Source organism: Microtus pennsylvanicus, chromosome 2 (genome assembly GCF_037038515.1).
Source record: "Microtus pennsylvanicus isolate mMicPen1 chromosome 2, mMicPen1.hap1, whole genome shotgun sequence".
In the NCBI taxonomy this organism is placed as follows: domain Eukaryota; kingdom Metazoa; phylum Chordata; class Mammalia; order Rodentia; family Cricetidae; genus Microtus; species Microtus pennsylvanicus.
Genome location: NC_134580.1, coordinates 131122353 through 131253245, shown reverse-complemented (window position 1 = coordinate 131253245; position 130893 = coordinate 131122353). Strand labels below are relative to the sequence as shown.

Sequence of the window (130893 nt, the reverse complement as noted above, 5' to 3'; positions counted from 1 at the left end):
GCTTCAGCAACACCAGCTTTCCTCGGTTTCTCGCTTGTGCCCAGCACAGTCTTACCTTGGGGCCTTGGCACTCTCTGCACTCTGCATCTGGAACGGTCACCTCCCAGGCCTCAGTAGGCCTCGGTACCTCTGCTAAAACGCCAGCTTTCAGCGAGACTCTCCTTGCCAGAGCAGACCCCATCTCAACTGTTCTATTTCCTGCCCCTCACTTAGGATCCCCCCAGACTGTGCATTCATTTGTCTCGTTCACCAGAGTTTGAACGTAGACTTTGATGTCTTGTTCATTGCTATATAACCGGTGCTCATAATTAAGCGAATAGACAGATGAACACACAAAAGCGGTCAACCGGCAAGTGGCAGACCTGGGACACAAACTGTGCTCTCCCGTCCCCGTGTCCATCTCTCAGCTACAGGGCTGTGTTGGTTTGACTCGAGCTCTCAGGAGGCTGAGAACATAAGGAATATGAAATGCCTTTGAAACTTCCGAAGCCTGAAACAAGGGATTATTATTCTTCAGTTCGCCCTTTGCCTGTCTAGTAATACTTTGGCTTACTGGCTTTATAAGGATGTTTTGTGAGGTGCCAATGAGATAATGGATGGGGAGATATTTAAAGACGTTAAAGGCTTTGCATAGTGGAGGGGCCTGTAAAGATTATTTCCATGCCAGTGGCTTCCCAGGGCTCCCATCCTCTACCTTGGGTTTGACATTAATATTGCTGACAGGAATGGGGGAGGGAGGGAGCCACAGGGGACCCAGAGACTCTGTGTCCCAGTAATTAAACATGTCGGGACTGAAGCGTAGCCAGCAGCAGCATCTGGTTGCAATTACCAGAGGGGACCAAAGTGATTAGTCACCTTTATAGTAAGAGCCAGGCAGGAACTCTGGGCTCCTCCCTGGAGAGGGCCTTCCACATTCAGAGGTTTGTTTTTTTTTTTCCCTTGCTCCTACCCAACTCCTGGGATTCTCCTGGTCCTCAGACAATAGCCCCTGTCGGAGACTCCTCCATGTCCTCCAAGTTACAGACCCCTGGGTGAGCCCTTGGCTGTAAGTTGAATTCCCTACCACACCACCTTATCACTTATGTTCACATTCATTCTGGAGTGAGATTCTAGGTAGAACGTGTTGGGAAGGGCCCCTGGAACGGCTCAGTGGATAAAGATGCTGCTGCCAATCCGAAGATCTGTGTTTGATCCTGGAGACCCGCGTGGTGGAAGGAGAGAGCCTGCTCCCTCAGGTTGTCCTCTGACCTCCGTGGGCCACTACATGCAAATAGAGAGGAAAGTTTAAGCTAGACCTTGATCCCAGTGCTCAGGAGGCAGAGGCAGGTGGATCTTTGTAAGATAGAACACCAAGCTGGTCTACGTAGTGAGTTACAGGGCGGCCAGCACTACATAGTGAGATCTGGTCTCAAAAATAAAAAAGAAAGGAAGGAAGGAAGGAAGGAAGGAAGGAAGGAAGGAAGGAAGGAAGAAAGGGAGGGAGGGAGGGAGGGAGGAAGGAAGGAAGGAAGGGAGGGAGGGAAAGAAAAAGAAAAAGAGAGAAATAAGAATTTTACATGTAATTTTAAAATATTGGGGAAGGGATGGGTGTGGTTGTGCACACATGCAATCTCAGTATATAGGGAACAGAGGCAGGAGAAGCAAGAGTTCAAGTTTGCCAGGTGGGGGTGCACACCTTTAATTCTAGCACTCCAGAAGCAGAGGCAGGTAGATTTCCGAGTTCAAGACCAACCTGGTCTACAGAGTGACTTCCAGGACAGCTACACAGAGAAACTCTGTCTTGAAAAAACAAAACAAGCCAGGCAGTTGTGGCACATGCCTTTAGTCCCAGCACTTGGGAGGCAGAGGCAGGTGGATCTCTGTGAGTTCAAGGCCAGCCTGGTCTACAAGAGCTAGTTCCAGGACAGGAACCAAAAGCTACGGAGAAACCCTGTCTCGAAAATCAAAAAATAAATAAATAAATAAAAATAAACAACAACAAAAAAACCACACACAAAAAGAAAACCAACAAACAAACAGAAAAGCTGGAACTGTACTTCAAAAGTCACTTGGGGTAGTGAGACAACTTGTGTGTGGGGTTGAAGGAGCTTGCCACAAAAGCTTGACCTAAATTCAATCCTGAACCCAAGCAAAGGCCAAAGGAGAAGAGGGGTTCCACAAACAGCTTGTGTGTGGTGGGGCTCGTGTGCCCACGCATGCACATACATAATACACCAACTAAGTTTTAAAGTTGGGCTGAAGAGCGGCTCAGCAGTTAGGAGCACTTACTGCTTTTGCAGTGGGCCTGAGTTCAGTTCTCATCGGTCTCACAGATGCCTACAAACTGAGCTCCAGGGAAGCCAGTGCCCTCTTCTGGCCTCCAAGGGCACCAAACACACATGCGTGTGTGCACGAACACACGAATAAATAATTTTTTTGAAGTAACTTAAACTATTAATCTATTTATCTGTAAAACAAAGGAATGAAGCTAAAAAGACCTTCAGCAAAAGTTGTTCAGAGTGGGGCATGGTTGTGAAGTAAGGGGTAGCTGTTATTAACATTTATTGGAGTTTTAAAAAATCGTACAGTAAGCCCCAAAAGTCCAGTTGAAGAGTTGGAGGAGTGGGAATATGAACAAAGAGGTCAAGACCAGGATGAGGACACCCACTGAAACAGATGACCTGAGCTAATGGGAGCTTACCAACTCTGGTCTGACAGGGAAGGAACCAGCACAGGACCAAACTAGGCCCTCTGAATGTAGATGACAGTTTCATGGCTGGGGCAGATTACGAGGCCACTGGCAGTGGAACCAGGCTTTATCCCTACTGCTTGTACTGGCTTTTTGGAACCTATTCTTTCTGGAGGGATACCTTGCTCAGCCTAGACATAGTGGGGAGGGCCTTAGTCCTGCCTCAAAGCAATGTGCTAGACTTTGTTGACTCCCCAAGGGAAGCCTTACCCTCACTGAAGAGTAGATGGGGGTGGGGAGGAGGAGTGGGAACTGAAATTGGTATGTAAAATGAGAAAAGATAGTTTTGTTTAGTTTTTAGATTGCGTAGTATTTATTTTAGGTGTGTTTGTGTTCAGAGAGGTGTGGGACAGCTTGTGAGATTGGATCTGTTCTCCCCTCTTCTTGTGGGATCTGGGGATCAAACTCAGGTTGTCAGCTTGGTGGTAGGCACCTTTAACCCACTGAGCCAACTCTCCAACCATCTTCTCTGGTTTTTAATAGTTCATCCCATGTTCACCCACAAGAGCTCTTTGTGGGACAGCCCTGTCATTATTACCCCCGTTCTGAGCGGCAGGGCCTTTGGAAGGCTCTAGATCACATAATGCACCAATAGCAGAGCCACCATAATTCCAATCTGGGTCTGTCTGCAGAATCCTCAGTTTTTATCAAATCACATATCGGGTGTCTGCATCGACTCGTTCATCCAGTGGATAGAGCTTAGAGAATACTTAGTGGCAAGACAGCGACAGCGTCTCTCCCTTTCAGGGACTCGAAGTCCAGGAGAAAAGGCAGGATATGTTTTAAAATGATGGCTTTTTGGACTCAGCAAGACAAATAGCACATGCCTTTTCCTACATTAGCATCTAGATTTATCCATATGGCCTGAAAGTAGAAGAAAGACCAGTGAGTGCTACTGGGAGGATGAAGGGACCGATGGGGAGACATGGGAACAGGAAGCTAAAGAGGGTGGGGGAAGGAACGCGAACATCGTATTATTTCCTTTCCTATGCAGAAGTTATATATTTAAATATAAAGAGAGATAACGGGAAAGTAGACAGGGTATGTGGCTGGAAGAAGGGGTCTAGGTTAGGGGAGGTGATAGGAGAGTGAACTTGACCAAAGTGTAATAATATGCACGTATGAAAATACCATAATGAAACCCATTCATTATTCTAATTTTTAAAAAGAAATAATAGAAAAGAAAATGATAGTGTTTCTTTAAAAGGACCATTCTGCGAGTCATTCATACAACACACACTAGGAATCTGCTATGTGCTGGGCTCTGTGCCAAGCCCTGGGAATAATTGAAAGACAAATATGGTAAGTGTAGTTATAATCTAATGGGATAGACAGATATGTACATAAATTATGATAGGCATAAGGAATTCAGTTAAAACAAAACTATGAAAAAAAGCACACAGACTGGAAAAGCTGACCTGCGTTGGAGATGGGGCAGAGGCTAAACCTGGGTGGATTTGAACTTGGAGAGCAGCAGGCACGTGATGGCTGTTGGGAAGCTTCGTGCCTTTCCTGGGGAGTAAAGGATGCCTTTGTGTAGCAGCTGGCGCATGTGGGCAGGCTTTAGGTAGGGGCGGGGCTGGGATGGAGAGAGCCTGGAGACCAAGAAGTCACTTCTAAGGGAATTGTAACAGGTAAAAGGGTGAGGAGGACGGGGACAGGTGACAGAGACTGTCGGAGAAGATGCCGGAGAGGACCGTAAAAGAAGACAAGTCAGAAGCAAAGACTAGAGAGATGGGCCTGGACGGCCCGAGGGATGTAATGAGTTCAAGCGTCCTCCTAACTTCCTGAGGAGAGCAGGCGGTGCCTCGGTCCTTTGAAGTGGGCGTCTTCAGACCTAGGAGCTATCAGTGGCCTGGAGGGGCAGAGTAAGTGAACCAGACGCAACACTGGGAGAGAATAGTGCTTTCTGCTTTGGGAGGACAGAATTCTGCTCCCAGCACCCATGTCCGGGTGGCGCACAGCTGCCAGTCACTCCAGCTCCAGAGGCCAAAATAGCCTTTTCTGGTCTCCTCTGGCATCCTCTTTCCACACATACACAGAAACAAAATAAATACTTTTAAAAGGAAAAAAGTTTTGCAGCCACTCAGAGATTCAGAGTGAAGACTTTGCTTGTTGTCCTGGTGAGGGCTTTGTGCACGCTAACCATGCCCCAGACTACTGACTTATATGCCCAGTCTCCAGCAGAGAGTTTAGAGAAACCAACTTTAGCATATGAACGGATCTATTAGGTCAGCTCCAAGAGAGGAGGATTAATAAGGGCGGCTAGAGTAGGTGGTACAGTTCTTTAATCCCGCACTGTAACCAAGGAGGTAGGGGGATCAGGACTTCAAGGGCAGCCTCAGCTAACTTTCACACTGCTGGAGACTCTCTCTCAAGAAAAGGAAAGGAAAAGACTCTGGACTGGGGGGGGGGGGGGTGCAGCATAGAGTCTGCCTACTATGCTTGAGAGGCCTGTGATTTGATCCCTATCACCGCTATACTCAGTGTGTGAAGCTATTCCACATGAAGCTGCTCCCCCTTCTCCATGACCGTAAGTTGCTCATGGAGAACAATGGGTTCTCCAAAGGAAGGGTGTTTACGTACTTTAGCAAGGTACTTTATGGAAACCCTTGAAGCTGGTAGGTGTAGGATCAGGAGTTCAAGGCCAGCCTTGGATACACAGTGAATCTGAGGCCAGTTTGGGTTACATGAGACCTTATCTAAAGAGGAAAAGGAAGGAGAGGGTCACTCTGGAGTTGGGCAGGTATTCAGTTTTCTAAGCAGCCCATGAGAACTCGCTCTTCTAACTTCCTGCAGGGGTCGCTGCTGCCTTAGGCTGGGGCTACCGCCTCTGGTCTCAGCCAGTTTCTTCTAAGAAAACTGGCGGTCTTTGCCTGGGCAAAGGCTGAGTACACACACCCTGGACCTGTTTTCAGCCAAGGGATGGCAGTGCTTAGCCAATGGCATTTGGTGGGGGTGATAGAGTGGGCACTGGTTTTTTTTTTTCTGTTTTTGGGTCACAAGTTTATTAAAATAAAAGAAACTATGGGTAAATGCTGCCATCTGTGCTGCCCCCCAACACACACACACACACACACACACACACACACACACACACACACACACACACACTCCGGGTCCCAGACTAGACAGAGGGATTAAAACTGTTTTACAGACAACTCCTAGGACGAGGACTTCACTGAAAACCTAGCTCACATACGCAATGCCTGCAGATCGCTGCAACTCGCTCCTCAGCATCTCTGCTCAGGATGGAGGGGTGGGCTACTCAGGGAGGTGGAGGTGAAGACCCCTGAGTCTGCTCTGGGATGGGGAGGCCCCCTAAGCCTGAGTCCCGCTGTGGGGCTCTGAGCCAAGAGCCCCCGTGAGCCGTGGCCTCCGAAGGGCAGCGGTGATTTTTTTCACATAAATATATCGCACTTAAATGAATTTAGACAGCATGACATCAGAGAGTAATTAAATTGGTTTGGGTTGGAATTCCGTTTCCAATTCCTGAGTTCAGGTTTGTAAAAGATTTTTCGGAGCACCTGCAGGTTTGTGTGTGTGTGTGTGTGTGTGTGTGTGTGTGTGTGTGTGTAAGTATTTTCACTGGAAAGGATTCAAAATTAGAGGGAAAAAAAAACTGGAGCGCACAGGCAGCATTACGCCATTCTTCCTTCTTGGAAAAATCCCTCAGCCTTATACAAGCCTCCTTCAAGCCCTCAGTCAGTTGTGCGGGAGAAAGGGGGCGGTCGGCTTTCTCCTTTCAAGAACGAGTTATTTTCAGCTGCTGACTGGAGACGGTGCACGTCTGGATACGGGAGCATTTCCACTATGGGACTGGATACAGACACACGCCCGGCGGACTTCAAGACGCTCAGACTGAGGAGAAAGCCCTGCCTGCTGCTGCTACTGCTGCTGCCGCCGCCGCTGCTCCAGAAGACCCACTCCTTCCGTGTTTTTTCCTGCCAAGCCAGAGACACCTTCGCTGCCTTTCTCTGTGGTGTCAGTCAGCGGTTGGCCAGAGGATGAGACTCCCCAAACTCCTTACTTTTTTGCTTTGGCACCTGGCTTGGCTGGACCTGGAATTGATCTGCACTGTGTTGGGTGCCCCCGACTTAGGCCAGAGACCCCCAGGGGCCAGGCCAGGGTTGGCCAAAGCAGAGGCCAAGGAGAGGCCACCCTTGGCCCGGAACATCTTTAGGCCAGGGGGTCACAGCTATGGTGGGGGGGCCACCAATGCCAGGGCAAAGGGAAGCTCTGGGCAGACACAGGCCAAGAAGGATGAGCCCAGAAAAATGCCTCCCAGATCAGGTGGGCCTGAAACCAAGTCAGGACCCCCTCCTCAGACTAGGCAGCCTGCAGCACGGACTGTAACCCCAAAAGGACAGCTTCCTGGGGGCAAAGCATCCTCAAAAACAGGATCTGCCCCCAGCTCCTTCCTGCTGAAGAAGACCAGGGAGCCTGGGACCCCTCGAGAGCCCAAGGAGCCGTTCCGCCCACCCCCCATCACACCCCATGAATACATGCTCTCGCTGTACAGGACGCTGTCCGATGCTGACAGAAAGGGACGCAACAGCAGCGTGAAGTTGGAGGCTGGCCTGGCCAACACCATCACCAGCTTTATTGACAAAGGGCAAGGTGAGGGGGTGGGGTGGCAGGGAGGGGCATTTGTACAGACCCAGGACCTGCAAAGTCCTGGCGTGTGCAGGTGGGGTCAGTGTGTAGCTCCAGCCTAGGGTGGGAGTCTGGAGTTTATACAAGCGCGGTACTAGGAGCGCCTAGGGATCATCATGCCGAATAGGCATGAGAGTACAGAGAGGAGCTAAGATCTGCAGCTGGACACTAGATTCCAAGATCCACTCTTGATTACTGGGTCACACTTTGGTGTGGGTTGCAACACTAAAGTTTTTACGCCCCAGATTTTCCTCAGATAGCAAAGAGAAAGCAACTTTAGGTCCCTGTGGGTCTTCAACTTTACCCTCAGAGAGGGGGCAAAGGGTAGGATATGTGAAGACCCAAAGCGTGTCTATCATCTTGGAGTCGCAGCTGACCTAGGGACTAACTCACACTGTGACCCTAGAAGTCCCTTCTTCCCTGGGGTCTCTTTTCCTGTATGTCTACTGCACGGGCATCGGCTTGGGTGATGTCCGAGCCCTGTGAATGCGAACGCCTCGCGTCTTATCCTAATATGCCGCGTTCATCAGTAACCTGGGAGAACACTTGTCTTCCTTGCTTCTCTGGAGGTCTGCCCACCTAGTGTTATGGGCTCAACGCTTCCTCTCAACTTGCTGTGTGTTCTCAGCAAATCCCTTCCCTTCGTAGAGCCTCAGGTTCTCACAGTGCAGAGCTAGCTGGGCCGCTGGCAGTTAGTGAGGTGCCTTGCAGTTCAGAGGCTCTGGTTCTGAGTCCTGGGACTTTGGCTGGCAGGGTGGGGGAGGGGCCAGAGAATGGGAGAGGCTCCTCATTAGAGCTGGTCTGTAGGGGAATGACAGGGGGTGGGGGAGGTACAGAGGCAGCAGGTCTGGCAGAGGTGGGGGAGGTGGCCTGGCTGCCTGCCCAGCCAGGGAAAGCTGTGACCCCTCTAGGGCTCATAAAATAAGTCCTTGTGTCCCCCCCAGCACTAAGGGGGTTTGGGGAGGGGGAAATGGAGAGTTTAAAGGCCTAATTAGTTACTTTCTAGAGCAATATTTGAATATTCCCTAATGGCATATTGGCATTTAGGAAGGAGAGCATGCTGATTCAGAGATACCACTGAGTTTCACACACACACACACACACACACACACACACACACACACACACAGAGAGAGAGAGAGAGAGAGAGAGAGAGAGAGAGAGAGAGAGAGAGAGAGAGAGAGAGAGGAGAGAGCCTGGTAAATGAATCACATACATGCATACACATATATAACATTATTTTTCAAGTATTCATAGAAGCCTGACTGTACTTACTTATGCCAATAGCATATGTATTACCTTATACTCACTCATGAGCCCAATTGCACACATACACACACACACACGCGCACACACACACACACACACACACTGGAACACTCATGCACACAAAATTGTTAGGCTGGGAACTAGGGAAGTTGAGTTTCAGATTGGCCTTGCTATTAATTTGTTGTGTTACCTACATCGGTTTAATCCCCAGCTCTGTGCCTCGCCCACCCGTACAAGAAGGCTAAGATCCTTAAGGTGGAAGAAGCTCAGAGTGTTGAAGTTCTAGGCTACAGTTCTCTTTCCATGTCCCCCTAGCCAGATGACACTGAATGAGTCCCCTCATTTACTCAGCGCTTCCGGCTCCTCCTCTGGAAGAGGGGGTGTCACATGCACATGCTACCTGTCTTCCACATGGGAGACCATCACGCTGGCTCGTGGATGGGGTGGGCACTGGGAGAAGGCAGTTCTAGGCTGTGACTCTAATATATATATATATATATATATCATCAGCACGCAGCAGGGACACTCAGATCACACAAAGCACCACACCTACCTCCATTTGGAAAAGGGCTCTTGGTGATTTGGGTGTTGGCTTTGGCCATAGTGGGGAAGAGGTTAAAGAAATCTCTTTTGAGTGGGAGAAAGTTAGGTCCTCCCTGGAGGCCCAGAGGTGGCAGGCTGTCTCGAGGAAGTGACAGACATTGACTGCTGGCTGTTTTCTCCAGATGATCGAGGCCCTGTGGTCAGGAAGCAGAGGTACGTGTTTGACATCAGTGCTCTGGAGAAGGATGGGCTGTTGGGGGCTGAACTGCGGATCTTACGGAAGAAGCCCTTGGACATGGCCAAGCCAGCGGTCCCCAGTAGCGGGCGGGCTGCCCAGCTGAAGCTGTCCAGCTGCCCCAGCGGCCGGCAGCCGGCAGCCTTGCTGGATGTGCGCTCCGTGCCAGGCCTGGATGGGTCTGGCTGGGAGGTGTTCGACATCTGGAAACTCTTCCGAAATTTTAAGAACTCAGCGCAGCTGTGCCTGGAGCTGGAGGCCTGGGAACGGGGCCGGGCTGTGGACCTCCGTGGCCTGGGCTTTGAACGCGCTGCCCGACAGGTCCACGAGAAGGCCCTGTTCCTGGTATTTGGTCGTACGAAGAAACGGGACCTGTTCTTTAACGAGATTAAGGCCCGTTCTGGCCAGGATGACAAGACTGTGTATGAATACCTGTTTAGCCAGCGGCGGAAACGGCGGGCCCCACTGGCCAACCGCCAGGGCAAACGACCCAGCAAGAACCTCAAGGCTCGCTGCAGTCGCAAGGCTTTGCATGTCAACTTCAAGGACATGGGCTGGGACGACTGGATCATTGCGCCCCTTGAGTATGAGGCCTTCCATTGCGAAGGACTGTGTGAGTTCCCCTTGCGCTCCCACTTGGAGCCCACAAACCACGCGGTCATCCAGACCCTCATGAATTCCATGGACCCCGAGTCCACACCACCCACCTGTTGTGTGCCCACACGGCTGAGTCCCATTAGCATCCTCTTCATTGACTCCGCCAACAACGTGGTGTATAAACAGTACGAGGACATGGTCGTAGAATCTTGTGGCTGCAGGTAGCAGCACTGGCCCTCTGTCTTACAGGGTGGCGCATCCAGAGAGAACCCCTTCACATGCCCCCGGAATCACAGAGGGGTCGTGAAGCTGCAGCCGGAAGCATCCTGAAAACCTGCAAGAAAGGGGATTTCAGCAGGCCTTCTCTCTGGGTGTGGTCTGGGCTAACGAGTCCCCCACCTGAGGATTCCTGCCCTTCTGCTTCTCTGACAGGCAGCAAGGGGGCCCAAAGAACAGACTGAGTGGGACTGAGACCCAGGAAATGAGGCTCGGTCTCCATCTCTCCTGCCTGGGCCTCCTCTGTCTCCAGACTCTCCAGAGGAGCTGGTGCTATCCTAAGCCCTTCACGGGACAGTCACAGCGCTATCCCCTCCTTGAGTCACCTTTGGGCCTGTGACTTTCCACCCTTAGGGCAGAGGAGATGCTCACTGTCTGGGCTGGTTGAGCAGGGGACATGGGTAGGGATGAAGTGTAGGGGCGAAGAGTATGAGCCTATTAGACTGTTAGACTGAAATGTACATTGCTGAGATAAAAAGCTGAATCCTCATTCCTAACGTTGTGGCAGATTTCTTGTTTACTCCAGGGGACCCAGACCCCTTAAAGAGTTGCTGACCCTGAGCGGGAAGGTAGGTTGCCTCAGGTAAAAACTGTTTCTCTGTCTTGGACCCCACCCCCACGCCTGGGAACTGAAGCAGATGGGGCAGAGAGTACAGCTGGTCAGGGCCAGTGCTCACCTCTTACCCCATTCCTGATCCTTCCAAAGGCCTATTGGTCCCCAGCTCCTTCTGTTCCATTGGGGCCTAGCAGAAAACAAGAGTTTTACATTCCTTAGTCAGTTTGCTGTCTCCAGAATGAAGCCTTAGGAGAGGGAAGGAGCTTGATTGCCTTTAAATTCGTCTCCACCTCGTTCACCAGCACCTGCCCAGTCCAGGCTCCCTCTGTTTCCAGAATCACGGAGTTGACTGAGCCTCACTTTATTCCCCTGCCCACCAAGGGTCTCCTCCTCCCTATGGTGGCATCTCCTTTCTGCCATTGACCATCGTTCTGGCATGGTCCAGCATGGTCCGGCTTGCAACCCCACTGCTGCTCTCTTTCTCTGTGTGACCGACCACAGCACTTCGCTGTTCCCGCAGCTCCTCTCTTTACATTCTACAAGTACATAATTACACACGAGTCACCCATCTCCCTGCTGACCTCAGACAGACAATGCCAGGCCCAGCCCCACAGTGCTTCCTGCTTGGAACTTGGCCCACAGTAAATGCTCACTTCCTTCCCTTCGCTAGAATCTTTGGGGAGGTATGGGATGTGAACTTTCAGAGAGGACAGTCCGCTGGTAGGGAAATTGAGGCACCTGGATCCCAGAGTGGAGGGCTCAAGGCCAGATTTTACCTGGCTACAGAGAGACACAAGAGCCAGGAGACTCTGGTTCCCACCCAGAGGGCCTCAGAATTTTCCCCACCTCCCTCCAGCTGGGACTTTGATTCCCAGGGCTGCCAGCCAAAGCTGTCTCAAGAGTAGGGATCTCTGCCCAACAATGGGCAGGTCTTGTGTCCTTTCCCTTTGGGTTGTCAGGACCTGAAGCAAGAGCCCAGTGCAGGGGGCAGCCTTCGTTTGAGCTGCCTCCTTGGTTTGGAGGCCATTACCTGTCCCAGAGGGGCCAGACTGAGTCTGGAACTGAGTTCTCTCTGGCTTGGCTTCGTTGTGCTTGGCTAGTAGTGAGCCCAGGAGCTCTGGAAGTAAACAAAAGAGCTGCCACAGAAGACAGAGGCCTGATGTGTGAGAGGAGAACAAGCCCAGAGGAAGGTGCCAGTGAGGCCAAGGAGACAGCAGTGGATACAGAGAGAGCAGTGTAGGAGCGAGGTGGCTCGAACCCACTGGCAGAGAGAGACAGCAAGAAGGGGTCACAGGTGGCACTGGCCGCTCTCAAGTACTTATTTCCTGGGTTGTGTATCTTTTGTTTCTTGAAAAGTTCTCCGTGCCTTAGTGCCAGCAGAGGGTAACCCGACTCACAGAGCTCTTCCTGTTGAAGGACTCGGCTTTGAGTGAATGGTCATAGTGCTGGCTGGACACCCCTGAAGCTTTCTTTCTCACCCCAGCCTGCCCTGGAGCTCTTTTTCTCAAAGGAACAATCCAGACTTTGTGGCCCCTACATTCAGCTCTAGGGATCCTGTCTGGCCACCAGGAGTGGCAAGAGTCCTTCTGTCTCCACCTTCAGATCAGGGCAATGGCCTCTTTGGGGAGCTCTCCTTCCCAGCACCACACTGCCCACAGCCACGGGAAGCTGCATTCCTATGTACTGCATTCTTGCTCAAAGAGTAGAGAACTTTCTGGGCTCAGGTGATGACTCATTGATAGAGTACTTACCATACAGTGTGAGGACCTGCGTTTTGATTCCCAGCACCCACATAAAAATCAGACAACAGCAGTACCGTAATCCCAGTGTGGCATTGGCCACCCCAATTATTTATTCCCCCGGTTGTAATCCCACTGCTTGAGAGGCAGAGATAGCAGATCCCTGGAGCGTGCTGGCCAGCCAGCCTAGCCAAATCTTTGAGCTCCAGGTTCAGTGTGGGAGACCCTATCTCAAAACACAAGGTGGAGAGCAGTTGAGGAAGACACCTGACATCAACCTGTGGCCTCTACATGAATACACATAGCACACATACACACACACGTACATGTGTACTTGGATGCTCATATGCACATAAAGACATACCCCTCCCCCCCACAAAACAGCATAGGGCTTCTATTCTACTCCATAGTCCCCCAGCTCTGAAGGGTTCAAAAACCTGTGTAGTTTCAAACTTCAGTTTTGTCTTCTGTCAGTTAAAGGCCTTGGGGGCTGCAGAAAGGGCTCAGCAGTTTGGAGTGCTTGCTGTCCTTGCTGAGGACCCGAGTTCAGTTCCCAGCACCCACATCAGGTGGTAATAAGCACCTGTGATTCAGGCTCCAGGGGATATGAGGCCTCTTCTGGCCTCTGTGGGTACCCTCATCCACAATTGATGATGCATATAATGAGTGTGCATGCACACGCACATGCATGCAAACAAAAGTACATTTTAAGAAAAAGTTACAGAGCTGGGCGATGGTGGCGCACGCCTTTAATCCCAGCACTCGGGAGGCAGAGGTAGGTGGATCTCTGTGAGTTCGAGACCAGCCTGGTCTACAGAGCTAGTTCCAGGACAGGCTCCAAAGCCACAGAGAAACCCTATCTCGAAAAACCAAAAAAAAAAAAAAAAAAAAAAGAAAAAGTTACAGGCTTTGAACAAGACATGGGTACTGCCATGTGGCCAGACTGCCCCATGACTCACTATGTATCCGAGGCTGGTCCTTACTCTTCTGAGATTGCAGGTATGTACCACTTGGTTCGACTTGAGTCCTCATTTGAGAAAGGAGAGAAGTAAATGGCAAAAAGAGGGAAATGAAATAGAAAGGGAGGTGGTAAACATCATATTGATTACCTATTTCATGAAGCGAGCTGTGAGAACATGAAAGACACTCAACCTAGTAGAGTGAGTGGCGTGAAGATGGAACTCAGTAAGCACTAGAGTTTGTCTTTATTGTCACTCAGATTGTCCTAATAATAAGTAGTATGAGGACTAGGTGTGTGGGGGAGCTCCCCCGCCCCAAGTGGCAGCTGTGTGTGTGTGTAGTCCTCACAGTGTAGCACTGGCTGTCCTGGAACTCGCAACGTTGACCAGGCTGGCCTCGAACTCACAGAGATCCACCTGCCTCTCTGCCTCCCTAGTGCTGGGATTAAAGGTGTGTGCCACCACATCTAGCTCCTAAGAGGACCATTGACTTCTGTTTGTTTGTTTTTTTTCCCAGAGGAGTGGCAACCACATGTCTCCTGTAGATCTCCTCATTCCTATACCCACTCTTCTGGGCCCCTGAGTCCACTGACCCCTGTCTTGGCTAGCAATGGAGTCACCTCCCTGGCTTGACTCCCTGGCCCCAAAACTATCTCTCCTTAGGGACACGCCATGCTGTTAGTTCCTTGGGAAAAATAGCGGAGCAGAGTTTAGGGCAGGAAACATGAGAGGCCCAGAGGGGAGGAAAGAAGGGAGGCTTCCAGAACTCTGCTCCTGATCGCTGGGCCCTTTCCACATCCTGTGTCCCAGGGTCACAACAGGAGGAACAGCGTCTCCAGGGCTGGGACATATAACCTTGGGAAGACTTACAGCTCTCATTCCGACTCAGCTGGCTCTCCTGATTTGAGCACACACGTAAGGAAGCACAGTAGGGCTGGGCTAGTCACACAAGCGGGAATCGGCGAGTTCCAGCTAAGTGGTCCAGGCTAAGTTAGTTAACCTCTCCAAGCCTCAGTTTCCTTGACTGTAAAACAATGGACAATATAAAAGTTATAAATCTGGGGCTTGAGAGATGAGTCAGTTGTTAAAAGCACTTGCTGTTCCTGTAGAAGGCCTATGTTTGGTTCCCTATACCCACACAGCAGCTCACAATCACCTGTAACTCCAGGTCCAGAGGAGCCAGCATCCATGTGCCACACATACCTACACACAGGGAAACACTCAGAAACATGAAATAAAACATATAAATCATTGGGCAGTGGTGGTGTATGCCTTTAGTCCTAGCACTTGGAAGTCAGAGGCAGGCAGATCTCTATGAATTTGAGATCAGCCTAATTTACAAAGTGAGTTCCAGGACAGCTAGGACTGTTGCACAGAAAAATCCTATCTTGAAAAACCAATATATAAATGTAAAGGTCTTGAAAATTTATAAACCCTTAGATTCAGAATATGAGGGTACTTAGCAATTTCATCAATGAATGACTCTTTGATCTAGTCATTCATTCATTGACTAATGAACAGTTGCCAAAGGTCTAATCAGGCACAGACACTATACTGATTGCTAGGATAATGATAGAAGTATTGCATGTGTTTACCAAAGGCTTTCCATGTGCCAGGTTCTTGTACTTAACTCTTTATGGGAAGTTTCATACTTATAATGTTCTTAAGGTTCATGCATGAGTGAAAAAGAAAACAAAGAACCTAAATCATGTTGGGATAAGGAAGGCTTGAAGAGAGTAGATGAAATAGAAAAGTAAGAAACGCTCTATCCATTTAAATCCATGATACCAACTCCATCAGTAAGTATGGGATATGAAAAACGTGGTTTCACCATCTTCAGATGGGAAGAACACGACATTGTAGGTGGCTGTGAAGGCTACGGAATTGATGGAATGTAATATGGCTGCCTGAATGCTATAACAAGTATGATATAAGAGCTTCAGGACTGGGACAGTTCATAGTTCAGAGGTATACTGGCTTGTCTAGCATGTGCAAGACTCTGGGGTTGTACCCTAACCCTGCAAGAAAAAGAAAAAATAAAAGTGGACAAAAAAAGTGCTCATTATATATTATATGTCACTATACCTAGTTTTGTTTTAGAGACCTTTGAGGTTTTGTTTTGTTTTATTGATTTTTGAGCTCTACATTTTTCTCTGCTCCCCTCCCTGCCTTTCCCCTCCCCTGTTCAACCCTCCCTCAAGATCTCCATGCTCCCAATTTACTCAGGAGATATTGTCTTTTTCTACTTTCTACTTCCCATGTAGATTAGATCTATGTAAGTCTCTCTTAGTGTCCGCATTGTTGTCTAAATTCTCTGGGTTTGTGGTTTGTAGGCTGGTTTTCTTTGCTTTATGTTTAAAAACCACCTGTGAGTGAGTACATGTGATAATTGTCTTTCTGTGTCTGGGATACCTCACTCAAAATAATGTTTTCTAGCTCCATCCATTTTCCTGCAAAATTCAAGCTGTCATTATTTTTTTCTGCCGTGTATACTCCATTGTGTAAATGTACCACATTTTCCTTACCCATTCTTCGGTCAAGGGGCATTTAGGTTGTTTCCAGGTTCTGGCTATGACAAACAAAGCTGCTATGAACATAGTTGAGCACATGTCCTTGTGGCACGAGTGAGCATCCTTTGGATATATACCCAACAGTGGTATTACTGGGTCTTGAGGAAGGTTGTTTCCTAATTTTCTGAGAAATCACCACACTGACATCCAAAGGGGTTGTACCAACTTAACATTCTCACCAGCAATGCAGGAGTGTTCGCTTTTCCGCACAACCTTTCCAGCATAAGTTGTCATCAGTGTTTTTGATCTTGGCCATTCTTACAGGTGTTAAGATGGAATCTCAGAGTTGTTTTGATTTGCATTTCTCTGACAACTAAGGATGTTGAACATTTCCTTAAGTGTCTTTCAGCCATTTTAGATTCCTCTGCTGAGAGTTCTCTGTTTAGGTCTGTACTCCATTTTTTTTTATTGTATTATGTGATCGTTTGGTGTCCAATTTCTTGAGTTCTTTGTATATTTTGGAGATCAGACCTCTGTCTGATGTGGGGTTAGTGAAGATCTTTTCCTATTCTGTAGGCTGTTTTTTGTCTTGTTGACCATGTCCTTTGCTTTACAGAAGCTTTTCAGTTTCAGAAGGTCCCATTTATTAATTGTTTCTCTCAGTGTCTGTGCTGCTGGGGTTCTATTTAGGAAGTGGTCTCCTGTGCCAATGCATTCAAGTGTACTTCCTACTTTCTCTTCTATAAGGTTCAGTGTGACTGACTTTATGTTGAGGTCTTTGATCCATTTGGACTTGAGTTTTGTGCATGGTGATAGATATGGGTCTATTTTCATTCTTCTGCATGTTGATGATATCCAGTTATGCCAGCACCACTTGTTAAATATGCTTTCTCTTTTCCATTTGATATTTTTTGCTTCCTTGTCAAAAATCAGGTGTTTGAAGATGAGTGGATTGATATCCGGGTCTTCTATTTGGTTCCATTGGTCCTCCTGTCTGTTCTTATGCCAGTACCAGGCTGTTTTCAGTACTTTAGCTCTGTAGTAGAGTTTGAAGTCAGGGATTGTGATACTTCCAGAAGTTCTGTTATTGTACAGGATTGTTTTAGCTATCCTGGGTTTTTTACTTTTCCATATAAAGTTGAGTACCATTCTTTTGAGCTCTGTGAAGAATTTTGCTGGGCATTGTGTTGAATCTGTAAGACTTTTGTTGTAGGAGAGGTTGCTTGTTTGTTTCCCGGTCACGCAGACCTCCAAAATACAGATACTGTATTAATTAAATCACTGCTTGGCCTATTAGCTCTAAGTTCTTATTGGTTAGCTGTTACATATTAATTTAACCCATTTCCATTATTTTATATTTTAGCACAAGGCTCGTGGTCTACTGGCAAAGTTCTGGCATTCTGTTTCTGGCAGCAATTCCATGGCTTCTCCTCACTCCATCTTCCTTCTCCCAGCATTCAGTTTAGTTTTCCCCACCTATCTCTACTCTGCCCTATCAGGCCAAGCCAGTTTCTTTATTCATTATCCAATAAAAGCAATTCATATACAGAAGGACCTCCCACACCATTTCCCCTTTTCTGTTTAAATAAAAAAGGTTTTCACTTTAACATAGTAAAATTACATATAACAAAACATCAAGCAAGAATTACAGTTCTAATATTTATATCTACTTTATCTTTTATCATAACTAAGGAAAACTGGTATATTTTCTAAGAGAAAAAATATATCTATACATACAGAAGACCTGGAAGAATGGCCTGGGTAAGGTGGCTGGGGAGTTAGCACAGACCCGAGTTTGGACTCGAGCATCCATGTGAAAACCAATCATACACGGTCTCCACTGGAGCATTTTAGCCAGCCAGTCTAGCCAAATTAGTAACCTTCAGGTTCAGGGCTGGAGAGATGGCTCAGAGGTTAAGAGCATTGATTGTTCTTCCAGAGGTCCTGAGTTTAATTCTCACCAACGATATGGTGGTTCACAACCATCTATAATGAGATTTGATACCTTCTTCTGGCTTGCAGGTAAACATGCATACAGACAATTATGTACATAATAAATAAATGAATCTAAGAAAGAGAGAAAGAGAGAGAGAGAGACTTGGTAGTAATGGTACATACCTTTAATCCCAGCACCAGGGAGGCAATGGCAGAAGGATCTCTGTGAGTTTGAGAACAGCCTTGTTTACATAGACAATTTTAGGAGAGCCAGGGCTACACAGAGAGACCCTGACTCAAAAAACAAACAAACAAAAAATATAGTGAGGCCAGTAAGATAGTTTAGTGCATATAAAGCATTTACTGTTAGGAGATCAAATTATAGTTAAACCTGAAATGGTCTCAGTAAGAATACAAGATGGATTGCAGGGAGTGGTGGCTTAGGCCTTTACTCCCAACACTTGGGAGGTAGAGGTAGGTATATCTCTGTGTGTTGCAGGCCAGTTTGGTCTACAAAGTGAGTTCCAGGACAGGGAGGGCTGTCACACAGAGAAACCCTGTCTCAAAAAGCAAAAAGACTGAAAACAAGATGGAGGAAACTTTGCTTTGTATTGCCCTGTCATAAACTTAATTTAGTCATTCTGCATGTAAACATTTAAAAACAAACTTGATAAATATACAGAATTTTGCCAGATGTGGAGGCAGTCGGGAGGCAGGGGTAGTTGGTTCTCAGTGAGTTCCAGGCTTGCCACAGCTACATAGTGAGACCTGCTCCAAAAACCAAAGCAAATTTGCCGGCTGGGCACAGTGTCATAGCCTGTAATCCTAGCACTTGGGAGGCAGAGGCAGGGGAGGGTCAGGACTTCAAGGCCAGCCTCCGGTATAGAGAGCCTGAGGTCAGCCTGGGCTACAAGAAATTTTGTTTAAAAGAAAAAAAAGTATCCTGAATCCCATTTTATATGTCACTTCCTCAGATAGGCTTTTCCTGCCGAAGTTGGGCAAGTAGTTGCACGTATTATTGTTTTTACTAGCTATTTATCAGTTTTTATTTTTCTTAGGAGTTGCCTGGACAAACCTACCCGTACTTTCCCCCACCAGCTCATGAGAGCCACGGCGATACCAGGCACGGGACGGTGTCCAGTACTTACGGAACACTCAGTGGCTCTTTATTGACTGAGTGGAGAGGAAGTGCTTGAACCGCTAGCTCTTCGCCTCCCGGTCTATTCATTTACTAATTCTGTCCCCGTGCCCCAGACAGGGTTTCTCTGAGTAGCCCCAATGAGGACCAGGCTGGCCCTGAACTCAAGAGATCCGCTTGCCTCTGCCTCCCGAGTGCTAGAATAAAAGGCGTGGGCCACGACCGCCAGGCTATTCTTTCACTAATTCTTTCCTATCAATATTCAAAGACGCTCCTTTTAATTAGCCAATCACGAGCCCCAAGTCCCTCTTCTGCCTGGCGTCAGGTCTGGCAAGTGACAACCTCCTTTCCAGGCTTTCCTGGACTGTGCTCTTAGGTTCTCAGACTTCTGGGCTTTTTTTAAACTACTGGGACACCGAGGTCCTGTCCCCTGCAGCCTGGTCGTCTCCTGAGGGTGGAGTCAGGGAAGGAAGGGCTGTCAAGGGGTTACCGAAGGGTGAGTGGGATGTGGGGCCGGGGTCCAGGAGGCGGTGTGGGGGAAGAACTTGAACCCTTGTGACGCACAGCCGGGACATAAGACCCGCGAGGAGACGCGAGCCCTGGAACCCATTCAGATCCACGGCGGGAAAACCTCGGGTGCGCAGTGCGACACCTACGCCTGCGCTGCGGGCGCCCGACTACCTTTTAGCAAGAGGGCAGCGTCCTGAAGGGGTGGTGACAACCGGGATTCCGGAAGCCCACCCTTCACCCGGAAATGATCGCGGGGGAACATGGCGTTGCTGGTGCGAGTCCTTGTGAGTGCAGGAATACTTTTATATAGACGCTCGCGCGTCTCCAGGTTGGGATTGGAGAGGGCGGGGCGGGAGAGCAGGGGAAAGTGGGGGAGCCTGTACCACAGCTCGGTTGCGTGGCCTCCTTTCCACAGTTTCCCACTCTTCTTTCCCTCATTTGGCCTTGGCTTCTCCGCTTTTTTTTTTAGAAGGTAGTGACCTCGGATCTTTATGCGATGAGGATCACTCTCTGGGGAGAAGAGTCGCGGGGGACTGGGGGGCGTCTAGTCCACGCCTGTCACAATGTGACCTTGAGTATGAGATACTGGGGGTTCCAGGTCCACGTGAAAAATGACATGTGTCTCCTTGTCGTCTGTTGGGAGCTGCGAACCCCCAAGATCCAGAATTTCTCGTAAATAACTTGTTTTTCCCTATCTGAGTGCCTACAGTTGCTCTGAGCACGAGACCCTCAGGAGTTCCTGATGGCAGGGGAATGGTTTCTGCTGCATTTGCCTGGGGCGTGGCTGTCCCTGTCCAAGCTGCCCCTGGACACAGTAAAGGGGGCATTCTTGGGGGCATTCCTGTTTCAAGGATTTTGGCATCAAGGATGACCTGTGTCTCTGTCTCTGTGAGTCTTTTTGTGTTTCAATCTCTAGCCCCTTGCCCGGTTCATGAACTGTATGACGGGCTTTTTTTAGGTTTGTTTCAGAGACTTTAAATGAATTCTCGTATAGTTCAGTGGAATGCATAGTTATCAGAGCAAAAGCTTCAGGAGAAACGGCCCTGGAACTTTCACTGTCTAGTATAGATAATATTTGGTACAACGTAACACTGGTTGAATGAATGAATGAAGAAAAAGAAAGATTTCTAGACTCCTTCTAATCTTTATGGGGAGCTCACGTCCCTCCTGAGATTTGGCCTTAAAACCTCTTGAGAAAGTCACTCCTGACTCCAGTAAGGTTCAAGAACGTGACAACAGAGTTCCTAGTCACCAAGGCATGGGCCAGTTTGTAATTTTCGTCAGGTATTTGCAAAACGTGGTCAAGGCACTGTTTGATGTAGCAGTCCTGCCTTTGGCTATCTTTTGAATTGTTATTTTATATGTTTTTAGTAATTTATATGTGAATAACCACATTCTCTACTTGCATTCCTTGCCGCCCTAGCAAAGTGCAAAGTTGCTGCTCAGGAAATTTAGTTTGAGGTGTCTTCCTGTTGCCTAGAAGGATTCATTTGCTGAAGTAATTCCAGATGCTGAGACAGAAGCTGAATTAAGATCTGAGAATGGCTGAGGGAATGGCAATTGGTCTATTAGAAATTGTGTGTGTATGTTGAGGGTTAAACCCAAGGTCTCACGCATGCTAGATAAGGAATTTACTGTTGAGCCCTAAATTAGTTTTGGAGACAGATAATTTGGGGAAATAGAAAACAAAAATTTATTGGGCTGGAGACCTGAAATGTACACCTTGATTTGCCTTGGAAATTTGTGCCCAGCTCTCTTAAATTTCTTGTTCCTGAGCATAGGAATTATTACAGGCTCATTTCTTCTTTGTTAACAGCATCCACAAAACCCCACCTCTCAACTGCCCTCTATTAGTTGGGCTTCTTTATTTCCTATTTATCTTTCTTGGAGCAAAAATGCAATGTTAAATAAAGAAGATCTCTTTAGAGCCAGGCTGTGGTGGTGCCCACCTTTAATCTCAGCACTTGGGAGGCAGAGGCAGGTGCAGGCTTGAACTACAAAGCAAGTTTCAGAACAGCCAGGACTGTTACACAGAGAAATCCTGTCTTGAAAAACAAAACAAACAAAAACAAAAGAAAATCTCTTTAGGTTTTCTTATACATTGTAACAGAGCTTGATGCATTATGATAATTCTTCTAGGGCTAGTTCAAAGTGGAAATCTGTAGTAGGTGTTTATTGCTCACAGGGTTGGGTGGGGGATTTGGTTTGGGCACTGCAATTGGAAAGGCCTTCACAAATCCGCACAAGCGAACCTCTTAAGGATCTGGAAAGTAGCAGGGGAGTTTTGGTTCCACCACCTGCAATAGGTGGAATCTTGAGTAAGCATCTGACCTCTCTGAGCCTCAGATTTTCATTCTTGTTTTTTTTTTTTTTGAGTCGTGTGTGTGTGTGTATGTGTGTAGCTTTGGCCGTCCTGGAACTTGTTCTGTAGACCAGGCTGGCCTTGATCTTAGCGATCCTCCTGCCTCTGCCTCCTGAGTACTAGGATTATATTTGTGTGCCACCACTGCCTGGTGCCTCAGATTTTCTTTTTCTTTTTTTTCTCTTTTCTCTTTCTCCTTCCTTCTTCCTTCCTTCCTTCCTTCCTTCCTTCCTTCCTTCCTTCCTTCCTTCCTTCCTTTCTTCCTTCCTTCCTTCCTTCCTCTGTTCCTTTTTTGGTTTTTCGAGACAGAGTTTCTCTGTGTAGGTTTGGCTACAACTTGCCCTTTAAACTAGGTTAACCTTGACCTCAGAGGTCTGATTTATTTATGTGTGTGACTGTGCACGAGCCTGGGCACACACGCTGCCCTGGATGTGGAGGTCAAATGACAACTGTGGGTGTTGTCTCCTACCTTGTGTGTCCCGGGGCTAAAATTCAGGCCTTCTGGTTGTCCTTTCCCAGTGAGTCATCTCACTGGCCCCAGATTTTTAAAATTAGTGATTTTGTTAGATTTGGTCAAGAATTAATAAAAACTAGGTTTCTATGGTGATGATTTCTTCTCTTTTGAGACAGTGTCTTAAGTGCCTCAGGCTGAACTTGAACTTGGGTATAACCTACAACTCAGATCCTCCTTCGCCTCTCCAGTGCTGGGATTATAGGCGTGCTCCACTATGTCTGGTTTATATAGTGCTAGGAGTGGAAGTCTGGGACCAGAATTACAGCCAGCCCTGAGCTGCCACGTGAGCGTTGTGAACTGAACCCAGTTTCTCTGCAAGAACAAGTGCTTCTAACCATTAAGCCAGCTTGTCAGCCCATTTAGCATCCTTTCATTTTATTCTGAAGGAATAGTTTTTGGAAGTTCTGTTTGTAGTTTACATATTCTTTATTGTTTTTCAAGACAGGATTTCTCTGTGTAGCTCTAGCTGTCCTGGAACTCACTCTGTAGACCAGGCTTGAACTCACAGAGATCTGCCTGCCTTTGCTGCCTGGGTGCTGGGATTAAAGACATGTACCATCAATGCCTGCCTTTTTTAAATTTATTTTAATTTTTTTTGTTTTGTTTTTTCAAGACAGGGTTTTTCTGTCGCTCTGGAGCCTGTCCTGGAACTAGCTCTTGTAGACCAGGCTGGCCTCAAACTCACAGAGATCCCCAGCCTCTGTCTCCCAAGTTCTGGGATTAAAGGCCTGCGCCACCATCGCCCGGCTAATTTTAATTTTTTAAAGGATGACTCTAGACCTTATTATATTTATTTGCTTACGTGCTTAATTTCATGTTTGTGAGCATGCACACCATGGTGGAGAGGTCAGAAGAGTACTCAAAGGGGTTAGCTCTGCTTCCACCAAAGGGGCTAGGCATGGCAGCCAGCAAGTCATAGTGCCAGCTCAAATATGATATATTTTTTTAAGATTTTTTTTTAAATATTCATGTGTAAGTACATGGGGGAGTACAAGTGCCAGCAGAGGCCAGAAGAGGGCATTAGATCTCCTGGAACTGGAGTTACAGGCTGTTCTGAGCCACCATGTGGGTGCTGAGAATCGACCCCTAGAAGTGTTTGAACACCCAGTGCTCTGAACCACTGAATTGTCTCTTTAGTGCCACCCCAGTACCCCCTCACCCCCAATATGCTGTTTTAATTGGTTTGAAACTTTACTAATAGTTCTACCTCCAGATTTGAATTAGAAGGACTTCAAGGTAAACTGTTCTCTTTTGGTTTCTTAAATGTGCCTGGGTTGGGGCTGGAGAGATGGCTCAGTGGTTAAGAGCACTGGCTGTTCTTCCAGAGGTTGTGAGTTCAATTCCCAGCAACCGCATAGTGGCTTACAACCATCTGTAATGAGATCCCGTGCCCTCTTCTGGCACGTGGGCATACATGGAGGCAGAATGTAGTATACATACTAAATAAATAAATCTTTAAAAAAATGTGCATGGGTTCTGGAGGTAGCTACCTGGGTTCCAGTATTAATACTAAAGTTGTCATTTATTAACTTGGTAACATTGGGGGAGTTGTTGATACACATTTTTTTTTTGTATGAATAGGATAGTAACAATACACTTAGCTTACTCAGTGGCACTCTGGCAATTGTAAGCTTTAAGAGATTGGTTTCTTCACCCAACCAGTCCTGTCCTTAGAGTCAAGTCATTGGCATAAAGTTTGAAAGTACTTGTTAGGAAGGACAAGACACTCATATCTGAAACCCAGGAGGTTTAGGAGCTCTTGCTAGGACCCAAACTTGAAGGCCGAATATGTATTTCTTCTCCCCCAACCCTTTTGAGAAAAAGGTCTCACTATGTAGCCCAGGTTGGCCTGGAATTTCCTATGTCAGTCTGACTGGCCTTAGAAGATTCTTCACCTAGGTGTATTCCACGATTCCTGATAGCATTTTTCTTTTCTAGAGGAACCAGACTAGCATCTCCCAGTGGGTTCCAATATGCAGCCACCTGGTATCAGTATCTCCTTCTCCAAGACAGTGGGACAGGACTTTCTCCAGCACTTCCCAGGTAAAGTTTGTTCTTTTGGTTGGTATGAAACCTTATTTATGTGCAAACCACACTGATGGAAAAGCCCGTGAGACCCCTCTGGGTCTCTATGGTGTTGGTTCAAGAACTTAGCTTGGGATACCATGTCACAGCCTGATGGTTTTTTTACTGTTAGGGACCTTTTCCAGTTATTCATTGTAGAGTTATTTTATGCTACTTTTCTTTGGGTGACAAAATATTTCCTTTTCTTTTTCTTCTCTTTTTCTTTCTTTGTTTTTTAGAATTTATTTATTTATTATGTGTGCCTGCACACCAGAAGAGGACATCAGATCTAATGACAGATGGTTGTGAGTCACCATGTGGTTGCTGGGAATTAAACTCAAGACTTCTAGAAGAGCAGTCAGTGCTCTTAACTACTGAGCCATCTCTCCAGCCCTCATACTTCTTTTTCTTTATGAACTTAAAAGTCCAAGGCACGGTTATTTAAGGCCTTAGTTTATCCTTGACAGATGGTTTGTTGTGATGTCTTGAACCCTGGACTGTTGTATGAGTCCACCAATTAGTTCCCAGCTGCTCAGCCCCAAAATAACCACATAGAAACTTTATTTATTTATTTTATTTATTTATTTATTTTTGGTTTTTCAAGACAGGGTTTCTCTGTGGTTTTGGAGCCTGTCCTGGAACTAGCTCTTGTAGACCAGGCTGGTCTTGAACTCACAGAGATCCGCCTGCCTCTGCCTCCCGAGTGCTGGGATTAAAGGCGTGCGCCACCACCGCCCGGCACATAGAAACTTTATTATTTGCAATAATGTTTAGCCAATAGCTTGAGTGTCTTTCTGGCTAACTCATATCTTAAATTAACCCATTTCTATTAGTTTTTATTTTACCATGAGGCTTGTGGCCTACCAACAAGGTTCCAGCTGGCAGCTCCATGGCTTCTCCTTCACTCCACCTTCTTTCTCCCAGCACTCAGTTTAGTTTTTCCCACTTACTTCTACTCTGCCCTATCAACAGGCCGAGGCAGTTTCTTTATTAACCAATTAAAGCAACACATATACAGAAGGACTTTCCACATCATTTCCTCTCTTCTGTTTAAATAAAAAGGTTTTTACTTTAACATAGTAAAATTACATATAACAAAACAGGTGTCAAGCAAGAATTACAGTTGCAATATTTATATCTACTTTATCTTTTATCATAACTAAAGAAAACTATAACTATCTATTTTTCATCTCTTATCAAAGACTCTAGAAGGATATCATATTACCTAAGTAAACAGGAAGTGCATTGTCAGCAACTTCTAAAACTCTAGAGTTGACAGAGACATCGCGCTGCCTGGACAGTCACCCAAACTTCTGTATCATTGGGGCATCCATCTTTAGCATACAGAGCTATAGTATCTAGCAGACTTTTGCATGAAGCAGGAAATTTGAAGATCTGCTCTGCCTTGTAATGTCAAAGTCCATCAGTTACTTTCTTCTGTGTCCTGCAGAATGTCTGACAGACTTTTTTGTGTAGCAGAACCCTGAAGAATCGTCTCACCTTTAGGCAAGTTTAGTAGTCATGTCTCTGTGGGTCCTGTATTTCCAGTTCATACAGCATAACATCAAGCAGTCCCGGCAAGAACAGTTTCTTGCCCAAATGGCTAACAAACTCTATAAGTATCCTCTTCGATGCCCATCATCCTGTTGAAGTAATTGGTGCTGCCAGGAGCAGATGTGTCTCATGTCATGAAAAGTCCTAAGTTATTAAAACATTTTAAATGCCACATTCTGAAGGTCTCTGAAAGATTTGAAGAATATCTAACTGAAATATATCTCTATATATCTAGAAAACCTAACTATCATGACTAGAAAGTTGACTATTATAAGAGATTATCTATTAACTTATATTTCTTTTTATTAATTAATTAATTTTTTACTAAAAGAGAAGTGTTCCATTGTTGAGCAACTTGCTTTATCAGTTTCAAAGCAGTCACCTCTGATGTCAGTTCCTATACAGATTGATCCGAAGTCTGTCTGTGAGACACCTAGAAGCAATTCCATGGATGAATACACGAGCTGTTTAGAACTGCAGTTGTAAAGAATGACATTCCACCTGCCTGCCCATTATTGACACTTTACAGCCAGCTTTCCTGCCTCCAGCAGCCTGGTCTAGTTCAGAGTCACAGTCACTTCAATGTATTTCTCTAGTTTGGTGAGCCTTGGAATGTATTAATCAAGGAGTGCAGTATACCTTCAAGCAGAGTTCATTTTCAGCAAACTGGCCACCACCACAAAAAGAGAGCCCACTCTGTCTCCACTTAACTTATATTTCTTAATTATACATTACATTTTAATTTATATGTAATTTAATTTTAATGTATTTATATTTAATTTTACACTTATACTTTAAAAATTGTGCATAATTTTTAAATGAGCTGTACAAACACAATACCTTAATCAAGAGCAGAAATGTACATATAACAAAGTGACCTTAAATTTGTATCAATAAACCAAGATCTATACCAATGTAAATCTCTATAGCATATCCCCCTTTAAATATAAACCAACATTTATAAACAGTATTTGGGAATTTGGGTGTAGTTCTCTCCAAACTGCTTCCTGCTTTTTGTTGGGTGAAGTATTTTTGGTAGGTGTTCACGGCAACCTTTGTGGGGGGTGTCAAACCACATTAGTCTAGAATTAATACACAGGTTCTCATATTCTGTGGAAACAAAAGCAGAACCTCTTTTCCAAAGCAACAAATCCTTAGACCCAAATTTTGAAGTCAAGATACCTTTATGTTGATTTATCTTTAGCAGCCCATACAATGAAGTGTCTCTTTGTACTTAGTTCCTTCACAGCCAAATAATTAAAAGAAAACATGATAATATACATAAGCCAGACTCTATGTATATTCCATCTTTATGTGGCTTGTTTTTAGTCTATTACTTTTTAATATTAATTTTATTGTCTTTATCTTGATTTGTCTTTAATCTATGATTGTCTGTACTCTGTCTCTTTAAAGACTGTTTTATTTTTTTTTAAATATGTACTTCTTTTTATAACTCTTAATACTCTTTTTCTTCTCTCTCCCAAGCCTACGTACTTAAAAAAATATATATACTGTGTCTTATTTAGAGGCCTTTTATGTTTGAATCTGTCCTTATTGCATATATGTAATACTTTTCTGACTAGGACAGCTTCTTAAAATGCTAAGTGCTTCTTAAAAACCTAAACGAGGGCATTCCTAGGGCAAACATGGCCCTGCCTGCTTGCTCCGCCCAGACTAACATGGTGGAAGTCTGTTCACTGCCTCTGAGACTGCCGAGTGGGAGCCATCCTCACCATTTCAACTCTGGGAAGCAGTGTGCAGCATATATCTGAGTAAAAGCTAAATCTGCCATGTAGCACAGTGCACGGCCTGGAATATTTCTGTGTATGGTGGTGGGAATCCGCCATGCTCTCCTGCCTCTGCACTCCTAGCGGACCTGATCCCGCTGTCTGACTACTTTCCTCCTGACCCCAAGCGGGCATACAATTACCTGAGCCTACAAACCCCATTCAAGTGTTCTGTCGTCGAACCTCCCGAAAGAGTCAGAGCCATTTGTTCTGAAACTGCACAGTTTTTGCTGCTACCACTGAGTCAGGAAACTTTCTCTTAAAAGAATCGTGCCTCTGCTTGCTTCTAGCAAACAGAGTCCACCTGAGAAAATGCTTAATTTTTGTGTGTGTGTGTGTGTGTCTAGAATTCCTTTTTAAGCTTTCTCAGGTTTTACGTGGATTTAGTTGACCACGTTGGAGCCTCTTTAAAGGATTTTAGTTTCTTAATTCTTTTTAAGTCATACAATTTTTGTTAGTTTGGTTTTTGAGATAGGGTTTCTGTGTAGCCCTGACTGTCCTGGACCTCACTCTAGACCAGGCTGCCCTTGAACTCACAGAGATCCGCCTGCCTCTTCCTCCCAAGTACTAGGATTAAAGGCGTGTGTCCCCATCCTGCTTAATTATATGATACTTTAGTGATAAAGAAAATAAAAATCACCTGGGACTTCAAATCTGAAAATGTCAGTGTTTTCATCTTTGCTGGTTCCCTTCCAGTCTTTATGGAAATGTGTGCATATTAATTTTTTCCATAGTGTTCTGCCAGGGCTGGGGTATAGCTCAGTTCTTTGCATGCATGAGAGACTGGGTTCAGTCTTTAGCACTGGAAAAAAAAAGAAATAGTACCTTAACAAATATAAAATATACATAGAATTATATCTGGTGCCTTTTCATTTACTGGAACAGATGCTATTCATGTTTAGATAGTCTTTATTTTTGTTATTGAAATTGTAAATACATAAATTGTAAATTATTTCCTTTTTTGGCATTATAGGCTCTAATTTTCTAATTTTCTTAGCATTCCCAGATCTAGCTCTGTAGACCAGGCTGGCCTTGACCAAGCTCCTCTTGCCTCCCAGTACCGGGATCAGGGGAGTACACCACCACACCCAGCAGACTTTTTCCTTATTTTTAATAGGGAGTTTGATCACCCTAATTATCGAATATAAGTGCAATTATCTCGCTTCACTTAGCTTAAGATCTTCTTTGTCCATTCATATTGTAGCATGTGACAAGATTTCTTCTTGTGAGGGCTGGCCTAATGTTCCATTGCATAATATCCCATCCTTTTTTATCCACGTGATTCATTGGGTGTTTGGATTGCTTCCATCTCTTGTTTTTTGTGAATAACGTTATGGAGACACTGGTGTGCAAAGGTCTGAGATCCGGCTTTTGGATATGTGTCCAAATTGGACAGCTAGGTATGATCCTCTTGATGGTTCTTACTAATAATCATTTCAGTGGTATTGCCTGTGTTGATTTTCTCTTTCTGTCTTATATTTAGTGACTGAGGATTTATTTATTGAAACAAGATCTTACTTTATAGGCCAGGCTAACCTTCAACTCAGAGCTCTGCCTGCCTCTGCCTCTGCGGTGCTGGGATTAGAGGCGTGTGACGCCACACCCAGTCTGTAGTTGCTATTTTTATTACCATATAAACTCATACTGCTTGAATAAATTTAATCCTCACTATAAAGCAAAAATAAAAAAAAAATTCCCTAACCTACCTTCCCCAAGTTACACCCTCTCCCTTGATTTCAGTCTCCTCATCTATGAAGTGCAAACCTTGGCCTGGGAGACCTCTGCAATGGCTTCCAGCCCCGTGTTGTTCTAAGTTACTCCTTAATTCTCCGGTTGCCTTTTCTCCAAGCCAAACAACTTGAGTTCATTTTAACCTTTCCTCCAGGACCTTTTATTCCTCCCTTTGATCAGTCTGTGGTTCTTTTTTGGACCTCCTCCAGGTTGTCCTTCTCTTTGAACAAAGTTGAAGAATAAAAACTCTACCTAGTTTTATTGAGTACTGATTCCATGCCCAGAATGGTGTTGAGCGCTGGGGCAGAGAATAAAAGGAGTGTGAGTGGGCTGTGCCCTGGTGGAGCTTACAGTTTTGCTGATCAGTGAGACACATGTGCCCGCAGCATTCGAGAACTGTTTGAGGCTGTCTCTGTCCCACCCCTCCTCCCCATCGCGGCAGCCTCTTCACTTTCAAGACCTTTGGGTGGTGATTGTTTTAACTATTTACTTAAATATTATTTGTTGACTCCTGTGTCCCAGCCCAGTCTTAAATTACCTCCAAGGTGAGGATGACCTTGAACTACTGCCGCTTTGCCTGCTCCCACCTTGGCTGAGTGCGGGGAGGCAGAGGCAGGTGGATCTCCGTGAGTTTGAGGCCAGCCTGGTCTACATGTGATAGTTCCAGGACAGGCTCTAAAAAAATCTACAGTGAAACCCTGTCTCAAAAATCCAAAAAAAAAAAAAAAAAAGAGAGAGAGAGAGAAATGGAAGAATAGGCACAAATCACGAGTGTACAGCTCAGTGAATTATTACAGTGTAACTGTACCCAGCATCCAGGTCAAGGGTAGAACAAGAGCTGAGGACGTAAGTCAGCTGGTAGAGTGACTAACATTCATGACCTCTGTGCTCAGTTCATAGTGGCACATAAACCAGGTGTGGTGTCTCTTGCCAGTAGTCCTAGCACTTGGGAAGTGGAAGCAGGAGGTTCGGAAGGTTATCTTCAGCTACATAGTGCACCTGAGGCCAGCCTGGGCTACAGGAGACTGTCCTACAGCAAAACAGCACATTCCCAAGTTCGCCGAAGTCTCGCTGTATAGTGGTGGCACACGCCTTTAATCCCCGCATTCTTGAGGCAAAGGCAGGAAGATCTCTTTGAGTTCAAGGCCTGCCTGGTCTACAAAGCCAGTTCTAGGACAGGTAGGAGTGTCACACAGAGAAACAGAAGCAAAACAAAACAAAAAGATTGCAAAAGTCTCTTTGATTCCCTTTCGTCACCACCCACACCAAGGTTAACAAAGCTTTATCTTGTGTCCTTGTAGATTCTTTTGCCCTTCAAACACCCTTCGTGCAGTCTCTCGTGCTTGTCCACTGTCATTCAGCCTTGTTTGAGAGATTTAATAAATCTGTTCTTTGTAGTGATGGTTGACAATTCTCATATAATATTTACTTTTTTGGTCCTGGGGCTTAAGTGCACAGTATTTTCGTTATATGGCCATGCCTTGATTCATATTTAATGAATATTTAATTGAGCATATAATGAGTACCGTGGAGGAGGTGACTTGGCTACTGTTGGAGAGAATAACGGGTTGTGAAGGAGTGGTCTTTGATAAGGTAGTTAGGGAAGGCCTCTTCAAGGACTGGGGTGAAGCTCAGTTGGTGCTTGTCCATCGCGTCCCAAGTCCTGCATTGGATCCCAGCACCTCAGGAAGTTGGGCACTGTCCTTTCAGCTCCCGGGAGGTGGAAGCTGGAGGAACCAAGATTTTCCTCCGCTACAGAGTGGTGCAGGGGAAGCCTAGACCACATGAGACCCTGCCTCAGAACAAAGCAAAAGGAAACTAGCCAAGAAAACAAAAACCAAAAGAAGAGAGAGAAGGTCTCTTTGACAAAGTAATACTTGAGCTGTTTTGGGCAATTTTGTTTGTTGCTGTCTCTTCAGTTTGAAAAGATGAAAAATCAAGGTGTTCAAAGGCCCTTTTGAAAGAGGCAAAGGCAAGGAGGGTGGCCTGTAAAGTACTTGTGTGTTTATGGATGAGCAGAGGGGTGGGAAGGCTGGGTGTTGCCCTGGTGCTTCGCAGTTGAGTGAAGTACGGTGGAGGGAAATATGACAACTGTGGAGCTCTGGGCACAGAGAAAGGTGTCTGAGCTAACACCAGCAGAGAGGCCCAGCACACTCGCTCAGGCTACGCGGCATTCTTGGAGGCAGTTTAAGTGCTTTGTGTTCTAGATGGGCCATTACGCTGATGTATGTGATGTCATGGGAGGTGTCCTGTGTTTAGTCTGTATTTCACAAAGCCTGCTTGGTACTTGAGAATCAAAGCATAAGTGTCCCAGGACTGCAGAGGAGCTCTGACTAATCGTTTAATGTCCTTGTTTGGAAAGAAATACGGACAGTACCATTCCACAATGAGGAACTATTTTTCCTTTATTAAGATGAAACAGTAAGATCATTGTTAATCCCATCTATCCCTCCTCTTTTTGGAATAAACCAGAATTGAAGGACTAACTCTCTGTCCTGAGACTGTCCTGGGTAGAACTCACTCTGTAGACCAGATTGGCCTCAAACTCAGAGATCCACCCGCCTTTGTCTCCTCAGTCCTGGGATTAAGTTAAAGTCATGTGCCTCCATGCCCAGCTCCTACCCCCTCCCTTTTAGTTAATTTAAGACAGTTAAAAAATTACTGGGAATTTGTACACTGAATTCCCAAACTTACCCATTCATTCTTCCTTTCCCTCCTTGCCCACCCTCTTTTCTGGTATAGGAGATCAGACCCACGGTCTTGTCCATGTTAGGCAGTGTTCTACTGTTGAGTTACATCCCTAATCTGCTACCCACAATTCCAATTTAACCAAATAACCCTTCATTTCTGTTTGTTACGTCCTAGATTTACCCACATCATTCATGTTCTGTTTGTGATTTTACCTATGTTTTTAAAATTAAAAATTTTTAAAATACTGTGTTTTTCATGTTAATCGCTAGTATAAACTATGGACTTTGGGTGGATAGGGTCATTCTAATAAATTAGTGCTTTGTGTGTGTGGGGGGGATGACGTGGCAGAGGCTGTGTGGAAAAGGAGGACAGTGTGTATGGGAACCCTGTACTTTCTGCTTAAACCAGGTGTGGTGGCCTGTGTCTCTAATCCCAGGATGGAGAGGCAGGCAGATTCCACTTAGTTCAAGGCCAGGACAACCAGAGTGCGTAGTGAGACCCTGTCTCAATAACAGCAAAATACTGTAATTTCAGCACTTGGGAAGCAGAGGTAGGAAGAGGCCAGCCTCAGCTACATGGTGAATTAGAGGCTAGTATGGTTTGCATGAGACTCACCCTAAAAATAATTTAAAAGAAGTAAAGTAAAATATCAGTGGGGTGTCGTAGCACAAGCTGGACAACATTGCAAGACCCCAAGTCGTCAAAAAAAAAAATCAGATTTTGAAAATTTAATCCAGAGGCAAAATGGTTGCCTTACAATTACAAGGCTCTGGGTTCAATCCTTAATTATTTGATTTTGCAAGTGCTTATACCTTAATTTACTGTCCCTCACTGGATATTTCTGTCTTCATTCGTGTAGTGCTTATGTATAGCCTGAGAAGTTTATTTCCCAGACTATATTCTTGATTATAGCAACACTAGCCAAACAGTTGTAGGTGGATTAAGGAGGGGATTTGGGTTGCATTTAGCGTAGCCCTCGTCAGTGGTCATAATTGGCTGCTGTAGTACCACACTGTTGTTAGAGGCAGTGTGACCTGGTGGTGACTGTGATTCGTTTATTAAGTACCTGTTCGTGAGATGCACTTCCCACACTTTCCCCATTCAAGCCTCACTGTGTCCGAAGTGCAGCAAGTTGTCAATGGGCACTGAGCTTTTGGGTGTATTGTCTGTTTGTGTGCCTGTGTGAAGTTGTTGGATACAGACAGTTGTGAGCTTCCATGTGGGTGCTGGGAATTGAACCTGGGTCCTCCAGAAGAGCAGCCATCCCTCCAACCCCAAGTTTTTTGTTGTTGTTGTCGTTTTTGGTTTTTCGATTTTTTTGAGACAGGGTTTCTCTGTGTAGCCCTGGCTGTCCCGGAACTCACAGTGTATACCAGGTTGGCCTCAAATTGGCAGAGATCCACCTGCCTCTGCCTCCCATGTGCTGGGATTAAAGGCGTGTGCCACCATGGCCTGGCTGCCCCAAGTTTTTTTTTATTTTTTTATTTATTTTTTTGTTTCTCTTGAGACAGAGTTTCTTGATGTAGCCCTGGCTATCCTGGAATTCATTCTGTAGACCAGGCTAGCCTCAATTTCATAGAGAGTTGCCTGCCAGCAGTAGCAAGTTTTAAACTTTAAATTGATGCTCCCTCCTCCACAACATCAAGTGTTGTCAGAATTTACATGGAAACTTACTGCAGTTCTCTCTCCTATCACATGATTTCTCTGAGTTGACTCAGATTCAGGTGATATTCCTAGGGCTGAATCCTTTTATTTCTTCAAGAATTAATGAATTTGGGGGTTTTATTTTGTTTGGGACTGTCTCTCGCTGTGTTCTGGACTGGTACTGAACTCATAGTGGTTCTCCTGCCTCAGCCTTCCAGAGATTGCACGTGTGAGCCATTACATCCAGCTTCATGTATTTAATAGATATTTGTTGAGCACCTGCCGTGTACCAGACACCACTCTGACTGCTGGTCTTCGGTCTTCTCGGTGGTCTTTCAGCGGTAGCTGGGCAGGCAAGGTTGGGTCAAACCGCCAGAGCAGCTCCCGTTGGGCTAGCTTTGATATGTAATGCTCAATGTGACTACATCTGTCTGTTCCTCCTCCAGAGCCCACAGATGAGCCCGTCTCGAATCTGGGTAGAACCAGAACAAACTGCTGGGGTGGGCACACAACAGAGTCGGAAATACCACATCACAAGTAAGGTGAGTGTGTGCTCTGTTGTAGCCTGGCTTACGTGAGTGTGTCCTCTGCTGTAGCCTGGCTTACGTGAGTGTACAGTGAGTGTGTCCTCTGCTGTAGCCTGGCTTACGTGAGTGTAGAGTGAGTGTGTGCTCTGCTGTAGCCTGGCTTACGTGAGTGTGTGCTCTGCTGTAGCCTGGCTTACGTGAGTGTAGAGTGAGTGTGTCCTCTGCTGTAGCCTGGCTTACGTGACTGGAAGGTGAGGTTCGGGGGTTTGAAGGGATTTTCCGAAGTTTACAGAGCGTGGTAAGTGACAAGCTAGTTGACTGTGAAGCCTAGCTTGCGAGCTTGTATCCTGCTTCTTCCACTGTAGGCCCTTGTCTAGAAATTAAAAATTGTTTTAGAGAAAAACAATTTTTATGGACCTTGTACAGGTTTAAGACAGTCATAAACCGTGCAAGGATTTCTTATTGGATGGAATAGCTACCTTTCCTTATTGAGGCACTGGAGCAGAGTTTCCTGGGATTTTTTTTCCTTTCCTTCCTCTTTTCTCTGTCCTTTCTCCCCCCTTTCTCTTCTTTCTTTCCTTGTCCCCTCCCCTCATTCCCTTCCCCCACCCCTATCCCGTTCCCTTCTGTTTTACCTGCCTGTATGTCTGTGTACCATGTGTGAGCCTGGTGCTCTCAGAGGACAGAAGGCATCAGATTCCTTAGAGCTAGAGGTACAGACAGTTGTTAGCTTTAGTGGGGGTGCTGGGATTGACCCACGTCCTCTGGAAGAGCAGCCAGGGTAGCCTCTGGGCCATCTCACTCTTTCTCATGTCTCCTTTACTCTTAATGCCTCTAGTCCAACCTTTCCTAGTCACGGGACCACAGGTACGTGGTTACTGAGATGGGTGTGTCCTGCTTTATAATTTGGAAGATGTCTGTTAGGTACCTGCGTACCTAGGTGAGGGCTCTGAGTCTGGCTCAGTGAGGGAGCACTTGCCTAGCTTGTGTGAATCCCTGGGTTTGATCTCTAGCACTGAACTAAAACAGAACAGGACACTCAAAGCAAGCAAGCAAGCAAGCAAAGTCCCCAAAATCATTAAAAAGAAATCAAGAGATCAGGCAGGAAAAAAAATCAAAGTAAAAAGAAATATAAGCCATAAAAATGTCCTTAGAATGAATAAATAACAGCATTCTGTTTAGAAAATTTCTTGTAACTAATTTTGACTTTTTTCTCTTTGGTTAAGTAGCTTCCTACTACCCAAGATTTCCCGAAGCCTGTTGAGGAGAAGGTTGGCCCCTTCACGAAGATAATAGAAGCCATGGGGTTCACTGGACCTTTGAAGTACAGTAAATGGGTAAAAACTTCTATGTTCCTTTGGGTCTGTGTCCTTCCTGTGGCTCACAGATTTATTTTAAAGCTTCTGCGTTGAGAAATTCATACATTTTTTTGAGAATTTCTTCAGAATGCATCCATCCCTCTACCCTCTAGTCAGATTTATGTATAGGTAAGACCAAAGTACTCCTCAGCCCAATTCCTTGGAAGTGTCTGTAGTTGTTGTCAAGGCAACGAGGCAGAAGTTTTCAGGCCCTTGCTTTATGACATGGGAAAATCATCTAAATGAGTTTAAAGGGCAATCCGGTGGGGCGCATTCCAAGACAGGGTTTCTCTGTGTAGCCCTGGCTGTCCTGGAACTCACTCTGGTGGGCCAGGCTGGCCTCGAGCTCACAGAGATCCCTATGCTTCTGCCCCACAACGTGTTGGAATTGCAGGAGTGCAACATTGCCTGGCTACATTTGCTTTCTAAAGTTAGTTCATTTTTTCAGCAATTTTCATAACAGCAAACACAGGTTTCTGTCTGCAAGCTTTTGTACACAGATTCTGAGACGTCCCCATGATTACACACTTTGTTGATAAGAGCTTTCCAGTATACGAAGAGGCTACAAATGCTAAGTGACCCTGCAGTCTCTCCTAAATCTTCAAGGAAATAGTTATTTTGGTTAAAGTTTTTTTTTAATGTGTGTAAAATTCTTAACAGTTGATGATTTGTTGATATATTTGATTACTAACTAGACCTTTTCTCTCTGCTTAAATTTTAGTTTTTTTTTCTATTGAGACATGACATCATCCTGTTGCCCAGGCTGCCCTAGGCCCATAGCAGCCCTCAGCCTCAGCGCCCCAGTTGTTGGGATTATAGGTGTAAACTATCCTGCTTAGATGTTCCTCCATATATTTTTTATTGTTTTGTTTTTTTCCTGGCAGTGTTTCTCTTTGTAGTCCTGGCTGTCTTGGAAGTAGCTCTTTAGACCAGGCTGTTCTCAAACTCAGAGATCTGCCTGCCTCTGCCTCCCAAGTACTGGAATTAAAGGTGTGCGCCACCACCTCTGGCCCATTTATAATTTTTAAAATTACATTTATTTGTACGTGCATGTGTTCATGTGTGTGTGTGTGTGTGTGTGTGTGCATGTGCGCATGAGCATGTGTGTATATATACAGCTGCATGTGTGCCCTGGAGAATTACGGAGGTCATAAGACAGTCCTCTCCTTCCACCGTGTGGGTCCTGGGCATAGATCAGAAATCTTGGTGGCAAACGCCTTTATTCTCTGAGCCATCTTGTTGGCCCTCCCCTCTATTGAAAAAGAAGTTGTGATTATGACATTTGTAATATAAAAAAATATGTGTTGTTTGAAAGTAGAAATTAAGTCAGGAGTGGTGACATATGCCTTTAATCTAAATGGATCTCTGTGAGTTCTAGACAAAAATGGCCTCAAACTCAGAGATCCACCTCCCTCTGCCTCCCCAAGGGCTGGGAATAAAGGCGTGCGCTCCTCTGCCTGTCCGCTCACCCCCAAAAGAAAAAATGAGGAGTGCAGTGGAAGCAGGAAAGAATAGAGGGAAAAGTAGCTGTGTTATTCATCTCTTAGTGATTGGGTTCTGCTTGGTTGCTTCCATATGCTTTGTCTAGTCTTATGTTTTTCTTCTGTTTTTAAATGATTCCAGAGGGCAAACTGGCCACCATTTGAAGGATTATGAGACCAGTGGGAGAATTCTTACTTTTAGAGCTGAGTTAACCTCTGATTTTTCTTGGTTCTCTTTGTTACCTTAACTAAATGCTTGTATTAAACTCTTTTATGATGTGGCAGTTTTTATAGCCTTTATTTTAAAATCCGTCACATGAAAATATCACATACCAGTATGACATTCTGGTATGATTTTGGTGGGAAAGCGTAGTTAGGACCTTCCATTTTAGAAGGCGTATAGGTGAGCCCTTTTTAGCACTGTTAACTCAGAAGTGTGGCCAGACATTTGCGTTGGGAAAATGCGTTGTTTGTATTTTCACATGGATTTGGTAAGAGAACAAAATGTTTACATGTCTACTGCTGCTTATGACCTGCCTTCTCTGTATTTTTCTTGAATGTTTTCATATGTAGATTCCTACAGAATCATGTTTAGGTTTTATTGCTGCTAGGATCTAGCTTGGGGTCTTTCTCAGGCTAGTCAATCATAGAGCAGTGTCCCTAGGATATATTTAAGATGTCAAATGTAGCTTTTCCTTACTTAGCTGAGCACTCTGAAATAACATTTTTTCTTTGTTTTGTTTTGTTTGAAGCAGGGTGTTTCTGTGTAGCCCTGACTGGCCTGGAACTTGCTATGTAGACCAGGCTGAACACAGAGATCTGCCTGCCTCTGATTCTCAAGTGTGAAATTATAGATGTGCCCCACCGTGGCCAGCTCTGAAATAGCCGTTCCCTATTGCTTCCATAGCAGTATCATGTAAGAACTAAAGAGCACTTGAAGAAAACCAGGAATGGTGGCATAGGTCTTTAATTCTAGCATTTGTGTGGCAAAGATGGGCAGATCTCTGTGAGTTTGAGGCCAGCCTGGTCTGCATAGTTAGTTTTAGACTAGCTTGGGGAACACAAACCCCCCACCACCACCAAAAAAAAAAAAATAGAATGCTTAGTATAGAAAGGAGAAGGCACTGTGAGTCTCGCAGTACTGAGGGGCAAATCAACGAAAAATGGATGAAGACGTGTTACCTGCGGTCCTCAGAGTAGTGGGTAATGAAAGTCTTATAGGCAGCCTTACAAGGTTGTTTTTGTTTGAATAGGGGCTCAGTTTGTTGAACATGAATCAAGAATGTCGTAAAGAGAATTCCAGCACAGAATAGGAAGGAGGTTCAAGTGACCAAAAAAAAAAAAAAAATTCCTGTGCAGCTCACACAGCCCTCAGCACAGTGTTCTCCCTCCGTCCACTGCGTCCATCCCTGTGCAGCTCAACAGCCCTCAGCAGAGTCTTCTCCCTCCGTTCACTGTGTCCCTGTGCAGCTCAACAGCCCTCAGCGCAGTGTTCTCCCTCCGTCCACTGCGTCCGTCCCTGTGCAGCTCAACAGCCCTCAGCGCAGTGTTCTCCCTCCGTTCACTGCGTCCATCCCTGTGCAGCTCAACAGCCCTCAGCGCAGTCTTCTCCCTCCGTCCACTCCTCATCTTGCAAGAGGGTACACATGACCCAGCAGGTGGGAGAGCAGGCCTAGGTGTTCCTGTCATAGCCAAGTATCATGGCAAGGTCTTCTTAAGCAAGAGTGAAATAAACATGAAGCCATCCAAGGACCGGAACAGCTTGTATTGACAGAGTGGAAATTTAGTCTGCCTCCTTCCCTCACTCGCATTAGCGCACAGTTCTCAAAGAGCGTCTTTCCAGCTGTTATTTCCAGTCCGTGCATGATAGTCCTCAGGGACTGGCTTCAGAGATTTGTCCAGGAAAGTGGCTCACCCAAGAATAAAGGTTTGGCTTTGCTACAAGAAAAGCGAAGACCTGTAAAATGTTTCTGATTGCCACGGTGTGAGCATTGTGTGATGATGCTGGCTAGTCTGGTCAAGCAGCCATTATTTGTAATAAATGCTTTTGCATGGATGTGTTTGGAGCCCTGGGCCTGGAGACAAGGCTGCCTTTCCTAGGGCAGAGTGATGAGTTGTGACCTGAGAGGAGTTCATACAGAAGATCCAGAAGGGAACTACAAGCGTGGTGGGAGAGGCAAGAATTAAGTAACTAGGAATTTTAGTAAAAATTAGTAAAATTGAACTTGGTTTTTTTTTGTTTCTTTTTTTTGTTTCTCTCTCTCTCTCTCTCTCTCTCTCTCTCTCTCTCTCTCTCTCTCTCTCTCTCTCTCTCTCTCTCTCTTTTCGAGACAGGGTTTGTGTATGTACCCTAGGCTGTCCTGGAACTGACTTTGTAGACAAGGGTGACCTTGAACTCATAGAGATCCACTGCCTCTGCTGGGAATAATGGTGTATGCTGACAGGCTTGGCTGAATCATAGTTCTTGATGCACTTTAAAAGGCAGCTCCTCCTCTCTCCTCTCTTCTGCAATTTGGCAGTATTGGGTTTAACTTTGCATTTCTGCATAAATCTCTTTGATTGTGCTGTTTTGTATCTGAACCCTTGATGGGCTCTATTGTTTTTTATTTTGGAGATAGGATATCATGTAGATAAATTTGAACTTCTGATCCATCTCAGCCTCCCAAGTGCTGGACATTCAGGTATGAGCCAGCATACCTGTTTAATTTTTCTCTTTGTTTTGCTTTTGCTTCTCTTATTTTTGTTATGTATATAAGTACTCACCTGTCTGTGTGTATGATTGTGTTTCTGTGCACCACTTGTGTGCCTGGTGCCTGTGGAGGCCAGAAGAGGGCATTGGATACCCTGGAACTGGAGTTACAGGTGGTTGTGAGCCACCATGTGGGTGCTGGGAACTGAACCTGGGTCCTTTGCAGGAGCAGCCAGTGCTGAGCCATCTCTCCAGCCCCTGTTTTAGTTATTTTCTTTTTGTTTGTTTGTTTGTTTTGCTTTGTTTTTGAGACTGCTTCTCACACTGTAGTCCAGACTGGCTTGGAACCTGCTCTGTGGACAAGACTGACCTTGAACTCTTTGAGAGCTGGGAAGGCGCGGGCCACTGTTCAGCTTGCCCTGTCATTTTAAGAAAGAAAAAGAAACCTGTATAAGTTTTTTTGTTGATAAACTGGTTTATTTAGCTTTGAAAGTCATTCATGCACCTGTTCTTCAGACTAAGTCAACTCTTTAAGAAGTGGTTTTTAAGCCAGGCTGTGGTGGTGCACACCTTTAATCCCAGCACTTGGGAGGCAGAGGCAGGCGGATCTCTGTGAGTTCGAGACCAACCTGGTGTACAAGAGCTAGTTCCAGGACAAGCAACAGAGAAACCCTTTCTTGAAAAAAACCAAAAAAACAAACAAACAAAAAACCCCAAAAAACAAAAAAACCCCAAAAAAGTGCTTTTTTTAGTTTTTAGATATGATCTCAAGACGTAGTTTCCATACACAAAACACAATATGTTAGCACAGAGCTTAGTAACAGCTCCACTCACTAAGATCACAATTAAACACAATACGTTAGCACAGGGCTTAGTAACAGCTCCACTCACTAAGATCACAATTAAACACAAGATGTTAGCACAGAGCTTAGTAACAGCTCTACTCACTAAGATCACAAAACAATACGTTAGCACAGAGCTTAGTAACAGCTCCACTCACTAAAATCACAATTAAACACAATACGTTAGCACAGAGCTTAGTAACAGCTCCACTCATTAAGATCCGAGGGAATTAAAACTTTTCTTTTAAAAGCTTGATTTATTCTTATGTGTATGAACATTTTGCTTGTGTATATGTATGTATATGTACCACATGAATGCCGGTTGCCTCTGGAGGCCAGAATAGGACATCGGATCTCCTGGACGGGAATTACTGAGGACTGTGAACCTCAGTGTGGGTGATGGTCCTATGCAAGAGCAGAGTAGTGAGTGCTCTTAACCGCTGAGCCTTTTCCAGCCCACGAAGAAATTCCATAATACTGTAGGCTGAGTACTTCATTTTAATACTTTGAGGCATAGTGGAAGTCTTTCATATTTATTAGAGAATTTTGTTTGTGTACACAGATTCTGTGAATCTGAAGAAAATACATGCTCCCCTCCCCCCAAATCATAGACTAATTAGTAGAGCCCCTCAGCAAAAATTAAAGGATTTCAGGGGCTTAAAATTTTTCAAGTTTTATTTATTTATTTTTAAAGGTAGAGATGGGGAGCTGAACTACAAAGCCAGTTCTCAGTCAACATGGGCTGCTTGAGGTCTTGTCCCCAAAACAAAATAAAGTACCCTGCCCGCAGATAGGTTTGTACCCCTCCTGCTAGCTCAAGAACCATGAGGTCTGCATGCAGTCCATATGTAACGACGCTAGCGCATCCTCTTGGTCCTGTCTTGAGTTTGGTTTTGTTCTCTTTGTCTAGAAGATTAAGATCGCAGCCCTACGCATGTACACGAGCTGTGTGGAGAAGACGGACTTCGAGGAGTTCTTTCTGAGTAAGTGACTCTCAGCTTTTCTGTTCATTTTTGTGCCTGTGTGTTTTAAGTTTTTTTAAACATTTGTTTTGTGTGGGTATGTTGTACATGTTTATCCATGTGTGTATAGCGCAGGGGTCTGCCGTGCAGTTATCCCCTGAAACACTGTCTGCCTCCTTTGAGACAGGTCCCTTTATTGGCTTGGAGCTCACTAGTTAGGCCACACTTGATGATTGCTGAGCTCCAGTGAGCCTCCTGTCTCTGCCTCCCCATCGCTGGGATCACAAGCACAGGCCACTGAACCCCATCTTTTTATATAGGTTCTAGGGATCATGCTTGCATGGCAAGCACTTCACAGACTGAGTCACCTCCCAGCCCTTGAGATTTTCTCTCCTGGCTGTGCACCTAAGGGTGACCTTGCATTCTTGATCCTCTGTCTGTCTCTGAAGGGCTGGGTTTACAGGCTTGTGTTACTGTGCCCTCTCTTAGCATTTTGACATGGACTTTTTGTCAGTTGTTTCTATTTTTGTTTCTAGTTTTTGACTGTTTTAGTTAATATTGAAATAAATTTCACGATTTGTAGTCTGACTTTTCCTTCGGGTTGCCAGTTCACTTATTAATTATGAAAACTTAGGCTTGTCTCACTAGCTCTTATAACTTAAATTAACTTATATTTTTAATTAATCTATGTTCTACCACATGAGTTTTACCTCTCTCCCATTCTGTGTGTCTGATTGATTCAGCATCTCGATTATCTCCTCTTCATCTCTCTGCCCAGAAGTCCCACCTATACCACCTGCCTAGCTATTGGTCGATTAGCTTTTTATTACACCAGTCATAGCAACACTTCTTCACACGTGTACAAATATTCCACAACCGTGATTCTTTTTTATTAGAGGGCTGTTGGTCTCAAAAGTTTATACGATTTTATTACTTACAGCCCATTGATAAATTGTTTTCCAGAAGGATTTTACTATAAATTATAATTATTAATTAGCATGGTTAGCTAAAATAAGTATTTGTAAGATCATTGGAAAAATAAGTCCACAGACTGTAGAAGGGAACCTACACTCTGGGCATTTACAGCAACAGCCGTCCCCTTAAAGAGCCTGGCGCCTAACAAGTTCATATAGCTGATGCTTTCTCTTGCAACAAATATCTGTACTCAGTGAAGTTAGCAAAGAGCGTTTATTATGCAGTTTTGATTTCTTAATAACTATTTTGGTCACTTAAAACTCAAATATAAGTTGTTTTGGCTACTTCACTATTTCAGCATATTAATATTAGGAACTTAAAATGCTATACTGAGTTATAATTCTAATTTATTTTTTATTTTCTATTTTTTTAAAAGATTTATTTATTTATTTATCAATCATGTATACAGTATTTTGCCTCCATGTACACCTGCAGGACAGAAGAGGGCACCAGATCGCATTACAGATGGTTGTGAGCCACCAAGTGGTTGCTGGGAATTGAACTCAGGACCTCTGGAAGAGCAGTCAGTGCTCTTAACCTCTGAGCCATCTCTCCAGTCCCTATTTTCTATTTTCTTGTTCATCAGAAAAGACAGTTTCCCTGCTTCTTTGTAAACAAGGAATTCTTTTAGTATTTAATTAAAAGTATTTATTGCTGTAATGTATGTGTGTGTGTTTGCATATATGTATAAGCATATATACCGTGGGGCCCATGTAGAGGTCAGAGGTCAACTTATGAATGCTAGTTCTCTCTACCATGTGGGTTCTGGGATCATATTCAGGTTGTCAGGTTGGTGGCAAACATCTTATCTCCTGAGCCATCTTGCCAGTCCAAAACTATTCCTTATCATACAAGAAATTAGTCCAAGCCGGGCGATGGTGGCGCATGCCTTTAATCCCAGCACTCGGGAGGCAGAAGCAGGCGGATCTCTGTGAGTTCGAGACCAGCCTGGTCTACAGAGCTAGTTCCAGGACAGGCTCCAAAGCCACAGAGAAACCCTGTCTCGAAAAACCAAAAAAAAAAAAAAAAGAAATTAGTCCAAAATAAAAAAATACTTTCTTCAAATGATAAGGAAATATTGAGTTTCTTTCTTAAATCCATGTACATCTCACCCTGCCCTTCTTATTTTATTAGTTTACTTGATTTTTTAGTATAATTTTAATTTAGGAAGTAACATTAAAAAACAACCTCCCCAAACAGGCAAACATGCAAACAAAGAGCTGTACCTGGAGCTGGAGAGATGCTCAGAAATTCAGAGCACCGGCTGTTCCTCCAGAGGACCTAAGTTTGGTTCGCAGCACTCACATGATGGCTCCCAGTCGTTTGTAACTCCAATTCTGGCCTTTGTGTGCATAGCACACGTGTGATACATAGACATACATGTAGGTAAAACACCCATGCATGTAAAATAAAAACAGTCTGAAAAACAAACACACTAAATTAACATGTCCACCTTATCTTGTTGTCTATGCTTACAGTTCCGGGGATCTTACAGATGAGAATAATGGTCTTCTCCATCATATCTTCTCATAGAAGCCTTATCCTCAAGGCTAGGGAGATGGCTCGGGGAGTAAGATCCCTTGCTGTGCAAGCATAAGGGCCTGAGTTTGAATCGGCACCCATTGGAAAAACTGTGCATGGCCCCTTGTCAGGAGTGGAGGAAACCCTGAGTGAGTGAAGTCCTCAGGGAATGTGTGTCGTTGACATGGGCACGGCCATGTTAAGGACCTCGTAGTCTGACTGATGGGAAGATGACAAAGCCTCATAGAATGAGGCTCAGGGGAGTGGCAGAGCTTTCCTTGGGGGTCCAAGTGTAAGTGTTGACATTGTGTGTAGAAAATGTCCGCCATATCTTCCTTAATGGCTGCTCCGATGCAGACACTATTCCCACCATAATTAGCCACTCTTGCCTTAAACTCTACTTCCTTGTTCCGCTGTATGCTGTAACCCGTCTCTGCTAAATCTATGTAATAAGCAAGCTGGGCTATTGGAGTGTTGTGATCTCTCTCAGAGTCCAGTCCAACTGAACCCAGCATTTTTGTCTGTGTCTATGTGTCTGTCTTTTCTTCATTATTTCACTACCCCCAGTCAGGTCAAGTCCCTTGGGCCATGCAAGGATGCAGTAGCCAGGGAAGCCTGTAAGCTCGGCACCGGGGGAGGGAGATGACAACTTGTAGATCCTGGGAGCTTGCTGGTCAGTCAGAATAGTGAGCTCTCCCTGTCAAAGGAATAAGGTAGAGAGCCATAGGGGAAGACACTTGATAGTCTCCTCTGTGCTGTGGGATAACCCTTCTGTACTCTGGATATATGTTGCTTTCATTAGTTGATAATAACTCTCTGGCCTATAGCAAGGTAGAATATAGCTAGATGGGAAAGCCAAACTGAATACAGGGAGAAAGAAAGAAGCAAGATGCCATCAGCCCAGTAAAAGCCATGATCATGTGGCAATGCATAGGTTAATAGAAATGGGTTAATTTGAATGTAAGATGTAGTTATAATAGCCCTGAACTATAGGCCAAGGAGTTTATAGTTAATATAAGCCTCTGAGTGATTATTTAGAAATGGTTGCGGGGCAGGACTAGACAGAGAAACCCCTGTTTACACTGCTGCACTCTGTATGCACATGTATGTGTACACTCAAACACTCATGTGCATATACCATACACATAAATATAACACACACACAAAAGAAAAAACTAAAGTTTATCATCAGATATTTAATACTTGATTCATATTTATTATAATTATTTTACATGAATGCTTACTTGTTTTCACTCATTATTAAAGGTTCCTCTTTTTTAAAGTTTTAGTTTATATGTATGAGTGTTTGATATGTATGTGTGTATGTGTACCACATGCAGTCCGTGCCCACAGAGGCCAGAAGGGGCATTGGAAACCTTAGAACTGCAGTTCCAAACAGTTGTGAGCTGCCCTGTGGGTGCTGGGAACGTGAGTCTTCTGTAAGAGCAGTAAAGCTTTTAACCGCTGAAACATCTCTCTAGGCCCCTACTGTTGCTGGATTTTCTTTCACTCTAATCCCATTTGGAAAGCCAAAACGTTGCTGTTTTTTTTCCTCCTTACTCTTTTGGCTCTTTTGTGGGGGCCGCCACCCAGCTCCCAAATAAATTGCACACGGAGGCTTATTCTTAGTTATAAATGCCCAGCCTTAGCTTGACTTCTTTCTTGCCAGCTTTTCTTAACTTAAATGATCTCGACTCCTTTTGCCTCTGGGCTTTTTCTTTTCTTACTGCTGTGTATCTTTACTCTTACTTGGTGACTGGCTGGGGGGCTGGGGAGCAGTTGTGGGGCTGGGGACTGGGGAGCAGTTGTGGGGCTGGGGACTGGGGGCTGGCCTCTAATGTCCTTCTCTTTTTTCTTGCCAGATTTCCTATTCTGTTTATTCTGTCTGCCAGCCCTGCCTATCCTTTCTCCTGCCTTGCTTTTGTCCATTCAGCTCTTTATTAGACCATTAGGTATTTTAGACAGGCAAAGAATCACAGAGTTAAACAAATGTAACATAAAAGAATGCAACACATCTTTGCATCATTAAACAAATGTTTCACAGCATAAACAAATGTAACACATCTAAAAATAATATTTCTCAACATCCTGCTGAAGGTTCTTGAGTTTTATTAATACTATGCATTCAAGTTAAAGACTGTTATTATGCTGGGCAGTGGTGGCACATGCTTTTAATCCCAGTCCTTGAGAGGCAGAAACAGGCGAATCTCTGTGAGTTCGAGGCCACCTTGGCCTACATAGCAAGTTCCAGGACAGCCAGGGCTATGTAGAGAAACCCTGTCTCAAAAAACAAAACAAAAAAGACTGTTATTACATAGATAGTTAATATGAATATATTTCAAGCATAGCTTGCAGATTACCAATTTAAGAAAACTTCAGAAAGTTATAATTACATATTGTTAACGCACATTTCTTGTCTGTCATGTTTGTCCCCTTTAGGAATTTCACAGTCTTGTGGGATAGTAAGTGCTTGTATTATTGTTTATTTTTGTTTTGTGTTTAGGAACAGTTGAGGCTTAGAGCGTCTCAGTGACTTGCCCGAGGTTGCCTGGCCAAGCCTGGCACCTGTGTTGTCTGGCTTACACCTCTGGGGTTTTCCCACTGTAGCATGCTTTGTGCGAGGGAATGTAACCACAGACTGGGAACTGTAATGCAGCTTTATAACTCGGATTTATTTTATTTTGATGAGAGTTCCCTTTGTGAGGTGTTGTGTTAGTATTGGACAATGATGTTTATACACAGTGGGATATATTCTTGGTGAGTTTTTCCCGACTTTGTCCTTCAGGAAAAGGGGCAGTGAGTTTTCTAGTGATCACACTCTCCCTTTAGATTTTCTTTTTTATTTATTATTTATTTATTTATTTATTTATTTATTTATTTATTTATTTATTTATTATGTTTACAATATTCCGTCTGTGTGTATGCCTGCAGGCCAGAAGAGGGCACCAGACCCCATTACAGATGGTTGTGAGCCACCATGTGGTTGCTGGGAATTGAACTCGGGACCTTTGGAATAGCAGGCAATGCTCTTAACCTCTGAGCCATCTCTCCAGCCCCTCCCTTTAGATTTTCTAAGACTTAATTAGGCAGTTGCCTATTAAAACCTATGGCACAGGCCAGGCGTGTTAGCACTTGGAAGGCAGAGACAGGCAGATCTCTGAGTTCAGGCCAGTCTGTTCCACATAGCGAGCTCCAGGCCAGCCAAGACTGCATAAAAAGACCATCTTTCAAAACAAAAAACACCATAAAGACCGATAGCTAAGCTGGCATAGGGGCACATGCCTGTAATTCCAGTACTCAGAAGACAGGGGCATGAGGATTGCTGTAAACTTAAGGTAAACTTGTTCTATACACTGAGTAGGCTAGCCAGGCCTATGTTGTGAAACCCTGTCACAAACAAACCAACCTATGTTTTTTAATTTTATTTTTTCTGCTGTGGCTCTTTATCTTTTTTTGGGGGGGGGGGCTAGGTTTACATCTTAGAATTAAACCAAAGTGGCTAGGTTTACATCTTAGAATTAAACCAAAGTGGCTAGTGAACAAAGAGCAGGTTTGGAAAGTACCATCTGGAGGCAAGAGATTAAAAAAATACCTGTACGATAATGAGGCTGACTTTCTTGTGGTTTGGATTCTAAGGAGGTTAGTGGGGACTGGAGTAAAACGAGGGAATTTATGTATTGCTTCCTAAGATTATACCTTAAAGTGGCCGGGCCATTTAGATCTTTGCTATAGGTCTTGATTGTGAGAGTCCCGAGGACAGAAAGCGTGGACGTCTGGTGCCATGTTTCCCCAGCGAAAGGAGGCTGATGGCGCTTCTCGACCACCGTGTGTGAGCGAGTTGTTGGGTCACAGCATGCTGGGCCTTCAGCTTCTTGGACAGTCCTCCCTAAGCTGCCAGGCATAGGCCCGAGTCACTTCAGAGCCAGCGTGTTTAAGGCTGAGATCTAGAACTCTCGGTGCTTCTGTGTGGCCAGACACTTTGGCAGCTGCTGTTTCTGGCATGCTCTGGTAATGCCCTTGCCTGTTGTAATGAACATGGCTGTATTCTCGTCTGTGACTCTTTTTCTCTCTAAGACACTGATTACTTTGGAGAGGAGGGGCTCCTTAAGGAAGAAATTCGGAGTCAGTAGTTGAGGTTTCTACTTTGTGACACAATTTTAACTGATGATGTTTTTCAAAATAATTCGGACCCTCTTATTTGATTCAGTGGAAACAACAATGATGAATATTGAGTTGCTATTTTAAATGGCAATCATTTTGTTAAGCTTTTTCCCCCAGAGGATCTCACTATCAACATAGCTCTGGTTGGCCTAGAACTCACTATGTCTATGTATGTCGGATGGTTTCTAACTCACAGACACCTACCTTCTTTTGCCTCCCAAGGGCTGGTGCTGAGGCTAAAGTCTTGTCCCACCATACCTGGCTTTACTAAGCATTTTACAGGTCGTTGGTCTCTTGTTTATCATCATAGCAACTCTAAGGTTCTTGTTCTGCTCACTGACATATAGACAGAAGGAGACTGGGCCTCTGAGAAATTCAGAAACTTTACCTAGATCCACTTAATTAAACTAAATTAATTAAATTAAGTAGTCTGACCTCATATTAAAATATGATAGTAGGACTCTCCGATGACAGTAATGGAATTATTTGGTTTTACTGAACTTGGTGTCAAGAGTCTAGCCTCAGAAAAGAATATGCTGCGTGTGTATTGGAGCAAGAGTGTGATCATGACGGAGTGTCCCAGGGTTTAGCCCTGCAGTTTGTAAACACATTTCGTTGAGCTAAGAATTGTATTTTTGTGTTGCTCATAGTCAACATTCAGTCGCTGGTTTGATATTTTTGAGGTTTACTCTGTGGGTTTCTGTTCTGACCTCCGTGGGCACAGGGACTTGCTTGTGTGCCAGCTCTTTTCTCATCAGCCCTGAGCTGACCCCCAGAAGGGAAAACTGTGACCCAGGGCCAGCTGCTGACCTGTTTGTCTGTGCTTTCCAGCCCAAGAACTGGTTCCACCTCTGAGGAAACTGGACAGGCTCCTGGAGGCTGCTGGGAATCTTTGATGTAGAGGTGCAGTTGGGCAGCCTGTCCTGCTGAAGCAGCCAGATTTCATTCTCCAGACTGAAAGACAGACTTCCAAGAAAACTTTTTTTTTAAATGTTTTGTTGTAACATTCAAAAAAAGACCCAACTTGAGATCTGGGCTTGAGAGTTTCTCGGGGCTATTCTTGTTCTAGGCAGGGAGTGGCTGGCTCGTTCTCAGATGGCATTGGTCTTAATAGCTGGATGGCTGGTGAGGCCAGCCTCCAGCTCCCTCCTGCTGGGCTCAGAGAGGAAGTCCACTTGACAGCTGCTAGGCACCACCCAGTAAGCTCACCCGAGTTTTTTGGTGTCCTTTTGTGACAGACCTGGATTCAAACCCCAGCCTTGCCACTGGTTTAACGTGGTGGCTTGCCCGTGGTTACTTGACCTTTTTGACTCTCCCTCGATACCCCTAAAGTAGGCGCTAGCGCTTCTTTCCCAGAGAAAGTAAGGGTTGGGAGGAATACTGCATTAAGATGATTAGCGGTAGGCCAGGCGTGGAGCACAGCCCTTTCTCAGAGTGTCCACATCTTAGCATTAGAGAGGTACTGAAGTAGCAGTCTACACGCTGCACAGAGAATCAAGGAAGTCTGAATTTAATCCCATGTGTCTCGTTCTTAGTGTTGTGGTTTTGGAGCCTGAGCAATTGTCTTGATGACACTGTCAGTTAGGGATATATGAATACCAACCTACTATGGTTGTTGGACAGATGTACTGAGCTAATGGCTGTGAAGCACTTGTTATATCTGGTGTGTTAGGAGCCCAGCTAGGGCTCCCTTATTAGTGTGGGTTATAGTTTCCTGGGGTCCTGCCGTGGGTTTTCACTCCTAGTGATTGTCATTGTTAACCATTACCTCCCTGAATGTTGATTGGCAGGGGATACTTTTGAGTCTTTTGTTTTGCATGCAGATTATATATAGCCCTGGCTAGCTTGGATTTTGCAGCCCTGCTGCCTCACAAGATCATGGGATGTGTGTTGGAATCTAGGCAGGTGCTACCATGCCTTAATTCTTTTTTTGAGTCATTGCTCCAAAAGATTGGTCCTACCATAAGGGCTTATGCTCCCCACTAATTTTCTCCCTTTTATCCTTCCTACTCCTTGTCAAACTTTTCTCTTTGTCATGTGATAAGGAGGGTACACGTAGTGGGGATCCCTCAGCCAACTGAAGGATTTTGTAGAAATCTGAGAATGGAGAGGCATGGATGTCTGAGCTGAGATCTGATGTTCAGGATCTGAAATTAAGAGGTCCTGTTCAGTGAGTGTTGTCCCTGTAACCAAGGACTGGCCTTTCAGTGGGTGCAGCTCACTTCCTGATTCAGCCCTAGCTTCTAAGAGTTCTACTTTTATCCCTCCTGGTTATTTGAGTAGATCATTTGGCACACTCATGGCCATACCACAGTGGCTTGTCTTTTAAAAAATTGGAAAATAACCGGGCAGTGGTGGCACACGCCTTTAATCCCAGCACTTGGGAGGCAGAAGCAGCTGGATCTCTGTGAGTCTGAGGCCAACCTGGTCTACAGAGCAAGTTCCAGAGACAGGGCTACACAGAGAAACCCTGTCTCAAAAAACAAAACAAAACAAAATCCAACAGACAAACAAAAATTGGAAAGGGAGACCAGAAGGGCTTAACTTTTTCAGTTGGGCTCAGTTGGTGCTGAGGGAGCAGGGGAGCTATTTCACTTAGCTCTTTATACTTCAAGCCTAGAAAGGGAAACTAGCTTAGAGCCATAAGAAATCATCTCTGCCACATTCTGTAAAATGAGAGAGAGAGAGAGAGAGAGAGAGAGAGAGAGAGAGAGAGAGAGAGAGAGAGAGAAAGAGAGAGAGAGAGAGAGAGAGGGAGGGAGAGAGGGAGATTTGAGTCTCAGAGGGAAGGCGCAGTTTGCCCAAGGCCACAAGGTGGTAGCAAGGCTGGAATTGGAAGGTTGTCTGGCTGCGTTTGGTGCTCTAGCCCATGGTCTTCCATTGTGCTTTGCTGATCTTTTCTGCAAAGCATAATCAGGAATATTGTACCGCCTTTCATTTTAGTTGACAGATTCCCACCAGGGGCTAACACAGCGTGCCTCTTCTACACCTTCTCGTATTTACACTTTATTGTCATTTTCTAGGGTGTCAGATGCCTGATACATTCAACTCATGGTTTCTTATAACGCTGCTTCATGTCTGGTAAGTGAGCCATTTTAAGTGAGGTCACCAAATGCCTGTGTGTGTATGTGTGTGTGCACGTGCGTTGTAAGGCACAGATGTCCTCAGGTCTGATTCTATGATGTCACACTTGTTCAAGCATGAAAACCTGCTCCTTTCATTTTCATAACTGGTGCCTTGAAGCATATTTTTATTAAAGGTCAAAGCATAAACCCAAAAAGAAACTAATATTTGTAATATATTTTTTTTTCAAAGAACACGTAACCCCAGGAATAATACACTATCAGTATCTCTAAGAGACTCTCTGAGGTAGGGTGGAAAGTTTTCTCCCTTGGCTGTTTTAGGAAAGTTCACATTTACGTAAAAGTGGTTTGAATTGTGAGACTCCGTGGTCATTTCCATCTCTGGTCATCAGAAACCTATAACAAATTATACCACTGACATTTATGCCTGTGCCTCTAAGTATGCGCACAGGTTAGAGTCAAGCCAGATTTGTTGCATGTGGAAATATTTAACACCTTAAACAGTATATTTTTTCTTCAGTGTAAAGCAGCCTAAAAAAAATCCATTTTTCATCCACTGTTACACAGCATTAAAGGTCAAAGGGGATCTAGGGATCGCCGAAGTGGGGGTGGGCGAGCTACCGGGTCTGGAGAAAGTGAACTCCAGAGAAGTGGGTTCACTACGTGGGAATGGCTGTCTGTCAAAGGGCCCTTGTTTGAGACTGTCTTTAGCTGAGCTTACATCACAGACCTGGCTATTATATAAAGATGTTTTAGTTATGATCACCTCTGAACGTTTCTTCTTCCAAATTCACATCGTCACTGCGCTTGGCTAAGGAGCCTGAAGGGGCAGTTTATTTTATGGATTTTTTTTTTGAAACCCTCTAAACCAGTAGTTTATAGATGGCACACTGTGTCCTGGGCCTCTGCTGGAAACTAGGGCTAGTTCTCAAGAAGCCTCATTTTAGTGAGGGAGATAGGACTCATAAATGGGCAGTTACAAACGGGGCTGCTAAGTTCTGGGACAATGTAAACGATGCCTACAGGACTGAAGAGGGCGCTGCAAGTGTTATCCCTTCCTAGCTCTGTTCTCTGAGATACATACCATGGCTCCTTGTCAGGCAGCTAAGAAGGCACACTGTCTGCCTCTGGTGTCCATGGTGGGGGTGCAGAGAGGGAAACTGGATACGCTGAGAGGGAAAGTACTTTTTTAAGAGCTGAGGACTGTATGGGAGAATTGTTCATTGGAAAGGTGGGAGGGTTGAGAGACAGCGAAGCTGTTCCCAGAGGAGCTCAAAGGTAATATTCAGAGCCTGTATGAAAGACTCGTTATTGCCCGTAGAGCTGGAGGCATCAGAGTGGTAGAGAGAGTGGACGGCAACATGAAAAATCCCTGTGACCACATCCCAAGGTCAGTCCTTGACTAATAGCGGGGAGAGCCTTGAAATTATTTATATTTCTTTAAACTTTCCAAACGTCTACCTGACCTTTCTTGCTGAAGTTAAGTTTTCAGAGGAATGGAGTTTCCCATCAGCAGCTAAGTGAGGAGTGGGGTGTACCACCACCAGCTAGGTAGAAAATGGGGACCATCTATTCTTTGTCTTTATCTAGTCTCTTCCTTGCTCTTTTTTTAAGTTTTTTGAGACAGGGTCTCTCTGTATAGCTTTGGCTGTCTTGGAATTTGCTATGTAGATGTAGGCCAGGCCGGCCTCAAACTCACAGAGATCAACCTGCCTCTGCCTCCTGAGTGCTGGGGGGATTAAAGACATGGGCCACCACTGCCTGGCCTCTTCTGTGCTATAATTGCCATGATCCGTGAAGGGCTCAGCCGCCGCCTTTTTATTGAACCAGTAAATCTTTGTCAAGGACCTACTGTGTGTTCGGGACCATGGGGTACTGGAGAGAAGGCTATGGTACGGTCCACACATTCAAGACATCGTGGTGGAAATGGACTTTTGAGTGCTGTTGTCTGAAACAGATGATGATGAAACGTTTGCCTCAAAGCCCGAAGGGATGCTGTGGAAGCACAAAGGTGGAAGTGAGGATGGCGTAGGGCAGAGGTAACGTTTGAGGGACATCCTGAAGGGAAAGTACATTGAAGGGCAGCCGGAGGGAAAGACCACCTACAGAACATCAAGTTCTTGAAAGCAGCCAGTGGCTGAAGTGTTGGGGGGCAGGTTTGTAGAGGAATGTAGTCTGAAGGTCACCAGAAAGGTAGTTATGGGAAATAAAAAGCCAGGTGGTGTCAGCGGCATCATTGTCAAGCACCTTTAATTCCAGTGTTTGGGAGGCAGAGGCAGGCAGATCTCTGTGACTTCAAGGCCAGCTTGGTCTACAGAGTAAGTTTCAGGACAGCCAGGGCAACACAGAGAAACCTTGCTTACAAAAATAAAAACAAAAAGCAGACAAACAAAAGAAGTAGTTTTGGGCCCAGTTGTGCAGTGATCTTCCCAGAATCAGGAACCCCCTCTCCTAAGGGGTAGAACAGCTGGAAGAGGGACGGATCCACCCCAAGTCTATAGAAAAGTAAGACTCTTCTATCTTCTAGTCCTGTTCTCTCTTCCTGAAGATTCAAGAGTATAAATTGAAGGACAGCCAATCTCAAATTCAGAGAGCACAGTAAGCCGAGCCATTGGAGAAATATGAATTGAAACAGTTCTTGGAATAAGAACTGTGAAAGAGGAGGGAGTCACAAAGAAAGACAAAACAAAGCCAGACAGACTCCTAGGACATGAAAGTAGCCTGGGTCCGGGAGGTAATGGATCCTTATTGTAGTTTGGACAGGAACAGGATACTGAACAGTCCTGTGTGTTTACTGATGATGTTATACTTCTGTATGCTCTTTCTGGTGCCATAGTTTCTCAGTGGGTTGAGATTTAAGACTACAGACCCCTCTTTTTCTAGAAGACCTTTGTTAGTTGTCTGTTCAGTGGGCTTGCAGTGGCACTGATCATGTGTCCATTGGCTTTGTTTAACAAGGTCAGTATTGAGTGTAGCTGCTGAAAAAGATGCTGTTGGAGATACCCAGCATCCCGACACAGGCTTGGTAAAGCAGCCCTCCTAATTTTCCTTATCCAGCCATCCACTGTGAGTCCATTCAGGTTCCTGTACCAGAAACCTGGGAGCTTCTCTTGCTGTGTCCTTCATTTCTTTAACCTGGTCAGTAGTCATTAGTTACTGAGCTCAAACCCTTGACCCTGACCTAACAGAAACAAACGAGTTTTACTTTGTAACCTAGTGTGCATGCTTGTATTGGATGCAAACATTAAATAAATCTTGTCTTTACAATATCAGTAAATATCTGATACTTCTGTTCTATTTGAGCTAATTTTAAACAGAAGTTGAAGGTTTCTGCCGCTGAATTCATTTCATTGCTGGATTCCCACCTTGGCTCTCAAGTTTCTTAGTGTGCTGTTCATGTGCTATGAGATGCAGCCAGCAGTAAAGATGCTTTGACCTCTGTTGTCTGCTGCTCTTCTGTGGAGTCTCAGGTGTTTATCCTTCTTACTGTTGTACAGACTCTTGTTCTTCCCTCCATACCTGATTAAGCCATTATTTTCACCATAAGCCTTTCCTTCCTCTGAAGGCAGTTCTGTGACCCTTTGCTTTTTCTTCCTATTTAAAAAAATTTTTTTTCGAGACAGGGTTTCTCTGTAGCTTTGGAGCCTGTCCTAGAACTAGCTCTTGTAGACCAGGCTGGCCTCAAACTCACAGAGATCTGCCTGCCTCTGCCTCATGAGTGCTGGAATTAAAGGCGTGAACCATCACTGCCCTGCTCACATTTTAAAGTTTTGAAAATTTACGAGTACATAAAACATAAAAATTATACATATTAATGGAGTGCTGTGTAATATTTTGATACATAGATATGTACATTATATAATTTGCATTTGTGCATGTGTTTGTGTCTGTCTGCACGTGCTTTTGTGTGCAGAAGCCAAAAGAGAGTGTTGGATGTCCTGCTTTATTACTCTTTGTCTTAATAATATTATAATAACTGTAGTGGTTTGAAAGAAAATGACTCCCAAGGGAATGGCACTATTAGGAGGTGTGGCTTTGTTGGAGTAGGTGTGGCCTTTTTGGAGAGATGTGTCACTGTGGTGGTGGGCTCTGAGGTCTCATATATGCTCAAGCCACATCCAGTGTCTGAGACCACTTCCTGTTTCTTGCCTATCAAGATGTAGAATCCTCCAGCACCATGTTTGCCTGCACACTGCCGTGATGATAATGGACCAAACCACTGAAACTCTAAGCTTCCACCTCAATTAAATGTTTTCCTTCATGGTGTCTCTTCACAGATATAGAAACACTAACTAAGACAGTACCCAAGCTGGGCGGGTACGGTGCACATCTTTAATCCCAGCACTCTGGAGGCAGAAGTAGGTGCATCTTTGAGTTTGAAGCTAGCCTGGCCTTCAGAGCAATTTCCAGGACAGCCAGGACTACACAAAGAAACCTTGTCTGTGTAAACAACAACAACAAAAAACCAAACCAATATACGTGTGTGTCTGTCTGTACATGGTGCTAACCTGCTGAGCCATCTCTCTAGTCTCAACCTCTCTCCCTGCCCCCATCATTTTATAATGTTTAAATTAGGTTCAAGTTATAAATCTCATCGTTTGTTATTTCATTGTAAATTTTTTCGAACTTCTGTAACTGAGGTCCTCTGCAAGATTGGTATGCACTCTTAATGCCAAACCCTGTGCACGTGCACACACACAGTAAATCTCATCCTCAGCCATACTGTATAAATGCATAGGCGGATTGCTACGTAGACTGAAGGATGTGGGAATGACCTGGTCACTCCTTATCTGTATAACATGCCTGCAGAAAAGGAACCCAAATGTAGCTTTGTGGTAACCCAGCAGGCAGTTTCAAAAACCTCATATGTAGGTAAGCCCCTTGTCTAACACAAGGAGAGGTAGTTTCGGTGATTTTACAACAGGTCACTTCATGTGCCGCATCAGCAGTGAGAATCTGAGACAGACAGAGCTGACTGTGTTAGTGGTTGATCCCTTACTGTCCCAAGAGGATGGATCTCATGTTCTGAATGTGAACAGCAATAGAAATCACCTGTTGACGACAGCACACAGCGAGCACTGCTTTTCTTGGCATTCTGTGTCTGTGTCCTGGTAAAGCCCTGGGAGTGGTAGATGGTTAAGGACAGCGGTTGTTGGCCTTCTGGGGTCCGGAGCCAGAGAGTGGCCTGAGCAGAAAGAAGAGGAAGAAGTAACCTGTAAAGTTTCAAGTTCCAAAGAAAGGTAGGGAATGAACATTTGAGAAGCCAGATAAGAAGACTTCTAAGGAAGACAAGAAACTAAACTGTGGGTGGGAAAGGGTTTGGAGAGCATTCTGTCCCCACCGCAGTGCAGGGAAAGGGTTTGGAGAGCATTCTGTCCCCACCAACAGTGCAGGGAAAGGGTTTGGAGAGCATTCTGTCCCCACCGCAGTGCAGGGAAAGGGTTTGGAGAGCATTCTGCCCCCACCATAGTGCAGCCAGAGAACAGCCTGGCAAGCACTGGCAGCGTTTGCAGGGGGCTCTAAAGCCACCCTTGCAGTTTTCGTGTAGCTGTAGGGCATCCTGACTTTTGCTGGGTTCCGGTGGCTTGAGACCTGCTATATATGGTGTGCCCTGACCATGAGCACATCTTCTTTCACCTGCCCTCAACCAGAGTCTCTGTTCACACATCCTCAAGTGTAGATTGCTGTGTTTTGTTTCTGTTCAAACCAAAGGCCCATGCAACTGCCTTTTATCTTTAGCGCCCTGGTACTTGCCAGCCAAGACCTTGGTCTTTACAATGGATTCTAGTTATATGTTGTATGCTTAGTGGTAGTTCACGGCAGGTGAGATGGTTTCAGGAAGCATTTTGCCCCACTTGTCTTTTGCCACAGACAAAAGTCTGGTGGCTCCTATGCTTCCCCTAGGAGGCTTAGACTTCACAGGGAGGAAGTTTAGGAAATTGGTAGAGATAGCTCTAGGAAGAGGTCAGTGTGCCGGCTCACCAATAAATAAACCATTCATCAGCAATCTAAGGGGCACGAGCCCAGCTGATGCTGAAGTAAAGTGAGTAAGCTCTATGAAAGTTCCCTTTGAGTTTCTTTCATTGCAGCCAGAGTGACCGACCTGCTCACATGCCACTGATATGAATTCAGGATTAGATCCCCCGAAAAGCAGCTTGTGTGGTCAAACAGGGGCAAATCCTAAACATGGATGAGTGAAACAGGCTGTTCTGCCCAAGTGTGGCAGGAAGCCAGCATCAAGAATCCCAAGAATCCTGCCCTCTAGATGGATGCCGAGAAGAGCTGTGGCCTTGTTCCGTGGTTTGAGAGGAGAGGAGAGGCTCTTGTTGCTTTTGACTGTGCAGACGGGGATGTCGTGCTGGCAGGAAGAGACTGCTGGTGCTGGACCGGCACTGAGTTGAGGGAGTGATGTAGAGACACCGGCTTGGGGGAATCTCTAGCTATGTTCAGCTCCTCTCTTTTCCACCATGCGAGCAACCTTAAGTTACTTAAGCATCTTTGTTTTCTGTGAAATGCAAAGAGCTTATGAGATGCACAATTGTGTAGATAAAGGGAGATGATGAGTCAGGATGCATCAAGTCTTGCATCGCAGAACTTAACAGTCAGCGCCTTTAGTCTTTTATCCTGCTCAGTGAGCTTTTCTTCCTTTGGCATCTCTGGGCTGGCCTTTTACAGAGATTGGGGAGCCGTCAGGAAGGCTTGAGCACTCCTTTTTTTTCTTTACTTTGCTAGCTGGGTTATTTGCCTTCCTTATATGTAAAAGAGTCAGGATTATTTATGGGCCACTGGAATCACTGAGAGACAGGATAGTGCTGAAGCTTAAAACCTCAATAATAAATTGTGGGTTTGAGAACATCAGCAACTATGGGAGGAGCATGGAGGATTGCTGTAGAGCGGTGTGTCTCACACTCGGTCAGCCCGTGTTCACAGCAGGAGCATGGAGGATTGCTGTAGAGCGGTGTGTCTCACACTCCGTCAGCCCGTGTTCACAGCGGGAGGAGCATGGAGGATTGCTGTAGAGCGGTGTGTCTCACACTCCGTCAGCCCGTGTTCACAGCGGGAGAATGGAGGATTGCTGTAGAGCGGTGTGTCTCACACTTGGTCAGCCCGTGTTCACAGTGGGAGCATGGAGGATTGCTGTAGAGCTGTGTGTCTCACACTCCGTCAGCCCGTGCTCACAGCAGGAGCATGGAGGATTGCTGTAGAGCGGTGTGTCTCACACTCCGTCAGCCCGTGTTCACAGTGGGAGGAGCATGGAGGATTGCTGTAGAGCGGTGTGTCTCACACTCGGTCAGCCCGTGTTCACAGCGGGAGGAGCATGGAGGATTGCTGTAGAGCGGTGTGTCTCACACTCTGTCAGCCCGTGCTCACAGCGGGAGGAGCATGGAGGATTGCTGTAGAGCGGTGTGTCTCACACTCGGTCAGCCCGTGTTCACAGCAAGAGCATGGAGGATTGCTGTAGAGCGGTGTGTCTCACACTCTGTCAGCCCGTGTTCACAGCAGGAGCATGGAGGATTGCTGTAGAGCCGTGTGTCTCACACTCGGTCAGCCCGTGTTCACAGCAAGAGCATGGAGGATTGCTGTAGAGCGGTGTGTCTCACACTCTGTCAGCCCGTGTTCACAGCAGGAGCATGGAGGATTGCTGTAGAGCGGTGTGTCTCACACTCCGTCAGCCCGTGTTCACAGTGGGAGGAGCATGGAGGATTGCTGTAGAGCCGTGTGTCTCACACTCGGTCAGCCCGTGTTCACAGCGGGAGCATGGAGGATTGCTGTAGAGAGGTGTGTCTCACACTCCGTCAGCCCGTGTTCACAGTGGGAGCATGGAGGATTGCTGTAGAGCCGTGTGTCTCACACTCGGTCAGCCCGTGTTCACAGCAGGAGCATGGAGGATTGCTGTAGAGCGGTGTGTCTCACACTCCGTCAGCCCGTGTTCACAGTGGGAGGAGCATGGAGGATTGCTGTAGAGCGGTGTGTCTCACACTCACTCGGTCAGCCCGTGTTCACAGTGGGAGGAGAATGGAGGATTGCTGTAGAGCGGTGTGTCTCACACTCCGTCAGCCCGTGTTCACAGCAGGAGCATGGAGGATTGCTGTAGAGCGGTGTGTCTCACACTCCGTCAGCCCGTGTTCACAGTGGGAGGAGCATGGAGGATTGCTGTAGAGCGGTGTGTCTCACACTCACTCGGTCAGCCCGTGTTCACAGTGGGAGGAGAATGGAGGATTGCTGTAGAGCGGTGTGTCTCACACTCCGTCAGCCCGTGTTCACAGCAGGAGAATGGAGGATTGCTGTAGAGCGGTGTGTCTCACACTCGGTCAGCCCGTGTTCACAGTGGGAGAATGGAGGATTGCTGTAGAGCGGTGTGTCTCACACTCGGTCAGCCCGTGTTCACAGTGAGTGCTCTAAGAACTTGTGAAGCAAGTGATTAATTAATACAAGAATTTTTATTATTACCTTTTAAAAATGTTTACTTTGCATTCATAAAGATATTTTTTGTTTTGGTCTTCAGGCTTTCCTTCCTCAGAGAGCCCTTTTGAACATTTAGCATAAGATCTGGGTGTGGTGGTACAGGATCAAGAAGTTCAAGACTAGCCTGAGCTGTGTAAACCCTGTCTAAGAAGCCTGGTGGCACACGCCTTTAATTCTATCACGGGGGGTGGGGGGTGGGGGTGGGGGGCAGAAGCAGGTGGATCTCTGTTACTTCAAGGTAAGCCTGGTCGACAGAGTAAGTTCTAGAACAGACAGGAACTTACACAGAGAAACTCTGTCTCAAAAAAACCAAGCCAAACCAACCAACCAGCCAAACAAACAACTCTGTCTAAAAAACAAAAAAGAATAAGGAAAAACAAAAAACCGTCAACATGAACATTGAGTATGAGGAATGCATACACTCAGGGTCAGCTAAGCAGCGGAGTTGAGCTGTTGGTTCTTTTGTGTAAAGGTAGTATTCTGGAAGTTGACTAGCTCATAATGACCTGTATGTACAGTGCGGGTCGGGCACGTTAGCTTTGTTTTATTGCAGGTCCTAGGATCCATTTAGTCTTAGATGAGCCATTTTGAATTTGTTTGATTAATTTTGCTTTTACTTCCCAACTTGTATTTTTGTCTTTGAATCATGCTTGGTAGTTTTATTCTGTTCTCTTTACCATTATTTGGTTTCTTGGAGTGTGGTTGGAGGTTCATCTACCTTTTTGCTTTTTGAGGCAGGGTTTTCCCTGTGCACCCTAGACTGCCCTCAAATTTCGGGTGTTACTATGTGTTTGCCTCAGTCTCTCCAGTGCCTGAGTTACAGGCTTGCAACATCATGTCTGGGTCTGTATTTATCTTTAGTTTCTTCCTTTTCAAGAGTGGTTTTTGATTTTCTAGGTAGGTTTGTATCAGTTTAGGCATCTTTCCCTTCCAATGTGCTTTTTCCATTTTGGATTTTAGATTTTTTTATTTTTAATAAATAATCTTCCATTTTCCTGACAACACAGGAGCCTTTGGTACATTTGCTGAGAGGAAAACTGACTCTTGGTTTTCTAAGTAGATATTTGCTGTTGAACTTTATATCATAAAATGCTTTGCATCGGCCACGTATCCACTGAACTAATTTAATGCAATATTTTAGGAGTTTTTTTGAACTAAATTATTTCCTAAACTTTTGGGAACACCAAAGTTAGATAGCGGTGTCTAACAAACGCCACTGTTTATATTTCTCTCAAAAGGCAGGGCAGTCTGGTATTTCCAGTGACCTCGGTTGCACAGAAGAAAGACTTCCTCCACTTTCTCGCTCTCCAGCCTTGGTGATGTAGATGTGTAGTTGCGGGGAGGCTAAGACTGGAGGAAGAGCTAGCTTCTCAATGACTCACCTGCTCTGAGTGCCAACATGGTGATCTCGTTACATCTTTTCTTCCCAGTGGCTCGTCATTGGCTGCTGAGCCCAGAATGGCTCAGACTTTTCTGAGCCTGACATTTCAAAGCCACTCAGGATTCCTCTGGCTTCACTTTCCTGCTTCATACCCTACCTCATCACAACTTTAGTAGTCATTGTTCTTTTAACATGCACTGAATTCTTCCATGGCCCTGCCTTTGCTCTTCTCGTTCTGTCTTCTGGAAAGCCCTTTTGCCCTTTTTTCTGTCTCATTTCAACCCATCCTTCCAAGCCTCAGATATAATGTTTCCTTTCCCATCAAACTTTCTCAGATCCCATACATCCCAAAGTAATCCTTCAATCTCCAACGTTTATTTTTCTTGATACTGCCTTCTTTTGTTTTACATGTTTTATCTATTTATTCTGTATATGTATGTACACATCTGTGCATATGTGCCATGGTGTGCATGTAGTTCAGAGGACAGCTCTTGGGAGTTGATTCTCCCCTTCTACCATGTGGGTTCAAGGGAGTCAGGCTTGGCAGCAAGTGCCCTTACCCACTGAGCCATCTTGCCAGTCCTTTTTTGTTGTTGTTTATATGTGCTTTGTTTTGCTTCTCCTAGGAGACACATGGCTTGAAAGCCAGACTCATGTCTGCCATCACTGTAATACCTAGTCATTCAACCATCACCTACATACAGGAGGAGCTCAGTTTCTGTTCATTGGGTAAACTGTCCGTCAGCTTGAGAGTACCTTCATGTCATATTCCTTTTTAGCCCAGATGACCATTGAGCTGACCATTGTCTTATAATGGCTATAGAACAGGCTGTGCTGTGAAATCCCAGATGCCTCCCTTCATATTGATATAGTTAGAAAGTTTATGGTCTGAAAAAAATCTGTGCATTTTAAACCCCAGAGGGCAGGTGTATTAACAGACTACAGAATTTTCAAATAAATGAAGAATTCCATTACCTCACTATTGCTGTTGATGAATTGGCCTCCTATGACACTTAAGCATCAAAATACATTGCGTCTTTTCAGGTGAGAGGCTGGCAAGAACAATTTGATTAACTTTTAGAAAAGTCTTCTAAAGAAGGTGCTGTAAAACGTTCCTCAGTGTGTTTCTACTTTGAAGTATGCTCTCTATTGTATACTGTAGTCCAGTCTTTTTCATTATTGTCTCAAAGTCTTATATTTGGGTTCAGAGGCTAAAAATTAGAATGAAAATATCAACAAATCTGCTTGAGATCAGCGATGAAGCTGCATGCTCGGGGTCCTGAGATGCTCGGTGGTTAAGGGAGGTACTGCTCAGGGGTCTGGAGATGCTCGGTGGTTAAGGGAGGTACTGCTTGGGGTCCAGAGATGCTCAGTGGTTAAGGGAGGTACTGCTCGGGGTCCGGAGATGCTCAGTGGTTAAGGGAGGTACTGCTCGGGGTCCATAGATGCTCAGTGGTTAAGGGAGATACTCCTCGGGGTCTAGAGATGCTTGGTGGTTAAGGGAGGTACTGCTCAGGGTCCAGAGATGCTCGGTGGTTGAGATACTGCTTGGGGTCCAGAGATGCTCGGTGGTTAAGGGAGATACTGCTTGGGGTCTAGAGATACTCAGTGGTTAAGGGAGATGCTTCTCGGGGTCTAGAGATGCTCAGTGGTTAAGGGAGATACTCCTTGGGGTCTGGAGATGCTCGGTGGTTAAGGGAGGTACTGCTCGGGGTCTGGAGATGCTCGGTGGTTAAGGGAGATACTGCTCAGGGTCCAGAGATGCTCGGTGGTTAAGGGAGGTACTGCTCGGGGTCTGGAGATGCTCGGTGGTTAAGGGAGATACTGCTCAGGGTCCAGAGATGCTCGGTGGTTAAGGGAGGTACTGCTCGGGGTCTGGAGATGCTCGGTGGTTAAGGGAGCTACAACTTTTACAAAGGACCTGAATTTGTTTCCCAGCACTCAACCTGGGCTGCTCACAACTGCCTATAGATAATATTAAAATAAGCTTCATGTTCACCATATTTATAGATTATACAATATTTTGACACGTACATACATCGTGTTATAATCAAACCAGGGTCATTAACGTACCCATCATCTCATATCGTTTCTGTTAAGTAAGAACATTTAAAATTCTTTCTTCTAGCCACTTTCTAATATATGATATTATTGTTAAGTCTTAGTCTCCCTACTGTGCAGTGGAACAAAACTTACTCTTTAATATGACTGCAACCTCGTCTCTTTAGGTATGATGCTCAAGATTAGAATCAGTAGATGCTGCTATTCCAAGCAGATTTAGAGTCTTGCTTTGCACATGGAGACATATTTCAGTTGTATCTAAAAGCACACTCATTTGGGGTCAGCATCATTATCCTCTTGACCTGCATTGACCATGTTCTATTGCCTTCATTTTTAAAGGCTTTTTATGTTGGTGGGTGTGATTCGTATATTATGGACCTCTGGAGTTTTGTCTCCTGGACTCCAGTGATTTTTTTAAAAAAATTTTTTTCCTATTCCAATTCTTGTAAGGTGCAGCCCATTGAGACAGACTTGTGGAGGTATTTTTGGTTCATGGTTGGGTCATGTAGCATATTTGTTCTCTTGCCCAGCTTGTCATCTGCCCATTTGATAAGTATGTTTTCTTTTTCCAGTTTAGTCATTCACAGAGATGTTGAGGCAAGTCAGATAGAATCATTCCATTGTTGCTTGTAGATTTTTCTTTTACAGAGGAACGTAGTGAGACAGGGTCCTGCTCTGTGGCTTGAGCTGGCCTTGTATTTGCAATCCCCTTGCCTCTCTCCTGTGTACTGGATGTGCATCTGGGTGTCCTCATAGTCTGCTCTGAACAGAAACCTGTTCACTGGCTTTCTTTTCTCTCTTTTTTTTTCTTTTCTTTAAGACAGGATCTTGATCTGTAGACTAGGCTGGCCTTGAACTTACAGAGATTCTCTGCTGGGACTTAAGACAGATGCCACTACTCCTGGCTAGTTTTTTTTCTAAAGATTTATTTGTGTACAACAAAAGTATATGCTCAACTATGTTCATAGCAGCATTGTTTGTAATAGTCAGAACCTGGAAACAACCTAGATGCCCTTCAACGGAAGAATGGATGAAGAAAGTATGGAATATATACATATTAGAGTATTACTCAGCAGTAAAAAACAAGGACTTCTTGAATTTTGCATACAAATGGATGGAAATAGAAAACACTATCCTGAGTGAGGTAAGCCAGACCCAAAAAGAGGAACATGGGATGTACTCACTCATATTTGGTTTCTAGCCATAAATAAAGGACATTGAGCTTATAATTCATGTTCCTAGAGAAGCTAAATAAGAAGGTGAATCCAAAGACAAACACATAGGCATCCTCCTGAATATTAACCTTCATCAGGCGATGAAAGGAGACAGAGACAGAGACCCACATTGGAGCACCGGACAGAAATCTCAAGGTCCAAATCAGGAGCAGAAGGAGACGAAGCACGAGCAAGGAACTCAGGACCGCGAGGGGCGCACCCACACACTGAGACAATGGGGATGTTCTATCGGGAACTCACCAAGGCCAGCTGGCCTGGGTCTGAAAAAGCATGGGATAAATTTGGACTAGCTGAACATAGCGGACAATGAGGAAGAATGGGAACTCAAGAACAATCGCAGTGGGTTTTTGATCCTACTGCACGTACTGGCTTTGAGGGAGCCTAGGCAGTTTGGATGCTCACCTTAGGAGACCTGGATAGAGGTGGGCGGTCCTTGGGCTTCCCACAGGTCAGGGAACCCTGATTGCTCTTTGAGCAGATGAGGGAGGGTGACTTGATCGGGGGAGGGGGAGGGAAATGGGAGGCGGTGGCAGGGAGGAGGCAGAAATCCTTAATAAATAAATAAATTAAAAAAAGAAAAAGAAAAAAAAAGATTTATTTGTGTGTGTGTGTCCAAGGAAGCCAGAAGAGGGTGTAAGATCCCTTGGAGCTACAGTTACAGGCCACTGTGAGCCACTCAACGTTGGCAGGCAGATCTCTGTGAATTTGAGGCTAGCCTGGTCTGTGAGAGCTAGTTTCCAGGACAAGCGAGGGTGCTTACACAGGGAAACGCTATCTCAGAAAACCAAAATAAATAATTAAGTAAGTAAAAGAATAGCATTAGGAACCACTTTGAAAAATCAGTTAGTAACTTTGGTTATATTCTTTTGTATAATTAAATATAATATTTTTAAAATACTTTTATTTTTAATTATGTATATGCATGTGCATCTGTGTGTGGATTTGTACATGTGAGTGTTGGTATATGAGAAAGCCAGAAACCTCAGATCCCCTGGAGCTTGAATTATAAGTAGTTGTGATGTGGGTGCTGGGAACCAAACTTGGGTCCTCTGGAAGAGTAGTATGTGCTCTTAACCATTGAACCATCTCTCCTAACTCCTAAATAAAATATTTTTAAATCAGTAAAAATGGCACAATTCTTGCTGGGTGTGGTGGTGTTCACCTTTAGTCCTAGCACTCAGGAGGCAGAGGCAGGTGGATCTTTTGAGTTTGAGGCCTGCCTGGTCTATAGAATGAGTTCGGGAGAGTCAGAGCTACATACTGAGACCCTGTCTCAAAACAACAACAGTAACAAAACAAATAAACAAAAACAAACTTGATCTTTGCCTTCAATGGAATTTATATCTAGTGGGAGAACAATTTGATAATTATAAAAATGTTGGCCGGGCGGTGGTGGCGCACACCTTTAATCCCAGCACTTGGGAGGCAGAGGCAGGTGGATCTCTGTGAGTTCGAGACCAGCCTGGTCTATGTGATTGTAGTATTCTCAGTGATCTATACGCTAAACAGATATTAGTCAAGAAAAGTAAAAGGCAAGCTGCAAATGTAACAGAAAATTTTCTACATTTCTAGTTACATTTTAAAGTAAAAAGACGTGAAAGTGGTTTTGAAAAGAATGTTAATTTTTAATATGTGGGGTATGTATGTATGTGGGAGGGTGGTAGGGGGTGCAGGTGGTACATGTACTATGTGGGAGGGCAGATGAAGATGTTATGTTTCTATTGTTCTGTGCCTGATGCTCACTGTTTGGGCTAAGCTGGCTGACCAGGGAACTCTCAGGAGCCACCTGTTTCCAGCCCCCAGTTACGTCCATGCCCACCTGTCTCCGGCCCCCAATGTTAAAGTTACAGGCATCCTCACTTGTCTCTAACCCCCAATGTTACAGTTACAGGCATGTCCACCTGTCTCCAACCTCCAATGTTACAGTTACAGGCATGTCCACCTGTCTCCAACCTCCAATGTTACAGTTACAGGCATGTCCACATGTCTCCAGCCCCCAATGTTACAGTTACAGGCATGTCCACCTGTCTCCAACCTCCAATGTTATAGTTACAGGCATGTCCACCTGTCTCCAACCTCCAATGTTACAGTTACAGGCATGTCCACCTGTCTCCAGCCCTCAATGTTACAGTTACAGGCATGTCCACCTGTCTCCAGCCCTCAATGTTACAGTTACAGGCATACCCACCTGTCTCCAACCTCCAATGTTACAGTTACAGGCATGTCCACCTGTCTCCAACCTCCAATGTTACAGTTACAGGCATACCCACCTGTCTCCAACCTCCAATGTTATAGTTACAGGCATGTCCACCTGTCTCCAACCTCCAATGTTACAGTTAGAGGCATGTCCACCTGTCTCCAGCCCTCAATGTTACAGTTACAGGCATACCCACCTGTCTCCAACCTCCAATGTTACAGTTACAGGCATGTCCACCTGTCTCCAGCCCTCAATGTTACAGTTACAGACATGTCCACATGTCTCCAGTCCCCAATGTTACAGTTTCAGGCATACCCACCTGTCTCCAACCTCCAATGTTACAGTTACAGGCATGTCCACCTGTCTCCAGCCCTCAATGTTACAGTTACAGGCATGTCCACCTGTCTCTAGCCCCCAGTGTTACAGCCACAGCCATGCCCACCTATGTCCAGCCCCTAATGTGACAGTTACAGGGATGCCCAGCCACATGTTTCTTTTTATGTGGGTGCTGGGATTCTAATTCCACTCTTGATGTTTGTAGAGCAAGTGCTCTTACCTTCCAAGCCATCTCCCAACCCCTGAAATTAATCAGTAATAGTTATTATTTAAATGTATATGAAAACAAATTCAATGTGACAGCAATATTTGAAATGTGATTCTTTTCCTTACTATATCTTTGAAATCCTTGGAGTAACCATATTTAAAGTAGTTACAAGTAGCTAGTGGCTACTATACTGACCGGAAAATTCTTTTGCCCATGTTGAAAAAAATTCTATAGTGGCGAACAATAATTCTCAATTGAATGGAGAATTCAGGCTTGATTATCTTCTAACAACCACCTATGATTTCTTCCATGTGTGAGGGAGGCTTTCGAGGTATCCCTGTCTTCATGGTTCATAGCACTTACATTATCTTATGTAATATCCAGGAAGGATCCAATTATAATATGCAAGGTGTTTTTATTATTATTATTATTATTTGTTTTTGTTTTTTTCTTGAGACAGAGTTTCTCTGTGTAGCCCCATCTGTCCTGGAACTAGCTATGTAGACCGGGCTGTCCTGGAACTCACAGAGGTCCACCTGCCTCTGCTTCCTGAGTACTGGGATTAGAGGTGTGTGCCACCACTGCCCAGAGCAAGCTTTTTTCAACTGCACACTTCAGATGGAATATATATATATACAGCTGTGTTAGAGACCATGAGGTCACTCCTGAATGCTGACTCAGTGTGCGGTGCTAAAATCCCTCTTCTGTGAGCTATGCAATAGAAATGCGCTCCTCCAGTGACTCTCTTTTGCTTCCACTCAGGATGTGTCTGGTCCGAATGAAGCAGGAAGGCCGCACTGGAAAATACATGTGCCGGATCATAGTTCACTTTATGTGGGAAGACGTGGAGCAGCGAGGCAGAGTGATGGGGGTAAGCTTGGCTGCAGAGGCCAGTGGTGGACAGCCGTGATGAAAGAATGTCTGTGCTGAGTCTGAGCGCTCTCTTCAGGATGGCTCTGTTTTGAGATCTCTGTGCAGTGTTGCCTAATGTCCACGAGGCAGTTGAGCTTTGGTCTCTTTTTTTGCCTCTTGGGAGCCTGACATACCATGGATACTTGATGGGTCTGTGCACATTACTGTGGTTGGTTGGTATGAGGATGTCTTGTATACAGAAGAAGATAGGATATGGTGATAGGGAGGGTGGAATGGGGAAACAGATGTCAGTCTAGTTTAAGGATGCTCGCTGCCTTTGCCATTATTTCAGTGTTGAGTTAGTTCCCTTTTTAAGTTTTTTGGTTGATTGCTTGATTGGTTTTGATTTTTTGAGACCTGGACTCCTGTATGCTGGCCATGGATTTGCTGTATAGTGAAGGGTGGCTTTGAACTCCTGATCCTCCTGCCCCCACTTCCTAAATGCTAGGATTATAGACTTGCACCACCATACCTGACTCTCTCAGTTAGTCCTTAGGGGAAGATCTGGTATGGGGCCTGTGGTCCTAGGAACTAAAGAAAACTTTGGTCACTGGCAACCTAGAAGATTGTGGGAAAATACCCATTGAAAATAAATCCCTTAGTAAATTCAGTAATTAGCCTGAGAGAGGAGAGTATAGAACTTAACATTTGTGTGCATATGTGTGTGTGTGTGCGTGTGCATGTGTGTGTGTGTAAAATGACTGATATCTTTAGAAAATATGTGGCACTTGGTTTTAGGCGTGTGTGTGTTTTATTATCCATGATCTCATTGTTTATGTACTCTCATGCATCTCTCTCTTTGCCCAGCGTTGTTTTGGAAGTCTTTCCCTGCTGCACGGGTGTTCGGTCACGGCTGACCTGTATTGTGCCCGTTGTCACACACTCTTAGGCTATTGTCTCAACCCCATGCACTTTTTCTTTGTGTTAAATTGCAATCTTTGAGAGGTGATGGCTTCCTCTTGGGATCCTGGGTTGAGGGTTTTCTTAGGTCTTTGAAGTAACTGTTGTGTAGGACGCACCATAAACATGGGTTTGCCTTTAAGTATCTTTATGGACTGACACCCTGTGGGGACAGTATGACATTGGCATTTCTGCTTATTCTGAGAAAATGAAACATCAGTTGTACGTTTTATCATCCCGTCTTGAAGTCATGAGCTCTCTCTCTTTAATGTGTCTATATTCCTGGGTGAATGTATGTGTGCCACATAGATGCAGGAGCCCAAGGTAGTCAGACGAGAGTGCCGGACCCCCTAATGCCTTTAATTACACAGTTGTGAGCCACTCTGTGGGTGCTGGGAACTAAACCCAGGTACTCTTCAAGAACAAGTGGTGCTCTTAACCACTGAGCCGTCCCTCGGGTGCCTTACTGAGCTGTTTTTGTGGCTGTCCTCCTTGGATCTTGTTTCCTTTCTCCCACCGTCGTGCCTGCTGGCTTTCTTTGCAGTCGAGAGGGCGGTCAGCAGACTAAGCGACTCATTCAGCTGGATTTTCTACGTTCTCAAGTGTTTACTACTCAGTTCTGTGGCAGCACACATTGGACTTAGGCTGGAGTTGGCATCTCAACCCACCCTCTTAGTGATGGCCAGTAATACCCTCTGGCTAGCCAAAGCCTGCGCAGACTGCCAGGCGTTGCCTTAGCCTTAGTGGCTCTTCCATTACATGAACCTGTTTGGCTTATCTCTTGTTGACTGATCTCTGCTGGCAGTGGGGCCACTAGAACCATGTGAGCCACAGCTGTCCTGTCCTAAATAGCCTAATAATCCAGAAATCGCTGACTTCTGGACCACAGGAATTTTTTAATTACACCCGCTCCCACTGATTTTTCTCGTCCATACATAACAGCAGCTGGCACTTTGCGCCTGCTCCTCCATCGTAAGCTTTGTGAGAGCAGGAAACTGTCTTATTCTATTTTTGGTGACATCAAATGGATAAGTAGGATGAGTTGAATGGGAGCATGAAGTAAACTTCAGCTTCTGCTATATTCTGTTTATTTGTTTGAGACAAGTTCTCCTTAGATATCTCTAACTGGCCTAGAACTTACTATGTAGACCAGGCTGGCCTCTTACTTGTAGAGATTCACCTATGTTGCCTCTCAAGCGCTGGGATTAAAGGTGTGCAGCATGATGCTAGTATACCCTGTTTTAAGGTAACTTATTAGATAATTAGTACTTGATTCATTCCTCTCTGGTACAGTCTTACAGGAGTCTTAGATAACTAGTACTTGATTCATTCCTCTCTGGTACAGTCTTACAGGAGTCTTAGATAACTAGTACTTGATTCATTCCTCTCTGGTACAGTCTTACAGGAGTCTTTTTAATTTTTTCTCCTCTGTTTGTGCATTTGGATTGTTGTAGATGGTGTGCCATCCTCTAAGGTGGTGTAGGTACCTACAGTTGATCTGGTGACCTTGAAAGAGTACACTTGTGATTCAGAGAGTTTCTGACAGGGACAGGGACTCTGCTTTTCCTCCTTCCTTACCTCCCTCCCTTTCTTCTTTCTTTTCTCTCTGTGTCTCTTTTCTGGAGCATCCCAGGCTGGCCTTGAACTCACTGTGTAACCCATTATGACCTTTAACCTCCCAGATGCTGAGGTTGTAGGTGTGCACCATTATCCCATTTTTCTTTGTGCTGGGAATGAACCCAGGGTGTTAGACAAGCACTCCTCAGCTGAGCCGTGTCCTCGGTCCTGAGAAGTTTTCCTCTCTCGTCTCTTTCCCCACAGGATCTTGTGTAACCCAGACTGACCTTGACCTCACTGTATAGCCAAGGATGACCTTGGATCTCTGGTCATCCTCCTTTTTGCTTCCATATCCCAAGTTCTGGGATTCCACGTATCCACCATCACATCCAGTTCAGGGTGTCTACTCTTCCAACAACTTCCAGGTTATGCCTGTGTTAATAGGGCTGTCAGTGTCGGTGATTCCCCTAATATAGGCTCCTAAATTGCCTTCAAGTAGAGAAATGCCCAAGCTCTGGCTTAGTTACAAAACTATAAATGAAAGATGGTGTTTTAGAAATAGAAATTTAGAAGAATTGGGTAATTACTGTTGTTGCTTTTTATTATATTTGACACTCCCCTTCCTAACTTGGTGGTGTAAACAGGCAGCTTTTCTATAGGAAAGGCAGTGTGTATTGACCCCATGTGTTTTGAGAGGGTGCAGGTATGGGGGCTCTCAGTTTTAGCGTACAGCCTCAGCACTGGGACATGTGGCTTGGGAAAGGCAGTAGATGGCATGGATAGAGCCTGGCCTGGTTCTCCCGCAGTGGACCATTCTTGACTTCCCGCGCTCCAGTGGACACAGAAGCAGGTCCTAGGTGCTGACTGCATGGCTGCCGAGTTTCTTTTCAGCTTTGAAAAACATCCAAATTTGAAGGTGGTAATTTGCAAATCTTTCTGTGTTATTTGGCGTTCCAGGTATACCTCTGTAAGGAAAGTCACAGAAAAAAGTAAAAGCCAGTCAATGTTGTGGTGGTTTTTCTCATGCCAAAGAATTCTTAGAAGCCATTACTTTGAGTGGATGGGTGTGGCAAAGATCGAGAGCCAAAAGTGTCTCTTGCAAACTGATGACGAGTCAGAAATTTTAATCAAGAATTCCTTTGAAACTAGAATTCCAATCAAGAGCTCATTTGGTATTGGAGTTCTGGTCTCATACAAGGGGAAATTTTGCCTTTCATCGGCTTCTCAGAGCCCAGCTGTGGTGGCACACGGCACAGACGCGTGTGTCATTGGTGCAGCCAGGACAAAAAGCAACTATTAAATTTGAGGTTACAAAAATCACATCGATAATTTAGTGTTCTGACTTTTTAAAAGGAAAAAAAAAGCACCAATATTTCAATATTTGGGATTTAAACATATAAATTAGCTGTGGAAATAGAGTTCATTATCCCACCTCATCTGGTCTTGTTTTATTTCATTAACTGGTTCTTAAAAACCTTTGTGGGCCGAGCTGCAGCTGAGGAGCTGGAGACCATTTCTCGTTGGGCCCTCGCCCGCTCCTGAGTGTTGGGAGGAGAACCAGGACTTGACACAGCTGTAAAAACAGACAGCCCTTTGGCCTCAGTGCTTTCTCCTGCTGCAGGCGGATTTCAGAGGTAAATTTCGCCCTTGCCTCTCCTACTAATGAAGTCGTTTCTTTTGCCGGGTCCGCACCAGGTGTGTCCAGTCTTGGGGCTAACTGGGTGCTTTACTGAAATTTTCCATTTGTGACATTTCAACCAAACTTCAAAAACAAACAAGAATTAGCTCAAGGCAGTGGCTCAGAGTGTTAATGGTAACCTTAGGCTGGTGAAATGACTTCCTGTCAGCTCTGCTCTGCCAGCCATGCCCTCCTTATGGCTTACAATGAGCAGGTTTACACTTTCCAGGCCAAGGTGGGAAGAGGCGGGGATAGGCTGTAGTTAAGGAATTAGTTCATTCTCATCAGTGGCCCCTACACTCAGGTCGTCCCAGGAAGGCTTCGATAGATGTCTTCTTGCCAGTGGTATTCCAAAGTAGGAAGGAACCTCCTGTCGCTACCGGGTCCTCTGCTCTCGTGGTACAGAGGGGAGAGCTGGTAGAGAGCCCTGGCACACACTGCTGTCTTCTGCTTTGCTTATCAGTCTCAGCGTCCTGCATTGCAAAGTCCTCTCTGTGTCAACGCTCCACTCACTCCCTGCGGTGTTTTTGAACCTTAAGTGCGGGAAGCTTCTAGCACACATGCCTGGCATTTACTGAGCACTCAGTGAGACTCACATTCCATTCTTGTAGTTCCTGTCTTGTGTCTTCTCTCCATTCGGTGTGGACACTTAGACTGTCCACATACTCCATCTCCAGCGCCTTTACAGGAATGGGATTAGTCCAGTTCTCCCTTGCTGCAAGTACCTTAATAATTTATGTAGCCTTCTTTGGGCTTTTATTCTTTCTCTCTTATGTCATAGTTGACCATGCATGTTGACTATCTTCTAGATGAATCCCAGAGGTTCATGACCACATGTATCCCTCTTTGTAGTCTCCAGAGTGCTTATAATTACCTCTTGGCTGGATGGTAACTATCTGAAGAAAGAAAGCAGACAGTTCTGGAGGCCTGGGATAGGTATTGGGGAAAATGGGGTGCGAAGATACCCTTTGTGGTCTGAGGATGTTTGTCTGCTGTGTTAGTTTTGGGGAGAAAAAAATGATTACTGTTTTTTTTTAAAATTACATTTATTTGCATGAGCACCCATGCATATGTGTACAGGTGTGCATATGCCACACCACAGTATGTGTGTGGAGGGCAGAGGACAACCTGCAGGACTCAGCTCTCCCACTGTGCAGGTAGGTCATCAGGCATGGCAGCAAGGGCTCTTACCCGACTCCTACTGTCAACTTTTATGTTTGTGTTTTCTGTGCCTTTCTATTTTCTAATGGAATTGATTGGTTTTTTTTTTAAGCCCAGCTTATAGTAGGGCATTTTATGCTTCAAAAGTGGGATTTGGATATTAACAAGGCTTTTAGATTTTCTGGAACTCTCCTCCCCCATCTTCCATAAAGATCTCCAGAGAGGGCCAGGGATGGAGAGAGAGGACACTCAGTGGTAGGATGTTTGCTTAGCACCATGTGGAGTTAAGTGCTTAAAAAAAAAAGAAGAAATATCTTGAACTCCTGTTTTACTCTGCTGTGCTTTGCATCTCCAGGTCAGGATTAAAACTCGGTGTCAAAGGTTTTGAAGGAGCTGTGTTAAAGATAATTTTTTTAAACCATAGATATGAATGACGTGAGTGTGAATAAGGAATGCTTTGGGCTGGAGGCCATGAAAATCAGAATATGTGTTTATTCTTCGATCTCAGTAACTCCCTTGAAGGTTTTCAAATGGCCTGAACTATTGGAGTTGGGTACTCAGATATTAGGGTAGATATTAAGAGAAAATTCTAGATTTTAAGAGTTTGTGTGTGAGTTGGGGGTTAGTGTGCCAGGTGTGTCCACGGAGACCAGAAGAGAGTGTCAGATTCCCTGAAGCTGCAGTTCCGGTGGTTGTGAGCCACCTGACAGGATGCTGGGAACTGAACCAAGGTCCTTTGGAAGAGCAAGGGCGCTCTTAACTGCCGAGCCATCTCTCCAGCCCCAAAGTTAAATTCTTAGATGGCAAAGTAGTTTTTTTTTTTATTGGGGGTTGGCTCATGAATTTGAGCTGAATCCACAGAGGGTGTCCCCTGGAGGCACATTCTCTGTCCACATGAGTTTCAGCCTCCAGTCCTAAGTCAACAGGGGGCATTCATGGCTTGGCTCCTGCACCCAGAGCGCTAGTCTGATGGCTGTCACTTTTCCTTCTAAGTGGCTCTCTGGTTCACTCTCCACCCCTCAGTGCTAGGGATCCGATCTAGTACCTCAAGCATGCTAAATGAGTCTATCTAGGTCCCCAGCTTTCCTTTTTGCTTTTTGTTTTTATAACAGGGCCTTGCTGTGTTGCCCAGATTGGCCTTAAACTTCTTCCATAGCCCAGACAGACCTTGAACTTTGGTCCTCCTGCCTCAGCCTCTGGGGGAGCTTGTACCACCAGGCTCTGCCTGAACCGTCCCACTTGATTTTACCAGGGTCCTCAAAAGAATTTCTGTCTTTGAAATGAATTGCAGCGTGAGGCTCCCTGTGCTCTTGGTTGTTTATCTCTAATGCTGGATTTCCGTTCAGTTACAGATTGAGAGTTCCTGGGCTCTTAGTATTTCTAAAACATCAGAATGCGCACACCTGTAATCCCAGCACTTGGAAAGCAGAGACAGGCAGATCTCTGAGTTGCAGGACAGCCTGGTCTACAGAGTGAGTTTCAAGATAGCCAAGGCTACACAGAGAAAACTTGTCTCAAAAAACCAAAAACTGAAAAAGAAAAAAAGAAAGAAAGGGAAGAAAGCAAGCAAGCAAGGGAACTCTGTCTATTGAGACATTCAGCAACAGGCTCTTCACCAACTGGGAAAAAAATGAATCATCCCTTTGCTGTTCTCAGTGCACCAAAATAGGTTCTTTCTTCCCCCTTCCTTTTAATTACATGTATTTATCTGGATGCCCCTACCTCATAGAAATTATAGAAGGAACAGTGACTTTATCCCATTTTTTCCCAAAGCCCTTGCTGGGGATCAGTGAGAAGATGGCTCAGCAAGCAAGGACACTTGTTGCCAAGCCAGACAGTTTGAGTTCTAACCCCGAGACCCACAAGGTAGAAGGAGAGAACTGTCTCCTACATGGAGGCCATGATAGACACACATGGGGGGAGGTGCTCGGCTGCTTCAGGGTGCTCGCACTCCACAAAGCCCCCCTTCCTCTAACGCTCCTCACGCTAAATGCTCCTCGCTTAGCTCTCCTCTCAAGGGAACAGGCTCCCCCTCTGGTCCTGGTTTCATTTGATATCCCCTGCTCCATCGTCATAACATGGCTAGAGGTGAGCGCATGGCGCACGTGCTCGCGACGGATATAGCCAGCCGGAGTCATTTTCCAGCTCACCTTTCAGGAGCTGCCAGTGCCCCTTCCAAATAAGTCAGAGGACAAATAGCTCATGAAACCATCCTTCCTTCCTCGCATCTGATGTCACCACCATCAGTTGAGCCTCCTAAGGTGAATTCTTAGTCATCCTCGATTTCTACCTCATTCTCTGCCTCTAGTCGGCTTGTCGGTTACGTTTCCCATACCTCCGGTCTCGGTCTCACTGATCCGCTGCTTCACTTCAGACATCAGCCCTGCTTTATTGCAGTCACTTCTGAAGGAATTCTTGGCTATTCCCATTCCAGGCAGCCTTCCTACCTATGATTGCCAGAGGCCTTCGTCCTAAGCCCTGCATCTATCTGATTGTGTCCCCTTTATGCTGGAAAGCTCTGTGTGCTCTCGTCACACGGGACAAATTTAAACATCTTGGTGGTGTGTATAGAATCTTTTGTAGGTACATAAGCCAATGTGTTCTTTTCTTTTCTTTTGAGACAGTCTCATTTGTAGCCGTGGCTGTCTTGGAACTCCCTGCATAGATCAGGCTGGCCTCAAACTCACAGAGATCCTCCTGCCTCTGTCTCCTGAGTGCTGTCTTTTTTTTAAAATAAAACTGTTTAGATGTTTCTAAAATATTAAATTGTTTAAATATTTTCTTTGCAGTTTTTAAAAATTAAAATATATTATTTCCTTCTAGATTCCTTAGAATGTGTTGATATCAGCAGCTTATCAAATGATTTAACAAAATAAAAAAATGTTTAAATCTAAATGTATGTGCTGGGAATCCAAACTCAGGCCCTTTGGCAAGGCAAACTCAGGCCTGAATGGCAAGCCTTTACTGACTGAGTCATCATCTCCTGGCCCCTATACAGATCTTTTTTTATTTGTTTGTTTGTTTGTTTGTTTTTTCGAGACAGGGTTTCTCTGTGGTTTTGGAGCCTGTCCTGGAACTAGCTCTTGTAGACCAGGCTGGTCTCGAACTCACAGAAATCCGCCTGCCTCTGCCTCCCAAGTGCTGGGATTAAAGGCGTGCGCCACCACCGCCCGGCTCCCTATACAGATCTTTAAAAATAAATTTAGATTTTTAAAATTTATTTTAAATATATTTTACCTGTGTGTGCCTGTTGCCTGAGAACACCAGAAGAGGCCATCAGATCCCCTGGACCTGGAGCTGTGGATGCTTGTGAGCCTCCATATGGGTGCTGGGAATTGAACTCAGGTCCTCCTCAAGAGCAGCCAGTGGTCTTAACCTGCTAAGCCATCTCCATAGCACCCCTTGTACAAATTTATGAGCTAGAACATTCTGTGGTGTGCCGTATGGATTTGTACAAGTAACCCACATTAGGTGGGCTAATGACCCTGGTGTCCCTGGTGCTCTGTGCAGCAGTGTGCTTGCTGCCGTCAGTGCTCATTCTTGCTGGATGAACGCAGATGATGGATCGTGCCAGTACCATCTGGTTATGATGGATCATACCAGTACCGTCTGGTTATGATGGATCGTACCAGTACCGTCTGGTTATGATGGATTGTACCAGTACCATCTGGTTAGCAATCATCTCTGATCACACCTGCGTTTTTCTTTTCCCTTGTGGCTCTTCTCCCTACCAGCAGCGTCACCAGCAAGAGGTCCACTATTCTCTCCCCACCCTGCCTCTTGAGTTCTGTGGTTATGCTCTGGATCTACTTTATAGGAAATTGGGCCTCAGACTCAGACTAGCAGGTATGAGCCTGGGAGATACTGTAACCCTGATTTTCCAATCCACGAAGACTGTGTATATTGCTGCTCAAATGACCCGGATCCAGATCAGTTTCTTCCCATTTCACGGTGAGGAAACTGAGGTTTAGCAGTGTTCAGTGGTTTGCCCCAGATCATCCAGGTAGCACACGGAAGCATGAGGACCACAGTTGTGGCGTTCCTCTTCCTGGTATTCCCTGATACCAGCCCCAAAATTCCATCTCTCCATCTGTCTTGTTACCAGAGACCAAGGGCTTTTCTTGAATCTGGAAATACCCGCTTCTTAGAAAGACTCAAGCCTGAAATCCCATTTTATGTGGAATTTCTAATCCAGTACCGCAGAGATTTCCTGCTCGGAACTAATAGAGACTAAGGGGACAGAAAGCAGGTGCAGCTGATGCCAATGCTGGTGAGACTCTGTTCTTCCCGCATTAACGTTGAGTGTCTCTCCATCTTGTGAATTTGCCTCGGTTGATCTCACGGTTCTTTTCCAGAGACTCCTCAGTTATGTTTTTTTAAGAGGAGCAGAACACGGAGGCTGAGCACGGCTTGAGGGCTGGGCCAGGAGACTAACAAAGGCAGCATTATGCTGCTCCTGGCAAGGCCAATAAATGAATTCAAGAGACACCTAGATGTATTTCTAGAGGAGGGCATGCGGGGAGGGGTCTGGTGGAGAAGCAGAAAGGTGGGATTAAGATAAATTAAAATGGAGCCAGCCTGCTGGATAAGGGGGTCAGACTTCTTGTTCTACACAGTTGGAAAGTTAAAAACTAACCTGCACCATGTTCTTCATAGTCGTCCTGCCGGATCTTCCCTCTTTAGGGGAAGGAGTTCATCCCTGGCTGTTTCAGCGTGTGCAGCCGTGGGTTATTGCCTGAGTCCCTGGGAATCTTAGACTTCCACCTAAAAAGGAATTTTGAACTAACTAGCCCAAAGAGTCTGAGATTTTTATTCCTATACCCGAAGCCTCAACATCACTTGGGGATTTTTTAAGAGTCAGCTGAATGAGAAACTCTGTGAGTAGGGCCTGTGGTAGTGTAACTGAGTCTGTCCCTTGTTTGCTCAGATGTTTGAATACTTGGTCCCTGTTTGGTGGCACTGTTTGGGTAGTTTAGGAGGTGTGGCCTTGCTGGAGGAAGTATGTCACTATGGGCAGTCTTTGATGTTTCAAAGCACCTGCCATTCCAGGTTTGCTCCCTTTTTGCGGATCAGGATGTTCAGGATGTGAGCCCTCAGCTAGTTAATCCAGCCACTGTGCCTGCTGCCTGCTGCCTCTACCCTGCCATCGTGGACACATAAGCCCAGTTTCTTCCTTAAATTGAGTTGGTCACTGCTTTATCACAGTAATAAGTAGCTAATACAGGGCCCAACAGGATTTTTATTTTTAAAGCAAGCCGCCCTTATGTTTCAAAACCGGTGCCCCTGATCTGACCCTGTCTTTTACCTAAAGGAGAGCCAGAGAGATGAGTCTAAATCAGAAACTGACTGGGGAACCCAGGCTGTCTGCTTGTCGGTTCTTAGAGCTCTTTTTGCTGGGGTCGGGGGTTAGGGATGGGCTCACACCACGTGATGGTTGAGGACCTGTGCAGTGGTGGCAGCCGCCTTCCTTCAGCACTTTCTCTTCACCGGGCACTTTATGAGAGCTGTCTGGCTTTGCCCTCTTAAACCTGTCTATCTACAAGATAGCATCCCACCCTCATATTACAGACTAGGAAACTAGAGACCAGGGAAAAGAGTGTATTTGTTTCTGGTAGCAGCTATTATCACAAACTTGGTGGCCTGAAACAACAAATTTATTCTCTCATAGTCCTAGACTCTAGGACCTAGAAAAGAAAACACCAATTTCTCTGGGCTGAGATCAAAATGTTGCTTGACCTGTGCTCCTTCTGGTGGTTCTGGGGGAGGATCTATTTCTTCCCCTTCTAGCCTTGCTGACTGCCAACATCCCCTGACGGTGGCTGCATCTCCAGTCTACCTCTGGTCTCATCTCTCTGGTTCAAATCTCCCTCAGCCTATCTCTTGGAAGGATGTATGGAATTGCATTTAGGGCCTTTCCAGATATTTCAACTGATTCTACATCTTCAAAGTCTTAATCAGGCCTACAGATCGATCGATCTATCTATCTATCTATCTATCTATCTATCTATCTATCTATCTATCTATCTATCTATCTATCTATCTATCTATCTATCTATCTATCTACCCACCCGTCTGTCTGTCTGTCTATCTATCTATCTATCTATCTATCTATCTATCTATCTATCTATCTATCTATCTATCTATCTATCTATCTACTGTGTAAAGTAACATCCACAGGTTCCAGGAATGAGGTCTCAGGAGTCTTCTGGAAGACTGTTCTCCATTTAGGTAACAACCAACAGAATTCTCCTGTTCTCCTTGCTCCGCCTTTACTTCCTGCCTGGCTACTGGCCAATCAGCATTTATTTAAAGTACAAGTGACAGGGTACAGACCACTGTCCCACAGCAACCAAGTCTGCATGGAAATCCTGAAACTTACTGTACTTAACCTCTGAGTGCCATGGTCACAAGCAGGAGCTTCCCCACCCCCAGCTTGGCCCTGCCCTGATCACTGCTTGTGCCACCTGACAAGGCCACTGTTGACAGTTACAGCTTTAGGTTGGCTTCAAGATGACCACTATCATTTGCTTCCTCCTCTGACTTCCAGAACTCACGTCACATGGCACTGAAGCAACTGGTCCTGATGCATCCTTATGCATCACTGCTCCTGTCTCCTCCCATTAGGTTGTTAGCTCCTAGAAGGAGGAATTCCATTTTTTCATTAAACAAAAAAATGGATGTATAATTCTTCCAACATTCAGCATTTTGAATGTGGTTTTTTAGCTGATGAGGTGGCTCAGCCACTGAGCCTGATGATCTGAGCATTGACCCTGGGCACACGTGTAGGAGAAGGAGAGTCAGCCTCTGACCTCCGCAAGCCACATGTAGCTGTGGCACATGCTCACTACACGCATGCACAGTGAATAGGTAGTGGTTTTGCTTAACTCACAGTGTTACATGCCCGCAGCACTGTCTAATTCCAGAATGTTCCCCTCACCTCAGAAAGAACCCCTGTGCTCATAGGCATCACTCTCTGCCCCCTCCCCCGCTGCCCCTTTGCCGTGTCTTTGGGTGCACCAATTCTGAGCTTTTCATCTCAGCACACTGTCGGCAGAACGTGATGTAATATGCAGCCTTTGACGTCTGTCTGCCTCTTTGTATTGAGTATGTTTTCAAGGTCCGTTTGTGTTGTAGCATGCTTTGCTTTTTCTGTTTTTGGACAGTTGTTCACATTGGACATTTGGGCTGAGTTTTTGTCTGAACATGTTTCTGTTTTCTTGGGATTAACTTGTTCCAGTGGTAACTGTCTGACAGCTTTAGTGGGAACCCAATACTGTTATATCAAGTGAATCAATTCCTAGCATGATATCCATAGTTTGTTTATATATTATTTTTTAGTTTGAATTATGTGTCTGTGTTTGTGTACATTTAAGTGCAGTGCCAAAAGAGGCCAGAAGAGGGTGTCGGATGCCCTTGCAACTGTAGTCACAGATGGCTGTGGTGCCGGGACTTGATCTTGGGTCCTCTTCAAGAATAGTACACACACTCGTTCCTCTTGGCCTTTGAACCCTTGCTGTGACCCCATTTACTTATAATGAGATTGTGTTCCCAGAATATGCTGTTTCAATCATGTTTCTCATCCTCCCAGCAAATGAACATGTATACTACCATTTCAGGCTAATGAAGGGGTGGTGTGGGTGCGGTTGAAGGAGGGCGGTCTAGCCAGCCTGGTCACTGTAAGTCAGGTCCCCTCGAGTCTCTGAGGTGAGTTAGGTAATCTCTACATTCTTTTCCAGACCCAACCTTCTGCTTTTGAGAGGACTACAAAGCTGGCTTGTGTTGTGGCCCAGAGTTTATGTTCTGCTTTTTGTTGTTGTTTTCAACAGCAGTTCATCAAACACAAAATTTTCCTTATCTATTGATTGCATTGTGACCTGCTAGCTTCCAGCTATGTTAACACAGAGATAAAAGAATGACTAAGACTTCCTAGTCTAGCAGAGGACAAACATAACACAGTTATAATACCGAGAAATTACAATGGTTATGAGAATGCCAGAGGAGACCGCTCAGATGACGTTTGGGTGAGTTAGTGTTGCAGAGTGGCCTGAGAGGGCAGTGTTTGACTTCATTTGTTGTCCTTCCTTCTTTTCCTGTGGCGGGGAAAGCAGCTTCCCTTTATCCAGCTGTTTTGATCCCTCTGTCTGATATTTACACACTCACTGACTCGGGGTCTGTACACTACTGTGTTTTGTCCTGAGTACTGGCCACACACAAACCCTCTTCCTTGTTTGGGGTTTTATTTGTCTTGAGAAAGGGTCTCTTTCTGTAGGCCTGGCTGACCTGGACTCTACGTGGACCAGGCTGGCCTCAAACTTAGAGCAATCTGCCACCTCTGCCTTTCCAGTGCTGGGACTACAGATGTGCATCACCACATCTGGCCTCTTTTTTGTTTTGAGAGCACTTCAGACTCAGTTGCTGAGTAAGGAGAGTCACTGAATGTTTGAGGAGTCTTGGTTAGATCTTAATTTTCTTCATAGTATTAGCTTGGTTTGGGCTTCCCCAAAGGCTCTGTTGTGCCTCTACATGTCACATACAAATGTTGTATGTGTTGTAAGTTGTCACATACAAAAGTTAGCAATGTGACATTGTACAATATGATCCACAGCCCAAACTAAATGTTTAACAACTGGCTAGAAAATATATGGAAGACGGGGTTGGTGAAATGGGTCTGTGGATAAAGGCACTGGCTACCAGCCTTAACGACCTGAGTTCTGTCCTTGGGGCCCACATGGTGGAAGGAGAGAACCTAAGTTCTCTGCAAGTTGTTCACTGACCTCTACATATGCATACACACCCTCAAAAAAAAAGCTTTTTTTTTTTTTTACTTTGGAAAAGAAATCTATATGGAAGGCTTTGTTTTCAGTTCCCAGCCCCCAGCCTTCAGGAGGGGTCACTGTACAGCTCTTTCCATGGTCACTGCTCCCTCCACTTTTACTGGAGGGCAAAACTAGGGCAGAGAAATGGTTTTTATTCTCTTCTGAAAGGTTACAGTAATAAAGGAACTCTTGTTAACATCAGAGAGCGTTGTAGCCAAGAGTTTTCACAGTCTGGCATTGTTTATTTTACATGTAATTTGGAACCTTCTGCACTCTTAAAATATTGGCACAAAAATGTTTTAACTATTGCAGTACTTCACTAGCGGCAACAGCTGTGTGGTGTCAGAGGGGCAGCAGGGCTCTGGGGAGCCATTCACCCTCTTCCTGCTGGAGAGAAGGGGTGTGTGTGTGTGCGTGTGTGTGTGTGCGTGTGTGTGCGTGTGTGTGTGTGCGTGTGTGTGCGTGTGTGTGTGTGCGTGTGTGTGCGTGTGTGTGTGTGTGCGTGTGTGAATATGCACACACATTTGCATTTACTTGAGAGTACAGAACCTCTGCACTTTCTCTGTCCTGATGAGTTACAGGCTTCCTTCATTAACGACAAGAACGGCGTAATAATCCTGCTTCGCTTTTCCTGTGACTCCCAGGAATCCAGAGCTTCCCTTATTTAGATACGTGGATTGGACTGGTCACTGGTCCCTTTCTCTTGCACACTCTTTTCCTTACCTCTTTGGCGTTTGTTTTAGTTAGATGTATACCCTTTGCCGGGCAGTTTGCAGTCATTGTCATCTCTTATCCTGCAGACGAGCTTGGGTAGCCTTGAATCCATCCATGGCTTACAGCTGAGCTGAGCCAAGGCAGACGAGAAACCATGTGCCTGTGGCCACTAGAGTCACAGGCCAGATCTGTCTGCTTCAAGACCTCTGTCCTTTTAGCTATCCTCTAGGCATTTTAAGTTAAGTCGAACCTCTCCTGGAAGTAGGTACAACATAAGCGATAATAACAGAGCGAGCGAATGAGTCATAGTGTGTGTTGATGGCTATATGAACGGATCCTAAGATTGCAGAGCAAGCTGCTGGTGTTAAGTGCGGGCTGGTTCCACCTAGGGTTTTGTTAGGTTGAGATTATGGTTTTAAAACTCCTTCCTTCATCTGTCTCCCTGTTATTAGGATTCAGCCAGTCCTCATGACTGGCCATGGTTTTCAGTAGTCTTTCTGGCTTGGGGACTGTGGCCTGCTGCTCTCTTTCCTCCAAGTCTGCCACTTCTTTCTTGGTGGAGCTTACAGCTATTAGGCAAATTCTGCAGTGCTGTCACCACCCTGTGCCCTTCTTCAGGGATGGCCAACAAAGGGCCCTGCCCCAGCAGGAGTCTGTCTCCGAGCAGAGGCCTTTACAGCTGGCCACCTGTTTGAAGACATTCTTGGTCCATTACAGTGCCCACAAAAGAACAAGAAGGGCTCAGGACTTCTCAGATCTTCTTTGCCCAGAGAGTGTTCTGTTCCCTTTGGAAAGACACTGGAGCTGTCCCCACGATGGAAAGACTCTATTAATGTATGCATCTGTGGTCTGGACCTGGCAACAGGCCCCGCCCATGCAGGGCACCCCTCTCTGTGTGCGTGCTGAAAAGCCCACAGGTCAGTTTCTAGTTTCCTAATCAGTCACTTTGCAGCTCCAGGACTTCCTCACTGGATGGATCTGGGTTCTAATCATGTCTCTGCCCCAGGTAGCCTTAGGTCCCTCAGCAAATCTCTTTACTCTTCTTGCCTCCGTTCCTCTTGCATTGGTCACACATTGCTGGACGACGTAATATAACGTAGTACAGTGCTCGGAACGTGTTACCAGCTCTCAGGCTGCGTGTGGGCCTTTTCAGTAGCATTCCACATAATCATACGGGGATATATGTGCATCTGCCGGGCACTACTGGACTCTGGAGGATAGAGAGCCCATCTTTCATCTTTGTGGGGGATGGAGGTGGTATTTTTGGTCTTTGTAACCCTCTACCAGGAGGCCTGGATCAGGCACAAGCAGCCTCACTCCCTTAGCGTGGCCTGGGCAGGCATGGTGGGCATGAAGGCTTGAGTTTCGACATCTGTACTTAGGGAAATAGTAACCCCTTCTTTTGGAGCCTTTGAGGACAATTTAATATGAAATGTGTGGTGTTTGGAGCTCTTTGAAAGGGAGGGTCCTGGGGAAATTAACGGTGCTTTTGCTGTTCTTGGGAAAGCCCTCTGTGGTTCTCAGGGAATAAATTATCTGGAGTGAGTTTTCTGACACCTCCTACTCGGCTGGTCACCGGGGCTTTTTTTTTTCCTTTTAATAACTGTCTGCTGTAATGCTTTTTTGCTCAAGACTTAATAAAGATATACAGTTTTGGTGCTGGACTTTTGACCCCTGGCTGCTCCCGGGAGACACGTTTCTATTGGAATAATTAAAGGTGTAAACTATCTGCCGCTCCCTTTCTAGGCCACGGGCTCATGAGTGGCTGGGGCCGGGGATAAAGGATGACTCCTCCCGAGTGTCTAGTGGCTTTCTGTACACCCACTCCCTTTTGCAAGCTAGGCCAGCCCTTTGCTAGATTCTTGGGATTTCAAATAAACCATTGTCTTTGGCATTCTGAGTAGAGATGCACAGCTTTCTCTTTCAGAGCCTGGAGCTGTGTATTGTCTGCTGTGCTTTAGTCCCCAAGTGAATCGCTTGCCAAAAGAAGCCTCTCTCTGGGGAAAGGAGGGCCGGCCTTGCCCTGTCTCATCTAGCTTGGAACATGTAGGGGCCTGTGGAGCTTGTGGAGGCCTTGGCTCCCTAGACTCTGTCCCTCTCTGTTCCAGAAGCCTCCACCACCATGAAGAGTTCTCTTGGACTGGTTCAGTCAGTAAAGCCCTTGTCACACAAGCTTAAGTGTAAGGACCCCAGCTTAAATCCCTGCATCCATGTAAAAAGGTTGACGTAGGGAAGTCTCCACAATCCTGACACCAGGGAGGAAGAGGCAGGTCCCCGAGGTTTGCTGACCAGCCAATGTTGCCAAGCCAGTAAGCGAGGGACCCTGTCTCAAAAAAAGCAAAGCAGGGGCTGGCAATGGTTAAGAGCCGACTGCTCTTCCAGAGGACCCGGGTTCAATTCCCAGCACCCATATGGAGCTCATAACTGTCTGTAAGTCCAGTTCCAGAGCATCTGATCCCCTCACACAGATATAGATGCAAACAAAACACCAGTGCACATAAAATAAATAAATCTAAAAACCAAACAAACAAAGCAGAACAGAAGAGGTGGAGAGCAGCCAGGAAGACGCCTGACATTGCCCCCGTAGCATTCAGTGCTCTTTCTCCTTGCTGCCCCTCCTGGCCAACATCATTACTAACTCATGTAGCTTTCTCCCACACAGCTGGGCATGGTGACAAACACCTGTCTGTGACCCCCATCACTTGCGAGATGGAGTCTCCTCCACTGCTGTTGAATTCCAGAACAGCCTGTGCTGTATGAGGCCCTGTCTCAAAAAGACAAAAGAAAAAAGAAAAGAAAAGAAAAGAAAAGAAAAGAAAAGAAAGAAAGTTTTATTTATTACTGTAGGAAAACCTTTGTTCGTTCCTTACCATGTGCTAACCCTTGAATACTGTTGGCTAAGAGCTTTTCAGGGAAAAGTGACCGTACAGGGTTTACAAGCTGTTTAATGCCAGGAAGATAAATTGCTCTCTCCTGGTTAAGTTCCAAACTAAATAGATAAACAAGAGAGATACGAGCTCACCTGCTGTTTAGTTTTGCTTTTGCGGCAAGCTTCCTAGAGAAGTTGCCCTAGTGTAGACAGAGTGTGAATGAAGGGAGGATGGGCGGGTGAGAGAGGCAAAGCCTCCTCCAGGTAAGCCAATAGGTTGGCTTTGAAACTTCCTTCCTGAGGCACATCACAGAGTGGTTGAGAGTGGTGTTTCACAAGCTGGACTGGATTGCTCGTATGCTGCCCCTAGCCATGTGGTCAAGGTGCATAATCTCTGTGCTTCAGTTTCCCACCTGTGAAAAAGAAGACAGCGATACCCTAACTATAGTGTTGTGAGAGTCGAGAGGAGGATCTGCCACATGTGAGGCCCTTGGCACAGGGCTGGGAAATCATTATTTCATTACTTATTGTTAAATATTTTACCCACATGTTAATATGAGAATTATTGTAATATGAGAGAAGGCAGTTAGACGTAGTTTTGATGGAAAACTGAGGCCTGCAGTGATGTTTGTTTCCAGATTGAACAGAGCAGGGAAATGGGCTGCTGGAACTTTGCTCAGATAACAGTGCAATTTCTCTGTTGTCTTGAATGCAGACCACCAAAGAGATTTCCTTATGAGACAAAGCATTCTTTTCAAGGTGTTTTCTTCCTTTGAATAAAATACCCTTTAAAGAACATTTTGCTTACTAAAAAGAAAAAAAAAAGGAACTGGAGGGATGGCTCACAGGTTAAGAGCACTAGCTGCCCTGGCAGAGGACCTGGGCTCAGTTCTCAGCACCAACACAGCGGTTCACTGTAATTCCTGCTCCAGGGGATCTGAGACCTTCTGACCTCCTCAGAAGCCAGGTACATACATGGCCAGCAGACACACGTGTAGGCAAAACATTCATACAATCAAATTAAATAGCGATATAATTTTTGTAAAAGACAACAATACGAGAGAGAGAGAGAGAGAGAGAGAGAGAGAGAGAGAGAGAGAGAGAGAGAACTGCTCGCAGAACTCACAAGACCAGGTGCCAGCTCCATTTTAAGGACATCCACAGCTTGTTTCTCTAGGCCACTCTGAGTGGAAGTGATCTTATTTGTACACTTGATCCACTTTAGCCTTCTCCAGGCTGCTATAGGAGTCTATAAGCCATCAGTTGAATGACCCTTAAAAGAACATTGTGCAAAATAAGAGAGACTCAGGCAAGAGCAGCACCTGAGCCCAGCAGTTCTGGAGCAACGCAGTGAGACCTTGTCCCTCACAAACAAGTTGGGCTGCGATAACTGGACAAGTCTTTGTTTCCTCATCTCTCCATTGGGCAATGACCTCTTTCTCAGATTACCACTGGGTTGGTCACTTGGAAAATGTTAACTCTGAACTTTGGTAAACAATAAGGACACAGTGGTAAAAAAGAAACATGCTGTGGCCAATGGAAATGTCTGCTTTACTGTTTAGTCTGTAGACTCTAGTCTGGGCCCAGGTGGAGTCACCAGTTAAACTGTGTAACTCTGTTCACTGGGGACATCCCCACTTCACTACCTGAAGAGGAAGGCAGGGCAGTTGGATGATGCAGCTAGGACCTTGTTAGTGTGACAAGAGGCTGGATAGTGGCCCCTCTAAGCAAGCACTGCTGTGCAGTGTCGTGGATCTGAGGGTTGCTGAGCGGGACAAGAACTGAGGCCAGTGACCTCAGCACACCCTTTAGGTCCTCCCCGCTGTTTTGGCCCCACCACCCATTAGCTTGGCTTTCTTAGCTAAGAGGTGACTGAATTGTTGACTGTTTTACCTACTAGACCACACTTGTGTATTTGGAGTGACTAACTGCGATAGGCAGCAAGCGTCCTGTAGTTTTCCACTGCACTGTGTCAGTCCATGTTTAATAGAAAATCATTAAGGAAGCAAAGTTGTGCCTATAGCTTTCTGTACTCATAAACGTAGTCATGAGGCCCAGGGTACAATTAGGAGTCTGTGCATGTCTCTGGAAACCCACGTGTGTTAGCATCTTCTGGCTGACAGTCACCAGGTCTCGTGGCCACAGATTGGATACAGAGGACCAGAGGATTGACATCTACGGACAGACAGCGAACAAATGACTGAACAGGAAGCTCAGGCTCCTAAAGCTGTGCTGTACCCCTACTCCCCTGGAGACGCCTGCTGGGCTCAAGCTAAATACACATCTTGCTCACATTACATCTTATCCAAGTAAGATTTTCCATTACCACAGCATAGAAGACATTAAGGGCACAGTGATCGCTAGAACCCTGCAAGGCTGGCTGTCTACACGTAGTGCTGCCAGGGTTGGAAAGTCACCAGTGTGTGGCTCTGTTTGGTGGTTGCCTTTCATCTCCCTTCCCTCCTTTGCTTTTCTTCAGTGAGGTCTGATTACGTGCGAGCTATGGCCTCACCCTTCCTGCCTCACTGATCGATAACCTGATCCCGTTGATCCTGCACTATACAGATCCTCCTCCTTTGAGGCAGGATCTCATGTAGCCTGAGCTAGCCTTGAACTCATTATGTAGCAGAGGGTAACTTTGAATTTCGGATACCCCTGTCTCTGCCTCCCGAGTGCTCAGATTATAGGCATGTGCCACTCCACCCAGCTTGACATTTCTCTTCAGGGCCTCCCTTTGTCTTCCTGCTTCAGCTTACATTGACTGAGGTCCTTATTCACCTGGGCTGGTACACAGTGGCCTCTGTAATTTCTGCCTCTTGTCATCTGCCCAACTCTATTGTCAATACTGTGAGAAAATAAATGTATCCAGGGGCTGGAGAGATGGCTCAGAGGTTAAGAGCATTGCCTCCTCTTCCAAAGGTCCTTAGTTCAATTCCCAGCAACCACATGGTGGCTCACAACCATCTGTAATGGGGTCTGGTGCCCTCTTCTGGCCTGCAGGCATACACAGAGACAGAATATTGTATACATAATAAATAAATAAATATAAAAAAATAAATGTATCCATGCAGCTTCCTGTCTTGGTGTGGCATTCAGGGCCATTTACAGATAATAAAGACTTTGCGTTTCTGCTTCTGCCCCCTATGAGGTTTTGTTTGCACGCACACGCATGCACACCCATGCATACCACATGCATCATGGCATCATGGCACACATGAAAGTCAGATGACAGTTTGGTGGCAAGAGCTTTTCCCCTCTGAACCATCTTGTCAGCCCCCCAATATAGTTTTTTGTTGTTGTTACAGACTTTACTATGAAGGTGAACGTGTAACCACATGCCTTTAAAACCCCAGTCCTCACTGGGTGGTGGTGGCGCACACCTTTAATCCCAGTACGTGGGAGGCAGAGGCAGGTGGATCTCTGTGAGTCTGAGGCCAGCCTGGTCTACAGAGTGAGTTCCAGGACAGCCAGGGTTACACAGAGAAACTCTGTCTCAGAAAACAAAACAACAACAATACTAAGCCCAGCCCTCAGGAGGCAGACAGAAGGTTCACTGAGTTTGAGGCCAGCCTGGTCTACTTTGCTTTGGAAACGCTGTCCTTGCTCTCCTCCCTGTGGCCCTGCACGCCCACCCTTCCTGTCTGCGCATGCCTGCACACACTCGGAAGGACAGTGTGATGAATGGCACACCTCAGAAGCCCTCCGGCCCCCACACCACCATTGCCGTATTTTACGTGGTATTTTAAGTGTGTCCAGTCTGTGTTTGCATTCCTTTGTGGATTTACTTGCTGGGTCACACTGTAGTTCAATATTTAGCCTTTAGAGAAACTCTCAAACTCTTCTCCACAGTGGTTGCACCAATTCACATTCTCTTGTGAGGGTTCCTACTTACCTTCTTTTCTTTGTATTTTGAATTCTAGCCATCCGTATAGAAGGGAATGGAGTCATTTGTTGCTTCCTCTTCAGGTCGTTGTCTTGCTTATTACCGGTTCTACTTTGATCACTGTGAATAGTGATTCTCGGTAAACGGTTTTCAGTTTCCAAACTCGGTATTTCACAGCAGAACCCCAAAGCCTGCCCAAGACGTTTCTCCACTAGTGCTTGTGAGCAGGGCACAAACTCTCTCCTAAACCTGAAAGAATGAACCAGCGCTGCTTGCGAAGCTTCATGCCATTTTTGTGGCTCTCTCTGTTGGAGAGCAGGCAAAGGTGAAAGACTGATAGCGCCCTCCCAGAGTTCCAGGCTTTTTTGTGTGTGTGAGTGGCTGACAGTCGTGAGAGCCCTTCTCTCACAGAAGCTCTGTGTGACCTCTGGTGTCTGGAGAGAGCTCCTGGTGCAGCTCCAGCAAGTGCCAGCGATGGAGGAGACAACAAATGCCTCGTCATCCGATTTGTTTGTTTGTTTAGTTTGGTTTGTTTCTTTGGGGGGGGGTTTCAAGACAGGGTTTCTCTGTGTATAACTCCAAGTTCCAGCCTGTCCTGGAACTCGCTCTGTAGACCAGGCTGGCCTCAGACTCACAGAGACCCACCTGCCTCTCTGCCTCCCGACTGCTGGGATTAAAGGTGTGTGCCACCACCAACCCGGCCCAGTCGCCTGGTTTTAATGAGTTGGTAAATGATGCTCGTAGATTATGAGCAACTGAGCGCCAGCCTCGGCTCGTTTAAGCGAATTCCCTGGAAGGTGACGTTGGGGTTCTAACAACAGACCCCAGGAAGGAAAGACTCCGCTCAGCCAATGGACCTTGTGACTGGAGCTTATGCAGCTTTCGGGTCAATGAACTATAGCAGAGTTTTATTTTTGTTCCTAGAAAACAGAATTTGATAAATTCGCTTGGCCTGTGTGCCTATCCCTGAAGGGGGGCCAGGGTTCCAGGATCTGCAGTGTTTCAACTTTGAAAGCAAAGTAGATTCTTGGACCTAAGGAAAGGTGAGCAAGAGAGAACATCACCTCAGATAGGATGATGAAGGAGCATCCCTGACAGTCTGTGAAATAACTGCCGAGTGATTCTGTTGCTCACATTACAGTGCCCTAGCCAGTTGTCAGTTTTAGCTTTTGTCACTGCATCTGTTCGTCACTGATATTTCTCTGGTTTTTCCATAAAATTCATTCTTAAGTATGATAAGCTAAAAAAAAAACTTGCTAAAACCCTAAAAGTATATCTTTACCTGATAATAAAACTTTTTTCTTTTATAATAATTAGTTTAATAATATTTTATTTGTTTGGGTATTTTGCCTGCATGTGTATTTGTGCGTTCTTGGTGCCTGTGGAGTACAGAAGAGAGCACCACATCCCCTGAGATTGGCGTTAACAGTATGAGCTAGACTCAGACCCAGGTCCTCCAAAGGACCCGCCAGGCTCTTATTCACTGAGCTGTCTGTCTGACTCGAGTAATAGTAGCTTTCTTAGAAATTTGTCTAATTATGGTTATGTTGTCATATTTCTGGGTTTGGGAGTGTATTAGCTGCTTTCATTTTTGCTGTGAACCAAAGCAACTTAGTAAAAAAGGTGAAGAAGGCATGGCAGCCGGAGCCAGATGACCAGTCTATGCACCTGCAATTAGGAAAAGATGGTGTGTGTGGCGCTTGGCTTGCTTTCTCCTTCCTGTGGTCCTGGACCCCAGCCCAGGGTATGGCATGTGTGCACATGTGTACACACACACCTCACCCATGCAAGTGCACACATAGCACACGCACATTCAGGACCTGCACACACACGTTCAAGAAGGGTCTTCTCTCCTTAGTTCAACTTACCCAGAAACTACAAGATGATTATAAATCCAGGCAAGTGACACGAAGATTAACCATCCAACGTGAGTTTGGTTTTTTTCTTTTTTGTGGTTCTGAATATTGAACCCAGAGCCCTACTGTGCTACTGTCCTGGCCTGTGTTTTATTTGGAGACAGACAGTAAAGTTGCTCAGGCTGGTTTTGAACTCACTCTGTAGCACAGGCAGCCCTTGAACTGGTGATTCTCCGCCTCAGCTTCTTGTGTCAACATTACTTGGGTTACAGGCCTGCATCACCGTCCTCATTCGTATTTCTGGCTTGCTATTCTATGATCAGAGATTTGCCCTGACTCTGGTTTCTGCTCACTCAAACTTTTCCTTCCATTACTTATTTATTTTGGCAAATGACCCTGCTTTGACCTTGTCAAATCTTGTCTTGTTCTTGTGACAATTTCTCCACTAATTTTGAGTTGTTTCCATTTTACCCCTACATCCGGAGTCCAGAAGCAAACAACCTTTGCTTTGTTTGTCTGATTCTTCATGCAACAGTGTCAGTTAGGTTGGAGGAGCCACAAGTGGACAGAGTTCTGACTATAAGGTACAGAGAAGACCTAAACATGAAGACATCCTCAAACTAAATGTAATGTGTAGAAATCCTTTCCCATCAATCATTATCAGCACAGATTTTAAACGGAAACCTTCCCAGTCATTTCCTTTTGAGCTCTGCCCTGCAGGGCCATTGTTAACACAGACTTTACCAAGCCAGCGCTGACACCTCTCTTGGGACCACACTTACAGCTTGTCAAACGAGCTGCAATCCAAAGCCTCCGAGGAACTGGGATTACAAAGCATGTACCGCCATACCTCGCGTCTTTTCTTGCTTGATTTCCTTCTTAGCAACCCTAAGGAAATGTCTGCTATGTGACCATTCAGGAATTAAGGCTGCTGGTTTTGCGGTTCTCATTGCCAACCATGTACCTTGCTTTTCATACATTATCCAGTTAGATTTTAAATATTGAGATATCTCAATAAGCAAAACTGGAATTTTAAAAATGGAGATAAAATGGTCCCCTCTCAGAGTTCATCAGGAAGGATGAATTGGGCTGATATGCATAAAGCTGGTGGCACACTTAGCTAATTATGTGACCTGTTCTCAACCTTGAATCATTCATGGTACATGTAGATTGGGGAGAAGTATTTTGGAGGCAAGATCTTTAAAGATGAGAAGGGACCAGCATCCCTTCCACTAGTAAAGACAAAAAGGACTTCTGTTAGTGTAGCTAAGAACAAGGGGGGAGCACGACACAGCCGTAGAAGTGGCAAGGTTGACTCCGATCAAGGCCTAAAATGAACATGGGAAGACCAAAGGGAGTGGGGTCAAAAAATTAACCTAGGAAAAATATCCTGAAGTCCCTTCCAGTGCTCAGGAGGCTAAACCAAGGTCTCGTTCAGTCTCTGCACCACAGTCTCGTCCTCTGTTAAGCGTAAACATCTTTAAGGGCTGCAGCAGTGAGAAGGGGACGGGGCAGAGAACTGGCCTCAGATGAACTGCCATCTCTACAGCTCACATCTCTTCCTGAGAATACTCCCATTAATTAAGCGTGTGCCCGTGAGATCCCTTCTTGCCCGTGCTCCCTGTCGGCTGTCTCATTCATTAACCTGCTGATTAGTAACCCCGAACACTTGCACCCCCTGTTTTTTGCATTCCCCTTTTAATATACTGTGCTGTTCCCCCGGGACATAAACTCCGGGACCCGTCCCTGGCCTGTTCATGTTTGTTTTCTTTGCCCCTTGTGCCTGCCTCTGCTGTAACATTTGTAGTATGTGTTAAGTAATCCTTAAGGTAACATTTTTATTATGTCATAAAAAGTGCATGGCAAATATATTATAACTCATGGACTTTGTTTAAAAATGAACGGATAATTTATTGAGTGTGTTACATGAGCCTTGCTCCCTCCCCCACTTGAGCAGAGACCTGCTGCTCATTTAGCCTAGCCTCCTATTGAGCGCTCCCACCCTGTGACATGCTGCGAAAGCAGGGCCATGGTTGGCTAGAAGTGACATCATAGTTTATGTACTCAATAAAAATTTAATTAAGTCATTACAGGAATTGCAGTCATCATTTAACCCTCTGATTTCTTCTGTTTAGTTTATTATTAAACATTCAGTAATAGCAGTCATCGAATCCTGATGGCTTATAAAATATCTGCATGAATTTTAATAGCTTAAATAAATGGGAAACTATGAGTAACTGACATAAAGGAGCCTTTCCCATGTGGTGGCTCAGTATGTATGGGTTTTCATAAAAAGCAAAGCATTATGGACAAGGATAAGATTTTAATGAGCAAACAGCCCAACACCATCTTCTGCGGGGGGATCCGTGTATTCATAAGCAACATGCTCCATCTAGGGTGATCCAGCATTGGGGAGACAGGGACCCTGCACACCAGCAGATAAATGCTTAAGTGAAGGGGGTGGAGGAGAATTGGGGTTCGGCAGAGGGAAGCTCTAGCATCGAGGACCTAGTGAGGTGAGCCTAGTGACTCAGTGCTGTCATTTCACCATGACATATGACATATACATAGACATATGACATATACATAGTGACCCTGTGCTGCAGGAGAAGCTTGCGCTGGCTTCCAGAAAGAGACCGTCTCATGAGCTAGTCTAGCCTGGGTGGTGACATTAGAAAGCCATTCCTAGCTGTGGCGGTTTGCCCCCTCTCTGTAGAAGTGATGGGGAGCTCACAGGAGGGCACTGGAGTAGAACCTGGCTACCAGTGAGCTCCTGGCTGTATTGCGCTCTCCCCAGACACTCAGCAGCCAGCCATCTTCCCATGAGATGATGCATTTGTCCCTATCTGGGCCTCTCTGGAGAACAAGAACCAAGCTTTGCAGAATAATATTTGGGGGATCTTTGGCAATACCCTTTAGGTGGTGAAGTGGGACTGTTTGCTCCGCTTCAACCCCGCTCTGATGGTAGCTTGCTGTGTAGCCTTGGGTCTGTCTCTTTCCGTGTTCTAGCCTCATTTCACCATTTATTTCCTGGGGGTCACTGGTCCAGGTGATCCCCGAAAGCCCTTCCAGCTTCAACGCTAGTTGGCATGATGCGGAACGTAAGCTAACTCTGCCGTCTGAGCAGCTTGGGTAAATGTTTTCCTAGGAGTGGTGCCTTGCCTTATGTTGGATGCCCCTGGCATGCTTTTTTGGCTCTGGTCGTCTTGCACATTTAGAAGAACAACTAGTCCCTAAGTAAGGAAGAACCCAAGTGTGTTAAGAGGGCTAGCTGACCTCTTGTCCTCACGTGACAGAAGGAACTCCTAGCTCTGGCCTGTTCTGAGTCTCACCGCGGCACACTAGATGAAGCAGTAAGAAGAAATACAGTGGTGTATATTTCTGGAATTCCAGAAACAGGGAAGGTGCTTCTTTAGCAAAAACAAAAGAATTTGTGTCACTGGAGAGGGCATGCTATGAATGGCCCTTGCTTTTTTGCTTTTGTTTGTTTGTTTGTTTGGGGTGCTGAACCCCCGGCCTCACACATGCTAGGAAAGTACTCAGCCCTAAGCTACATCCCCAGCCCTGGGTGGTGACCTTGCATGGATTTATTATGTTATGCCTGTCTTAGCCCCTGTCCTGGACCAGGTGTTTGGGTGCCAAAATGATTCAGTCCTGTTTCTTGTGACCAAGCTTGAGTAGCTCCCAGACTGGTGGGAAAGACATGTATAAGCAGCTCCAACCATACTGTATACCCAGGGGGAAAGCACAAAGGAGCAGTGGCTAATGTGGCCTGGCTTGAAGGTGGGGAGGAAAGGTCATGGCTTACACGCCCAGCTACCAGCAATCTCATATTTTCCAGCCTCGAACCTCACAATTCTCTCTTCATTGCTGAACATTGTTCATGACTGTAAAGCACTGGGACTGCTTTTGGTTTTAGTTTTGTGTAAACAAGGCAGGTCTTACTCACAGTTCCGTGTGTTTGCAGAGTTAGCTGCCGTTTACCAAGACTTCCAGGGTATGCTGTTAACTTAATGAATGAATGCAAACGGACTTCTTTGCTCTTGAAAACAGTTTTTGTGTGCAGGGCATTTAAGAAGACAAAACAGCCTTAGAGAGCTTGGCTTGCTCAAGACCGCATCCAAAATATATACCGGAGTTAGGACTTGAATCTGGGTTTTCTGAGTCTAAACCTAAACTCTCTTGCCTTTTTTGACCTCCAGAGACCAGTTATGAACCCCAGGATAAAAGTCACTCAGTCTTTGATTTATTGTGTGTTATACTTTGAATGTAAACTGTCCCCCTACAGGCTCATGTGTCTAGACACTTAGTTTCTAGGTGATGGACCTGTTAGGCTGTGGAACTCTTGAAATGGCAGCTACCTGGAGGGGGGGAGTATTGCAGGGGGCCAGACTTTGAGGAGTACAGTAGGGCCTCACCTTTACTCCAAGCTTTCTGCTTCCCAACCCACCAAGATGTGAACTAGCAGCCTCACTCCCCGCCATTTGCCTACAGCCACATCTTCCATTGCTCAGTGGACTGTGTCCTCTTAGAACTGTGAACCAAAATGAATCCTTCCTCCCTTAGGTAACTTCATTCAGGTATTTTACATACATATACATATTAGTAAGACAATAATAATTTAAATTACATTTACCTACTGATGTGTGTGTGCATATGGAGGTCAGAGAACAACCTGTAAGTGTCACTTTTCTCCTTCCATCGTGTGGGTCCTGGGGCTCGAACTCGCAGTTGTCAGACTTGGTAGCAAGCACCTTTGCCTGCCAAACCATCTCAGTGGCCCTTCTGTTGTTTTCAGGACAAGGTGGCCTTTGGTCCAGGCTGTATGACCTTGTTATGACCTTGAACTTGAACATGCATACTTGCATACACACACAACGCTAGGGGTTACAGGAGTGGGCCTGTTTTTCTATGCTGGGCTGTGTGGTCCAGTACTCAGACTGTTTCTGATCCTTTGTGCTGATCAGCACTAAAGCAGAGCGCTCGTGTAGTTGAAGGTTGAGTCATTAAAATGAACGTAGTTTTGAATCAAAACCTGAACGAAGTGACAGTTTCATTGTGGAAAATCCTGACAGCCGGGGACTTGAAATGGACTGGCAGCTTAAACTGAGTCCCTTTCTCTTTCACACCTGTGACAGCTAAGGACATCATGCTTTTCCTTACTTTCTTACCTTTGTTTTTGTAGGTTAATTCCTATCTCCTAAAGAAGAACATGGCCCTCATGACAAACAATTTCTATGCGGCAATCTTGGGATATGATGAGGTAAGATCATTTGTCGAGCCTTAGGCCCCGGCCCCCCCCCCCCCCCCGCAAAGGCGCACCAGCCTTCTTCCCTCCACCCCTCTTCCTTTCCATTTAAAGAATTTTTTTTTAATGTGTATGTGTCTGTGTGAGTGTCTGGCACACGTGTGTAAAAGTGCATATCAGGGCCTGTGGAGGCCAGGAAAGGGCACCAATCCCCTGGAGCCGGAATTAATGGATTTTAAGTTGTGAACCACACAGTGTGGGTGCTGAGAACCAAAGTGGTACACAACCACAGCCAATCCCGGCAAAGCCTCCCCCTACATGTGTATGTACGTGTGCGTGTGCGTGTGTGTGCGTGTGCGTGTGCGTGTGCGTGTGCGTGTGTGTGTGTGCACGTGTGTGTGCGTGTGCGTGTGTGCACGTGTGTGTGCGTGTGCGTGTGTGCACGTGTGTGTGCGTGTGTGTGCGTGTGCGTGTGTGTGCGTGTGTGCGCGTGTGTGTGTGTGCACGTGTGTGTGCACGTGTGTGTGCGTGTGCGTGTGTGTGTGTGTGCACGTGTGTGTGCGTGTGCGTGTGTACTTGCAGAAGCCAGAAGAGGGTGCTGGATCCCCCAGAGCTGAAGGTACAGGCAGTTGTGATTCACTGATTTGTGTGCGCAGAACCCCACTTGTGACCTCTGTAAGAGCAGCAGGCGCTTGTAGCCGCTGAGCCATCTCCAGCCCCGAGGGGATTGTGTGAAGGAAGCCTTGAGGACCATATTCTCCGCTTGCCGTTTTTGCTTACTATTAATTTCTTCGCCTTCTTTGAGTGCTTGGGGAAAGAGAACATTGTATAATTTGATCAAGCCTTTAACACGTTAGCATTGAGTGCCTGCTGAGTGCTGAATGGGGCCAAAGGCGAATCAGACACTGCTATGGTCCCAGCTCTTGCCAGAGAATGCAAGACACTCATATGTCAACAGCATGATCTGTGGGACTGATGTATTCTGTTGTATTTTCATTTTAAAGCAGCGCTTTATACTTGTTTTTGTGTATGAACTTTTTGCCTCTGCGTATGTATGATCCGTGAGTGCCTGTGCCTGTGCAGGCCTGAAGGGGCACTGGATCCTCTGGACTGGAGTGAGGATGGTTGTGGAAGCTGGGAATTGAATCCAGTTCCTCTGCAAGGGCAACAAATGCTCTAGACTGCTGAGCCATCTTTCCAGCCCCCAGTATGCTCATTTTTGTGTTTTCAAGGCAGGGTTTCTCTGTGTAGCCCTGGCTGTCCCGGGAAACTCCCTCTGTAGGCGAAGCTGGCCTCAAACTCAGAGATCCATCGGCCTCTCCCTCTGCCTCTCCCTCCCAAGTTCTGGGATTGAAGGCGTGGCCATCACACCTAGCTGCATATATTTATTTTTAAAGTCCACAAAACTGTACATATCTGCTTGAAATACAAATAAAGACCTAGTTCTTCTCCAGCCCCGAAGGAGAAGTCGTCATAGATCATCGAGTCTCCTTCCAGGTGTCCCCTGTGCACAGACAGCAATTCCTCGCCTGCACACTTTTCTGTAGAGTGCTTTATGCACAGAGCTATGCGTGTTGAACAGTCACAATCTCAAACTTAAAGTCTGCCCAGTGAATGCCAGTTCTCCATTTCCTCCTCCTCCTAGTCCCTGGCAACCACTTTTTTATTTTCTGTTTCTCTGAATTGACTAGGAACTCTTGTGAGTAGAATCTTACAGTGTCTGCTCTTTTGTGGCTGGCTTATTTCACCTAGAAGTGTGTCTCCAGGTTCATCCATATTGTGTGTCATTTCTCAGCCCTCCGGCTCTATTATGGAAATTTCAGGTGCGATGAACACCTGTATATGCACTCCCGGCACTCATCATACCTCAGCTTTTCCTTGATGAATGTTGTGCTTTTAAACTCATTTTGTGGCTAACTTTGTGAGAGCACCGCCTCCTAGGAAAGGATCCTGACCTTCCCCAGGCTGAGCTCATCCCACCTACTGTGACTGCTCACAGCGCTTCCCAGCATTAACCGTCTGTCACCTGGCTGGGTGTGGGTTTCTTCTGGGAAGTGACAATGCCCAATTGTTTCTGATGTCTAACACGGTGCTTGGCATGCCGGTGCGGAGGGGAAGAAATGTACAAGGGGAAGAAATGTACAGGGTAGGGCTGGGGTGTAGCTCGGCAGAATTCTCAAAGCCCTGGGTTTGATTCTCTGAACTGAGTGAAACTGGGCATGGTGGCACATGCCTGTAATCTCGGCTGGCATGTTCTATCATCAGTTCGTTCATGTTAGGGATTGAGCCCAGGGCTTTGTGCATTCTAGGCAAGCACTCTGCCAGCTGAGCTATGTTTCCAGCCCACTTTTTTTAAGTCTCCTGCTTCATTGTTTGAGAATTTCATGCACGCATATCACGTGTTTTGATTAAATCCACCTCCCATTCCCTCTCCTACAATTCCCCTACCACCTTTCCCTTCCAACTTCATCTGCCCTTTTTTTCTTTTTTCTTCTCTTTTCTTTTTCTTTCACCCCCCTGATTTCACTTGTTGCTGTCTGAATGTGCATGGGTCTAGGACCGTCTGCTGGAGCCTTCATGTTCTGCACCCAGGAGACACTTTAAATCTGATCCCTAAACCCTCTGAAGGCTTTGCTCCAGTAGGAGCCACCTGGTTCTTTAGCAAGCACCCAGGTGGCATGAACAGGAAAGCTTGGAAAATATGCTAGTTACCTGGGATACTTTCTAGAACTTTAGTGGCAAGAATCCATTACCCAAAGTTTCTGTCTTAACTGGTATGGGTTGACAGCCATAGATGTAAAAGTTCCCAAGGGGCTGGAGAGATGGCTCAGCAGTTAAGAGTACTAGCTGCCCTTCCAGAGGACTCGGGTTCAATTCCCAGCACTCACATGGCAGCTCACAACTGTCTGCAACTCCAGTTCCAGGGGACCTGACACAGACAAAACACTAAGGTGCATGATATAAAATTAAATAAAAAATAAACAACAACAACAAAAGTTCCCAGAAGGTTTAGATGAGTAAATCCAGCCAGAACACCTTTTCTTGGATTTTGGTTTTGTTTGTTTGTTTTTTTTTTGTTTTGTTTTGTTTTTTGTTTTTCGAGACAGTGTTTCTCTGTGGTTTTGGAGCCTGTTCTGGAACTAGCTCTTGTAGACCAGGCTGGTCTCGAACTCACAGAGGCCTGCCTCTGCCTCCCGAGTGCTGGGATTAAAGGCGTGCGCCACCACCGCCCGGCCTTTTCTTAGATTTTGAAGTGCACGTGAATCACATACAAAATGGGGTAAAATTTGTGTTAGACTCGGCCATTGTGGGTTGGAACCCAAAGAACTTCAGAGAAGCTTCAAGCCGCGCAGTGCGGCCGTTTTTCAGAACACTCTATAGTCACAGTGTTCTGGACCTGCCCAAGATGAGCTGCTTGCCACTGTTCTCGATTTCATTAAATAAACTTGTCACCGCCTCATCATGTTGGTCCCATTGGTGCTCCGTAACCGCAGGCCAGAAACCACTGTGGTAGACAATGAGGAAAGTTCTGTTGGGCTGCACCGGTCTGCAGCGAGCCCTTCACATGTGGCTGGCTCATCCTTCCCTCCCTGTCTTCCTGCTCTGTTGAGCTCAGATGCTTCACCATATCACAGGCCTTGTGTGAGCTGTTGTGCTGTTGCGTGCCCGCTCTAGCTGTCTCTTATTGCCTGTCCTCCGAGGGGGGCCTTTGGCCTCGCTGCCCTTCTGGCCATTGAATGTTGAAGTCAGTAGCCGGGAAGGGGCCAGTCAGCTTGTTATTGTGAAGGACACTCTGTGTTTATGCATTTTTCTCTGTTGGTTAGAATATTCTGCAACTTTCTTCCTACTCCCCATCTCTTTAAAGGCTAACTTAATGGGGCTGGAGAGATGGCTCAGCAGCTAAGAGCACTGGCTTCTCTTTCAGAGGTCCTGAGTTTAATTCCCAGCACACACATAGTGATTCCCAACCATGTATAGTGAGATCTGGTGCTCTCTTCCGGCCTGCAGACATACATGCAGGCAGAGCACTGTATACACAATAAATAAGTAAATAAATAAATAATTTTTTTGAAAGACTGACTTATGTATGTATGTGTATTTGCCTGAATGTAATGTATTCACCGTGTGCATACCAGATACAGTGGAGGCCAAAAGAGGGCATCAGATCCCCTGGAACTAGAGTCACCACCATATAGGTGCTGGGGACCAAAATCAGATCTGCAAGTGCACTGAGCCGTTTCTGCAACTCACAGAGATCCTCCTGCCTCCATCTCTTAAGTGCTGGGATTAAAGCTGATCCTGCCTATTCTGTTTTGTTTGTTGGTTTTTTGTTTTAGTTTTAGTTTAGTTTTTTTTTTAAACAATTTCTTTGGTAACCCTGGATGTTCTGAAACTCACTGGCCTGGAACTCAAGAAGTCCACCTGCCTCTACCTCCTGGGTGCTGGGATTAAAGGCGCGTGCCACCACTGCCCAGATGTTCCTCCCTATTCTTATAGGTCACTTCTTTGCACACTTCTTTCCTAAGCTCTCTAGATCTCTCTGGCTTTTACTCTTCATCTCACCATGTATCTATCCATTATCAGTGTTTTGGGCATGTTTGTCACGTGTGGTAGGTGAGGAAAATGTTGGTGAATCAAGCATGGTTCAGTCTCTTGCCCGGTGGAGTTCCTGAGACAGGCGGCACACAAGTCAGTACTGACTAAGCAGACACATGTTTGCTCACTAATAGAGGGCACTGATGGAGACTAGCAGTGGACAATACAGTATGGGCTGGGAGGAGCTCTCCAAAGACTTACTCAGAAGGAAAGACTGAAGAAAGGGGAAGGCAAAGGCAGCGATGGTCTCACCAAGGAATTTAGCATTTGTTCACTGCCCAAGATTTTGCTCTGTGCTACCTTCTCCCTTCTGGATTGCAAGCCCCTGAGAACTGAGCCCAGTCGCTAGGACTCTGTGCTCTTAGCATTGTGCTAGGCACATAGTGGAAGTCGCCACTCGAGGGCAGTACCACACCTTCCTCTGTTACTCTAGACCACACACCCTAATTTCCTAAGGAATGCCTTCTTTTATGCCATGAGGTAACAGTGGGCCCATACTAGACTGTGGGAAATTGGCCCTGCACCCTAATGCTTGGTACCTTTCTCCTCTTCTGCTTCTTGCCATTCAGATTTGCGCACTTGAATAGACTCCCGTTTGTTTCCAATGAGTTCCTAGCAGTCTGATGGAAAGAAGGCAGCAGCTGGGTCTGGTGTTGGAGTCTGCCATTTTCAGCACTCTGGATCTGTGCCAGGGCTGGGTGATGGCTAGGCAGGCACCATCCCCTGACCTCAGCAATGCAGGCCGGTTCCTCTCTCAACACCAATTACCTCGCTAACCCCTGAATCTCAGTACTTATCTGAGTGGGGTAATAATACCTGTGTTCTCTGGTGCAGGTAATCATTAGACGCTGGCTGGCAAGGAGACCTGGGAATCTGGAACAGCTTCTTCGAAGGGCTAGAAGGGCCAGCGCCTCCTGAGTCCCCCTCTGCCCTCTAACTGCTCAGGACCCCTCTGTATGCATTTGCAGCTCCGGGATCCCTGATTGCAGCAAGCTGTGACTCCCCTGCTTCTATTTTTCTGGGCTCTGCTCATTCTCCAAGCCCATTTGACACTCCATCTCACCTTCCCATATCACATAAGTGGGTCTCTGCCAGCAGCGTCCCGCCTGTGCCCAGGGCACTTCACACACAGGCGAGCTGTTGTGTTAGCAAATGGCTCGCGGGAGGATGATGTGCCCGAGCTTGTCCTTGGCCGTCGTTGCCATCTGCTAGGAGAAGCGGATTTCCCCAGCTCGACCATCACACCAGGACAGTCTTCAGCCTTGGACCTGGGGGGTTCTTTAGCAGAAGGTACCTCAAGTGGGTGGAATGCTTCCCACCTGTCTGTTAACTCCCCGCACGTAGGTTGAACCTGGAGTCAGCCTTATATACCACAGGGCCACGAGGCTAGAGCACAAAGTGTCCCTGTGTCTTTGTAATCCTTTCTAGGCAGAGAGCCTCCCATGGACATTGTCTCTTTAATGCAACTCTGTGGGATAGGAATTAATCAGGCTCAGCTAACTAGTGAGAAACTGAGGCTCCAGGGGGGCTAACGGCTTTGCAAAGGCCACACTACCATAAAGCGACAGAGCTGGCATTGAACTTAGGTAGTCTGGCTCCAAGATCCCACTGTCGTCTCAACTCTGTTAGCTTCCAGCTAAAGCATGCTTTTGTTGATTGTACCCAATACATATCACTTTTTAAAATGGCTTTGTAGCCTGGCACAATGGCACATGCCTGTAATTCTAGTACTTGGGAAGTGTAGGCAGAGAGGGTCGGGAATCCAAGGTCTCCCTTGGCTATCTAGAGAGTTTGAGGGCAGCCTTGGGTACATGAGACTGTCACAAAAATCAAAAGGCTGTGCTGGTGAGAGTTACCACCAAGCCTTCTGGGCCAGGCCAGATCCCAGGGCCCACCTGGTGAAAGGAGAGAACCAAACCTTGCAAGCTTTCCTCTGCCGTCTGCACACTCTCTGTGGTGTGTGCACGCCCATACCCACATGCATGCAGAATCAATAAGTGTAATTATTTTTAAAAAGCCTTTCCTTTTTGTGTGGTGGTGCTAGGACTCCAGGGCTTTGAAGACACTAAGCAAGTATTCCACCACCGCACCACACCCCCAGGCCACATTACCTCATCTTTGTAATTCGAGGATGCTGTAGGTAGAGCGAGTATTTTCTTTCACGTCTACCACGCAAGTCCTGGGGCAATAGCCATGCACCACCCCACCCCTTTTAGAACGCTGTTTCCATCCCTCTGAGTATCCAAGAAGCCCTAAGACTCGGATTTAGCCATAACCATTGACCCTGACTGTGGCAGACAGAGCTCAGACTAGGTCCAGCCTTCTGAGTCCAAGGCAACGCTTCAGTTCCATGTCCTACTTTGGCACAAAGGCAGAAGCACTTCCCAGGGCCTTTCCCTTCAGTTCCCTTCATCCTCCCTGCCCTAGAGGTCTGAGCTAGAAAATGGCTGTAATTGGCCTCTATAATAATATCTGGGCTTCCAAACAGAGTTCCCAGTGCCAGTAGAGGCAATATCGGGCACACAGACAGGTTCTGAGCATTGCCCTATGCGACTCTTGTGGCCCATGGCAAACCTACTAAACAGCCTGTTCCTTTCCTCAGAGTCTGGGCCTGTCATTGCCAGATGGGTGACAGCAAAGGCAAGGTACCTAGTTCCCTCTCCCAAAGAGCCAGCTACCTTCCTTGCAGGTGTGTGACCTTGGACCAAGCAACTCTGAGCAGTTCGCACCCATCCCCATGCCCAGGCAAACACAGACTTGCAATGCTGCCAGCCCGCACCCTGTGAACAGCAGCAGAAGTATGGCTACCACACTACCCTTGCTGGGTCCTGCAGACACTCATTGCCTACTCCAGGGACAGTGGGTGTAGGTGAGTGGCCATACCTGGAAGGTGAGTGCCAGCTCTACATTACCTTAGCCAGTCCTCCTCCTGTATAAAAAAATATTGAGGGGCTGGAGCGATGACTTGGTGATGAAGAGCACTGGCTGTTCTTCCTGAGGAGCCGGGTTTAATTCCTAGCACCCACATGATGGCTCACTGCAATTCCAGTTCCAGGGGATCTGACACCCTCTTCTGGCCTCCATGGGTAGCAGGCACTCATATACATAAAATTTATTTCTAAACAAAGAAGAAACACTCGGGAGGCAGAGACAACTTTGTGAGTTCCAGCCTGGTCTACAGAATGAGTTTCAGGCCAGCCAGAGCTACACAGTAAAACCCTGTCTCAGCAAACCCCCGCCCACGCTTCAAAAAAAAAAAAAAAGTTGGTCTCCTGTTCAAACATCCCAGCTTTTGTATCACGGCTCTGCAAGACATATCCCGTTCTATGTTCTAGGGGATCCTTTCGGATGATCGTGGGCTAGCTGCTGCCCTCTGGAGAACCTTCTTCAACCAGAAATGTGAAGACCCTCGGCAGCTTGAATTGCTGGTGGAGTACGTGAGGAAACAGGTTAGCGGCCTCTCCCTGCTCACAGCTGGTGGCAGTTGAGTCCCCCTGAGTGCATGGTGCTGGCATCTTGGAAGGTCATGAGGTCATGAGAGGCTGACTGGCCAGGAGGTAGTTTAGGGGGTTCTGGTCCAACCACATCAGGAGCAAGCACTAATGAAAACGAGCCTCCTTCCTTCCTTCCTTCCTTCCTTCCTTCCTTCCTTCCTTCCTTCCTTCCTTCCTTCCTTTATCCTTCCTTCCCTCCCTCTCTCCCTCCTTCCTTCCTTCCTTCCTTTATCCTTTCTTCCTTTATCCTTCCCTCCCTCCCTCCCTCCCTCCCTCCTTCCTTCCTTCCTTCCTTCCTTCCTTCCTTCCTTCCTTCCTTCCTTTCCTCTCTCCCTCCCTTTCTTTATCCCTCCCTCCCCCTCCCTCCCTCCTTCCCTCCCTCCCTCCCTCCCTCCCTTCTTCTTCCTTTCAGGCTTCACGTAGCCCAGACTAGCCTTGGATTCCTGATCCTCCTGTCTTCATCTGTGAGCCACCAGGCATAGCTTAAACATGAACATCTTTGACCAGGCATAGTGGCACTTGGGGAGCAGAGGCAGAAGCAGACAGGTTCCTGTGCGTTCGAGGCCAGCTTGGTCGACATAGAGAGGGTTCCAGGACAGCCAGGGCTACATAGTGAGACCCTGTGGGGGAGGGGGGGTACACGAGACAGCAAAACAAACAAAAAGCAACAACAGTGAGGACCAAGCACACTTTGTATCCAACTGTGAACAAAGAATGGGCACCTTTAGTATCCAGCTGTGAACCAGGCTGAGGATCCCAGAAGTGGGGACGGAGAGGAAAGGAAGAGCCTGCTGCTTTCAGAAAGCCGAGGTATTCATTTGCTGTTTCATTACCTGCTGGTGCTAGGTGCCAAGCTAAGTACTATTCTCTCAGTCCTGGAAATGTGGCATGAGGCATACATAATGTCACCCACTGTGCCTGTGTGCATTCCTGTACTCCTGACTGCTGGCAGAACCAGGCTCCAGGCAGCACCCGACAGACGCTTCTCCAGCTCTCCCCACCGGCTTATTCTGCACTGTCAAGCAGGGTCCCCATGCCAGGTCCCTACCCCTCTGGCTTTTCAGGATTCCTGACCCTAAGGCTTCCAGGAGGAGCTCCTTGTGAGGACTGCTTGAGCACAGGGCAGAATTAACTCCTGCTCTCCCGCCCTAGATCCTGCATGGATTAGAAGCACATGCCTTCTGCATGAATGGATTCACTCATCCTGAGGCGGGCCATGGAGGCTTTTCTGGGGTCTCCCAGTGGTTCACCCTGCACGACTGGCCTCAGAACCCAAGCTGGGTGAATCATTTAACCACTAGAGGCCACAGCTGCTGCAGACAGCTCACCAGCTTGAGCTGTCTGTGAGTCACACCTTTGCTTCATGGACTTGGCCCCTGGGGCTGAAAGGGCATCATGCCATAGTAATCCTTGAGTTCACCTCCATGGCCTTGCTAGCCTCCAACAAGCAGGACGGGGAAGGCCAGACCCCAGCTCTGGAGGAGACTGGCTAATGGGTCTAGCTGGTTGCTGAGGCTGTTGGTAGCCAGAGCGTAGGGAGTCCCAGAGGCCAACACTGCCATTTGACTGTTCTTCAGATCCATCAGAGCCGGGGCAAAGGCACTGTGGCTAGAGAGCCTCACCCTTAGACAGGAGTTGAAATTGGCAAAGTAAACACTTTTTTTAGAGACCCACCCATTCTTTCCTATCTGTCCTGGTGGGCTCGTGCCAGAGGCCATGACAAGGCACAGCCAGATCCTCTCTCCAGGGGTCCCAAAAGGAGGATTTGCCATAACTAGTGTCCCTCATTTGGCCCCCTTAGAAGTGGGCAGTGGTGGGGCCCTAAGAAAGCAAGGAGCTTCTGATGGGGGCTCAGTTCTGTCACGCCTGAGCACACCTGCCGTGTCAGGCCTGGGCCGAGCAGAGTGCCAGGAGCCAGACAAGCACACAGGCAGCCCTGGAGGCAGTTGGCCAGTCCGTAGTGTGAGCTGGGTTCAGGAGGGTGCTGGGGAAGCCAGGAAAAGGCATGTTCTGACATGGTGTGTCGGGGCAGCCCGGGAAGCTGGGCCTTGAGCCGTCTCTGCGTCTCTGGTCCCACACAATAAATTGGTTACTATTTGGTAACCCGTCTGCAGTTAAAGTTAACCCAGGATGTAGGCAAAGTGGTAGAGGAGCTGGAGCAAGGTGTGGCCTATGGCGGAGTTGAACTGCAGACCCTGGAATGCTGGGCTCTCGGGTCAGAGGCTGGGGCTAAGTTCAAGAGGCAGTCTCAAAATGAAACAGGAGCAGTATGTGCTCTTGGAAGAGGAGATGATCCAAGGCCTAAGATGAAGCCCTAGTCTTCCTTGCTCTCCCCATAAGGAAGTCTGCCATGTGGGGCAGGACAAACTGGACCCACCGGGCAGCATCAGGACCATGAAAGGATGAAGGTGTCAAAGACGTTAGGAAAAGTGTTGATGTGCCAGTATTCTGCATGCACTTCACTGCCCCCCCCCCCCCCCGCGCCGTGCTTCGTAAGATACACATTTCCGGCTGCTCTGGGACAAGGGGACGAAGTTTCAAAAGTGACCACTTCGTGTAACAGCACCAGTGACAGGCAGAGAGTAGACAGGATGACTTCCGGAAATCATCCGTTCTACCTTCTTGGCCTGCAAGAACTTGTAATGAGGGGTAGCAGAGGTCCCTCATAGGGGATGGGTGGAGCAAGGATACGTGATAGGAATTTCCTAAAACATCGACAGTGTGATTCCCTAGGTCATTGGCTCTCAACCTTCCTGATGCTGAGGCCCTTTAGTGCGGCTCCTCACATTGTGGGGACCTCACCATAAAATTACTTTGTTGCAGCTGGATCGTTGCTACTTTGTAACTGTAATTTTGCTACTGTTATGAATTGTAATGTAAATACCTGCTATGCGGGATATCTGATATGTGACCCCTTTGAGAAGGGTTGTTCGCCCCAAGGGATCACATGACCCACACGTTGAGAACCACTGCCCTAGGCCATTATTTCTCCAAATCCCCTTAGTGCTGTAATCTGGGAGCTGGACCGTCAGATTGCTACCAACACTCCCTCCCCTTCTCTTCTCCTCCTTCCTCTTCCCTTTCCTCCCCTTGGGGAAGCTGTCTTTGCCACCCCCACTTATGCCTTTTCTCTGTCCCCTGCTCTCTACTTCCAGATGCAATACCTGGACTCCATGAACGGTGAGGATCTACTTCTGACAGGGGAAGTGAAATGGCGCCCTCTGGTGGAAAAGAACCCACAAAGCATCTTGAAGCCCCATACTCCTACTTACAATGATGAGGGCCTTTGAGACACTGGCCCCTCTGGACAGTTAGCTGGCTGGCTTGGAGGAACCTCCATGGAAGAAGTGCCTGTTTGTCCAAGGACCCTGAAGAAGGTGGCCTGAACTGACTTTTGAACAGCACCTGTTGAATACTCAGCTCATTTGTGTTGAGTTTCTTCTTCTGAGCCTAGGAGTCTGATCCAGTGGGAGTCCTGCTTGTGTGTGTGGTGGGGGGATCCTCTCGCTCTTCTGACATGTTGCCTCCCTCAAGAGAAGCTCCAAGCACACTTTCCAAGTCCCTTAAGCAACACACGTGACTGAGAGCTTTTCCAGAAGGCTGAGGAAGAGATGAGTTGGTTAGAAATCGGGCCCACCCACCCAGGTCCCCCTGTGCCTAGGAGCAGTTTCTAGTGCTAAGTCAAGATGGGTAACCATATACTGGCCCCCAGCTGTGAGCCATGGGGTTGAAGTAGCCATTAAAAAAACCAACTTATTTCTGCCATGGTTCTTCTTTGTTCCAGGGTCTTTTAGAAACATAGGAAAGCCGGATGTGGTGGCACATGTCTTTAATCCCAGCAATGGGAAGCAGAGGCAGGCTAATCTCTGAGTTTGAGGCCAGTCTGGTCTACAAAGGTGAGTTCCAGGACAGCCAGGGCTACACAGAGAAACCCTGTCTCAAAAACAAAACAAAGAAACATAGGCCAGATGGTGGATGCTCCACGCTCGAGAATTAGCTCCGGCCGCTCTCTGCTCCCGCTCCTGTCTCCAGTTCACAGAGAGGAGTCCTTGTGTGGGCAAAACATAGTCTGCCAGGCGCATTCTCTGGGACCCAGGAGGCCTTTGTGGGCCAAGGGGCTCGTCATATCCTAAGTCATTTAGAAAGAGGTCTTGAGGACAAAAGTCCCTTTGTCACCCACAGTGGACTGGGAAGGAATGCTCTGACTTTCCTCTCTCAGCCTCCTTTGACACAAGATAGCAAGAACATTCTTCCTTGCCTGTTGGTACCATCCCAAGCCCCAGCCGAAGCCCGGTTTCCACCCCCTCCCCAGCTTCTAGAGCATGTACTGGAAGGGGCACCTGGTCTGAGCACTTAGGGGACCTGTTCTCTCCTCTCTGAGAGCTTGGGTCATCTCTTGGAAGGTTTTCTGAAATTGAGGGTAGGGGGTAGGTCCCGCCGTGCCCCTCTCTCCCCCATCCAGCTCCCTTCATTGAGTTGCTATAAAATGAGTCACATACAGAAACTCTATACTGTGCGCTCTGCGCCACTTCTGTGAAAACATTACAAATCAAGCCGCCTTCCGTTGGTTTATTTAAGATGCTTTTGTCGCAAGCGGGGCCCTGGAGTGAAGCGTCCTCTGTGAGTGTGAGATAGTAACACCTTGTAACTCATTACATCTGGGCACTGTTTTCATAAACCAGAGGCGAGCCAGGCAGGAATTTGCTGATTAATTTATTTTTAATGGAGTGAAGTATGCCACGCACCAAAATAAACTTTCCTGTGTGTACCTAACTGCTCCTGGAATGGATGGAAAAATTAATGGGACAGATTGGCTCCTAGCTCTGCACATTAATTCATATATAAAAGTTATTTGAGCGTTAACCCATTTGCTGCCCAGGGCAGCTCCCCAGCCACAGATCCCAGCGCATGGCACCAGTTTAGCTACTGGGCTTGCTTTCCTGTCAGGGAACCTTGAGTTTGCAGCCATTTCAAAGGTCACTAGGGCCCATCCTGGTGCCCTTGCCTACCTTTCTTAGGTTCTGTGTTCATGCAAACCCTAGCTGAATCCAGCAACGGAAAATGGCCCTTGCTTGTAGAGATTGTATCCTTAGAATTCGGTGTTGGGATACAGCAACTCTTAGCATGGAGCTGGGCTGTGATTCCAGGGGTCCTTATGATTGGATGCATCAGTTGCCACACCACCCTCCCTTCTTCAAGCTAAAACTCAGGTACTCAATAGGCCGCAGGCTCTTAGGTTGACTCGCACCCGCATCCCTGCCCAAGCACAGGGAGTCACTTGGAGTTACCTGAAGGGACCATACCATGTTTCCTCTACCTGGCCCTCTTCCTCCTGGTGCCGACGGAAGAGATCTTAATCTTCCTGAGTGTCGGCTCCCCACAGGCTTTCTGGGGTGCACCGAATGGTGTCCTCTGCCCACTTAGCGCCCCTCTAAAAGCAGAGGTAACCCTTCCCCATACTGCACTGTCGGCTGCAACCACATAGTGGCCGCCGTGTTGGGAGGTCACTTGCTGTGCACCTGGTAAGTAAGCGAGGGCGAGTGAGCGGTCACTCGCTGTCTGCAAGCCCAACAGAAAGAGCCATTGGGCCAGCCTCAGCTCATCTCAGTTTAGCACTGATGCTGAAATATCAAGCAGCTCCAAACCCAGAAGCTCCATTTAAACACTTTTCTAATTAGAAGGAAAAAATGTAGCCAAAACAAGTGGAAGGCATTATTTCTGGTCCCCGGAAGACTGCTCTTCGGGAATTATTTTTGTCACCTTTTGTATACTTCCACTTCCAGAAAGGGGCAGAACTGTTAAGAGGCAGTTATAAAAAAGCTGAGCATGGCTGAGGCGTGGTTGTCGTGAGGCTAGCCTGAGCTACAGCATGAGATCCTGTCTCACTAAAAGGCCATCAAGACAGTTTAGTGGGTAAAGGTGCCTTGCTGCTGACCCCAATGACCTGAGTTTGATTTCCGGGACCCCACATGTTAGGGGAGAACTGAGTCCTGCAAGTTGTCTTCTGGTTTCCACTCTCATGGCATAGGTGACCTCACACACACACACACACAATATAAATGGCATAGGTGACCCCCCCACACACACACAATATAAATGGCATAGGTGACCCCCACACACACAATATAAATGGCATAGGTGACCCCTCACACACACACACAATATAAATGGCATAGGTGACCCCTCACACACACACACAATATAAATGGCATAGGTGACCCCTCACACACACACACAATATAAATGGCATAGGTGACCCCTCACACACACACAATATAAAAATAAGGAAACCATGAAGCAAAGTTCAGAAGATAAAATGTGAGTATGAAAAGAAAAGGTGGGAAATAACTATACTAGAAATCCTACCCAGAAAAAATAAAACCCCATGACTTTCACGGGCTGGAGAGATAGCCCAATGGTTAAAATCTTCTCTTCCAGAGGACCTGAGTTCAAGTCCCAGCACCCATATGGGACACAACTCACAACTGTCTGTAACTCCAGGGGATGTGACACCCTTACACAGACATAAAGATGTAAACAGAAATCCTACCAAACTTGCAGGACAATGCAGGCCATTGCTATTGCTCTTCACTGTCCATTAGAACCAGAGGGAAGACCCTGTGGCCAGACACAAGGTTCAGTGGCAGGACATGGGGAAATGAAGTTAGCTGAGCTGCAAGTGTCCTCCCCCTGGTCAGCTTTCATAGTATGGAAGATGCCCGCAGACCCAGAGGTGAACCCTGTGAGCTGCAGTGCTGGGCAAGCTGTGCCCATTTATGCAATCTTGGCATGACTGTTCAAGGGTAACCAACTGCTTTCTGATTGGATTTGAGGTCCACTCCGTAAGAGTGAATCCATGTCTGACATCTATAGACCTGCTCAAAAGCCCATGGCTGCAGAGGTCATAGGCCTTAGGGTGAAACCTTGTGCTGTTTTGCTAAATGGACATGCTCTCAAACTGCCCTCTGAATACTTAGTTTACCCCATAGAGTAGTACTGCTCTCAACCCTGGTCACAGAGCCACTGTTTGCAGGGAAGCGGTGGCTGGTGCAGGGGATCGTAACTGCGTACTCAGTCTTCAAGGGAACCTGTAAAGGCTGGAAAGATGCCACAGTGGTTAGGAGCACCGGCTGCTCTTGCAGAAGACCTGGGTTCGATTCCCAGTACCCACATAGTAGCTCACAACCATCAGTAACCCAGTTCCAGGGGATCCAATGCCTCTCTGGTCATTGCAAACACCAGGCATGTCTGTGTCAAGGGTCGGGTAATATCATGGAAGTGGGCAGAAGAGCTGGAGGACAAGGAGGATCGTTGTGAAATACTGCCTTCTAGACGTGGCCTCGCCAAATAGGGCGGGGGTGTGGGGGGGGGGGCAGAAACATCCCAACCTGGGTGGAGGAGGGGCTTTTCAAGGCCCAGCCCCTTCCTGAGAAGCTAGGGTTGGAGGGGAAGAAAAGCTTTCCTTCAGCACTGCAGCCCCTGGTGAGTTGCCCTGCCCCAGGGAATAACTCCACGCCCAGGCTCTTGCCAGCAACCCTAATTAAACCCCACTGGCTCTGAAACAAAAGTCAGGAAAGTAGAGGGGTGCTTGTTAGAAGGTTTGGCACAAGCAAGGGGGTGAGAGTAATGGGTGAAAATACACTACATATGTGTATGAAATCATGTTTTTAAAAAAGTCCTACTACATATATGTATGAAATCATGTTGTTGTTTTGTTTTTGTTTTTGTTTTTGTTTTTGTTTTTTTGGTTTTTCGAGACAGGGTTTCTCTGTGGCTTTGGAGCCTGTCCTGGAACTAGCTCTGTAGACCAGGCTGGTCTCGAACTCACAGAGATCCGCCTGCCTCTGCCTCCCGAGTGCTGGGATTTTGTTTTTGTTTTTTTGTAAAGTCCTGCTTTGAGAGTATTTGGGAAGTTGAGACAGGAGGATAACAAATTGGGGGCCAGGCAGCCTTAGTCATATCACAGGCCATGCCTTTCCCGCCAAAAGAGAAAAAAGCTAAGATGGCTCATCACCAGCACCCACCTGATTCTGGTTGGTGGGCCTGTAGTTTTTTTAAGTGTATTCTCTGCAGTTCTATGATAGGCATCGTCCTCAGCATATTTGCTGACCACAGTGAGGGTTTAAGGCTCAGGAGGCCTAGAGCCATGGCTCCACTTCATACCACGGGGTTGTAAGACTCAGCCCTCTCCCTGGACCACACTGCCTCCCTCAGGTCTGCAGAGATCTGCAGTTGGGTATAAAACTTGGCCAGGAGCTTCCCACCGTCAAAGGTGGGAAAGAGACTGCCTCAAGATTGAGCTGTCCCTGTCGCAGGAAAATGTCTCCTAGTGCTTCAGGAGACAGCGTTTTCCCTAGAGGTGTCCAAATGAGAAGCATTGAGCAAAGAGGTGGACAATAAAAATTCAAAATAACTGATATTGAATTTCTGCCCTGTGACAGACACATTTGTCACCTCTTTCTGTTTGTAAAAGTGAGACCCCAGCCTTCTAACACCCCTATATCCAAGGAGTCTGGGATGTGTGATTGAAAGTGAGACCCCAGCCCTCTGACACTCCTATATCCAAGGATTCTGGGATGATTGGAAGTGTCACCCCAGCCCCTGGCATTTATCCTTGGGGAGCCAATGGAGCAGAAAGCTCCATCTCAAGCCCCCTCCTCCTGGGAGTTGCCTTGGTCCAGACTCCACCTCCAGAAAAATCTGCCAAGTGCTGACCCCTCCACAGGGAGGGTTAGGACCACTCCCACAGGCTATTTAGGCTGCCACCAAAAATAGAAGCATGGTCTTTGGGTCTTGTGTGCCCCACCCCCACCCCGTCTCTCTTTCCCTGCCATGCTTTCTGGGCCACCCAGGAGCTGCAGTAAACATGAACATTGATTCGGTCTAATCTGGTCTGGTTGGAATTATTTGCGTCGGCGGAGAGGCTGGTCTTAAGGTTGTTCCTAACACTTTCCACCTGTTGTTTCATCTAAATCTCAACAGCCCTGAGAGGTGTCAGTTCATGCTATAGCTGAGGAAGGTGGAGGCTTGAAAAGGCCTAAGTTCACCCTTCCTACAGGCTCACGTGACTGACCGCAGCCATCCACTTAAGTCACAGAGAACTGTAGAAGAACCAGGAGGGAGGTGCACATCTTTAGGTTCCAGAACTCCAAGGGCAGAGAGGCAGGTGCATCTTTGGAGTTTGAGGCTAGCCTGATCTACGTTGAGAATTCCAGGTCAGCTGGAGCTATATAGAGAAACTCTGTCTCAAACAAAAATCACACAGAGACACGTGGAAGTGGCTAGAAAGATGCCACATCAGTTAAGAGCCCTTACTGCTCTTTCAGAGGACCCAGATTTAGCTCCTCACATCTATACTGGGCAGCTAACTCCAGCTCCAGGGAAGTTGATGCTATCTTCTGGCCTATGAGGGAACACTTGCACACACATGGCACACACACACACATAAATCCTACTTAAAATGAAAAGCATCGGGGGCTGGAGAGATGGCTCAGTGGTTAAGAGCATTGCCTGCTCTTCCAAAGGTCCTGAGTTCAATTCCCAGCAACCACATGGTGGCTCACAACCATCTGTAATAAGGTCTGGTGCCCTCTTCTGGCCTGCAGGCATACACACAGATAGACTATTGTATACATAACAAATAAATATAAATTTAAAAAAATAAAAAAAAATAAAATGAAAAGCATTTGCCAGGCGGTGGTGGCATATATGCCTTTAATCCCAGCACTCAGGAGACAGAGGCAGGTTGATCTCTGAGTCTGAAGCCAGCCTGATCTACTGAGTGAGCTCCAGGACAGCCAGAGTTACATAGTGAGACCCTGTCTCAAAAAAAAAAAAAAAAAACCAAAAAACAAAAAACAAAAACAACCCCCCCCCCAAAAAAAAACAAATGGATGAGGATACCAAGTCTGTTTTGAGTATGGAGAAGACATGTAATCATGAAAGTGAATGAGTGCCCAGGGCAGGGAGGTGGCAGCCCTCAGAAAAGGTGGTAGGAAGAGCAAGGATGGGCACAGGAGGCGGGGTCTGGAGAGAAAGCTGAGGGGGTAGGGAGAGCTTCTGGAAGAACTTCCCATGTGGCCTTGCTGCAGCATAGGGGCCAGAGAGTAAGCCAGGGAGGTTTAGGGGCTTCAGAATATTCTAGGAACATGACTGACTTTTGCAGATTGCAAGATGTCACGGCAGCACGTGGGAACATTGAGTCTTTGGAGATGTGAGTGGAAAAGAAATCCTATTTAGTTGAGTAGTAAGAATTTCCCTCGAATGGAGGGACTCTGGTCATTAATCCCTCTCAAAAACTGAAGTCTGCTTTCAAGAACAAGACCTGGCCTTGTAGGGGTGGAAAGAACACTTTCTTTATTCTTCAAAAAAAAAAAATTAGCCAGGCGATGGTGGCGCACGCCTTTAATCCCAGCACTCGGGAGGCAGAGGCAGGCGGATCTCTGTGAGTTCGAGACCAGCCTGGTCTACAGAGCTAGTTCCAGGACAGGCTCCAAAGCCACAGAGAAACCCTGTCTCGAAAAACCAAAAAAAAAAATTATTGTTTTTATGTGTGGGTGAGTTCAAGGTGAGTTCTGGGAAGGTTCTGGGTGCTAGGCTCACCAACAATAGCTCAGTGAGGCCCGCAAGGACAGGCGTGAACAGGGACAATCATGGCTAGGGGTCTTTTGCTTGAGTGTATGTCTGTGTACCAAAGGGTCTGAAGAAACCAGAAGAAGGTGTTGGATGTCTCGGAACTGGCGTTACAGATGGTTGTGAGCCACTGTGAAGTTGCTGCACCAAATCTGAGCCCTCTGAAAGAGCAGCCAGGGCTCTTAACTATTAAACCATCTCTTTAGCCCATCTCCATCCCCCTTTACCGGTCAGATTTCACTGTGTAGCCCAGGATGACTTGGGATTTGCTATGTGGACCAGGCTGGCCTCAAACTCACAGAGATCAGCCTGCTTCTGCCTCCCAAGTGCAGGGATTTATTACGTGCACCATCACATCGGCTTGAACCCTTTTTTGAGACGAAAGATTGCAGGAACAGAAGGGAGACAAGGGATTCCTGGAGGGAAACCTGGGAGAAAGAGGAGGAGGCTGGCTGTTAGCCCAGGAAACCCAGAGTGTGTCCACCATTGCGGGTAGTCGGGAACGGATGGGACAGCCGAGAGTGGTTTCAGCTCTTCCCTTAGAAGTCGAGCTCCTGCTTCCCTGTCCCCGCCCACCACCAGCCTCTCAGGCCCCACTATGCCCACCATGCCTTGCCTACTCAATCTACAGCATTTGGTCTTAGAAAGGGGAAGGTCAGCCCTCAGACCCACAGCCGTGGTTCTCCCTAGTCACTCCTGTCCTTGTGCTAACCACGCAGCAGAGGCTTTCTGGAGACCTCCCTGAGCCATTGTTGGTGAGCCTAGAATCTAGCCAGAATGAGAGCCCCTTTCCAGAATGTGGAGGGGAAGATAAGGACAGGTGCCCCAGAAAGCCTGCTTTCTCTAGAGCTCCAGAATGGATCATGGGTGCTAAGCCCCAAACACCGGGTTTATACCTTGGTTTAATCCACGGTTTATAGTTATTTATGAGTCTATCTTCCTCACCAACTGTGAGCTTTTCCAGGGCAGACACAAGCTCTTACTCATCTTTGGGAACCCCCCCCCACCCCGTAGTAGCTGAAAGTAGACACTAAATCCATGTTGGGGAGACTGGCGTGAGGGAAAAGGGAAAGGGTGGGCAGGGAGAGGTGACTGCGTCTGTAACGAGGGACTGAAAGGCTCGGTAAATAGTTTCTTCCTTCTCTCAAGTTCAGAATGGATGAGAAATAAGACACCAGACAGATGAACTAGTGTCAGGACTAGTTCAGAGTCTCAGAGAACAGCAGGTTCGATAACATCCCCACAGAACTAGGCACCATGCCCTTTTACAATTCCTTTGTGAGTTTATACTAAGTTAAGTATACAAGGAACATGCTAACTTCCCCTGAGGCGGAGGAAGGGGAGAGAGAGAGAGAGAGAGAGAGAGAGAGAGAGAGAGAGAGAGAGAGAGAGAGAGAGAGAGAGAGAGAGGAGAGGGAGAGGGAGAGGGAGAGGGAGAGGGAGAGGGAGGGAGAGGGAGGAGGAAGAGAGTGAGAATGTATCAAAAGGATGGAGTCCAGCTCCTCCCCAACCCAGCTCCTCCCCAACCCAGCTCCTCCCCAACCCGAGCCCAGCTCCTCCCCAACCCAAACCCAGCTCTTCCCCAGCCCAGCTCCCACCCTCAGCCCAGCTCCCCCCAACCCAGCCCAGCCTCCTCCTGGAGCCCACCCAGCTCCTCCCCAGCCCAGCTTCTCCCCCAGCCCTCAGCACACAAACCTATTCCTCTTCCTTGGGAATGAGAGGGAGAGGTGTTGAGGGTGCTGAAGAGGGATTGGCCTCTCCTTCTTTACAGACTGGAGTGGGAAGTCCCTCCTTTCCTCCTTTTCTGAGCCCAACTCCTCCCTGAACCCAGCCCAGCTCCTCCTCAAGCCCAGCTCCTCCCCAAGCCCAGCTCCTCCCCAGCCCTCAGCACACAACCCGGTTCCTCTTCCTTGGGAAGGAGAGGGAGAGGTGTTGCCGGTGCTAAGAGGGGATGGCCCTCTCAGACATCTCCTACAGAGTGGAGTGGGAAGTCCCTCTTCTTCCGGAAACATAAGTGAGGACAGGCCTCCCATTGCTGGCTGGGGTCAGATGGTTGGACAGGGGCAGAGACTGGTAGGGGTATGTGGGAACTAAGATGGGCCCTAACATCTCACAGTCACTTTTCAGAAAATAAAAAAAAAGCCAAAATGTCCAGCATGCTGGGAAGGTTCATGAATATTTGCATGTGTACACACACACACACACACACACACACACACACACACACACACACGTGTGCAGAGGAGGGGATGATCTTGCCTCCTATGATAGGCCAGATCTTTGAGGCATTCGTGGGCCACCAGTCACAGTCCACTGACATGCTGGCAGCCATCTTGGCCTTCAGGGCCAGTTTAGGGTCTACAAGAGACTGGCTAGAAAGAGATCTTCTGGCCCCTGCTATTCATCTCTCTTCAGACCTACATCCGACTCCAGCCCTCCCACAGCCTGAAAAGCTCAGGTCCAGAGAGACTAGGACCACTCTGTTAGGCCCTTACCACAGATTTACTCCTTAGATTTCCCAGTGAAGGCTGTGCCACTGGCCTCATTTTACAGATTTATCACCTGTGACTCAAAAGGTGACCTCACCCATTAAGAGGCAGAGCCATTGTTCCAACCACCAGGGGATCTGACTCAGCTCCTCGGCACACCCACGGCCCCTGGTTGGCTAGCCCTGGGTCTCAGCCCCTGGGGGTTTCAGGTTGGGACAACAGAAAAGTTGGTGACCTTCTGAAGACCCCTGTGGCACTCAGTGAACCAGTCACATTTAGCTGGGCTGTTTTGGGCCCCTCTTACACACTGGGTGACTTCCTAAGCATCCTAAGACTTGGCTCTTATATCTTTCCAACCCCAGGGTGTGGTGTGGCTCTGGGGATTTTCCCCACAGTCTCTTGCTAGGCTCCTCAGACTCTACCTTCCAGGACATCCTGGCCTTCTTCCCCCAGCTCGGAATGCCCCGCATTGGCTGGAGGCATATTTATATGTTTGTTTGGTTGGTTTTGAGAGTCTCACTATGTAGCCGTGGCTGGCTTGTAACTCAATTGGAACTGGCTATATAAACCAGGCTGAGATCCGCCTGGCTCTGCCTCCCAAGTACTGGGACTAAAGGTGTGTGCCACCACACCCAGGTTTGTTTGGTTTATTTATTTATTTATTTAGGCTTTTTGGGACAAAGTGTTGCTATGTAGTCCAACAGATCTCAATTTCAGCCTTCCTGACTTAGCCTCCTAAATGCTTGGATTATTAGTATTTATTATTATTATTGTTATTTAACCTTTTTCTTTTTCTTTTTTTTTTTTTTTGAGACAGGGTTTTTCTGTTGCTTCGGAGCCTGTCCTAGAACTCCCTCTGTAGATCAGGCTGGTCTGGAACTCACAGAGATCCACCTGCCTCTGCCTCCCAAATGCTGGAATTAAAGGTGTGCGCCACCACACTAGACTTGACAGAAGCCTCTTCATTTTTACTATCCAGCTTCTGCCCATCTCTAGGACTCCTCTGCTTTGCCCCCTTGCCTCACCAGCTCTTCAAGCTTCTTTGCCTTGGCTTAAAGGTCCTGGTGCACTCTGACTGCCCCTCCTCCTGAACCCTGTCTCCCCTGACCCAGAAGCTCCGCAGTGATAAGGTGTGGCTAACACTGGAACATCCTGCAGCTGGAAGACTACAGCGGACTTCTGTCCCTCCCTCCACAGGGCAGGCACCTGCCCAGGCGCCACTCAGCTTGAGATAGACGACAGACAAGACTAAGTGGCCCCCAGGAAGACCAAGCGTTGCCAGGAAGGCGCCGGACACTCCCTCTGGACAGGAAAATATTTTTGTTCCTCCTAATGACAGTCATTAAGGGGCCTGTGCCACACACACTGCAGCCACAGGCTGAGCTTTGGTCCGTCAAGTGGCTCCCAGCACCCTAGGCCCAGCCCGAAGGCCAGAATCCACCTGTCTATCCTCCCATTGCCCTTCACCCACCCAGGCCAAAGGGAGGAACAGCTGTCTTTCAGCCTTGGGCACCTAAGCTTGACGTGCACCCTATAATTGCTAGAATGTCAGGGATTCTTGTGACCCTTTTCCTTTCACCTCATCTGCTCACCCTGCCCTTTGCAGCCACACAACAACAGCAATAACAACACCACAACAAAAACAAACCATATAGACCAAAATTGGAGTCAAGGGCTACCCCACTTCACCAAACACTGAGTAACCAAACAAATCTTCACACAGACGTGCAAAGTTCGGTACACCTGCATGCACTTCAAGACGAACACACAAGCCCACAGACCTCCAGTGTGCACACATGCAGTCATGCACAGGTGCAGTTCTGCATGCATGGCTATGTGTATATATTCATTTAAATAATATGAAGTTGCCAGCATTTGATAACCTTTTTATCTTTCAAAAATAGAATCTAGCCAGGCTTGGTGACACATACCTGTGATCCCAGACCTTGGGGAGCAGAGGCAGGAGGATCAGGAATGGAAGATACATAGTAAGTTTTGAGGCAAGCCTGGGCTATATGAGACCTGTCTCGAAACCAAAAGTATAAACAAACCGAATTATCTATCAGTGAATGAGTGTATGTTCACCTATGATCCACGAGACCTTCAGCCTGCATGCTGCCACGTGGATGAAACAAGAGTGTTGCGCTAAGTGAACAGAAGCTGTTCATAAGACAGATGCGCCGTGATTCCCCTGAAAGATGTCCCCGAGGTAGTTCATGGAGACAGAGAGTAGAGTGGTGGCTGCCAGCGGCTTGCTGGAGAGGGAGAAATGCCAGTGCTGTTTGTGGGTAGACTCTTGGATGTAGAGGTGGGCATACTTAACGCCACTGAAGAATGCGGATGGAAAGGCTAAATTCGGTGTGTATTTTTACCACAATTAAAAGTAGTAAATAAGTCAGGCAGTGGTGGCGCATGCCTTTAATCCCAGCACTTGGGAGGCAGAGGCAGGCAGATCTATGTGAGTTTGAGGCCAGCCTGGTCAACGAAGTGAGTTACAGAGATAAACCGTGTCTCGAAAAACATAAATAAATAAATAAATAAATAAATAAATAAATGTAGTGATCAAGGGGCCAGTGAGATGGCTCAGCAGGTGAAGGTGCCTGCTGCCAAACCTGATGACCTGAGTTCAAATCCCCGGATCCACATGGTAGAAGGTGAGAACCAGCTCCTGAAAGTCTCCCTCTGGCCTTCACTTATGCTCTATGATGTGTGCACATGCCTGCGCACGCATGCAAATGCACACAGTAAATAAATAAGTATATAATAAATAAATAAATTTAAAAAGTGGAAAACAAGATCCGGCACTGAAAAGATGTGCCAGAGATACACAGGGAACCCAGCAGCTCAGGGACTACCTGCCTGCCTCTGGGAGCCCTGAACAGATCTCCCCTCCAATGAATCTAGAGATAAGGTCCTAATGAGGGCTCTCTTACTCTTGCTGCCCCCGCAGCTCATCACCCTCCCACAGACTGATTTTGTTTACCCAGCTTCTTAACACTCTAGTAAGTAGCCTACCAACCCCCCCCAGGGAAAGAACCCTTAAAGGACCTCCCTGTGCTCTGGTTTCTGCTGCACACCTAGGCTGAAACGGAAGCTTTTCAGGTCTTAGACAAAGCCTCCCTCACACCCTGCTCTCCTTATCTCTCTTCCCCATCTCCTATCCAGCCTTTCCTTCCATCCCTCTCCACCCTGAGTTCTCTTTCACAGGTGCCTGTATTCTAGATCTGACCATAGAACAGATGAACCCAGTTCAGTCATACTGGACTGGATATATACAATAAGGCTTTAGGGGGTTCCCAATACCCTCGTCAGATCTCACCCCTCTACAGGAGGGTGATAAACATTCTACCCCTACCCCACCCCCATTCTGCCGCCATGTGCAGTTGCCAACTGATAGAAAAACCTCTTCCCTATCCTTTGAGGACAACCCACATGTCCCGGAACCATGATCCATGACTCGTTGGGGCAGATACCTGCTCCATTTTCCTTCTGACCTTGCTGTCTGCCCTTTCTCTGACACAGCCTTGGAAGGCTCAGCCCCAGTGGAGGGGAACCTGGCTCCTACCAGGCTGAGAGCATCTCTGGAGCTCAGTGTGCTGGAAATGCAGCTGTCTACGCTTGGCACACAGGCGTAGCTGTTAAGACACTGGCTAAAAGGCAAGTTCCAAGCATGGCAGTTGATGTGGTTCAGGGGGTAGAGGCTTTGTCTAATGAACCCTTGGATTAGAACCTCAGCACTGTGGTAAACTGGGGATGGTAATGCACACTGTAATCCCAGCACTAGGGAGATGGAGGCCGGAGGACCAGAAGTTCATGGTCGCCCTTGGCTGCTTAGTGAATTCAAGGCTAGCCTGGGTCACATGAGACTCTGTCGTGTGGTGTGTGTGTGTGTGTGTGTTTGTGTTGCCAGCATATCTGCATGCCTGGTTCCCACAGAGGCCATAAGAGGATGTTAGACCTCCTGGAACTGAGAGTTACAGATAGATGGTCATGAACCATGGGTGCCTGGAAATTAACCCTGACCTTCTGCAAGAGTAACAAGTGTTCTTAACCTCTGAGCCAAACCTCCAGGTCCAAGACTCTGTCTTAACAGACAACAACAAAAGCACACTCCAACTTAAATGAAAAAGTCTTTATAAAACCTAGTACCATGTACAATGACTATGTGCCAATTAAAAAAATAATATTAATAAAATTGGGGGCGGGGAGGCAAGCTTCGGACTCTGCCAGAATCTCAGAACTTCTGGCATATTCAAGGTGTATATTTTAATAGTTCCTGGCTCTTCTTGGGAGTCAGAGGGAGGACTCCAAATCCAAGTCCTTGGAAGATGGGCTCAGAATTGGATTGAGGATGCTATGAGCACCGTGGTTATGGCAGAGGCCCGGGTGGGAGACAGATGGGTGCTGATGATTCTGGAGCTCTTATACGCTGTTCCACCCTCACTGGGGTCTTACATGTCTGTGGACTAAGGCGCATACACTAGCTACTGTGGTATGTTTGGGGGCTATGGCCAGTCTCTATGTTAGTGTTGGGTGTATGTGTTTGGTCAAAATGTGTGTGTGAACCTATAATCTACATCTGCATGCTGGTCAGTTGTCTGTGTGGTAGAAGATCTGCTTGTGTGTCTTGAGTCATTCATCTACCATGGTCTCTGTGTGTGTGTGTGTGTGTGTGTGTGTGTGTGTGTGAGAGAGAGAGAGAGAGAGAGAGAGAGAGAGAGAGAGAGAGAGAGAGAGAGACCTAATCTCTGAGGGTTGCTGAGGGTAAGGGTTGCAGGTTGTGGCTGTATATTCCCTGTAGGGAGTACTTGGAGCAGAGCCAGCAGCGTGCTCTAGGGGCCTGGCACCGCCACTTCCCTGAGCAGGCGAGTCCTAACAGCAGACAGACAGGTGGGGCTGACCCAACAGGTTCCCAAGGCCAGGGGCAACAGGGCGGAGCATGGTTCAGACTTAGGGTGGCAACACTTTGGGGGCCCGGCCACACATGCAGGGCTGGCAAACTGGAGGCAGTGTCTTCATCTTAGAGCAGCCAACCCAGGTGCAAGCCATGGAGCCTCGGGTGGGTAGGGCACGAGGCGGAGGCATACATTCAGCGGCAGCCTAGTGCCTGGAGGGACCCAGGGCATGGCAGGACCCCTGCGGAGCCGGGTGGAGGAGCTCAAGCGGCCCTGGTGGAGGGAGAGCTCACCCCTGGTGCTCCAGCACAGCGAGGCTGCAAGGCTTGCTGCGGACGCCCTCCTGGAGAGGGGTGAGGCTGCCTACCTTCAGGTCATCTCCGAAGAGCGGGAACTGCCCTTCCTCAGTGCCCTGGATGTGGACTACATGATCAGCCATGTGCGTGGGGTTCCCGAGCTCAGCGAGGCCCAGGGGTCAGAGACCCTAGGGCAGGACCGCCACAGCATGCTCTCTGAAGTTACCTCAGGCACCTACTTCCCCATGGCTTCTGACTTAGATCCCCCAGACCTGGACCTGGGCTGGCCCGAAGTGCCACAGTCCACAGGTTTCAGTCCCACACAGGCGGTGGTTCATTTCCAGAGAGACAAGGGCAAGAGCATCAAGGACCTGCTGCGATTCCTCTTCAGCCAGGCCCACACGGTAAGGGTCTCGTCTCACAAATGTGGATACAGATGTGGCTCACAGGGTGAAGGGGAGCAGTTTGGGCCATACAGAAGCTTAAGTGGGGAACCAGGACTAGAGTCTCTGACCTCAGTAAGATTCCCCAGCTGCCAGAGGATGGGTGGGTGTTTTATTTTCCGCTGGCACTCATGAACATTAATCAAGTATAACTTCACTCTTGCAAGTGCATTGAAATTATTGGAAGGGGTCCTTCTCTTTCATGGGAGTCTATCGCTTTGATCAGATTTACGAGAAAAAAAACCAAACTTTTTTTTAAAAAAGATTTTATCTATCTATCTGTCTATTTATTTATTTGAGAGACAGGGTTTCTCTGTAAAACAGCCCTAGCTGTCCTGGAACTCGCTTTATAGACCAGGCCTTGAACCTTGAACTCACAGAAGCCCGCCTGCTTCTGCCTCTCAAGTGCTAGGATTAAAGATGTGAACCACTACTGCCCGGCTTAAGCCTTGTTCTTATGTTCATGAGTGTTTGCCTGCATGTGTGTGCACCGTGTGCATGCCTGGTGTCAGTGAAGGCCAGAGGAGGGTGTCAGGTCCCCTGGAACTAGAACTACAGACAGTTGTGAGCCTCCATGTGTGCTGGGAATCAAACCAGGTCCTCTGGAAGAGCAGCCAGTGCCTGCTCTTAACCGTTGAACTGTTTCTCAGGCCCTCAAGAAAGTTTATGCATCCCTCACCCCCAGACTAAGGACTGAGCCATGGTGAACAGCTGAACTAATACCTTCACTCCCAAAGGAAGAAACTGAGGCCAGAGGGGGGCAAGAAGTTGCCTAGAGAGGTTGTCTAGGTCTGGGAGGGAAAAGGTTTCTGACTCTAACCCCAACATGGCTCAGCTCAGCTCATCCCCAGCTGCCTAGCAACCCCCTGGGCTGCATCAACAGCTGGGCCTGAAGCAGGGCCATGGGTTTTGGCATGGGCTAAGCTTTTAGTTTGGCATCAAGGAGGACTGTAGAACAGAAGCCACTGGGCTTGGGACATTAGGAAGGGGCAGCCACACCTGGGGAGCCCCTAGCCTCACAGCAGTGTAGCTTCATTGGTGGAGCCCTGGCTTCCACTCAGATGAGGGAATAAATATGAAAGCCCCTGGCAGGGTTTGAGATAGGGGTGGACTCCTGCTGCGGAGAGCCGGGAGCCCACCAGCACCTCCAAAGCCATGTTAGCAAGCTTGCCTGTGCCGTAGGCACGGGAGGGCTGAGCTTGATTGGCATGGAGAACCGGGTAATTAGCGAGGTTATTGCTGTTGTCATCACTGTCCCCCTTTGATCTTTCAGTGCCTGCTCCCCCCACACTGGCCAGACCTGTGCTGCATAGTGGAGAATTCCCCAGTGCCCTGCCTGCTCACCTCAATTAGACTTTTCTGCCCCTGGGCTAAGAGTCGGGCTACTGGGCTGAGCTGTCATTCATTCCCAGAGTGACCTCAGACATGTTTTGTTTTCCCATAGTCTAGTGTTCTTCATTTGCTAAGAAGGCAGCAGGAAAGGGGAGGGGCATGGTTATTGAGCCTCTGTTGTGTGTTCTGGCCAGCATTTTCACATGTGTCCTTCGTAGCTATGAGAGCCACTCCATTAGCAGACAAGGAAGCTGAGGCTCCCTAGGTGACCCCAGGACTGTACTTCTAGGAAGTGGAGGAATGTGGATTCAAACCCACTTCTTTTGGCTCCAAGCTGCAGCAGTAGGCTCCATCCCTCCTGCTCCTAAGCCCTGCAGAGGACAGAAGACTCTCACAGTAGAGACACTCAATGGGAAGGAAGAGCAGCTGGAGGCTTAGGGAATACCTGTATGCTAGAGGCACGTGCCTCAGCCCTCAACTGAGCAGGAAGCCCAGGCATAAGGAAAGGAGGGTTGTGAATACAAGCTGCCATACCAGACCTCTGCAGCTTCAAGAGCATCTGAGGTTTGGTAAAAGACAAGTCCCCAGCACTGGATTGCAGCTTCTCCCCTACTAGCCTCAGACAATCCCTAGGCCAGAGCAAAGCTGGTGCCAACGGCAAACATGGGAACCAGTCTGGAAAGCTGAGCTCTGCTTCTGACTCCCGCCTTCTCTGATTCTCCAAAGAGCAGAACTTCAGACTAACATAGCTGATGTACAGACATCTTTGAGAATCTGCTACCAGACACTGTCCATAGAACAATTCCTCGAAGGCTTTCCAACAACCAGAGCTTCAAGATAGTCAGTTCCCCCTGTGCCCAAGAAGAACGCAGGTTAAGGCAGGCATAGCGACACACTTCTGTAACCCCGATAAAAATGGGACTGAGACAGGAGTGAGCTCAAGGCCAGCTTGGATTACTGGGTTATACAGATGAGACCCTGTCAAGAAAAAAAAAAATCCAATTCCAGTGTCTGTGTCCTGGCTTTCAACCATACTTCTCCTGAGGCTGAACTTGCCCTGCCTCCTTCAGGTGGTGGCTGTGGTGATGGACGTATTCACGGACATGGAACTTTTGTGTGACCTCATGGAGGCCTCCAGCCGACGTGGTGTCCCGGTCTACCTCCTCCTGGCTCAGGAGCACCTGAAGTACTTCCTGGAGATGTGCTATAAGATGGACCTCAACGGGGGGCACCTGGTGGTCAGTATGGGCTGAGAGCTTCAACCACGGGGAGAGGAGGGAGTTGGGAGGAGGACAGCTGGCAATCAGTGAGCACTGGGGGAGCAGTGGGAATGGGACACGTGGTTTGGTTAGCTGTGGGGGACCAGACACCCCTTAGGTCACAGACAGAGCCTGAGGACCACTTTCTTCTTTTTCCCAATTTATTTTTATTATTTTAAATTATGGGTATGTGAGGGTGCTCATGGAAGCCCCAGGAATCAGACTGCCCTCCTGCGGGAGTCATAGGGAGCGGCCAGCCACCTCACAGCGAGGGCTGGGAATAGAACTCAAGTCCTCTGAAAGAGTGCTCTGAACTACCGAGCCATCTCTCCAGCCTGAGCGCCCCTTCCTGAAGGTTACCCTCCCACCCATCTCCCTTTGCTCTTGGCCCAGAACATGCGGGTGCGGAGCACATGCGGGGACACCTACTGCAGCAAGGCGGGGCGCCGATTCACCGGGCAGGCCCTGGAGAAGTTTGTCATCATCGACTGTGAGCAGGTGGTGGCAGGCAGTTACAGGTGAGACGATTAAAGGGAGAGGGGCCTGGCAGGGGGGCGGGGCGGGGGCTGCGCCACGATCTAGCGAGGGCATCTCAGATCTGCCTGCTTTGAATTTCTTCCATCAAACAAACACTCACTAGGCACCTGCTGTGTGGGAGGGACCATGCCCGGCTATTGATAGATGGGAGCCCGCTCTATTTAATGCCTTGGTATAGAAAGAAACGACTCCACGTGGGAAATAGAGGGACTTCGGAGACCCTCATCCCAGATCCAATTCTAGTACTGACTGCTCCTGTTGAGCCCGGGACTCTGTGCTTTGACTCCTGACTCTGGCCCTCCGTCCCCAGCTTCACCTGGCTTTGCAGCCAGGCCCACACCAGCATGGTGCTGCAGCTGAGGGGCCACATCGTAGAAGACTTTGATCGGGAGTTCCGGTGTCTGTACGCTGAGTCACAGCCTGTGGAAGGCTTCTGCGGCAATGAGGATCCACTGTCTTCCCGGGTACCTCGTCCTCCTCCTGTGACGCTGGCCTTTGGACCTGGAATTCCAAGTGCTACAGGCTCCTCCCCGTCCAGCAACAGCCTGGGCAGCATCAAGCACTCGCCTCTTCTGGGCCGGTCTTCCTATCTCGCTCTACCGGGTGGCGGTGGCTGCAGTGATATGGGCATGGGGTCCTCATCCCCAGGTCCTGCGCACCACGAAGCTGGTGGCCCACCATCCTTGTACCGTCAGCTCTCAGATCCTAACCACAGCTCAACTCCTGGACCCTACCGGGCCAACCTGAGCAAGCTGGGGGCATCTCCATGGTCCCAGTCCTCTCCTGCCCTCAACCACTGCAGTGCCAGTCCCTTGACCCTGACAGTGGGGTCACCTCTGCTCCCATGTTCCCGCCCCCTCCTCCACTTCACCAGGGGGGGCCCAGCACTGTCCCGACTTCCAGAGAATGGGTTCCCAGCAAGTCAAGAGCCTATCCTTCCACGAGGTCGCTGGGTAACTGGCCCAGCTCTGGAGACAGTGGAAGAAAAAAAGGTATCTCTGAGTCAGAGCCATGATCACCTGGATCGAATTGTCCCCTTCCCTAAAGCAGGAGGCCCCAATTCTAGAGTCACCCCCAATTCAGGTTCCCTTCAGCATGGTGAGCAGGTCCTAGATGATAGGAGATTGTCCCTGAGCCACAGCTACAGCCAGCTGGATCTCCTGTCCCAGGGTCAGGGTGCCCTGGAGTCAGGTTCCCTCAGACCTGGTGATCTGGGTCTAGAGGACAGGAAGCTGTCTTTAAACCACAACCATGGCCAATTGGACCTCCTGCCACAAAACCCCAAGGTCCAGGCCTCGAAAATACCCCCTGATGCCAATTCTTCAGCCAGGCACGACAATCAGAGTCTAGATGAACGGCGGCAGACCCTAGGCCACAGTCAGCTGGACCTCATCACCAAGTTTGGCCCATTCCGGAGCGAGGGGCCTGGACCCAGTGGTCCCCCAGAGCCAAACCCAGTTTGCATGGCCGGAGTAGGCTCTGCAGATGAGAAGCGACTGACTCTGGGCCACAGCAAACTGGACCTCATCACCAAGTATCATCAACTCCAGGGTGCCCGGCAGAGACCTGAGCCAGGCTTCCCAGGAGCTCCACTAAGTGGCCATCAAAATGGCAGTAACAATGACCTATTTGCACCCGAGAAACGGCTGACCTTGGGCCACAGCAAACTGGACCTCATCACTAAGTACAACAAGTCCAAATTCAAGCAGCTCCGAAGTCGCTTTGAGTCCTAACTCTGGTCTTGGCAGGGTCAGCCTCTCCCTCCATCCATCCATAGATTTGACATGTTCAAGTTCGAGACTCCAGCATGAGAGTATAAAGCTGGGAAGCTGCATAAGGAGGGGAGGCGTCTAGCAGTCCAGGTCAGATGCTCCCTGGGCTCAAGACTCATATACACACACACAGGCACACATACAAACAGAAGCCAGAGTTACTGGGTGTTTTCTGTATGTCCTGGGGCTGGGCACTTCACATCCGTTACTCCCATTCTTCATAGCCTCAAGATGGACCTCTTGTTGGCATATAGTATATTAAGTATTATTCTCTTCCACCCCGTTTTTTTTGTTTTGTTTGTGTTTGTTGGTTTATTTTTAGTTTTTGAAGCCAGAACATTATTTTCTGACTGATTGAAATCCTCAAGAATAACTGGATGCTGCAATAGCTGCCCTCTTGGGTTTAGGTTTTGTTCTTTTACGGAATCCATGTCTGGATCTGTGATAGATGACTTTTAGAGGCCTCATCCACCTAGTCCCAGTAGCGTGTCACTGCTTGGCCTCGGCACAGCAGAGCCACGTTGACCACAGGCCGGCTTCTGAAGGTGGTGGCCTCAGAGCCACAGCGGCAGCACAGTGCGACACTTTCCAAAGGAAGACACTCCTTTCCTCGTCTTTCTGCCACAGAGGCCAAAGAGTCCGGAAGACGGTCTTCTTGTTTGATAAGTTTGGAGTTTAGATGGGTAATTTGGAGGCAGATCCAAGTAAACGATGGGTTAGGGAACCCCGCCAGGCTGGAAGCCCCTGGCTTTAAACACGTATTTTGTTTGCACAGACCCAACACAAAGCATCTGTAGTTCCTGAGTCACTATGTACATAAAACACAGACACTACAAGGATGCCCAGGTGCCCAGACAGTACACACAGAACAGTGATCAGGTACCCAGAGATGTGTACAGTGAGGACACGTAGCTCCGTGCGATGAACTCACAGAACTTTAGCTGCAGGTGCTTAGTCTTGTCTGCCTAAATGAACGGCCACAGAGAATGCATGCAGTCAGTACACACTGCAGAACCCCCTCGGGATTCACAGACTATACACATATGACCCCCATCCTCACTCTGCTTGCAAAGCCCTGCCCTGAACATGCCAGAGAGCTGAAAGGTTGCTAACTCGCAGATTCAGAGGGCTGCAGCTTAAATGCATAAAGCATGGAAAACAAGGCAGAGCTGCGGTAAATGAAAAATGTACCAGGGACAGAGGGGCCCGGAGGTGGCGGGGCGATCAGGAAAGTCTATCAGAGAGAAGCTGACTTTGAGGCAGGTCATGAAGGATAGGGTAGGGACAGAGGCAGATCAAGGAGAGCTAGAACTCTTGGTAGAGTAAGCCGGATGGAAAGAGGGCCCAGGGAGTAAGTCTGGGGTGAACGGAAGATAAACCATAGAGCATGTGGGTGGACACTGGAAACCTTGCTCAGTGTCTCGTATAGCTCAGGCTGCAGCTGGTCATGGACCCTCTCCTGAAGTCACCGCCTGCCTGAGCGAGGGCATGGTGCAAATCAATAAAGGCAATATGCTGAGACCCAGTAGCAACCTGATGTGTTCTAAACTGTGGGGTTACAGGATGGAGTTGGGGAAGGGGGAACGTTCAGGCCCTTTTCAGATTAATAGGGTTCCTTGGAGAAGAAAGAAAGCATAAAGAGGGTCTGAGGGAAGGGTTTTTTAACTTCTTCCTTCCTTGCTATAGCATTCTGAGACAGCCTGAGTGCTTTTGTAGATTCTACAACAGATAAATTTATTTTGTCTATGAAAACGGGCCACACCACTATCAGGACAGGTGGTGACGGCTGGCATGTGTGTGTGTGTTAAACTGTGCGTAAGGACACATTGAGGAAGCAAGCCAGAACTCACATCTTTGCCCACCCTAGACCTCTTCCGCAGTCTCCCCAACACCCAGCTTCACACATCGCCCCGTCTCTCCAGTATCTTCTTCAGCCTGTTTCCTGCGGTTCTGGGCATGTCTCTTCCAACCACTTTGTCCTGGGCTCATTTCTCCCTACTGGACACTCTCCTGGGTGACCCTTGCCCCGAATTTCAATCCTCAGCCTCTGACTCCCGCCTCCGCTCCAGATTC

General features: G+C 46.8%; 3 protein-coding genes across 3 annotated transcripts; all 3 read left to right on the top strand.

Moving 5' to 3' along the window:
• Positions 1 to 6436: 6436 nt before the first annotated feature.
• On the top strand, positions 6437 to 10787 carry Gdf5 (growth differentiation factor 5). The gene is made up of 2 exons (XM_075963911.1): positions 6437 to 7348; positions 9379 to 10787. Exons 1-2 carry the CDS (start codon positions 6736 to 6738, stop codon positions 10251 to 10253), a joined length of 1488 nt encoding a protein of 495 aa, XP_075820026.1. The 5' UTR covers positions 6437 to 6735; the 3' UTR covers positions 10254 to 10787.
• An 8660-nt stretch (positions 10788 to 19447) lies between these two features.
• On the top strand, positions 19448 to 109938 carry Uqcc1 (ubiquinol-cytochrome c reductase complex assembly factor 1). Its single transcript, XM_075962689.1, has 10 exons — positions 19448 to 19935; positions 24466 to 24570; positions 34445 to 34540; positions 35755 to 35862; positions 41806 to 41878; positions 51538 to 51595; positions 68244 to 68352; positions 97013 to 97090; positions 105007 to 105120; positions 108321 to 109938. Exons 1-10 carry the CDS (start codon positions 19912 to 19914, stop codon positions 108453 to 108455), a joined length of 900 nt encoding a protein of 299 aa, XP_075818804.1. The 5' UTR covers positions 19448 to 19911; the 3' UTR covers positions 108456 to 109938.
• A 13457-nt stretch (positions 109939 to 123395) lies between these two features.
• Positions 123396 to 129278, top strand: Fam83c (family with sequence similarity 83 member C). The gene is made up of 4 exons (XM_075963910.1): positions 123396 to 123881; positions 126323 to 126490; positions 126905 to 127029; positions 127359 to 129278. Exons 1-4 carry the CDS (start codon positions 123411 to 123413, stop codon positions 128779 to 128781), a joined length of 2187 nt encoding a protein of 728 aa, XP_075820025.1. The 5' UTR covers positions 123396 to 123410; the 3' UTR covers positions 128782 to 129278.
• Positions 129279 to 130893: the final 1615 nt, after the last annotated feature.

Excerpts from the sequence above, each read along its gene's own strand:
- Gdf5 (XM_075963911.1), top strand. The coding sequence starts at position 6,736 with ATGAGACTCCCCAAACTCCTTACTTTTTTGCTTTGGCACCTGGCTTGG. Across the intron at positions 7,349-9,378 it reads CTTTATTGACAAAGGGCAAG|ATGATCGAGGCCCTGTGGTC; the intron begins GTGAGGGGGTGG and ends TGTTTTCTCCAG.
- Uqcc1 (XM_075962689.1), top strand. The coding sequence starts at position 19,912 with ATGGCGTTGCTGGTGCGAGTCCTT. Across the intron at positions 97,091-105,006 it reads CAATCTTGGGATATGATGAG|GGGATCCTTTCGGATGATCG; the intron begins GTAAGATCATTT and ends TCTATGTTCTAG. Across the intron at positions 105,121-108,320 it reads TGGAGTACGTGAGGAAACAG|ATGCAATACCTGGACTCCAT; the intron begins GTTAGCGGCCTC and ends CTCTACTTCCAG.
- Fam83c (XM_075963910.1), top strand. The coding sequence starts at position 123,411 with ATGGCAGGACCCCTGCGGAGCCGGGTGGAGGAGCTCAAGCGGCCCTGG. Across the intron at positions 126,491-126,904 it reads TCAACGGGGGGCACCTGGTG|AACATGCGGGTGCGGAGCAC; the intron begins GTCAGTATGGGC and ends CTCTTGGCCCAG. Across the intron at positions 127,030-127,358 it reads GTGGTGGCAGGCAGTTACAG|CTTCACCTGGCTTTGCAGCC; the intron begins GTGAGACGATTA and ends CTCCGTCCCCAG.